General features: G+C 39.2%; 1 protein-coding gene across 1 annotated transcript; it reads right to left on the bottom strand.

The window, feature by feature from the left end:
* Positions 1–62,161: 62,161 nt before the first annotated feature.
* On the bottom strand, positions 62,162–132,755 carry LOC149300561 (cytosolic carboxypeptidase 1-like). The gene is made up of 25 exons (XM_089485043.1): positions 132,712–132,755; positions 96,063–96,193; positions 92,443–92,510; positions 91,867–91,930; positions 90,368–90,514; positions 89,413–89,544; positions 89,201–89,294; positions 89,055–89,092; positions 88,662–88,870; positions 87,128–87,305; positions 86,607–86,704; positions 86,137–86,253; positions 84,371–85,053; positions 83,149–83,232; positions 81,872–81,958; positions 81,618–81,766; positions 79,804–79,891; positions 79,119–79,263; positions 78,502–78,655; positions 78,072–78,252; positions 77,513–77,642; positions 76,286–76,417; positions 73,853–74,029; positions 70,854–71,014; positions 62,162–62,357 (listed from the first exon to the last, which is right to left on the bottom strand). Exons 1-25 carry the CDS (start codon positions 132,753–132,755, stop codon positions 62,162–62,164), a joined length of 3,687 nt encoding a protein of 1,228 aa, XP_089341169.1.
* Between the last annotated feature and the right edge of the window lie 11,424 nt (positions 132,756–144,179).

The raw sequence follows: 144,179 nt of genomic DNA, 5'->3' as shown, positions 1-144,179 counted from the left end.
GCATAGAGGACGCTGGCCATGAAGGTAAGTCCTGTGAAGCAGCTGGGGTGTTACCCTGGGTCAGGTATATGGTATATGCATATTTGCTTTCTCTTTTTCTACGGCTAATATGGCACATCTCTACAACTTTAAAGAAGGAAGCAGTGACATCTTCGCTGTTCTCAATTCCTGTACAGTTGGCAGTATACAGAACTTTGGCCTGGTGTCCACTGACAAAGGAAGGTTCGTTGTAGTGTATGGTTTTACTTGAGTGGTAAAAATGTTAATATGTCACATGAAATTCTTTAACCCCTTAAGGACAATGGGCGGTCCCTAAACCCATTGAAAACAATCAGTAGCGTACCTAGCGTGGGGCGGGGGGGTGGTCCGCCCCGGGTGTCGCTCATCAGGGGGGTGCCACGGGCTGGGCGACCACATGTCCCTGATTTTTTTTTTACGCGGAGGAGACAGAGGGGTGCCTAGCAACCGCTCAGTGCCCCTCAGTCTCCTTCGCGAGGCTTCTAACTCCATCGCGCTGCCAGCATCTCATGCTTTATATTAAAGATACATAAATGGCTAATGACAATAATTTCAAAAACATTTGGACTGAAGCCCTGTGACCACTTGTCTTTGTATGAAGAAAGTGGGGACAGATATAAATGGTACCTATGACCAAACAACCCCCGACCCACCGATTCCCTACCGCCCACCAAGAACTAGATACAAGACATGATTGTTTGGTATAAATAGGCAACAGCATTTTATTAATATCAAAAAACAACCTAACATAAATAACTAAGTCTGTGCCAGCAATAAAATAACTAAACTACACCTAAACTATACATAGTGCAACTAGTATCTATTCCCCAGGATGCTCCACGCCCCCCTCGTCCACAGATCTGCCAACACCATTACTTCTTATAAAATTATCAATGCCAACCACTAGCCGTCTCTCTTAGTTCAGTGGGTACATTCAGTAACAGATCTTTAACCTTGCTAAGTACAGGGGAAGGATGAGCATCAAACTCACACTCCTTATCACCAGGATTTGTCCTCCTTCCAAAACCAACCCTGACTGGCAATGGACCCATAATCCTGCCTGCTGTGACAAGCATCAGTTTTATTTTTTTTGGATACATGATTTATGAAGGTTGTGGGACAGTATACTAGATCTGGAAAAAATCATATAATGTTATTAGATTAAAATCCTAGACATATGCAAAACCAAAATAAAAGTATCCACTTTTTTAGATTTTTCTTCATAACCAGTGATACGTATATGTTTTTTTTGTCCTGAAAAAAATATATAGTTTGAGTGGATACTCTAAATGAGAAAAAGACATAGTGGAAATGCTGATCATGCTCTCATCTTCAAGCTTTAAGTGGATTTATATACTAGGGGTGCCCTAGTCACTGTTTTTATGATTGCCTTATCTTATTCAATTGTCCCTGCTACTAACAAGATTGCAGGACTAATTCTTTAACATTTGATTCTGCTGAACTTGTTCTTAGTTTCGTGTGAAAGCTCACATTAGGCTGATGAAAGCATTTTTTATTTGCCTGTTTGATAATGATGCATTATGTACTCAACACCTTTAATTGATGTGTTTATATGGATTATGCTGAAAAAATACTGGCACTAATAAGATTTAAAAGACAAAACAAAGATTAACCGGCAGTTATTTGAAATACATTTCCAGGTAAAACAGGTTACTTATCTCAAATGCAGCAGTTATTGAGTAACATGGACCTTGGAATAAAATTGAATTATCTCCTAGTCCTTTATAATATTAAATCAGTCGTTCCGTCATCACATGCCTCATGTCATACCTAGAAATACAGAACATATTTTCTGGTTTCTGAGAACTCGTTAGGATTTTTCCTAATCTCTGTACCACTCAGCATCATTATTATTCTGGATTATTCAGTATGTTCTCCTCATCATTCCTAACTCTTCTCCATCTTGTCTTACAAATATTTTACAAATAGTCTGTAATTATACTTATAGCTTAAATTATCTAATGGACATGATAACATAGGACAAACATGAACAATTACTTCAGTCCCTGCATACTACCGATGCAACATATATTAATCTGGATCCCATCTGGGTAGATGTAAATGTTTGTATGCTCTAAGTACCCTTGTTTTTAGCTGTAGGTGTTTCACTGACTCTTCCTAAATCAGGCAAGAACTAGTATTTATTTGTTATGAGTTGACAGACGCAGAAACAACTTTTTTTTTTTTCCATATATTTATTCAAAGGTTTTCAAATAAGGGTACAGAAAAGAAAAAGGGAAGGAGGGATTACAATACAGTCCAGTAAACCACACGCAGGTGGTAAAAGCAGTTTGCGGTACATTCGATCTACAGTGCTGTAAAACCAAATTGTGCATATGGGAGAGATAGTAGACCCAGTAAGGAGGATAAGAGAGCCAGATAAAAAGAGCGTAAAAGAGGAGAGAAAGAAAAGAGAAGAAGGGAAAGAAACAGAAGAGGAGGAAAGAAATAAGAATAGGGAAGTTGAGTCCAGGGAGTCGAGTACAGAAAGGAAAGTAAAATAGAAAGGGAGAAGAAAAAGAAAAAAGGGGGGAGAGGGGAACAACAGGGAATCGTGACACAATTCCCAAACCTTAATAAACTAGAAAGGGACGGGTAGTCCTGTAATAACTCATGTAGGAAAACACGGTGCTGAATTGTGGAATCGTAGAACCCCACATGTATGGTTTTCAAGAGCACAAAAATAAAAAGCGGTGAAAGAGAAAAAAGACGAAATCAATGTGGAGAAAAGCCACAGTAATCGCTTACATTGGCTTACAGGTGTATATGTCTCAGTGGGGGGGGGGACTGCTGACACATGGAGGCGACGGGTCAGCTACCTGGTGGAATCTCCTTTGTCCGAAGTGTAGTGCATCCAAGTGGACCAAGTGTTGCGGTACAAGTGATACTATTTACTCAAGCTAAAGGTAAGTTCCTCCAAACTACGGATACGTTCAACCTCCGCTATCCATTCCTGTATAGTAGGAGGTTCAGGTTGTCTCCAGTGTTTGGGAATAAGTGTTTGTCTGCATTAAGGAGGTGAGGTAAAAGGGAAGATTTGTATTTCCGAAATGATAATGGTGTGAGGTGGAATAGGACAGTTTCAGGAGTGCAAGATGTATCAATAGAGGTGATCACCCTAACCATCTGTGTTATGTTGGACCAGAAGGTCTTAATTTTCGGGCATGTCCACCATATGTGAGCAGGAGTAGCGGGTGAAAAACCACATCGCCAACAGTTAGCTGACTGTGCTGGGATCATTTTATGAAGTGTGTCAGGTGTCAGGTGCCATCTACAAAGTATCTTAAAGTTTAGGAGGCGAATGTTGCAGTCAGGAGATGAGGATGACATCATAGATGCCGCTCTGTGCCACTGCTGGGGAGAAATGTCACAGCTGAGGTCCCATTCCCAAGCCCTCATATAAAAGGGGGGAGAGCGATACATGGCTTTACGTATTGAGTCATGAAAGGTGGAAAACGGTCTGTCCCTTAGTAGGGAAGGTAGTGATTTAATACCCTTGTCATCCACTACCGTACGCAGGGAAACATAGAGTGCCTTAGGATCTCCAAGGGGGCCCAGGCCCGTAACACTGGGGGGGAAGAGGGGATTATGGAAGATCGGGGTGAGTGGAGAAATGGTCTGGACCATAGTAATAGTGAGGTGGTTGGCCAACCCCAAAGCTGCTAACGATGCAGATTGCCAAGGGAGGGACTGCCTGGGAACTATGGAAAAAGAGTATTTTATGTCTAGCCATTGTTTACAGGCATCAGTCCCAGTCCAATGATACAGTCTTGTGAGCAGACTGGCCATGTGGTAATATTTCAAGTCAGGCAGGTTCAAACCCCCCATTCTCAGGGGACGGGCCAATAAATCATAGCGGGCGTTTAGGAGCCCATATAAATTTCGTGAAGGCTGTACGAACCTCGTCAAAGAAGGCAGGGGGAATGTGTATGGGCAATGTCTGTAGAAGATAAAGTAGCCGTGGTAGTATGTTCATTTTAATAATATGAATTCTGCCAATCAAGTTAGATTGTGGTAGGTTCCATTTCATGAGATCGGCCTTAATCGAAGAAAGTAAAGGAGGAAAGTTTAAGTAAAATAGGGATTGTGTAGTGGCAGGTAGTTTGACACCCAGGTATTTAACCGAGGCGCTGGCCCAAGTGAATGGGTATAGAGATTTGAGCTTAGACACTTCACCCCCTGACACCGACAGATTGAGGATTTCTGTTTTCTCCAGGTTAACCTTAAAACCCGAGAGAGCACCATAATCGTGTAATTCCCGCATGAGATGCGGTAAAGATTGTAAAGGACAGGATATTGAAAATAAAAGGTCATCAGCAAAGGCTGATGTCTTGTATTCAGAGTGCCGTAAGTTAAATCCCCTTATGGAATCATTGGAGCGAATAGCCTGAAGCAGAGGTTCGAGAGTCACAACAAAAAGTAAAGGGGAAAGGGGGCACCCCTGGCATGTTCCATTTCGAATTGGAAATGGGTGAGAGCGTTCCCCATTAACTACTATCCTTGCAGTGGGGGTGGAGTAAAGCGCCTGTATCCATGTCTGCCAGCATGACCCAAAGCCCATGGCCCCCATAATGCCAAAGAGGAAGGGCCAGCCCACCCTGTCAAACGCCTTCTCAGCATCTACGGCCATCAACAGAGACGGGTCCTTTAAGGCGTGGGAAGCATGAATGAGGTTAATGATTTTAGTGGTGTTGTCTTTGGCTTCTCTAGCAGGGACAAACCCCTACTGATCAGGGTGGACCAGCCCCCGCAGAGGAGGCCGAAGGCGTAGGGATAGCGCCTTAGCAAATATTTCTAAATCCACATTAATAAGCGATATGGGCCGATAATTTTCGCACAATAATGGGTCTCTGCCAGGCTTGGGGATGACCGTGATTGCGGCTTCGGTAAGAGATTGCGGTACAATGGGGTGGAGGCGTATAGAATTATAAGCTAGCAAAAAGTGAGGGGCTAAATCCTGCGCAAATTGTTTATAATATTTGGCTGTAAAGCCATCAGGGCCCGGACTTTTCCCTACTGGAGTGGCTTTGAGTACAGCATAAAATTTGTCTAAGGAAATGGGGGAGTCAAGATGTTGTCTCACATTTGGCGGGATAGTAGAGTGTAGGTGTCTCTCCAAATAAAGTTTAATATCTTGTGTGTGTTGTAATGGAGTGAGGTGGGCCATAATTTATAGAGGTTCTGGTAATATTTATGGAAGACCTGGGCAATATCTGGCGTAGAATGCTTGAGAGAGCCATCATGGGCCTTAATCTTCGCTATGTATGAGGATTGCCTTTTTGCCTTAAAAGCTTTGGCTAGCAGCTTACCACTCTTGTTGACATGTAAGTAGTAAGTGTGTCTAGCATGTAACATGTTGCGTTTAGCTCTGTCGGAAAGCAGGATGTTTAAGTCAGTGCGTGCGGCCGTCAGCAATTTGTAGTGATCTATGGAGTGAGAGTGTTTGTGTTCATGTTCAACCGCAGCAACTCTATCCGCTAATTCTTTTAGTTGCTTTGCCTTACGTTTCAGGAGTTGAGAGTTCAGTTGAATCAAACGCCCGCATACAACGGCTGTATGGGCTTCCCAACAGGTCATTGGGGTGACGTCTTCAGTTTCGTTAGTTTGTAAGTAATAGCCTAATTCCTCAGATACTGTAGCTATAACATTAGTATCGTTTAATAAGTTGTTGTCGAGTCTCCAATGTCTCGGAGGTCAAGACAGCGCAGACACATTTAAAGTAATGAATATAGGGGCATGGTCCGACCATGTGATACTGCCAATCTCAGCCCTAGACAACATAGGCAGAGCATAATGTGAGAGGAACAGCATATCTATGCGGGAGTATGTACGTCTAGGAATTGAGAAGAATGTATAATCGGTATCAGTCGGGTGCATTATGCGCCAACAGTCAGTCAGCTGTGATTTATGTAGAAAATAAATAAATCGCAGCGGCGGCTGCCGGAATCAACAAATAGTTCCAAGCAGCAGCAGGGGTGGTCTAGCAGATGTATCGATACACATCTCATCCTCGAAGACCGCATATTTAAAATGGTCCCGAGTTCGGTGAGTGGATATCTGTAGAACCCCTTAGTGCATAAGATAGAGGGGTCATATTAATACATTAAGTAGTGTGGTATAGTGTATGTGTAAAACAGGTGACCCCTTCTAATACAATTTACAGTAGAGAGAGAGAGCTGTCGTATCGAACAATAATAAATTGTGTAAAAAACATAATACAAATCACAAAAATCAGTGTAAAGAGAAAGTAAGATATTAAAAAGTCATATTACTGTGAATGTTCAGCCGTGTAGTATAGCCGACGTCTAGTTGACAGGGTGCAGATTCAATTCTCATATGTGTGTAGTCAGGCGACCTTCAGGTGATCCTAGCCTGTGAGGTTTATGTAAGCGAAGCAGGTCCCACGTGAAGAGGAGGCGATTTGCGCTTACGTTGTCAGCGTTGTCTCTGGGGCTGTGGCTGGAAAGGTGGTCGTTGCGGGAGATCTGTCCAATCCGGTATAAGAATATCTGGGAGGCCAAGAGCTTCAGTGAAGGCCGGAATATCTTGTGCCTTGGTGACCATATAGGTACGTTGTTGGTGGAGTACCGTGAGGGAGAACGGGAATCCCCAACGATATTTAAGATTGCGTTCCCTGAACTCATCCGTCAAGGGTTTAAGAGGCCTACGTGTCTGAAGTGTGATCCAGGACAAGTCCTGGAAGATCCGTGCGTCCACTCCGGTAACTGCTTGGATGTCAGCATTCCGGGAGGCTTTAAGGATTGCCTCCTTGTCTGTAAAATAATGCAGCCTACAGATTATGTCCCTGGGAGGTGCCTGGCCGCTAGGTTTCGGGCGTAGCGCCCTATGAATTCTGTCAAACAGCTGCGGTGTAGAGGGGGCCCAACCCATTATGGTATTGAAATATTCTGCAATGAGTACATTAAGATCTTCAGCCTCCTCTTCCGGATAGCCCCGAATGCGCAAATTATTGCGCCTATTTCGATTGTCCAGATCTTCAAGATGTCTATATTGTGTGTGTACCTGGTCAGTGAGACGATCCAGCGATGAATCATGGTCTGCAATTGAACATATACCTGATCCTTATCAGATTCTAAGTCCGCTACTCGTGATCCTATCTGTGTAATGTCCGCCGTGAGCTCACCCAGTTTGGTGTGGAAAGAGGTTTCAAGCTTGGACATCATAGCCTCCATGTCAGCTTTAGAAGGTAGGAGTTTGAGTAACTCGCGTATGTCCTGTTCCTGGGTAGCCTGTGAGCAATCCGAGACCGGGCTGCTCGCTCGAGATGAAGCTGAGCACGCCACCGGTGCCATATTGGGGCCTACATCGTCGGCCCTCGTTGATGGTTGGTCGCGAAAATAAGCCGTCAGGGCGGCCGATTTCAGTCCCTGCGACAGCTTGGGGGTACTCTTGTGGTCTGGGTCTCTCTTTTTGTTACCCATGCTCTCTCCCGGGGTTCAGGTGCTTAAATTAGCGGTATAGTGTGTGAGGAGCTCTGTCAACACACAACCATCTGCTGCCCGTGCGTAGCCACGCCCGGCCATAAACATCTTAGCCCACTTCTGGCACCAATATGCCAACTTTTGTTTTGTTACCTTATAGAAAATGAGATAAGAACCTAGTTGTCAACACAACAACATATTGATGCAACTGTATAAATCACAATTCTTTGATCTTTTGAGGGTACTACATCACTGATCTTGGAAAAGTAAGGACATTATAAAATGCATTTAAAAAAAGTACCCAATAGCCCAGGATCCCTTTGTATTTTGTTTAGGCATTTACAAAAATGTATACAGATGCCATTGGTTTAGAGACAAAAGAGAACCAGATTTGATTGATGAGACAATGATTATACTGTATCAACCAGCTAGTTCACTACAGAGTCTGTAGCAGGTCCCAGAAGTCATAACTAAGAAAGTGCTGGACAATGGCAAGAACTTGTAATATGCTATTGTACTAATTTACAGTAGGGTGACCAGATGTCCCTGGTTTCCGTGAACAGTCCCCGGATTGAGGACACTGTCCCCGGACATGTGCCTGGATGAAGGGCCAGATTAACTTCAGCAGGGGCCCTGCTGCTTACTCATGGGTTGCTCGCGCACAGTGTGTCACCCTACTGTAAATTTTAAATGTGTTATTCTGGATTATAGACTGGCCGTGTCTTTGTCAGTGGGCAAATGTACAAAATCAGCAGGGGATCAAATATTTTTTTCCTTCACTATTTTATAGGGGCTGATTATTGGCTGGCTGAGTGGGAAGAGTGAGCAGATCAATCAGACAAATAATTTTACTTCTCCGTTTCATGCTGATGCATTGAGCTTTTCACTTAGTGTCTCCTCTGTTAAAGCAGATATCCATTATACCTTTCTCGTGTAATTTAAGAAACTGCTATGACTAATGTAGCCTTGATTCCCGTGCGAAGACCCTTTTATTTAAACCCAACCATACACAATAAAGCCATGACACCAGAAATTGGGATAAAAACGGCCACAGCAAATTTATTAACATTAGTTATTGCCACGTGACCTAGAACCAAACTGTGCATTAACTAGACTTGGGCACCAGGGGGCTCTTCGTGTTCGTATTCGTGCTCGTCTTCGGGGGAAAAAAAAATCTTCGGATTCCGCGAATATTCGCCTGTTCCTGTCTTCTCTTCAGGCGAATATTTGTGGACATTCTGCGTGTTCGGTTTTTCTTCGTTTTTGCCGGTTAAGGGGTTAATACGGGGTTAACGCGTACCGCAGCAGCTCTGGCGCCAGGAGTTTAAATGTCCGTATGAGCAACTCTATTGGTAGTCAGCAGGGGGCTCGTCTGCTAATGGTTGATGGCAGACGAGCCCCCTGCTGGTGACCAATAGGGTCGCTCGTACAGACTGTTAAACTCCTGGTGCCGTAACTTGTCCGGCAGATACCATTGGTCTCCCTGTTCTATCATTTATTAACTGATAGAACAGGGAGACCAGTGGGATCTGCCGGACAAGTTGCTTCATTAGGGGTTAACTTTTTAAAGTCTGTACGAGCGACTCTGTTGGTCGCTCGTACAGACTTTTAGGCTCCTGGTGCTGTAACTTACCCGGCAGATCCCACTGGTCTCCCTGTTCTATCAGTTAAATGTCCGTACAAACGACCAATAAAGTCGCTTGTACGGACATTTACCTGATAGAACAGGGAGACCAGTGGGATCTGCCGGGTAAGTTGCTTCATTAGGGGTTAACTTTTTAAAGTCTGTACGAGCGACTCTGTTGGTCGCTCGTACAGACTTTTAGGCTCTTGGTGCACTTGTTGCACCTTAAGGGGTTAAGGGGCCGTGCGAGTGAGCCTATTGGTCGCTTGCACGGCCCTTTAACCTATGGATTTCCGCTCCCGTTATCTAACGCAGCATCGAAGGGGTTAACGGGATTGGAAATCCATAGGTTCGCTGTCAGGGGTTACAAAGGCCGTGCGAGTGAGCCTATTGGTCACGTGCAGGTTCTTCCAATTGGTTGATGCCAGAGGAGGTCCCTGTAGGCGACCAATAGGCTCATTCGCACTGCCCTGTAACCCGTGACGGCGAACCTGCGGATTTCCACTTCCGTGAACTGCCGCGATGCCAAGGTAAGTTAGAAGGGGAAGGGACCGGGGAGAGTGGTAGACGAAGACGATCACGAAGATCTTCGTGGTGTGTGTCTTCGTCTTCGCCTACGTTTTACCGCCGCTGTCTTCTCTTCGTGTTCGTTTTCATGTTCGCCCGAAGACGAATGCACAAGTCTAGCATTAACTGGACAATGACTACCAAAATTGAACCAATAAATAACATAAATAGCGTATTTGCTCGATTATAAGATGATCTTGATTATAAGACGACCCCTCCAAATTTAAATATTAAAATATTAATATATTAAAAAAAAAGAAAATGCCTGAATATAAGTAATACTACCATATAAGAAAAAAGTTTTACTAGTAAATATTACTAGTAAATATTAATTCACGTGTAAACTATTTTTTCATATTTAATAAAACCTATGATTGAGAAAAAAAAAAATTCTTTTTGTTTTTATCTCCTTTTACTTGCCAACCTGCCCCCAGTTATGCACCTCTGGCCCTCAGATATGCCTTATACCCCCGTATATGCCACTCTGCCCCCCAGAAATGCCTTATACCCCCTATATGGCACTCTGCCTCCCAGATATGCCTTTATGACCCTCGTATTTGGCACTCTGCCCCCAGATATGCCTTATACACCCCTATATACCACTCTGCCTCCGATATTCATTTAAAGCCCCTATATGCCACTCTACCTCCCTGATATTCCTTTTTATCCCCTATATGCCACTCTACCTCCCTAATATTCATTTTAAATCTCTATTTGCCACTCTGTCTCCCTGATATTTCTTTTAACCCCCTATATGCGACTCTGCCTCCCTGATATTCCTTTTAACCTAATATTCATTTTAAATCTCTATTTGCCACTCTGTCTCCCTGATATTTCTTTTAACCCCCTATATGCCACTCTGCCTCCCTGATATTCCTTTTAACCCCCTATATGACACTGCCTCCCGGACATTCCTTTTAACCCCTATATGACACTCTGCCTCCCTGATATTCCTTTTAATCCCCTATATGCCACTGCCTCCCGGACATTCCTTTTACCCCCTATATGACACTCTGCCTCCCTGATATTCTTTTTAACCCCTATATGCTACTCAGCCTCCAGAAAGCTTTTTAAAGCCCCCCCTATATGCCACTCCTACCCTCCCCCGACTTACCAGTGCTTCTTTAGACTTCTCACCGTGCTCAGACAACCTGAGCTGCTGCTGCCGGCACTTCCGCCGGGGCTTCAATGAATGAGCACCGGAAGGTCATGTGATGCCGGTGCTTGGTCATAGAAGCCCCGGCAGAAGTGGAGGTTGCAGAAGCTCACCAGCTGCTGGAGAGGAGGATCCAGGTCCCCTGCAGCGCTGCGGGGGATCTGGATCTTAGTCTTGTAGGCAGACCTCAATTTGAGGTCTGATTAGAAGACTACCTCGAATATAAGACGATGGTTATTTTTCAGAGCACTTGCTCTGAAAAAAAAACTTGTCTTATAATCGAGCAAATACGGTACTTAACATGAATATAAACATAACTCATAACCTGACCAAGTTATCTGGGTACCACCAACACAGTGAAGGACATACCCGGATGCCCAATCCAAGACCCGAGATTTCAAGATCCACCCACTAGAAACCGCCCCATTGCTATGACAAGAACATACCATCCAACAAACCACAAACAAGGAAGGGAGGGTGAGACAAACGACAACGGGTAAGGCAACTTACAAAGTGGCCCCTAACATAGCAAAACATACCCTTAAATTATTTTTTACCCCTTCTCCAAAATTCTAAAGATGCCACTGGGCCTAGCCCTACTCAGCATCCCAGTCAAGGTCCACTCCAGCCCCCATTTTCTTCATTAATAATATGCTTTAGAGTATGTGATTGCTATGTGAAAATCCTCTTTGCTTCTCACTTCTCTCTATAATTCTTATTTATAAAAGTTTTATAAAACCCTCTTGCACTGTATGTGCAATAAAAAGCACTGTACTAGTTAACTATAAACTGTATACTGATTATGATCTGATCGCTACTCTTGGGAGAGTCCCATTTACAAACATAAAGGTATGACTGTAAACTCATGTAAAGTGTTTTAAAAGGTACAAAGATAGATTAGCACATTAAATGTTTCTAGTTTCATCCATACAACAAGGGTTGCTTTTAAAAATTTGAAATTGTATAATGGAATACATGAGAACTGATACTTATCGAACATGATGGACTCTAAAAGCACACCACTTACGTACTGCAGCTTCTCTGATCTTGAGAAGACAAAACTTGTGAAATATAATGAATATATATATATATATATATACATGTTGATATAGTTAATAAGACCACTGCAATTGGGTAGACTACTACTAGGCAGTAGATTCAGCATTTACTATACTTGATTGTATATCACAATGTATAGCAATTTGAATACGTAGTGCACTACATTTACAAAATACTACTAATAATAATAATAATTATAATAATAATACTATGATAAAGGCCAAACATGATTTACTTGGCTGATTGTGTCCCTTTTTGAGCAGTTGCTCAGTGAAATACACAGTATTTTGAAAGAGTTATCACATTACAGTTTAAAACTGACTGTGGATCATCCAGCCATCTATGTATCCTAATCAATATTGGTTACTTCAAATGGAGTGTATCAGTTTTAAGTGTAGGGTACCATCAGTACATATATTGCCTGAAAAGAAATATAACCCAGCTTGTAGTTCAATGTCATGGGAAATATAAGAACTAAACAAATATGGAATCTACTGGTTTATTTTTGTGCTCAAACCTCTACACTGAGGTGCTTCATGATTGTATCCCTTGTTCTATCAACTTCATGTCACTTTCAGACATGTAGTAGGTTTTGAAAAGTGATTCTGCTACAAAGTTTAAAAAACAGTCTTATTCTATAGTAACCAATAGAATGCTCAGGGAGCATTGGTTGGTATTGTAAAAACACTACTTACGAACTTTTCATCACAATCACTTTTTACATATAACAACCACAGAATCCAGTAGGGAAAGGCCCCCTACCGATGTGTAGCTAATTAGTGACATAAAATATGTTTTGGAACTAAGTGAGGTAACACTAAATGGAAGTATTATAAGGTGTTCTGTAGCAGTATCATAGTGGATTTGGCCACAATGAAAACAAAGGGCTGGGTAGTAAAGTTATGACTTTCAATCTCTGAAACTGATCTCCCCTGGTAATCCAGGTAATGTGGCAAAGGGACTCCTAGGATGGCAAGACTGGGGGGTGCTTTGAAATCATATACCACTGTTCTTCAGCCTTGGGACCCTGATTGTGACCTATTAATTTTATAATTAGGACAGGCAGATTGTAATATGGATTATACAATATAAACGAGAACTAAATTGGAAAATCTGCAGCTTGTTAAAACCCCCTTCAGAACTGCTTAAATACGTTTTGGAAAAAAAGAAGGGTTTTGTTTTCTATTATTTGATTCATTATTTGAACATTATTCCTTGTTTTATTTATATGTTTATATGTATATATATATATATATATATATATATATATACTAAATATAGTGATTATACTATTATTAAAAAATGTCCTCTTATTTTCAGTGTACATAAGAATGTCTACAGGACAAAACCATTGAATATACCACTTTATATAAAATATTTTTGAATATAAGGAACCAACAATATTAACAAAGCATATTCACAAAAGTAAAATGGACATTTTCACAAACCTTGGATCAATATACAAAAACCATAGATACAAAATTATTCTTTCTGTAGATTGTTTTGTATTTAGCAATTTGTACCAGAATTAACCTGTTTATGATTTAATAGAAATTACTCTTTGTTTTCAATATTTGTGTTGTCCAAAATAGCCAGTAATTACTATGTAAAATTTCAGCAAAACTGGCAAAGAGTAAAACTGCAATTTTAAGTATTACTACTGACATAATTTATTTAAATTATCCAAAGAAAACATGTGCAGATAACAATACATTGTTACTTTTCTTTCTAAGGTAGTTTAGTAGATCCTTTTCATTATCTCTAAAATAAATATATTTTTAAGTTTTGCTGCTTTTTACAATACATACAGGAAATAATGAAACCATTGACCAGTTAAAGGATCAATAACAATGTTTTGACATTATCCATTAAGAAGAAACTAATTGCTGCAACCGTAATGCTTTTTAAACCATATCTGTGAAATCAATAACATTATAACTGCATCTTAAAACAGAACAACATATTATAAAAGTATCCACAGACAATAAAAACCATCCCCATAATAACATTTTCACTCACTGTGTTCATTTAGACATTTGTGCATGTTGTGTTTATTTTTATCATGCTTTTATATTCATTCTTGAACTTTGTATAGGACATACTGTACACTGATCAGCCATAACATTATGACCACCTGCCTAATATTGTGTATGTCACCCTTTTGTCACCAAAACATCCCTGACCCATCGAGGCATGGACTCCACTAGACCTCTGAAGGTGTGCTGTGGTATCTCGCACCAAGACTTTAGAAGCAGATCCTTTAAGTCCTGTAAGTTGCAAGGTGGGGCCTCCATGGATCAGACTTTTTTGTATAGCATATCCCACAGATGCTCGATTGGATTGAGATCTGGGGAATTTGGAGGTCAAGTCCACACCTTGAATTTGTTGTGTTCCTCAAGCCATTTTTGCTTTTTGACAGGGCAATACCATGCCCATGAAAGGGTGTACATGGTTTGCAACAATCCTGTGGTAGGTTGTACGTCTCAAACAGCTTTAGTCTTCCTATACAAAAATGAGTTACTTGAACAAATACTGGAAGCATTTTCCTGAATGATTCTTTTTTTTGGAACAGCAGACTGGGAAAAAAGCTCCATTAGTTTAAAAATGGGCTTGATCTGCATGTAAAACGATTTACACATTCCTATTGCTTTTTTCTTTTTCTGGAGGTTCCAGGTGCTCCACAAGACCCATTTCCTGACATGTTATACGTACTTTCCTCCTCATTGTTTCACTTGCCCCTTTATTACTCCCTGGTCTGATCCTGTCTCTGTTGCCATTAGTTTTAGATAAAGACATAAGTCTGCTCGATTAACACTCATACATGGACATAGCCCATTAATGTAAGTACTTGTCAGATACTGCTACTTAATGATGTTATCCATTCAATGACCATAAATTTGCAATAAGAACAAAATAAAAAAACAATACAGTGGAAACTGACTCACAGCACCTGGAGTAAAAACATAAATGGGAGAGGCAATTCTCAAGCCAAACTTCCTAACTTACTTTTGCTATTAAGAAAATATGCCTAATACAGCTTTTGCACTCAACGGTATTTGAAGTTTCATTTATTTGAGTATCGAGATTCTGGGGATCAGCATGGCAGGGAATAAGCAAATAGTGTTTTGATTTATTTTTAAACCTTGTGGCAGCTGGAGGCCACTAAATCAGACAGTCCAAGCTTTTCCACTGCAATTCACCAGGCTCCACAGCTTTCCAAAATATGTTATTACCTAATCGTTTCCATTACTGCGCCAAGTTAATACAGGGAGCTAAGCCAAATAAAGACTTTCATCCATGTCAGAATTAAAACTCCAAAACAGCCCAAAACTTCCAATTGTGAGGACCAAATTAACCTTTCTTTTCTATGGTATGGAAAAGCCATTTCTAAGCATTAAACAGTTAACACTGTGTGTTTAAAACATCAGATTTTCATCATGCATTGCCTTCCTGAATGTTCATATCACATTATCATACTTGCTTTCTAGAAGATAAAATAAAAAAATTTCACTCCATGTAGGTTGTAATTGATTACTAGGATTTAAAAAAAAAGACTTTGTGTCACATAACATATTATACATATTTTTGCTATATTTACAGTAAAGATAATCAATGATAATACAATTATAATTATATTCTAAATACATAAAGTCAAAGCCCGTTTTCACTGAAATTGGATAAACGTTTACAATACTTTCTTTTATTGTCATGTCATTTTATTTTTCTGAAGGATTACTCATAAAATCACATAAAAACAAGACAAAAACTTTTAAGACGCTTTTTTCAGTTTCTGTGGCAACTACCTTAGCGCTTTTGTATCACATGATATTGTAGTATTCCCAATCATAAATTATGAATGAGACAAAACTCTGCATGATTAATTACACAATATGAAACATCAGGGAAGTCAGAAGTAAAAGGAATGATGTTTCTGATGCTGCATTTATTTACAAAACTATTAAATTCAGTGTAAGTGGAACAACACCTTTAAACTTCTAGCTTTGAATTCGTATTGGCATGGTGAAAATATAAAAAGAGGAAGCATCGATAACATCACTCTGTACCTGTGTATGGTGTGTTCTGACAAAATTTACTGTTTTTACTGATTTGTTTTGCTCTTTAACACGTATGGATTGAAATAGTTGAAAATCAATAAAACAATAAATGCAAAAACATAGGATGTAATGGATACAGCATACATGAGGTCATGATCAGTGCAACACATTAATGCCATTAATCAGTCAAATAAAATATCCATTGTTTGTGAAAAGCTTCAGCTCCAGAATGATTATATTATGTATTAAAGAGACCCACATTACTGTAAGTATTTCTATTCTTCATCTATAATCTAACACTATGATATAATTCTATCAATTCATGAACACATAAACACGTAACTATTTTTCAACTAGCTTATGTGCCAGTCACTGAAATGATGTAGCCAAAATCATGTTTGCCCCTTTCTCACTCCTTCTACCTTCACTTTTTCTGTTTCCCTCCCTTCCTCCTGGTTCTTCCTTTCCTTCTTTCTATCCCTCTCCCTTCTGTCTCTCTCCTCCTCCTCTTTCTCTCTCCCCTGCTCACCTCTCTCTATTCATCTTCTATTTATCTCTCTCCTTCTTCTCCCTCTCCCTCCTGTCCTTCTTTCAATCTCTCCCCTCATCTGTGTCACTGTGGGATACGTTGAGCATGTGCACCCTGATTGGACTTTTATGCCCCTCTCAGAGTGAAAAATAATTCCCACAGTGACATATTATATATGGAGATGTTCTAGAAGGATGTAGTCCTTATTGTAGGATAGTTCCTGCTTCTATAAGCAGAAAATGAATGAAATCCAAAACAGACAGCATCCAAATATGTACCCTTCACTGCCCAGCTACCTTTATTCGTTTTACTTTTCACTTCATAGTTTATTCTTCCCATGTATTTCATGTAATTCTCCCTCTCCATATCTTCATACTGCTACCAGATCCTTTCCACCACCCCTCTCAGACATTCCTAACTTTTACCGCTACATATATACAAAAATGCTACATTTAGACATAAATTATTTGTTTCTCTCTAAATTTAATTCTGAATTTGTAAAATAGGCACAGTAAGAAAGCTGGTCTTAGATTCTGTCCTGGGTCTAAAGAGACCTCCTACAACTAGTTTTTGTGAAAGCAATGTAAGAAAGCCCCTAATGAAATTAATGAACATTAACATTACATCACTTAAAAATGAATGTAGTACATACTGGATATTCATGTTTACTGCCTAGTTTAATTCCTTCCTTAAATACAGCCTAAATTCAGGGTTATCCAAGGAGTCTTACTGGTGCTTACAATTCTGAAGGATTTTCAAGCTTTCTCTTAACAGACATATAATTACTTAATTAAGGCTTGGTTGTATATACTGTAAAGTTAGATAATAAACTGTACGCAATTGAATAAATCCCACAACTCTGTCAATAATGGGCGTCTATGCAATAATGTGTGCGCCGCCTTGGATTCAATAAGTAATGTTGCGTCATTATATGAAGCAGTTTCTCTGTATTTTTAATCACAGCTTAATGTATAATGCAATGTTTTGCATTCTTTCTCATTCCTCTGCTATGTTAAGTCCTTGTCATGCCTGTAAAGTTTACTGCACATAAGACATCCCACGGTTTGAGGAATTAAAAGCATGAAAAAACAAAAAAATAATATTTATGTGATCCTCTTTGCGGTGTGTACTTGAAGGTGGCAGAGGGATGCCAAAAGTATATATATATACATATATATATAAATATAAAGTTTGGGGTCCCGTGGAAATGTCAAGAAAACAAAATGTTGTCCATAATAACATGAAATGGATCAGAAATACAGTGTGGATGTTGTTATTGTTGTAAATGACTATTGCAAGTGGAAACAGCTGATTTTAATGGCATATCTTTATAGGTGTACAGAGGTCCTTTATCACCAACCATCACCTCTGTGTTCCGGTGGCACTTTGTGTTCACTAATATGGACAGAGTTGTAAAGTAAATATTAGGTAGGGGATGACAAATAATTTAGCTATTTAAGAGCATTTTTAAAGAGCAGAAAAAAAGCTACATCCATAGCTCTGTTACAGTGAAAGAAAAAATACCTGTCAACCAATGGATGCAAAACACTATTGTTAAAATAAACATACAGCGTTGAGTTCATGGGTCTATTATAAGTGTTGAAATGCCACAAACAGAGCAGGTTTTCCGTATATATCTCTGTTTAACAATTAAAAAAAAAACCTGGTACCTGTGTGGCCATCAACTGAGTTCAAACCAGCTCCCATGAGTTAGTTCAACCACAGTGAAGTTTTGTCAGCGCAAGGGATCACTGCAATTCAAGGTCCAGAAGGCCAAGTTCCAGAAACTGTTAAGCCCAGAGTGGCAATGATGATGACATAGCAACAACCTTACATACATTCACATATAGGTGGGCCTTTAACATGCTTTTATGGAAATTAACACTGCAATTATTTTTTAGTTAATATCAGTTTCCCCCTCATCCACTGATACCTCTAGATGAACACACATAGCAAACTAATGAGTAAAACACTTGGTGTCAAGTGATAGCAATTGTTTAGAGTTAGCCATGCCATTGGAGGTTGTTCTTTGTTGTCTATTTCTTACTAAAATAACAGCAACGATCTCAAGTTCCTTCAATAAAGTCCGCAGGAATCGGAGACAACATACAGAGAAACACAGTAGAGTTCCGTAGACAGGAAACTGGCATTTACTATTTACCATGGAAAATACCAACCTATTCAATTTCTAATAAACAACATATATTTACTTTTTCTTTCTGTCCCCCATGACCTAATTTACATATTGTCTGCGGTTCCATGATGATCAAAAGTCTGAAGTCTGAAGGCACATCATTGGGATGCAAATTAATAGCACTGTTTGTTTGTATATGTCCACTAAACCATGTGGTATGTATATAGTTTGCAATCACTTTTGATTAAACCAGTCTCCTTTTGGATGGAGTAATTTATATTATCACCCACATCTGTACAGTGAGGAAGTCCAGGCCTAAGATTCTGAATTGTATATGACCCTTCCATAACAAAAAAAGTTGAACAACAGTCATTTAATACATGGATTGTGAGCCATGCACTCAAAATCAAATCTGCATAGAAAGAACGGGTTTTTGTAGTTTTATCTTGTTTGCAGAGTGAAAACTAAGTTTGTGAAAAGTTAATTTATTTAAAATGCATATTGTCGACACCGACAAATATTTCTGATTTGCAGGTGTGCACAATTTATGCCAACTTTTCACACAGCTGATGCAAAATTCCAAGTAAAGTTCATGAATATCTATATGTATAAACATATATATAGTGTTCATTCAAATATTATCTGATGAGCCATTATGCAGTGTATTGAATTTAGTGATAGCCAGCATGTCTACATTATGATTAGCCGGCAGCTGTATGTCGTTATGAATTTGCATAAAATTGCTCCCCCATAAAGTAAATAACACTTTGCAAGAAAGATTGCTTTGAATGTATAATGATAGGTTGGGAAACATTCGGAAAGCATGGCATGTAACCGTTAAATGCTATCCGTAATCAGAATGAATGCAGAAATCAGGAGCATTTCAGCTTCTCTTCCTCAATGTGGTTTAAAGCCAGAAGTGTACTGTTCCTATCCAAAGTGTTATTCTGTGGTCAGCTTCACCATATTAAAGGGACAGCTGGTCATTGAGTGGAAAAATCCACTTTTAAAAACATATATATCTTTAAAATAGATAAATAATATATATAGTAGTATTTTGTCTCCGAAGCATTTGGAAAATTTGTTTTACATAATGATTTTTGAGAAGTTCTTTTAAAGAAGAAAATTAAGATGTGTTACCTACTAATTTATCTTACTGGCATTGACAACTCACTTGGCACTTTGTAGATTGATCTCAATTTGTAGATTGATCTTGATTTGCAAGGAACGTGAAGGGTGTTCAAGAACATTGCAAACATTTTTGCATGATTTAGCTGAAAAAGAAATATTCCAATCCACTGTTGGGAGGCAGAAACGTTTTTCCTGACGAAACCAGTTAGAATAAGCACAATTTTATTTTCTAAATCAAAATTATATGTGTGAATCGTGGCAATCAAACATTATGAAATCCGTGCAAATTGCAACAATTTATTAATTATTATTTATTATAAAATTATTTCTTTAAGAAACTGAAAGGAAACATCTCATGTCTCTCGTGTATGACTGGGGATGATGGAGTTGTAGTCTAACAACAGCTGTAGTATACACTGCCAACCTCTGCATTACTGCTCTACATCAAAGCCATTCCATTGCAACCCAGCAATTATTTTGGTTTAGTTATTTCCTAAGGGTAGACAAAAAGATTTGTACATATACTGGCCCTGACATTTGTAATTCCCTGTTTAAGACATTATGATTCACAAACAATTCAATTTAATCTTGGACCAACGCAGCAACTGGAACTGGGAATCCAATAGCCCAAGGGCTGATGTCTTTTGCACCTGCACTGTCATGTGGAAGGGAAGAAATAGGACATTTGTACAAAGAACAGACAATACCAACGACCTGACTCTTTTGAACATTTGAAACGAGTCTAGAAAAGAAAAGATCATGTTAGTGACTCTGAAATGTCACTATAAGAGGGGTGAGGCAGTAAGCAATGCCTTAGAGTTAAGGTCTATGGGCTGCATCACCACCTAAAGGACAATTGTTATATTGCTGGGTTGGCGTAAGGAAGCGAAATGGAAAAAAAATGTTTTCTCCAAGTATTTCTGCATGTGCCACGCTACATTTTCTAGAGCATGATGATGTATTAGATTCAATCTAACTGCTATTACAATTGCTGAAAAATTAAATGCCCAGAGGATTGCACACACGTGGGGGGGTTATTCACTAAAGAGAGAGTTGCCATTATGATGGGCAAACACTGACAGTATTCTCCAGCAAGAAGGGCTGAGCTGGCCCATATACTGTACACTTCAGTGAGTGACGTGACGTCAAAGAAATCTCGAAGATTTCACTATACATGGACCAGCCAGGCTCTTCATGCAGCAGACGCTCACTTAGCCCTTCATAATGTATAGTGACGTCAATGAGCTAAAAATAAGCTCTCCTGCAAACCCTCCTTTCAACTCCTCCCTTCAATGAATAAACCCCAAAGCATTAGTTGTACTTTCTAATAGCTGATTGCATTTGGTAGGACAAATAGTGTGGCAGGTTGCATATATGAAAAAAGCATAAGCTATTAGTGGACAAGCCAAGGACATTACTTAATAGGGAAAAGTTTACAGGAAATTGAACACATGGGTGCATTTTTGTCTAGCGTCATTTCAAAAGAATGTATGGTAGTTGGGTGGCCGGTCCCTAACCTTTTACCAATTGTATTATAGCCAAAGGAGGGTTCTTCATATTGTATTTTACATCTAAGTGAAACATTACATACATTGAACAAAATATTGTGCCACAGAGTACCAAAGAGAAAGGGAGATTAAATCCTACTGTTTAACCACTTGGAAACTGAAAAAGTTTCCAAACAATAGATATGTTGTAATACAATATCATTATTAGTGTAAATAATAGAAATATAGGATCTGACCAATAAAAAATAAAAAAAATTCAATGTTCTGCTTACTGGATTGTTCTGTTGGTTGTCATAGTGATAAAACACTTAAACATCTTCATTTGTTAGTATCTGTGAGTTCCTTAAACCCAAGCAATTTTATTGCTTGCCTCACCCACCAATCAATAGTCCCTGAAAAATGGAACCGACCTTCACTGATGGAAGCACTATTCCGTGTGGAGTACAAAACTTTGAATTTGAATTAAAATTTAAGGGAAGGAGGAATCTACAAGAAAAAAAAATCTTGATTCAACAATACTCCCTTAGAAAGCAATGCATAGATATATTTCCATAACACTGCAGACAGTGTTCAAGACAGGCTGTGTGCGGAGATGTGTCATTGTATCATAAAACATCAAAGAAATGGATAGTGCCACCTTGGCCCCCAAAACAGGTATCTACTTTAAATAAAGACTCTTTTCTCTCTCATTTTCTCTGTGGCAATGTTATTTTTTTATCCCTGGGAAACAATGACACATCTCCTCATCAAAAGACTCCATTTTCCAAGGTATGTCATAGCCAAGGAGATGGCTATGACATACATTCTTGTGTGCATTTATTTTCATGAATTTGCTCAGCGCAAACATCTGTTGCAAAGTCATAAATTCAGTAAGCAGTGCCGTGGACTTAAAGTAAGTCCTTGGAACTTCCAACTTCTGGCTGACTTCCTAGATGGTTACAAGGAAATTAGAATCTATTTTTTTTTCTTGCACAGTGTGATTCATCCTTTAACCATGATTGTTTGTGTCAGCTTATCAGTATGGTTGTATGTAATTTCCTCACAACTCGCTAAAATAATATTAGTCATGTTTTATAAACATTTCAATAGGCTACGTCCCATTATATTATTTTCACATTATCAGTGCTTAGCTATAATGAAGAATGCAGTTACTATTCTCCTGTTTGGTTTGTCTCTAAAACGGTCGCCCAGCCATGGTTACACATCTAGCAATACTAATGTATGAGTAGGGATTATAAATAAATTGCCTGTATTGTTAATTTAAAGGGGCATTCCAGCCATGATATGCACTTACGTGCATTTATTGACCAAAGCTTCCAAATGCATTTGCCCCTTTCCCCAACTATTTTCCGTGCATGAGATGTGTTGAGCCAAACACATCTCTTTGCCTCTAATATACTTACCGCCACTCAGCTTCGGTGCTGGCTCGGGAGTGCTGTTGGCAGGGATCTATTGAGACTCCTGTATGCATGCAGATGGGCATGGCTATAGGTGGTTAGACTCCTCGTGTACGTAATATATAGAGGAGTGCTTTGGAGGAATGACAGGCAAATATATTATTTCAGGAAACTTTTAAGCACAGTTTTTTAAGGAGAAGAAAATGACAGCTTTATTTTTCTTCTCTCTACATGATGCAGCACTTATTTGGGGATATTTTAAGAGGCCCCCTAGATAGAACAGCATAACTGTTTGGCTCAGGAAACCTAATATTACACGATAACAAACTGCCATGTAAAAAAAATTTTTTGTATCATTTGTTTTACATTTTGAGGAATATGAAAATAAATTATTTCTCTAGTATCTCTTGGTCTGCTTAAACATTGCTGAACCATTAATCTCAATCACCATGACACCGGAACAGTAATTTTAAATTTTTGGTAACAAAAACTTTGGATAGCATGTGTCTATTAATTTTTCAACACAAATCACACCAGGGCCAGACTGGAGATGACTAAGTGACCCTGAAACTTTAAGGCTAGCATCGGCCGAGTGACACACATGTGGTTGCATGTAAAATTTTTATACTCATGAATGTACAGCTGTGCATATGCACCCAGAGGCTTCTCTCTGCAGGACCATTGGAGCTGTAGTATCAGTATCTGGCAGATGCTTAGTTCGGGCCTGCGTTCCATTGTTAGATTCACAAACCACATCGCTATGTGGCAAATTTAACCACAAAGTTCATGTGTATGCACCACTGATAATAAAGAGATATTGGCTATAGTTATAGCCAAGATAGAAACCATAATTGTAAGTACAGTAAGGTCATTTTAACTGTTAGCAATTAACAGACAAAACCAAGTGGGAAAAGCCTTTTACTGTCTATTTGTTCCAGCGTTGCCTTGAGTGGTTAATTTCCCTTTGTACACTTTGCTTTCTTGGAGTAAATAATTAATAGCTCTAATACTCTATCAATATTTTTTTCTTTAATGGTTAAGCGTGTGTTAATAATTCAGAAATCTTTGTGCGACCTCCATGCACTCCTGTGATTTTTGAAAGCCCAACTGCTCTGCTGAGGAAGTCTGTCATTATCTTCAGCAAGTTAAAAGCCTTCTATCTTCAATGTTTATTCATACATAAGATTTTTCTAGGAAGTGTGTGATTGCCTTGGATACTAAAATAAATGCTCAAAAGGCTAGAGCACGGACCCCAACTTCAAGAGCCTTGGTGCATTCAGACAAAAGAAACAATCATTATTTTGGTAATTTTTCCATGCTCCTCTAAGATTTTTTTTCAGTGTCCAAACCTTGACATTCAGAGCCTCCATTAGATAGTGAAATGCAGGCTTAAAACCAACAAATTAGGGAATAGATACAGAATTTTAGAGTAGCAATGGGCCAGGAAGATACTTGCATAGGACAAGGTAACAGTTTTATCAGAAGGGAACCTCCCAACTGGGCAACTCAGAAAATGTTGCTCTAGAAAGAATCCCTCTACCTTATACATAATAACTATGAAAGAAAAGCTGTATCTAACTTGTGTTTCTACACTCCATTAATAGCATTTTAGTGTTCAAATCAATGCCAGCTTTGCATGTTATTGCAGTAGGACGTAATTGAGAAAAACTTTTACTTTTCGTCTTCAAAAGCGTTAAACAATTAAAAAATTAAAGATGTAAACACTGTACTATTAAGAAAAATATTATGGAGAAGTGAAATTAAAACTAGACTATGAATTTTAGGTGTATTCAAGCCAGCTGGGAAATCTAAGCCAAGCAAAACAAGACACAGCAGTGGTCTGGAGTCTGGTCTGACTTCACATTAATATGAAAGTGTGGCCAGCACGTAGAAAGTACAAAAAAAGATTTTATAGGAATATTAGATTTTTTTTAAAATTATTTATAAAAAAACAAATTGAATCAGGTGATTTCATGACGTTTTGGTATTATTTCTTGTTAGGCGGTCACCTGATGAGCCATAATACAAATTTGCTTATTAGTCTTTACAACTAAGGCCCTGGTAAAATTGCTATGGTAAATACATCTGAAGCGCAGGAACATTTGGTAGGTAATATGGTCCCTGCGAACTCAGGATCTCCAAGTCAATTAAATGTCTGTTTATTTGAGGGGAAGACTTGACATAACTCGCCCTAGGCAGTAACTCCCAATTTTAGCTACATTGCTGAGTCCCAATTGAAAATATCATATTGTCACTCACACCGCATCTGAATCTTTACATGACTCCTCAGAGAAGAAGCAATCATTAATATGGGATGGAAATATTTACTGTACATTTCTGGGAAGAGCATTAAGGCACATCGTAACAGATGTGGTAAAAGAGCAAATGAATGAAAAGCTAATGCTAAAGACTTTTATAAATACAGGGATAGTTAGTTGAAAATAAAAAAATAAAAAGACATGACATTAATCTGGCTTCAAAGGTCCCATGAGTAGAAAACAGGACAGTAGCCTCATTTTTTTTAAATGTTAAAGATTTAATTATAAACTACAATTTCTAACAATTGTAAATCTCAACTAAATAAATATTTTAAATAATTCATATTCACAAACATTGTCACATTTATTTATTCATAAACATTATTTAGGCGGGCAATAGTTTTTCAGGGCTTTATTTATCTCATCACCAAGTAATGTACAAATCCACTTTGATTTTCATGTTTAAAAAAAAAAAAAAAAAGCAGGAAAATGGTTTATAGATTTGCTGATTAGGCATTTATTGATTGCAGAACATTTAACAAATGAAGTTTACATCCATTTGTTGCCAGTGGTGCAACTGATACAAGCATCTGAGATATAGGATAAAAATGGACAGCTTTTGTCAATCTTTCAGGATGATAAGTAATGGATAAATATGTTTTTGTGCAAAATTTTTATTTAGAAGACATTATGGAAAAATGTTATCTATTTAACACAAATGAGGAATGACAAGAACCCCCAAAGTTAGAAGTTTTCAATATTTATTTATAATATTTACTCCAAGGCTGGGCTTGTTCAATTCAATATTTAAAAATGGTTGATTACAGGAGCTGTACATTTTTAACCATTTAGCAAACTTTTAGAATGTATATAGAATGCATACAGTTGGATACAGTGATTGTCGGTGGGTATGTGAAACAAATTATAGACACACATTTATAGCTGTGATAGAGCTGTTACAATAGGGGGCAGTAGAAATAAATTACAATTTAAAACTGTTTAAACATACTGGTTCAGTAGGAGAAAAAGGCATTGCTTTTGTAAGTATGCAATAAATCGGCTACATAAACAAAAGGATAAATTGTCTTATGTGAACTCCATGCATACCTGAATATCCTCTAAGGAGCTTGGTTCTTTAGTGACTTGTTGATTTGAACATAAGTAAGGCTGGCATCCTGGTAGATTCAAGTTAAAAATAAGCTACTATAACAAGTAGCACAGTTGGAAGTAAACATAACCTATATCAACTGGATCAAGTCCTTTCTTCCAAAAATAATTATATCCACAGGGTGAGGTAGTACTGAAATGTCAATTTTAAGACTTTAAGTAAGTATCTTTTAGTAAACATACTTCATAGAATCCACATATGCCTCTATTGTAGAATAAAAATTACGTTTATTTCAAGCCATTGAAAACAATTTTCAGCAGTCACAATGTGATATCAATATCACATAGCTCCGGTTCAGCATACACCGTCCTGTTTCAGCACACAAAATTCCATTCTTAAGGTTAACTGCTGGTTACACCTAATGCTCATTGTTTAGACTTTGCCCTTAAAGGGGTATCTAGAAAACATACCATGCTGGTGTTCAGTTATACAATATACATCTTAATTCTACAATCACAATGGTTTTTGAAGTCCATTACATGAACTTATACACAAATATTAATTAATATAATATATCATTGAATAAATATATATATATACATATACAACCAGGGCTGTAGCTTGCCCTAGGCCTAGGGTGGCATAAAAATATGCCCCTAGCTGCCCGAATAATTGAGCCCGCCCACAAAGATTATTGAGAGACACCACCCATGAAAAGTTTTGAGCAGGTGGGCCTAATTTTTCATCGGGTGGGTAAGGGTGTGAAACTAATGACCAATAGGAAAGGAAGCTGGCAAGCTGGGAACAAAGTTGGCACTGGGAAGCTTTTTGGGGATAGAGATGGCACTGGGAGGTCATTTAGGGGCAAAGAAGGCACTGATATGCTGTTTGTAGACAAAGATGACACTGGCAAGTGACAAGCTGTTCGGAGGCAGAGAAGGCACATACCGGATTAAGATAAACTATGTCTGTTTACATATGGACAAGAACTGAGCTCCAGACACCTGCAGGGAGGCTGCAGCTCAATCTTCAGGGGCAACTTAATTTCGAGTGACTCTGCCCCTTTTTGGGTCAGCCCCTGTAGAACGATCATGACCCATGGCCATGGCCTGTATTTAAAAAAAAGTTGGATTAAGAAAGGTGGTAGGACCAAAAGCAGAGGGGTTGGGTCATAAGCAGGAAGACTGAACAAAACAAGAATTTAGGGCATGCCCAGTGAATACAATTCAAAAAACACCTATCTAAGGCATATATTGGGTATTCCGTCACTCTATTAGCCCACCAAACAGAAAGAGGTATGGCCAGGGCTTAAAGGGCTGGGGCAAATTAAGGTTAGGGGATGCATGAGTTTAGAAAACCTCAGCCAGTGTTGCTGAAGTGCCTCTTTATAGAGGCATTCAGTAACACAAAAAAAGCCAGGGGCCCGTTTGATATCTCCTATGAGCATTTCAAACTGCGACCTGTTAAAAATGTTAAAAAAAACAAAATTTAAGAACAGAAATAAAAAAGACCCCAGTGATGTCACCATGCCATCATAAAGGGAATTTTCAGTCCAAAGAAAATATGTCCAAAAATGTAAAAAAATAAAAATAAATTATTTTTGTGAGCAAGTCCTAAATTTGGCGCTGTATCTTCCCAGAAATCCTGGCATGAAAAGAGTTAAAATACCAGCATTTGAAATACCCTGGGGTGTCTTGTTTTCAAAATATATATGGTTTGAGGTAAATTGAATTGGCTGGTTTCAGAGATGTCACAATAGGCACAAAGTGACCAGATGTAAATTTTTTGTGCACCTCACAAATATAACCTTTTATCCCCAAAACAACCAACTTGCTCGCAAGCTTACAATGTTTTATGATAGTTATAATAAAAAAAGATTCTGGGTATGTTAGTGTGCGTGTATTGGTATGTTAGTGTGTTTGTGTGTGTCTGGGTATGTTGGTATGTGTTTGTGTATGGGTATGTTAGTGGATGTGTGCGTCTGGGTATGTTAGTGCGTGTGTCTCGGTATGTTGGAGTGTGTGTTTGGGTATGTTAGTGTAAGTATGTGTGTGTGTCTCTGTGTGTCTGGTTAGTTAGTGTAAGCGTGTCTGGATATGTTATTGCATGTGTGTGTTTAGGTATGTTAATGTGAGTATGTGTTTGTCTGGGTTTGTTACTATGTCCGGTTTAGTTAGTGTCTGTATCATGTGTGTAAGTGTGTCTGGTTGTGTTAGTGTCAGAGTGTGGTTTTGTTTGTGTCTGGATGTGTATGTTAGTGTCTGGATGTGTGTTAGTGACTGCCTGGACATGTTAGTGTGAATGTATGGATGTGTGTCAGGATGAGTGTTTGTGTGAGTATCTGGGTTTGTTAGTTTAAGTGTATGTGTGTGTTAGTATGTCTGGTTGTGGTGGTTTGAGTGTCTGGTTGTGTTTGTGTTTGTGCTAGTGTGGGTGTCTGAGTATGTTAGTATGAGTGGGTGTGCATGTGTAAGCATTGAATGTCTAGTTGTGTTAATGTGAGTGACTGGATGTATGTGTTAGTGTGAAATTCTGAGCATGTTAAGGTGTGTGTGCATGTGTGTTAGCAGGGGAGGGCTGGCAGCCTAAGGCCTGGGGGGCAAGTCTAGTCAAGTGGCCTGTTGCACCACCGAATCTGCCCACCATCCATGCCCTTTTTCTCATGATTTTCTAACACATATTGATGTAATGTGATGGGACTGGGAGTAATTAGATCTAAATAGAGTAAATAACACAAAACCTGTACTTTTCCTCTCACTGATTTCTGGGCCTTAAAAGTTTTGTCCTCTGAAGTGACTTCAAATTCAGGACGGCGCTTTATCTGTGGGTAACTAACAATTACATTTGTTCAATTTATTCCTACAGAAATGAAAGTGCCAAATACACACACCAGGACAGGCTCTGCCACAGTGACACCCAAACACACACACCAGGACAGGCTCTGCCACACTGACAGCCAAACACACATACACACCAGGACAGCCTCTGCCATACTGACACCCAAACACACACGCACACCAGGACAGGCTCTGCCACAGCGACACCCAAAGGACAGGCTCTGTCATACTGACACCCAAACACACACACACACACACCAGGACAGGCTCTGCCACACCAAAACACAAAAAATAGGCTTTGTCATACTGACACCCAAACACACACACACACCAGGACAGGCTCTGCTACACCGACACCCAAACACACGCACCAGTACAGACTCTGCAACACCGACACCCAAACACACATACACACCAGGACAGCCTCTGCCATACACCCAAACACACACGCACACCAGGACAGGCTCTGCCACACCGACACCCAAAGGACAGGCTCTGTCATACTGACACCCAAACACACACACACACCAGGACAGGCTCTGCCATACTGATACCTAAACACACACACCAGGACAGGCTCTGCCACACGGACACCCGCATCAGTATGGGTTAATCTACACAAAGCATTTTGTTTCCAGTGTGTTTCCCCCTTGTGTATTGATGCCCCAGCCAGGCATGTACTGGTTAATGTACCCTTGTGTCTTGCTCCCAGACACCCACCCCCCTTTGTGTATTGATTTATGTGATGCCCCAACCACCCTGTTGTGTACTTATACCCCCCAGCCATCCCCTTTTTGTATTTAATTGTTGTCCCAAGGTAGCCCCCCTTTGAATATGGGTCCCCTTCCACCTATCAACCCAACTATTTTTGAAATTTTTTTTAATACTTACCTTTTTGCTGCCTTCCTTCCCTGCAGACCACTCTCCTCCAACGTGCTCTTCTCCCTGTCACAAGCACCTGTTCTGTGTGTGCCCGCCCTCTTGAGCGTCATCAAAGGGGGCGGGACGAAGAGCCTCACCGAGGCACTGGACGGCACGGTGCAGGCACATCGGCCGCTTAATGATTTTAAAGCGGCCGGCGTGTCTTACGGCCGGTTTGAAACTCACAGCCGCATTGGCTGCAATGGCATCTCAGTGTGCCGGCCCACGAACTGGCCGGCCCACAGCGGATGCTGCGGGCTTTTGCCGCGCATTACAGACGGCCCTGGCACAGCTGAATTGGCTACTTCAGTGGGCGGCCTGGGGGGCAACTGTGCGTTAGTATAAGTGACTGGTTCATTTCTATTTACTCATTACTTTTTCTAATCATACATAGTGTTTTTTGCTTATAAAAATTACCATTTGCACATTCTACTACACTCACAATAGTGCTTTCTTAGACAGGTGAGAAGTATGGACTAGTCAGAATGCTGGGGCCCTGGAGCAATTGCTCCGTGTTCTCTGCTGTTAACCCAGCCCTGCAAGGAAGGCAGTCTCTCTTTTGTCTCTAAAATAGACACACTGGCGCAGGAAATATGACTTCTTCAAGCTTCAGATAGGAAGTGTCTATGGAACAAACCACTTAAGGTAGGGGTGTGGATATGGAATTTTTTTCTTCACATATACCTAACATCCCCTGCAGCCTCTCTGTCTCTAATCCCATTCCTATACACAGGGGTGTGTAAACAATTAATTGCATCAAGGCGGCCTTCCTTTTGGTGAATTCATTTTACTTCTGTGACAATGGAAAACCAGTATCTATCAGAAGTTATGTTGGGATTTAGCAGTAATTAAATGCTTGCCATCCCATTTGCGCATATTGAGCATGTTGGCACATTTCACGTCACAATCTTCTACTTTATCTTTTCCTATTCAATCTAAACAAATGCCCAGCACAATTTTAGCTGTAGCTGATTTCAGCCTTACGAATGAATCAGAGAGATCTTGAGCTTTCCTGAATGCCTGTCCTTGGCTACCAACTTCTTTCCTTCCCTTTGTAACCCCCCAAACTCGCGCCCCCACCTCTTGTGTCTCCTCATGTCCCTTCCCTCCTCTTACGCAAATCTGAACAGAAATTAAAGCCTTTCAACAATCAAGCTCTGGCGTTGCTGGGGTGGCATCTCACGTCGATAGCTGTGAGCATGACAACCGATAAAAGAAATGCAGCTAAATCTGACTCACTTGTGCGTGCATGTTGCTTTTTATATACGCAGGGAGGCTTTAAATATAAATCCGAACCAAAGTGCTCGTTGATGGAGTGCACTGTTTGCGGGGGAAGATTCATTGTTGTCTCTGGCAAAGTTTTTTGTACATATATTTATGGTAAGGTTTACTTCCTGTGTGCTTTACTTTTTTACTGCAGAGGCAAGTAACCAGCTATTGACTGGTGCTTCTCACAAATTAAATCTTGATACTATATTTATATAGATAGCAAATGAATAGCAATACATTCAAAGAAGACTATAGTCTAATTATTTAACATGAAGTTAGGTATGCATAGTCAACCCACATTTTTACTGTGTGCAGCCATGCTGTTGAGACAAGGAATAGTGTTAGGAAGAGTACAAGTGGGGACCTACAATTATATAGGAGGCCAATTTTGTAGACATCTAGGAGATAAGTAGAGACACCAGTAGAGTTCCAAATTATGTAACGCCTACATTGTACCAGATAGGGGTCATCAAAAATCATTATCTATCAGAATTTATGTTGGGATTTAGCAGTTACACCCAACCTCATGTTTATTTTTACACAAAGCTGCACCAAACTGTTTGAGGTCATAAAGGCACAGGGGTCTCGACAATTAAAACAAAGTTTGGGAAATATTGGTCGTTCATGGAAATTTGCTTTGACCCAAATAGGTTAATAGTGGTAAACGTGTTTGCACTATTGGACCCGTTAAGACAAGAAACAAGATTAAAATTGCCCCTTGGCAGTTGCTTCTAAATACATATACATTTCACATGCTGTGCCAGTACATATACATATACATATAGTGCTGCCCATCAGTGTGTACTATCCTTATGCTTACAGTAGGAAATCAATGAATGAAACGCAGCAGGAACAAAATTGGAAACACCATGGCTAATTTATAAAACATAATGATGGGCATGAGTGTGTTTAACAAGCCCTGGGACCCCTATGTGCACAACCACACACATACACACATAAAAGTTTATTTTCCTCTCGTGTGGTTCCTCTCCTGATTCCAAAAAGTGACCGCAACTCAGCATCCTCCTCCCCGCTACATTAGGCTGCACGGTTCTGCTACTGCTATTCAGCAGGTGATGGTGTATAGGCCAGAATATCCAAAATGGCACTGTGGTTTCATAATGGATAATCCTCTGGTAGGATAGAGTCCATGTGCAAAGGACATGCACATGTAACCTAAGCAGTGAGAGACAATCACAAATCGTTAGAGATAAGTCCCGTAAGGGCCAAGCTAGACCCTAGGCTCAGATTGCTGACCCTTGTTTGTCCCTCATATACCAGAAGTTCTTATACACATTAAAATAGATACACACGAGGAAATAAATACCAATGGAGAGAAGATGTTTTAGTCTATTTGATCTGGATAACACTTCTCCTGGTTTGATAAGCCAGGTTGCGAAGAACTGGACATGGTAAAAATACAAAGATTTTACAATTCATACTATATGGACTATACTATATGTAAAAGATTTACCAATATGGTGAACATAACATATTACAATACTAATAATTGTCTAAATCCTTTTGAAAAAACAATATAGGATCACACACTTTGCTTAATATGTGGTTAGGCATTACATGCTCTTTGCTGACACCCAGAGGTCTTTGGATGTACTGAATACATATTCTGGAAAAAATGCTTAATGACTGAAACAATATGTTTTTGTTTGAAGTAGTTATTCGTGTCTTTAAACATAGAATACATGCATGTGTATGTAACATAGTATTACTTTTTTGCAACCTTTAATGATTGCTGGTTGAAAATGATGCATGGAACTAATGTGCCTGATAATTGCCATGGAGGTCAGATATCCTTCACATTCCATTATTAAAATATTTGCTAACACCTATTTGTGTGCTAAAAGTTTTTAAGAATTGTATTGCAACAATCCTATCACTATTGTTCTTCTTATTAAATGCCATCAGATGGTGTACAATGCTTCTGTTTAAGAAGAGTCACTGTAAGCTGTGTATATCTGCTCAGAATTTTAATGGTTGTTTACCAAGTGAAATGTGCCACAGAAAGAGCACAGTGTTTGCAGACACACAAGATGTCACCGCCATCATGGACCTGAAATAGAATACTTCCCTTTATGATTTTTTTTTTTTTGCTGTCAGTCGATAGCTTTTTTAAATTCCAAAATATAATTAATTCCCCATTTGCCAATTAATCTAATATACTGAAAAAATAATTTTAAAATAGTAAAATATGGTGAATAGATGTCTTACAGTTTTAACATTTACGATAATGTCAAAAAACTCACACTTAGTGATCGGTTACAGAGCAGCCTAAATGATTGCCCATACCCCATACAACCTACTGCCTATAGCCCCCATAAAAGAAACAGCAATTAATATTGAGTTGTCAATATTTTGGCGGCTCTATTCTGTACATTAAGATTAAGGAAACAAGAAAGGTGAGTGGTCTTTATTTCTTCAGATGCATAAGGAATATCAAACTGGCTTTGGCCCCCTATGCATTTCCCAAACAATGGATAGTCCAGTAGTCCTAGATAAAAACATATGAGAACAATTCAGCCCATCTAGTCTACTGTATTTTTTCTGATGTAGAGAAAAAGACCTTAATCAGTCTTTGGTGAGAACATGCTCCCTCTTAGGGTTGCGTTTGGGATGGTCCACTGACATCAGGAGGTGGTCCTGCTGACTTCAGTGAGTGGTCTGTTATGTTGGTGGGTGGTCTGGTGTCATCAGTTGGTGGTCCACTGTGTCACAACCCCAGGTCCCGGCAAGAACAGGCAGGTTACACTTCGGGCATCAGGGGCTTTTTTTAGAGTGTGTCTGTCCGCTGACATAGAAGACTGGAGGATCAGTCTTGCTGTCACTCAGCCGTGGAAAGCCCACTGGTGCAGAGACCCCCAGAGCTAAATACTTACCCTTATACTAAATACACTCCCGGCTCGCCGGTGGTCCTCTCGGCAAAAAGCATGGGGGAGCAGCTATGCCGGCCGTCTGGAGCTACAGCCGTGATGTGGATCAGGGGGCGGGGCTAGAGCTGGCGCCGGATTTAAAAATCCGGAAATGCTCAGCCCTGATACCCTGTTGTGGTCCTTTCTGCGTTTGTATGCTGTAGATCTGCTTCTCGGATATTTTGACCCTTTGCCTGCCTGACGTCTCCCTGGATTTTGATTTTGTATTCTGCTCAATCTGATTGGTTACCGGTTTGGCTTGACTGACTACCCGCTCTGTATCTGAACCCTGGCTTGTATGACTACCTGCTTTTTTTTACCGACCCCGCTATCCTAACTATATTCTGACGTTGAACCTTGAAGCAGATGGGTTATAGCAGCAGAAGACCACACCGGGTGCCACTCATGTCAGCTAAGAACAGGAAACTAAGGCTACAATTCGCACAGGCTCACCAAAATTGGACAATGGAAGACTGGAAGAATGCTGCCTGGTTTGATGAGTCTCGATTCCAGCTGTGACATTCAGATGGCAGGATCAGAATTTAGTGTAAACAACATGAAAGCATGGATCCCTCCTGCCTTGTATCAACGGTTCAGGCTGGTGGTGGTGGTGTAATGGTGTGGGGGGCATTTTCTTGGCACACTTTGAGCCCCTTAGTACCAATTGAGCATTGTTTAAATGCAACAGCCTACCTGAGTACTGTTGCTGATGTCCATTCCTTTATGACCACAGTGTACCCATCTTCTGATGGCTACTTCCAGAAGGATAATGCACCATGTCACAAAGCTCACATCATCTCAAACTGGTTTCTTGAACATGATAATGTTCTCCAATGACCTCCACAGTCACCAGATCTCAATCCAATAGAGCACCTTTGCGATGTGGTGGAAGGGGAGATTTGCATCATGGATGTGCAGCCGACAAATGTGCAGCAACTGCGTCCTGTCCATATGGACAGTTCTGAAGGCAAAAGGGGGTTCAGCCCGACTCTAGCAAGGTGTACCTACTAAAGTGGCCAGTGAGTATGTGTGTATATATATATATATATATAAAAACAGGGATGGGTGGCTATGTCTATGTCTTTAAGTAACAAAGAAATGGAGATTTAGAAGGTCATACAGTTTAAATTATCATAAATATTTTTTGCTGCTGTTTAACCTCTTGATGACAATTGCTGGTCTGGGCACGTCACCGAAATTCAAGTCGTTAACGACAATTGACGTGCCAGGACCGGCAAGTCTTTAAACGGGTGCAGAAAGCGATCTATTTTCGCTTTCTTCACCGAAACGGCGTTGCTGTAATGCCATCTCTGGCCCCTCCCCGGGGCGTCAACATCCGCCATACTTAAATGGTGTCGCTGGAATGCCTCGATCAGGAGGGATCCAGTGACACCAAACACTTACCTTGGGATGGACTGTGACCGCTCCGGAGAGCGGTCACAGCCGCAGCTGCCGGTGATCTTCGCCATCAGCAAGATGGGGGCGGCCCAGGAAAAAAAACAATAAAGACGAAAAAGTTCGCTAGATGGTCTCCAGACCCTCTACAGAACTCTGGCTCCACTTGCAGGTTGAATACAGGTTCTGCATTCAACCATGCAGGTCAATGGAGCTCAGCGTTCTAATCACAGTGTGAGTAGTAAAAATAAATTAAAAATAAAATAAAATTAATAATAATTAGAAAAAAATAGTAAAAAAACAGTAAAATTTAAAAATAATTTCCCACTGATCAGGGGAACCTTCAAGTTGAAAAAAAATGTAAAAATTTTTTTTAAAAAAAGGCAAAAAAATATATATATATAAAAAAATGGAAAGAGTTAAAATACTGGCATATTTAATGCCCATGGGGTGTCTACTTTTAAAAAAAGTATGATTTGATGGGGTAAATTGAATGGGCCGGGTTCAACAAGGTCCCAATTAACACGGGGGGAAGGATGGCCACACATCTAATTTCCAATTAGAAAAATGCATGCATGTGGGGTATCACTGTACTCAGGAGATGTTGCTGAACACATATTGGGGTGTCGTGTGACAGCGGCATATACCAGGAGCTGTAAATTCATACATAAAGTAGGTGTGTGGGAAAAATACACACACAAAAATACTACTGCAAACTTTGAAAAAATGCTGGTGGTAAAATGTGTGCATGCAAAGAGTTAAAATACCAGGATTTAAAATACCCTGTGGTGTCTAGCTTTTAAAAATATATGGTTTTGTTGGGCACACTGAAATGGCCTGGCTCAAAGATGTACCAAATAGGGCATGGGCAGTGGATCCCCAAATGCCAAAGTTCAACATTGAAAAATGTGCATGCCCCAAAAGTGGCCCTTTTGCCCCCAAACAGCCAGGCAAAATCATTAATGTGGGGTATCACTGCACTCAGGAGATGTTGCTGAACACATATTGGGGTGTTTTGTGATAGTGACATATACAAGAACTTTTTAATTCATACCTGAAGTAAAATGTGTGTGACAAAACAAATGCAAAAAAATGACCACCACAAAGTTTGACAAAGACTGGTGGTAGATATGGTGCATGGCAAGAGTTAAAATACTAGCATTTGAAATACCCTGGGGTGTCTAGTTTTCAAAAATATATGGCTTTATTGGGCATACTGAAATGGCCCGGCTCAAAGATGCACCAAATAGGGCATGGGCAGTGGATCCCCAAATGCCAAAGTTCAACATTGAAAAATGTGCATGCCCCAAATGTGGCCCTTTTGCCCCCAAACAGCCAGGCAAAATCTTTCATGTGAGGTATCGCTGTACTCAGGAGATGTTGCTAAACACATATTGGGGTGTTTTATGATAGTGACATATACCAGAACCTGTTTATTCATACCTGAAGTTAAATGTGTGTGAAAAAACAAATGCAAAAAAATTACTACCATAAAGTTTGACAAAGGCTGATGGTAGAATAAGTGCTTGGAAAGGGTTAAAATACTAGCATTTGGAATACCCTGGGCTGTCTAGTTTTCAAAAATATATGATTTGATGGGGTAAATTGCATTGGCCGGGTTAAAAGATACCCGAAATGGCACATGGAGGGAAGAATTACCAGATGCTGAAAAAATGGCTTTGAAATAGCAAAACGCTACCTGTACTTATTGCTCCATAACGTGCAGAAAAAAAGCAAAAAACCATAAAAACATTGGGTATTTCTAAACTCAGGACAAATAGTAGAATCTATTTAGCAGTTTTTTTTATTACCTTTTATAGATGAGTAAAAGATTTTTCAACTAAAAGTTAGAAACAGTCATTTTTTTCTAAATGTTTCACCATATTTTATACTTTTTTTAATAGTAAATAATATGATACAATCAAAACAATGTCATCTAAAGAAAGCCCTTCTTGTCCTGAAAAAAACAATATCTAATGTGTGTGGGTTCAGTAAACGGGAAAGAAGAAAATTACAGCTAAACACGAGCAGCGCAGAAATGTTAAAACGGCCATTGACACGAAGGGTACAAAAAGTTAAATCAGCCTTTGTCACGAAGGGGTTAAAAAGACATGGGCACCGAGCAGCAATTCATATTTAAGTGTTCTGCATTTTTTAACAAGCAAATACTTATTTCATGATTCCAAGAATACCATGTGATTTATGCACAGAAAACATTGTTTTCTAGTTAGCAATAATAGAAAAGTTAGCAGCAAGTTGCAAAAGGGATGAGGAGTAAAAGTTATGCAGAAGGGCTGTACAAACTGGAGTTGGAATAAACACAAAAGAGGGAGACTAAGAAGCAGAGATAGTATCAGATGGAAGGTGACAGATGGATTGGCCTTCAAGACTATTTTATGGATAACAGCTTGTCTAAAAAACACACACAGTTTCTGTTTATTACATCATTATTTTAATATAATTTGGCACACTGAATAATATTAATATAATCTTAATTGGCAGGGGAGGGCTGGCAGCCCAAGGCCTGGGGGGCAAGTCTAGTCAAGTGGCCCGTTGCGCCACCAAATCAGCCCACCATCCATGCCCATTTTCTCCTGATTTTCTAACGCATATTGCTGTAATGTGATGGGACTGGGAGTAATCAGTACACTAAAAAAGGTCATCATACACGGGATACCTGAACCCACAATTTAATGCTACTAATCATTTTCAATAAAATATGCAGATCAAAATAGAGTAAACAACATAAAACCTTTACTTTTCCTCTCACTGATTTCTGGGGCTTGTTTTGTCCTCTGAAGTGACTACAAATTCAGGAGGGCATTTTATCTCTGGGTAAATAAAAATTACATTTGTTCAATTTATTCCTACAGAAATTAAAGTGCCAGGAAACAGATGACCAAACATACACACCAGGACAGTGTTATGTGAGACCTAGGACAACACAGATGATGCACCCACTATGCAGAGACGGTAGCGTAGTCACAGAACAAAGGGCTTAGGTCAGGGGTGTCAGGGGTTTTTCTGCAGTGGGCCACTTCATCAGAATTGTATACGTGCGCGGGCCGCACTCATTTTTCACTGTGAGAAAATGAGATTTGCAGATTAAAATAAAGTAAATGACACAAAACCTCTACTTTTCTTCTCACTGATTTCTGGGCCTAGAAAGTTTTGTGACTACAAGTAAAAATGAAATAGTTGTATTTATTCTAGGGATGCACCAAAATTAAAATTCTGGACCAAATCTGAAAATTCAGGGTTCACTTAGCCGAAACCGAAAATGACCTCCCCACCTCTAAAAATAAAAAAAAAATCCCACACTTTTAATAAAAGTAAGTTAAACACCAAAATTGTACAAACAATTTAATAACTATATATATATATATTATGATTGTTAACAGCAATCTCAGGCATACCCAGATTCCAGCATGTACTGGTTGGCTGGGCATGATAGGAGTGTAATTGCTGTCAACAATCATATATAAATTAATATTGTTATTGTATTTTTTTTGTTAAATTTTGGTGTGTTAACCCCACTTTTATTAAAAGTAAGTAACACACTGCAATTGGACAAACAAATTCAACAATATGACTTGGCATGATAGGAGTGTGATTGCTAACAGCCAGTAAATGCTGGAACCTAGGCATGATGGGACTGTGGGGCTGTTAGCAATCACACTCCTATCATGCCAAGTTTGCCAGTACATGCTGAAACCTGGCTAGCTGCCCCCTTTGTGTATTGATGCTGCCAGCAGTATGGGGTCTGCACATCACTTACAGCCACCCTGTACCATGCCCAGACACACTGACACACCAGGACAGGCTCTGCCACACCGACAGCCAAACACACACACCAGGACAGGCTCTGCCACACCGACAGAAAAACACATACGAGGACAGGCTCTGCCACACCGACACACCAAACACACACACCAGGACAGACTCTGCCACACCCACACCCAAACACACACACCAGGACAGGCTCTGCCAAACAGACATCCCAACACACACACCAGGACGGGCTCTGCCACACCGACACACCAAACACACATACCAGTACAGGCTGTGACACACTGACACACCAGGACAGGCTCTGCCACACCGACAGCCTAACACACACACCAGGACATGCTCTGCCACATCGACAGACAAACACACACACCAGGACAGGCTCTGCCACACACACACATACCAGGACAGGCTCTGCCACACCAACACCGAAAAACACACACCAGTACAGGCTCTGCAACACCGACACACCAAACACACACACACCAGAACAGGCTCTGACACACGGACACCCGCATCAGTATGGGTTAATCTACACAAAGCATAAAAAATGCTTTCTATACTGGTTTGTTTCCAGTGTGTTTCCCTCCATATGTGTTGATGCCCCAGCCAGGCCCCCCTTTGGTTTTAATGTATTCCCCCCACAGCCTTGTGTATTGCCCCATGTGCATTTGTGCCCCCAGCCAGCCCCCTGTGCATTTATGCCCCAAACACCCTTGTGTATTGAGTTATGTGATGTTCCTTTTGTACTGGTTAATGTACCCTTGTGTATTGCCCCCAGCCATCCACCCCCCTTTGTGTATTGATTTATGTGATACCCCAGCCACCCCCTTTTTGTATTGCATAGGATCAACAGATTGCAAGTATGTAAAACAAAAACCTAGTGAGACGATACCACTCAGTGTCTAGAATGTTAGGCCCACTCAATACTTTAGGTTGCAAATTTTAAAATAAAATAGACCCCATTTTAAAGGAGTTCGTGGTTCTTGAGCAATTCCAAAATCACTTAAATGTGGTTAAGCTTGATTTATGAGATTATCATATGTTAATTCAACATACATTGCATGTTTCAGTGGGATAAAATTTAAGACCTATTGGCAAGACATTATTACTTTGCTTATATTATGAGGTTCTGCTAATCACGTGCCTGCTAGTAAGGGCCTTTACTTTACACATGGGGCCTCTGAGATCTGCTAAATTTTTTTATTTTTTTTTCCTTTAATTTTTTTTTTTGTTATTTTGTTACGTACAAAAAAATTAAACATTAAATAGACAATAGACAATTACAACAAAAGATGAAGAAAAGTAACAATTAAAAGGTCTAAATATCGTCCTTAGGTGTAAGTTGTATAATACACCGTAGGATATCTAAAAAAAAAAAAAAAAAAAAAAAAAAAAAAGAAGAAGCCGGGAATATGTGTTGATTCTTATATTACTCCTATATTATTTCATTTACTAATCCAGTCCTCATATATAGTTGTTTTTCTTTTCTGTTGTGGACTACTCCATTGCAAGCCTTTCTCCATCTGTAGTTAAAATAACACTTGATTTCTCAATTGTAGATATAAGAATGGTTTGCTTTCTTTCCAATTCCTTGCTATCACTACTTTCGTAGCTGCCAGTATATGAATAGTTATTATTTTTATTTTTAATGATAATTCAGATGGGAATATATGAAGCAGAGCCATTTCTAAAGTTTTATTAATCTTAATATTACCTATTTTTTCTAGGAGCTCAAAGGCATACCTCCAAAGAGGCCTTACTTTTATACACGTCCACCATATATGTTTATAATCTCCCCGTTCCTGATTACAAGGGCCTTTACTTTACACATGGGGCCTCTGAGATCTGCTATATTTATAAGTTGTTTTTTCCTGTGTCATATTGTCTTTTATATACAAGCCATCATGGGGAGAAACACACAATATACAACTTCTACGTTTCATTTGGCAGCACTTACATATATATATATATTCTGCTCTTGGCCAGGGGCTGCTAACAGTGTTGGCTTGTTGACATCATACTTTCTTGTTATGTGCTGGATTACATGGTTAGCACCTAATGACAAGTGTTATGGTTTAGTTTTAGTGACTTTGGATTCCTTTTTTGGCTAAGTGATAATGCTCATCTACAGCACCTGCCTGCATTAAAGCCATTGAGAAATAAAGTAATCGTAAATCAACACAATTCTAAATCTTATCAGACAATGAAATAAATACCATGTGAAACATTTTGCACATGTTCAATTTACTGCATATAGTGCATATAGTGAACTGGGGAGATCTAAAATATCTTTATAAGAAAAAGTAAGTTGTGAAATATATATATATATATATATACACACATATATACACTGTATATATATATATATATATGTGTGTGTGTGTGTGTAATTTTTTTTTTATTCATTTTACGTACACACAATTTTTTCAATTTTGATGGTAAGTTTTATTTGCAGCTTCAAGGGACTGTAATGGGTGCACGCTTTGCACCTTCATATGCTAAACGCTACATGAACTTTTGGGAGGAACAATTTTTGTTCAGTTCTGCGAATCCATTTTCAGGCAACATAAGATATTTTGGTCGCTATATAGACGATCTGTTATTTATTTGGCAAGGTGACCTTGATGCCATACACTCATTTGTACATTATGTTAATACTGATGATTTAAATCTTGTTTTTACATTTGTTACACATTCAGATACTATTTCCTTTTTAGATTTGGAACTTACTGCGGTTGGTACATTAGTTACTACTACTACATATCGCTAGAAAGTTGTTGGCAATACAATTTTGCATGCCATGAACTGTCATTAACACAATACTAGAAGAGGTATTCCAATAGAACGGTTTATTCGATTTAAAAGAAATTGTAGTGAATTGACGGTTTTTGAACAACAGGCAACTAATTTAATTGAAAGATTGAAGTCTAGGGGTTATAAACACAATGATATTATGAATGCATATGATAAGGTCTCTAAAAAATAACGTATGGAGTTATTAGCTGACCATATTGCGTTGGCTACTGTAACCAGACAACCTAGTTTTATGTTTTTTAACCACTTCATTTAGTAATCAGTATAAAAAGATTAGCTCTATAATACAAAAGCACTTGAGCATACTTAATTCAGATGCTATCTATGATAAAATCCTGTCTAAAGGGGTTGAATACGTTCCCAAAAAAACTAAAACACTAGGTAATATTCTATCTCAAGTTTGATCTCAAGTTTATTAGTCAGCCTAAGGTATCCACTTGGTTGAATCGCTCTGGTATGTTTCCTTGCGGCCATAATGTGTGCAAGTGTTGCCCCTATGTTAGTAAGGATGTTTCTTTTACCTCTAATAACCGTACCTAGGCAGTTTATTAATTGCACTTCACGTAATGTTGTTTATTTAATCATGTGTGAACAATGTGGTATTCAATATGTTGGACGTACTACACGAAGACTTAAGGACAGGTTTAGGGAACATATTTTAAGTTTTGTGTCAGGTGTTTCTTCTTCACCCATGGGCAATCATTTTATTTTGTGTAATAATTGTAATTTACAAGATTTCACCCCTCCCTCTAGAGGTGTTACTGCTATTACCCTTCTTAATCAACGAGAGGTATACCGGATTTTCAATCTGGCCACTAGAAAGCCTACGGGGTTGAATTCTCGGGGTTTCTTTAATTAAGGTATTGTTTGCTTTTAGATTTATTTTCATCTGTGATTTATCTCTTTATGTGGGTGTATTATATATTTTTATTTGTGATTTGTTTCATTATTTGGGTATATCATGTTTTTCAAATTGTTTATTTCATATTATTGGGTGATTTATTTATTTTTTTGCTATTACACGTGTTTGTTTATTTATTTTCACTAAGTGTTTTATTACCATGGCTATATTAGGGTTGCTTTTGTCTTGTGGTTTTAGCTTTTGATAAAGCACATGAGGTGCGAAATGCGTCAATCGGTCTCTCTCTCTTTCTGCGGCTGGTATGATATTCATTGTATATTTTATTTTTTGTTTCTTCTCTTGCATAATTTTGGACACACTATATTTTTACCGTATTTGGCAGAAGCATAAAAGTCAGTTATGCAGGGGTGTCAAACATATAGCCCTCGGGCTCCTCTGGCTTTCAGACACTTAGTTGGTGAAGAGAATGCTCAGCAATCCCATCACTCTGGAGAATGAGGTGTCTGTGTGTCATCCTGCTTAGAGCTGGTTTTACCAGCTGGAGATGATTGATAATATGAGTCAGCTCTGTGCAACCACTGCACTTTGAGTCACTACAAAACATTGGGGCCTCTGCTGACCAGCAGAATTCAGCAGGGGTGAGTCTAGGGTTAGTTGTGCCAGTGTGCAGTATCCTCCAACAAAAACACACCCACATATAAACCACCCACTCACTCTAACACCATACACTTATGCATACATTCATACATACATATATACACACACACACCATCTCTCTCACACCACTAACCCAAAGCTCACCTCAAACACCATATACTAACACATACACACTCATGCTCACACAATAAACTCATGCTGACACCAAATACTAACATAGACATACTCTAACCCCTTATGCTGACATACGGCAATGCAATACACATACTGTCAGAATTGTCTTTTCTGTAAGTTTCTCTGTTAGTGCTTTGAGCTGTATTCATGTATGTATGCTGTGAGTTGTGGGAGTGTCTGTGATGTGAGTTATGTGTCTGGTCTGAATAGTGCTAGTGCTGTGAGTGCCCATCTCGGATTATCGAGTTGTGTGTATATGTCTGTGAAGGCTGGACATTGTGTGAGTGATATCAGTTGTTTGACTGTAAGAATGTATGGATGCATCTTAAAATGAAACACAGCTAAGGAGTGGATTACTTAATGGGGCATTAAACACACTTGGTTCACCATAAAGTCTGACACCCATGCTGTTATAGAAATACATCTTGTATGAGGCCTCGTAACTATTTAGTAACCGTGGAATAGAGAACAAGCTATAGATACTGTAATATGACTCACACAGTACCATTGTTTAAAATTAAAATAAATAATGCAATCAACATTTGGATCAATATGAACAGTTAAAAGGAAGAGTTCACATAAATCAAAACATTGGTTAGGCTGGTTTTTATTAGAATGATGTCAAGCTAATTCTATTTCCACATATACTGTTACATACAAAACTCTCACAACACCATCTAAAAATCCCATTTGTGGTAAAATTAGCATAATTCATTATGTACCAAGAAATGAATGTGATAAGAAATAACAGTGATGCAGACTTGGAAAGGGAAAACATCCAGCTGGGAAAAAAAAGTCTGAAATTTTTTAAAACATTTCTTTCTTTTTTATTCTAATGCAATGGACAAAATAACAATGACCTATTTTGAACCAGATCACAATATGGGACAAATCCGAAAGACATTTCACAAATGTACTGTTTGAACAGGAAAATGACAGTTATTTCTTATGTTATGAATTGCCTGTAGAAACATGTGCAACATTTGCAGTTCATGGTTTTAGAGTCTGACCCCTTGCAGAGTGAAGACACAGGTTTGGTCACAAAATATGGGCTGAAACTGGTCTAGAATAATTATCCCACAATGGCATTGCCATTGCTAGTTGCTCGATTTAAATGATATGCTGTCCAATGAGAAGCTTGTGTGCCATGTGTTCCCCGTGCCCAGTCCTGTAAAACAATCACCTTCCAAAAAATGAATTGACACATAAAATAAGCCAGGAATACACAACTGTCAAATTTGACTTTGCTTTTTTAAGCTATAACTTTATTGTTGCGATAATTCTCCCCGACTGTATTCTGTATTATTATATTATCCTACATTACATTATTCTTCATAGTTTGCATATAATGTACACATAAAATATTGCAAACGCTTGGTGTTCTTCTGTAGGATCATATAGTACGCGATACAACAAACAGGAAGAGGTGGCTGGACAGGCAGAATTATCAGTACCCTACAATATTCAGTCTCCCGTTGAAGAACGAAAAGTCATGAAAATAGTGTCCACTGTTCTACAAAGTTCTACATATTTTGTTTTATCCTTTACCATCTGTAATTTTCCACTAATATGACCAGCACACCTGCAGGATCAATATTCACCAAGGTTAAAAGGCCGTGTTAGTAGCCAATGACCTTGGTTGTTAGTGAATAGACACACTAGCTACATTCTTTCAAGCAGAAGCTAGAGAATTGTTGTATTAAAAAGCTAATATTTAAACATTGACATACACCCCACATTCACTATCCTGTTGTTTCATGTGCATTCTAGACAAGTCTGGTAAATTTTTTTGTGAAATTGCCATAGACACATTTTTGCCTTTTATTAGAGGAGGTGTGATTTTTGAAATCCAGAAGCTTTCATCACTGCTTTATTCATAATAGGAATTTCTGGCTGTCGATGTAGAGAGCATGTTGTTCCATCATTTTCTGCAATAGCTGGGCTTGTACAGTGCTGGCAAACCAAGTTCAGGGAGTTGAAAAGGATCTACTAACTTTACTAAAGTTTTTCAAAATCAGATTGGACTTTGAAGCTTGTTCAAACTTTTTTTGTATAAGATCAGTGATGTGACATTTATAAGTCATGAGGTGTTGCTAAAAAGTTCTGCCAACAACAGAATTTATTTGGCTAAAAAAAGGTAAATTTATTAACACTGATGGAAAGGATGGTATACACATTCCTTTGTAGAACTGATCGAGAAAATCTTTATTATTAGTAGAGACAAATCCTAGGCTTTGACCAGGGCAGTGCCCCAGCTGGCCCCTGACACTTACCTGCACAGCTGCCATCTACTTTGCTGAACATATGACATATGACATCGTATCCTGGCATGCTGCATGTGCGCCGGGGAATTAGGTCACTACGGAGGCTGTGCCAGTTAGGCAAATCGCTCTATAGTGTATTTGGGCCATTCTAAGGGAGATCTCTAATCTCCTAAAACAGCCCAAGGAGAAGTGGCGTGTACAGTAAGTCAAAGCCAGTGGGAATATTACAGTGTTATTTTACAGATGTAGTTTACGAAATACAGTGTCCATATTAAATCAAGTGACAAAAATGTAATGCATCTTTTCGTTGGTTATGTTTCTTTGCATACATTGTATACTAGGCCCACATTAACAGTCATTTGCTATTAGCATGCATTTGATATTCTTGGGTACCTCCAAGAGAGGTCACATCACCAAAACATGCAACCTAAAACACAAATATGGCATTACAGATAATTCTGTATTATACCGGTATATTGTAAGTTCTCCGTTTTAACACTCAAAAATATAGCTGGACACATTTGCCCTTTTCATTACCTGCTTGATATTAACACCTCTTCTATTGGCTATCAGGGGGGATTATTGGAATTCCTGCACTCTGGCTTATCTCTTAAAATATGTTCATTTGATCTGATAGTATTCCAAAGCTCAGAGCGCTAATATTAAATTCCGTAACTAACGCACTTCTTTTATTTTTGATCTAAATGTGTCTTCAAGAGCCACCTGAACCTCTCCAATAACGATTTTCATCTTTTTCTAGTGAAAACAACCACACCATTCATGTTTGGAACTAATCTTTCTTATTATTATTTTCTTTTCATCCTGATAATGGTGGTGGAATGGTTTGAATATGAAATGACAAGGAAAACTATCATGATATAATTATTTCATCTGCACCTTTGCAGATGAACTAATTATATCATGATAGTGATAGATCTGCACATATATATGTATCTCTGGCAGCCATACCATAGGTGTCCATACTATTACTCTAACCCATCTATTTAACATTTCTCTTTACAACAGCATGCATTCATCTTACTTCAAACATACTCTCATCTCTCCCATCTTAAAGAAACCCACTGACACAACCTTGACCAAAATTACAATCTATTCACCCCTAAAAATTCACATTTCCTTTCATAACCCCTTGGACTTTTCTGCAGTCTTTAACACTGCTGATCACATCCTAATTCTACAAACTTCTCCTTCTTACAGTATAATGCGATTAAGCTCTCTTCTGACTCAAATCCTATATCTCCTATCTTGCCTTCAATATCTCCATCTCTTGCACTTTTTCCTCTATCCTACTATTCTTTGTTGGTGTGCCCTTTTGGGGCTCAGTTCTGGTGCCTTTACTCTCCTTTATGTATACCTCTTCTTTTGGTGTCCAGTACTATCTCTGTACTAATGACACACTAATAAACCTTCCTTTTCCTACTTCCTACTTTTCTTACTCTCCTCAATATCTCTCTGTAATTGCACATTGGATGACATCCCACTACTGAAGCTCATCAACTCCAAGACTGAGCTTCTGGTTATTCCCCATCTCCTCTGTTGCTCAGTCCCCGATATCTCCATCACTGATGATAATTCCAGTAGTAGCCAAAGTTTGCTGCCTTAACATTACACTTGACTCTATCTCTTCTTCACCTTTTACATCCAGTTACTCACCCAATCCTGTCAATTTCACCTTCAAACTATCTCTCAAATGGATTTTCATTTTCAGACAGCAGATAATACAACATTACAATTTTGTTTCTTAGTGATATCCTGTCTGGTTTATTGCAACTCCCTCCTTACCTAAAAAATACTCTATAGCCACTCTGGGCAACACTGACTACGTCCAGAGTTTTTCATGGTTCTGGAAACAGGTACTGCAGTATAAGGTGTAAAGTACTTAAATACCGGTATTTGTCAATTTATGATTAAAAAGCTGCTGCTACTTGCATTGTGTATATTATTTAACCCACTCTTAACCCAGAGTGAAACTGTCAAAGTTGACATGGTAAAAGAGATGTCTTAAACATTTACTTGTAATATAAAAAAATACATTTTTGTGCATTTATTTAATTATAAATTTGATAAATGTACACATTTATGTGCCTATCAAATATCAAGGTTTACTGAAAATCCAGTTTCATGTTATTTCAAGTTTAGCGGTACAGTTTGAATTTGAAATCACAACTATGCTAAAAGTCCGTTCTCTAACTTATATTGTAAAGTAGTCTCACAGGGTCAATATAAATTTATACTGATCTTGGGTACCATAAAATCTATTTAATAGCATATGCACAGATTGGTTGTTTCCTATGTTTTAATTGAGAAGTTATAAAACACATATTGCAAAGAAAAAGATGCTAGTTTGTTCCCTGAACACACACAGACAGAACTTTATTTGTTAGAAATTCACTTACAGTCCGGTTCTTTATAAATACCTGAAAATTACTTAAAATAATATTCTCAATTGGAAGCTTAAAGTCCATTGGATACATCATTTAAATACATGCCCACAAAAATGGAGGCTTTATGATACAATTACCAAATGGGGCTTTATATTATTGTCTCATGATACCGGCGTACCGCTTGCAGTGAAAGTCCAGGGAACCACAATGGTGGACCTCCTGATCTAAAGCAAAATTTTAACAGCAGTAAGAAACTACCATTGTACCATGAGATGTATGGTGAAAAGAGTCATGTCATACACAGCCAGCAGGAGGTCCATAAGCAAAATTTACAGGAGAATGTAAATTACTAGTATGATTTAGTTAGATGCACCTAGAATCATTTGGATGTTAAATTGGACTCTCTGTACCACATGTATAATATTGGTTTTGTGTGTTCACATGTTGTGTCCTGGCTGGTCATTCTCCTTATTTTGTTAATAAGTTACTAGTACTCGTCTTTTTGAATACTTAGATATCTAAGGAACTAATTGAGTATATATATGTATTAAACAGGGTGTAACATAGATGCTTGTATTACTCATATACTAAGGAATGCAATCTTTGATGTTTTGCAGTTTGCTTTATGCATCAATCAGAAGACACTCATACTGTGGTACATATTGTATATCCGTCCTCCAAACAGTGACAGATGGAAAGGTGAATCACGGTAGAGTAGCACAAGAGGATGTCTGTATTGGAACCTACCCAAGGAATGAGAGAAACATGTATTCACACATGTACAAAACCAGAACAACTAGCATGGTACTATTTGGGCATGTTAAGTTTCAACGTGTCAGTAGAAACACTTTTGTTTTATAAAGAGAGGAGTGGCCGTATGGAGTTGCATTAAACAGATGGAAAGAGAGGACACTGGAGGGGAAACAATTATTTGGATAAGCAAAATACTGTCCTGTGTAATGAATGAGATAAAAAATGTGCCTGAATAATATAGATAAGGAATTGGCAAACACTGGGGCTCTTATTTGCAGTCCCTGTCCTTGTGTTTACCCTTGATTATACAGATGTTTGGACGAGCTACACCTATACCTTGCTTCTATCAGGTTACTCCTTGAACTAATGTTCAGTAGTTTATATATACATTGAATTATAAATGTTGTTATTTATGACCTTATATTTTAAAAATAGGTTCTATAGACATAAAGGGTTAAGGACATTCTATTGAACAGATTATATTATAGATCAGTTTGGGGCTATATGTGAAACACTCCCAGCAAATGCCCAATGCCAGACAGTGCCTTCAACTCACCATCATCAGACAGCCGTTGTACTCCTTTAGCAGGGGAACTCCTGTTGTGGCTGATATATAAGTGTTGCATGTACAATAGCAGGTGGCCAAATGTTTGTACCGGTAATTTATCAGCCACTGGCCTTAAAGTGCCAGGGACAATTTTCACAGCCAGTCCGGTCTTGTCATAAACCGTAAAATGTTCCTTAGAATATTGACAGTGTTCCTTGGAGGCAAGGAGGGTATTATATATGTGAAATATAGAATATTATACAAAATTCTATTTCCTATAACTATGGGCCTGAATTCATGTTACAAACAAATGTACAAAAACGCAAAATGGTAGCATTTAAATAAATTCAACATATTGACTTTTTGTTGAGATTTATCTATATTATTATTAAAAGAATGATTAATTGCTGCTATTAGTCATTGACAAGCCTTGGCTGGGATTCAGCATGAATCCTTCCTCTGGAGGAGTCCCTCATGTGTTATGATACCTATCATCTTCTTTTTTTTTGTGCCTTTTCTTCCGCTGTTTTGTTTTACAACCTCTCCTCTCTGGGGAGGATTCCATTGCTGTTTTGTGTTAACTCTCTTTTCCAGCTAGAGAGCGGCTCCATTTATTGTCAGGTCAGCAGACATGAATTCAGTGGGAGTACCAGTTTTAAGTTGAAAGCAGAAGGGATTGTTTTTGGAATGCAACGCATGCGTTTATAACAATTTACAAATTAATAGAAACAATTATATTTTGTTTTGTAACAAACATCAGCACATGAAAATACCATTCATTGATACAAATAATAATATACACAATTTGAAATACCGTATTTGCTCGATTATAAGACGAGGTTTTTTTCAGAGCAAATGCTCTGAAAAATACCCCTCGTCTTCTAATCGGGGTCGTCTTCTAATCAGACCTCAAATAGAGTCTGATTAGGAGACTAAGATCCAGATCCCCCGCACCGCTGCAGGGGACCTGGATCCTCCTGTCTCACCCCCCCCCCATCATACACACACTTACCGGTGCTTCCTGCTGTATTGCCGGGGCAGCGGGTTGACGTCTACGCGATCCGCGTAGACAACGTCCGCTGCAGCCGGAAGGAGGTGTGGCTAGCAGCGGGGGTTGTCTGCGTCCGTCGCGCAAACCTTCCCCGACTGTCAGAGATCAGAGTTCCCCGCACCGGTGCGGGGAACTCTGATCTCTGACAGCCGGGGAAAGTATACGCGACGGACGCAGACAAACCCCCGCTGCCAACTCCACCTCCTTCCGGCTGCAGCAGAAGGCGACGTCAACCCGCTGCCCCGGCTGGAAGCACCGGTAAGAGAGGGCTGAGAGGGGAGGGGAGGGGAGAGTGTGTGTGTGTGTGTGTGTTAGTTAAATGGGGGTATAGGGTGTGTGTGTGTGTGTGTGTGTGTGTGTTAAATGGGGGCATAGGGCATTTCTGGAGTGGCGTTAAGGGGGCATTTAATAGAGCACTCTGCCTCCTGAAATGCCTTATACACCTATATGCCACTCTGCCCCATAATATGCATTTTAACCCCCTAAATGCCAGAGTGGCATATAGGGGTATAAGGCATTTCTGGAGGCAGAGTGCTCTATACAATGCCTTTTAACTCCCTTAATGCCACTCTGCCTCCTGAAATGCCTTATACCTCCCTATATGCCACTCTGCCCCATAATATGCATTTTAACCCCCTAAATGCCAGAATGGGATATAGGGGTATAAGGCATTTCTGGAGGCAGAGTGGCATATAGGGGTATAAGGCATTTCTGGAGGCAGAGTGGCACATAGGGGGTCAAAAGGCATACCATGGGGCACAGTGGCATATAGAGGGTTAAAAGGCATATCATGGGCCACAGTGCCATATTGGAGTGGCAAGCCTGGGGGCAGATGTGCGTAACTGGGGGACAGGTTGGAAAATACAAGAAATAAAAACAAAAAAAAAATTTTTCTCAATCATAGCTTTTATTAAAAAAAATAGTTTACATGAATTAACATTTACTGGTAAAACTTTTTTCCTTTAGGGTCGTCTTATATTCAGGCTTTTTCTTTTTTTCCTAAGTTAATATTCAGATTTTGGGGGGTCGTCTTATAATCAGGGTCGTCTTATAATCGAGCAAATACGGTATATATTTTGGTCAAACATCATAGTGACTGCCAACAAATAAACCTTTAGTAATATAGGTAAGTATGGTACGTGGATATGCTATATGGCACACTGTTGGGTTCACATGTTAGCCTTATTAATAAGGACCTGGAAAAGACTACGTTATGTTAGGTATTCATTGAATTCTCTTTAGGGGCGATTACACTCAACTAGTGGATAAACTCATTGAGATCCATAATCATAAATTGAATTTGATGGCCAGTAGATAACCATGTGGAGCATCAAGTCTGTCCTTTATTTCCTGATGTAAACCTCAACCTCAAACCTTAATCAATCCTTGGTCTTGTTTTATATTCAGGGTATCTTTATCCCATGCATGTTTAAATTCCCTTACTATTTTAAATAAAATGATTAATATAAAATACTGAAAATACCGGATACCTAGAATAACTTTCATTGAAAGAAACCACCAGAACGGATTCCTCTTTCAAATCAGCAGATACTTAGTTCAGTAGCTGACCCATTTTTCCACTCAGCATGGCAGATGTTTCAGATCTAACTTTAATCCAAATGCTTTTAGGACACATAGTTAGGGCTAAATTACAAGGGATAACAATTCTGTAGGACTGCCATTTCCCACATGCGTGTTAACATTGTGCAACACAGCATTTTATGCCATTGTGTAATGAACACTGTGTCAAATCATGGCTAAATGTGCCTACCACTATCTGGCAGGGTCCCAGCACAGATCCCTGCCTTGCAACCAAGGCAATTCTTGGCAGGGCCAGCGCCACCTATAGGCAAGGGAGGCGCCATCCTAGAGCGCATTTCTTTGTGGGGGGGTCTCCTCTGGGGTGGACTGAACTGCCAGCCGATGGAAGAGCAGGCATGCATTCCAGTCTACCGCAGAAAAGGACTGCAATGATGGGAGAGAGAAAATGGAGAGATAAACAGAAAGGGAAGAGATGGGCTGAAAGGGGGAGAGAAAATGAGAGATAATGAGAACTGGAGATGTAGGCACCATCAAAGCAGGGGTGGGGTGACTCATGTGTTTAGTAAGGGGGATTGGTTTAAAAAAAAAATACAAAAGAAAATCTATTGTTTCTATGTTTTTAACCTCTGAATTTCTACCAGGTGTTAGTGAAAAAAAATCTAAATTCCAGTTATAGTTTTACTTTTAAAAAATATATCTGGAAATGGCCAAATCCAGAGTCTATTTTCCCATACAGAATACATTTTCTCCACAGTAAAAATGAAACTGTGTATCTTTATTCATACTAAATGATGTATTATTTATGTTAGCTTAAAAGGTAAAAGATAACCCTAACTTCTCTTTTCAAAACACATAATTTCTTTGGGCATATTAAGTGGGGCATAGCTGTGGTCAAACAAACAAATGCCATAAAAGCCAAATATTACTAGTCCATTGTAGGTGCCAATGATGAGTGACTACAGTTAGGGGACAATAAAGGAATAATGTTGATATCAGTTCCGCTGGTCAAGAACACCAGTCACAGCTATCAGCTATTTTGCCCATTTAGACAGAATCAAATTATACAGTTGGCAAAACTGCCAACAGAGTTGGTTCGTTCAGTATGAACCCTTTCATAAAACACAAATTGATTTCAGTCTGCCCCTAAAAGAAGACTGTAGAGGATGCCACCATTGACAAAAGACAGTCAAGTTCTTATACCAGGTTAAGCTGTTTTCACTGTTTGCATATTCACATTATGACCTTTTTTAAGATAAAAGCCAATTTTTAATCTTCTTCCAGACTTCAGGCAAAAGACACAAACAGGACCCTGCAACCGTTTTGTGACCTTTGACTGCCTATAAAGAAGAAATCCAAGGTCAAATTCTCCCCAAATCTAATCTTATTCTAAACATCTGCATGTTAGGATCCCAAGGTACACTGAATACATTTAAATGCTAGAAGGAAGTCATTTTGATTAGTGGATTCTTGACATATAAACGTGAATCAATATTTTATAATAATTTCATTTGGAACATATGTTCACCAAATGCTAAATCATTGTAAGTAGATATTATTGCATTTTTTTAAGCACATTTCAGTAGTCCATCCCTACTGATGCCCCTTCTCTTGGCTATAGCAAGATTTTACAGTTTGCTCATGAACTCAGGATTGTTGTGAAATCATTTTACTGTAGCACTTACTGTATATCCTAAAGTTGGGAGTCTAAAACTCTAAAGACAGAAGAAATCCCTAGCGCCCCAATATGGATTACATTAACTTTTGCAGTAAAACGGGCTCTTGGATATATTGGAAGGTTAACAGAGAAACATCTGCACTAATCACAACACACTGAAGAATTGGTAAGACAATAAAAGTATATAAAAATAGTTTCATTGCCTCCCATAAGCAAAGTGGTAAATGTCACTTTTTTGATTTAGGATTATCTTAGTCATGTTATAAAATTTCAATATGGGACGTAAACTATCCGGTAGGGAATACACTGAATGGAAGTTACAGGAACCCCAAATAAAAAAAAGAAAAGAAAATGATTTTATAGAAACTAATATTGCCTCCCTTAGACTCCATGGGGTTTAATTGCATTTGTTCATTAGAATGTATTCTTGATTGCTCTGATTATTTTTGATGGGCCAGTCATTGTTATGTAAAATGCCAGCCATAAATTAAACAGGATTGCATGTAAATACTCATCTTGTGTCTGGTGATGTACTACAGAGTCAGAGGGCAGTTGATATAAGTCTATGGTCTGCCCTACAATTTCATAAAGATCAAAATGCACGTAAACAGAGATCTACGGTCGAGTGATATTATTGTTTAGATGCAGATCAGCCTCCCATAAGACAAAGATTTGTGGTCTAGATTCGTTTACAGGGAGAAGAAAATTGCATTAAATCAATTAAGAATTTAAGAGTCTAGACTCAAACAGCCTATCCATAAACAATGCTTGCTTTGATTGAAAATAGATGACAAGGATTAAAGGCTCTGTATGTGTTATGTGCTCTGGGGAAGGGGGGGATTATCCTCTCACTGCTAGAGCCAGGGTCCTCTCTACTGCTGGGGAAAATGAACTGTTGCCCTATACCCATGCATGCTGCCCTTTGAGTCCAACATTGTGTACAGTTTTTGTACATGGGCGGAGGTGACAATCCTGTTCTAACAATGAAAACCAGCTTTTTCTTAGGCTTTCACTTACTGCATTAAATTATATGGTTCCTCCATATAAACCTTACTAAGCACCCCCAGGCTCAGCTGTTATTTCCCTGCCAATAATTGGTGCCTGTGACCTGAAAAGATTGGAGAACACATTCCTAGTGCTAAAGGCTCCATAGATTGTAAGTTCACTTAATAGACTGTTAGCTCCCAAGAACAGGGCCCTCTTATGCTTCTGTACCAGTATGTCACTACAGAATCTGCTGCCACCTGGACATTTCACAGCAGCTAAGAACCATTCGGCCCATCTAGTCTGACTGTTTTTTTTTCCTGCTGTAAAGCCATATGCATATCCCATGCATCTTTAAATTCCCTATTTTAAATAAAATGGCATGTAAAATGCCAACTCATGTCACCAGGCTAGTAACTTAGCAATGTGTCTCCTAAACTGACTAGAAATGCTATTGGAAATCAAATAGAATTTAGGGTTGGTCTGTGAGTGTGCAATGCATTTTATGGCCTGATTTAGCCTTGTTGTCAATCAATCAGCAAACACTCAGTATAGAATGGAGACAGTACAGAGTGGAGACAATTTTGAAAGTACCTGTAGACAGGGTCCTGTATCAAGGATTTAGGGAACAATTTCAAGATTTACTCACAAATAGATATAGAAGGGTAGAAGCCCGTGAAAGGGCGAAACGCGTTGCAGAACTGCACTGATTCTCATGAGACTTTTTATGGTTTTTTTTATTTCATACATTTTCAATATTTTCCATTTCCTGTTGAAAAAGAAATGTTATTTATATTTTTTTAACTATATTTGTGACACGGTTGTATGATATAGCAATCCGATAGAGAAACTTTTTTTCTTCATACCTACTCCTGGGGTGTATTGAAGGTTACTCCACCATAAAGAAGACATCCACCTACCTTACTTTTGAAGTGCCTATTGAATCTTGGATTACACGTGAGGGCATCTGATGCTTATTTAAATAATCAATATTTCATACAATATTTCACTATTGTGTTGCTCTTTGCCATTTTTTTTGTTCTTACCTTGTTATGAGCACATACTAGAGGTCTCAAAAGTCTCCTCTACATAAGGAAGTATCTCACAAGATCCCCCAAAATGTCTGCTTTCTTTAAGGCAAATGTGAGTGCATGTGATGCATAATTACCACTAATAAGGATTTCTGGAATACTACACTATATGTTTTTTCTTGTTTTATTTTCTCTCCTTTTATAAGCCAGTTTATCCAACGGAATTTGCTTTCAGAAACAGGTTCAATATTTTTATATTATCACTATAAGCGCATGAATCACTAGTTTTTTTTGGGTAGATCTTTGAAGGTGTAATGAGGGGTGGGTTACATAGCTTCACATTGGAGCTGTTAAATAGGTTTAGTGCTGTGTTTTATTTCTTTACAAATAGATATATGAACTCTTATTTTTTACATGTATATTAGTTAAATCACTTGTGTTCTGTATGTACACGGAAATATGAAATATCTTATTTGGAAAATGGCCTACCACTTTGTCACCATCTAATGCAAATTTCACTTCTTCCATTAACACAGTCCTAAAATCTTGCGATGTCTGACATTAAGCTTCTTACATTATTCATGAAAGACTGCCCTGGAATTTTAGTATAGTGAGATGACACTTTAACAGTGACGCTAGAATCCAGGCAGTAATGTAAATTGAATAAACTGCTCTGCTTTTACGTCTTCAGCTGTTGGATGTTCATGACCGTCATAACTATGAACTATCACAGAAGTCAAATGATCTGTTTTGAAGTTATGCTGTTATCAAAAATTATCATTAGCAGTTATCATTTCCATGAATATCAGCAGACGGGAAAAATTCTGGATGATGGTGTGAGAAGAATCAACTGATTACCTTGCTAAATACTACTTGGGCACAAAAAAAACAAAACAGGGCAGCACATTTTAGTAAAAAGAACTTTACACATACCTTGGCGTCAGAAGACAAGATGTCTCATCAACAATGCCTTTACAAATTCCAGGAAGAGCTTTTGAATAGAACCACACTTTATTTTTGTATTTGCTTGTACATCTGGCTGGTCTGTTGTACATCTGTATCTGTTGTTGGGTTTCCATAGTTATTTAGCCCTTGACCTTGTATGATCTTAATCTAATTAAGATACTTTTTCAGGCTAATCATTCCAACATATCTCTCTCGCCAAATAACTAGGCATCAAGTGACCAATCGGTACTCGAGCTGCAACTCTACGATATTATGTCACTAGAGTACAGTGACTTCACAGGGTCCTGGAAAGAGTTGTTTCCAACAGCTATTAAGGTCTCATGTATTTGTGTTTCTAGCCAGACCTTCTTTTGGCAATTTTAAGATGAAACTGTCCCCTGAACACCCAAGCTTTTTGTGGTTCCTTTATGAATTATATCTGATCGGAACACAAGCATTTTATTATTGTAGCTTCATAATTAATATAAAATCGTTTTCGGACATATAATCACGTACATCACAGCATTGGGACAATAGTATACGAAGACTCTTATTATTTTTACAGAAAAAGTGTTCCAAAACAAAACAATTCTGAGTGTCCTTTTAATAGTTTATATTCACCCTTTGCCTTTATAAATTTTAAATGTGTGAATAACAGCATTATTTTAATAGTGTGGGCTATTACATGTCAGATGAATTCAACTTCAAAGGCAAATAAATCGCTAAAAACTTTCTTTTATAGAATCATTTTTATTCTAAACGTTAGGTTGTGATTCCAGCATAATAACATAACTGCAATATAATTATTTTTTTTTATCTCACAGAAAGTGCGGATATACACAGATACCTTGTATATATATATATATATATATATATATACATATATATATATATATATATATATATATATATATATATATATATATTTCAAACTATAATTAACAAACCGTTCTGATAAAATGTAGCAATGTCCAATTAAGGTGGATTTTGTGGACACCCAATACGTTATTCGTGGCATATTTTTTCTTAATGAAAATTTTTTTTTTTCGGAACGATAAGCTTCTAATTCTAACAAGTATGTAACAATTCAGCCATACATCTCAGAAAGTACTTTATGGGACACATTTAAACAAAGATCTCTGTAGTCTAACAATTCACAAACCAATAAATAATATCAGACTATCAATAATCAGTAGCGTTTCCAGTATGTTATATACATTAAGCGGTCACATAATAACTGAAATATGGCCCATAACTGAAATCCCATCTGGCTGTAATAAATGTAGCATTATTTTATATACCGGTACATGCACTTGATGCAGCTCAGCAATGGAGACTGGCTGGCTATAAATCATTATTTTACTGTAAGTAGATAGGGACAAATAAATGCATGATGAAAATATGTTTTATAGATTATAGAATTATTTTATTTTTTATGGATTTAAAGGTGAAGTTCCATCGATAGAGCTGTATGCAATCACAACAGCTGCAGAAAGGTGGCATAGTGGATTTTTCACATAGATGGCTGAACATTAAAATGTAGTAGTAGTAGTAGTAGTAGTAGTAGTAGTAGTCTCTATAGAAAGATATCAATTCACACGAAACAAGAACTGTGAAGTGCAAGCTTTCAAGACAATGTTGGTCTGTCCTTCAGGTATTGTATTACTTTGACTACACTTGTTTCCTACATCCCCACGGGTAATAGAGTAGTACTTTTCGGGAATTAGAAGAGAAATCATGAAGCAGAGGGGTTGGTTCACTTAATGGTGAGCCCTGGTGAGATTCACATGTCACACAGTGATTGAGCTAGGTTGGCCCTGTATAATGTATAGTTAAATTAGCCAGGTTTCTTCAGTCTCTCCTCATCCATTGAGCATTATACAGGACCAGCTCAACTTTTCTTTCTGCAGGAACTACAACTACTACTACTACTACACAATTATCTGAGCGATGCACCTCTTGTAACTACTGAAATCCCAAGGGTATATGAAGGACATTCACAATATCTTCTATAACATCATATCGGACATTAAGATACAGATTGAGGAACTGATTTGTTCAGATCTTCGCCCCGTCTAAATAGTGTTTCCTGCAGCAGTATGCAAACATTAAGAACATTTTATGCAACTATATAAATGACCTATTAAAATAAGACTTCAAGGGGCAACCATTTTGCTTTCTTATCAGATGATACTTGATGTAGCCCAAGTGCTAATTTGATGTTAAGAGTTGCTTATAAATAATAGAATGATATGCTTTATATCAATAATTTCTCAAATTATACAAGGTTTTACAAGAAAATGCAAAGGTCATTTAATCTAAAAACTAGCAGACAGGTAACAAGGCTTAATCCTGTATGTTTATTTAAAGAAGCAAGTAATTTATACCAGGAAAATAGTAAAAAATCAGGACACACACTACCCGTTCAAAGGGTCACTTAGATGTTTTCATGGAAAACAAAGACATTTCTAGCAGTGTAACATAATGGCAAAAGGATTTTCTAATGATCAATTAGCCTTTTAAATTTAAACTTGGATTAGCGACACAACGTGCCATTGGAACACAGGAGTGATGGCTGCTGGTAAAGGGCCTCCGTGCTATGAACATATTCCATTAAAAATCAGTCGTTTACAAATTAAAAAAATGACTACACTGTATTTATGATCAACTTAATGGGCAGAATTTATGTTTTCCAAAAACAAGGACATTTCTAGGTGACCCCAAACTTTTGAACAGTAGTGTATTTCAACGCCATTATGTCTCTCTTAAACCTTTGTATCCAATACTTTCCATAGTTATGTTTTATATATAAATAAAGTAGAACAAATTACACACCCAAATTGAAAAGTATGGCTAACTATAGCTACATTTCATGTCACTGGCTTGAGTGCAGACATAGTAAGTCCCTGTTTTTAACTCTGTAAGCATACTTAAGTGACAGCTGCCATGCATTTAATGCTCAACCACAATGTTCTGAATTTATTAAATGCGGTAATGACGCTTATGGTTGGATGATGCAAATACCCCTACCTAGTTTTTGGTTCGTTCTTCCTACTAAAGGTTCATTGAGTGAGGCATAGAAAGTAATTAACTCAAGTGCAGCTACTTTAAGTTAGTGAAGTTACAATTATTTTGGATAACATCTTACAATAATTTTACAATACTAAATGCACATGTTTATTTAATGCATATATTTGCGGGTTTGGGTTTGAGTGCTGGTAATTTGTTCTTTTGTTTTCATTAAATATGGCTGCATGTCATGTCATTGCTTCTGCTCAGTAAAGTGGCATTGAGTATAAACATGTGCCTTTATTAAATTTATAAAGCTCCAGCAGACTTCAGAAGGCAAACACATTTGTAACACATTCATATTCATTTTCATAGTAACTGCAGGGCCATACCAACCCATCAAACATACAGGGTACCTGTCCGAGCAGGAAAATATTGATAATCCACTGGTGGTTGCATATTCCAGTGAACACCATGTAACTAATCAGTTACAGTTTAAAGTTATTATTAAATATCATAAGCTATATTCATATTTCAACAAGGCAATACATTTAATAACAATTGAACATGCAGATAATTGTGTTTTTTGTGATATCTAGTGATGAGTAGATCCCCATCTCGTTAATTTATCTCAGGGTAGATTTATTTTACACTGTGTACATAAACAGTAGAAGACTGATACATACATACAGTATGGTAATATATATATTAAAAAATAAGATGTGCGTGATACCACCATGATAAAGCGCACATCAGTTTATACTAAGTGTGTAACATATATGTTACATTCTTTCCAAGATTCATAAAGATTTTTTACATAACAGAAAAAAAGTACATTTCCAGGAAGTAAATACATTTTTAGTAATCGGTTGCACAGTAGTAGTAGTAGTAGTAGTTACTTGCTTTACAGCCATCACCAGAGCAGCATTTTACCTACTCCCCCGTGCCAGCCGCCAAATGTCCATCAGGATGCAGCTTCTTTTACCTGTATATGGTTTGCACACATACCCAAGCAAACGTTCACAAATATGACAGCATTGGCACTGATCCCTGGTAAACAGACTTACTCCAGGGGAGTAATGCATTGTAGAATGCATACACCTTCAGTAAAACTGTGACCTCCTGATCTGTCATCTGTGGATCACATGTCTGTTTTAGAGTTTGGGGACAGTTAAAGGGACACACCAACCATCATACTCAGCGCACATAATACCTGTGTGGTCACTTTAAACTTTCTTGGTGTTGCTTTTACTAATGCATGGGGGATTCAGCAGGACCCTCCTATATGCTTTTGCCTTTTCGCCTACTCACCAGCTATTTTACGTTAAGCTTAATACATCCCCCTCTCAACATGACATACTGTACCTATCGACACTCCAGTGCTGCATACGCATGAACGGCAAACACTCCTATTGTTTTCAATGAAATTGTTTCCCTTTCACCGACTGGCTGCCTCAAGCAGCCAATTAGTGGCTACAGATGTAAAACTGCGGAGGAAAAGGGCAACTGCAGCAACATGGCTGTAACTTCTATGTCTGGCAACTGTTTTATTTTTGTTTGGTTTCTTCCTTTAGAAGAATGCACATTAAAGCACTCAAAGAAAAACAATAAAAAAAAATGCATTCTTCTTTAATTGGGGTGTCAGGGACATTAAACAGTGCCTTAAAATGAGTAATCCTAAAAAAAAAAAAAAAGTAATTTTTGCTGTGTGAGCAAGAATTTACAAAATACAAGCTAAACTTTTTTTCTTACATAATACAAGCAACATTTACTTTATGATTTTCAAATACAATAGTAACATGAAGGTTAATACAGTGACCTATTTTGAAGTTTGATATGTTTAAGTTTTAGTCCCGACCCCACAATGCTGGCAGATACAGATATGCATATTCCTGCAGCAATCATATTTGCCTTTACTGCACAAAAACAAGATAGTTTGTGATGAGAGTATATACTGAATATACAATATATAAATATCCCTCACATTAATTAAATAAAACCGTATAAAAAACAGTAATAAAAAAAATATCTACGGTATATTAATTGCATGACAGACAATAGTATATTTCAGCATTTGGCTTTTTTATTTAGATTTCAGCCTTAAGGATAACATTAAAATATCTGAGAAAAATCCATGCAACACAAACAAAATCAGATTCACACAATACTTAAAATATACAAATGTAAAGCACCAATGAAAAAAAATATACATAAATGAAATCAATAGAAAGCTAATGGCTGCCAGTAGCTTGATTAAGCTATTTGTTTTCCACAATACAATGTGCCAGTGCAGCTTGGGGTTAAGTGCACTGTTTACGCAGGTGAGTCTGTGTGACCTCAGAGTCAGAAAATCCTTCTTCTTCCACCACAGATGGTTCAAAGTCACCAGAGTTATCTGGCAGATCTGGCAGATCAACATCATCATTGCTCTCTGCACTATAATCGACTTCCTCAAGGAAACGAGGTTCATCATCTTCCAAGACGTAGGTTGTAGGACTAGAATAGCAATAATATAAAAAAACATACATTAGCATGAAAAAAAACCCAATATTTGTGTACTGATTTTTGTTTTTACTATTGCAGTCTTCAGGATGACCGACGTTGGCTGACCCACCTATAATACATGTAGTGATGGGGGAATCATGCACTGTTGAATGTACTGAAGAAACTAAGAACGACTGACATTATCTACAGTACAGTGTCCATCCTATATATATCCAACACCTGAGCTATCCAGTTGGTAACCACACCTAGTGTAGACTTCTAATTTCACCATCCTTTTATGTGTTATGTTGCTTGCTGTTTTCATAGAAAAGATGCTGAAAAGTAAAATAGCAAACCATACACTTGGTATATTTATGGAGCACAAGAATATTTCTCCAGGTCACAGGAGTATATGTGGATTTGTTTGCAAAAGGAAATTCAAAATCACACTTGTTAGAATGAGGGTGTTGAAACCACAACTTTCCCGAAAAGACTCCCCTCCTATTAGTGAGTAAACCCCAGAGTCTAAAATCACTAATACAATGGGTACAGTAAATGTCTTTGCTCTCTTGATGTAAGCATTTTGAAGTCTTGTCCATGAGTTTAAAATGCTCTAGTCCCATTCGACACAAAAAAAAAACAAAACTCTGAGCACTGCATGATCTGAGCACTGCATCTTCTGTAATAGCAACAGAAATTCCAAGGTATATCAAAAGATTACCAATATTTCTTAAAAATTATGAAAACCATATATCTGCAAATTGTTCTGACTATAAGAACATCCAGTAACTTGGATTTAAACTGGAAAACAAAGAGCATGTAGGGTTCTACTTCTAGCGTTCCAAATGCCAGACATTCTTCTGCGTACCCAGTAAACCCAAAGAGCTATACAGTAATCCATGCTAGTGACATAAAGTTCAGTGTCATAATAAACACAGAATACATGCCAATTTTTAGTGACTCAGTTTGTTGTCAAGACAAAAATTAGGCGAAAGTGACATATCATGTATACAAAATTACTAAGCAAGTGAAGTTCTAAGATATCTGTCTAGCCATTCCGGTAAAACGGGGTATCTTGTCATTTCAGTGGCCGAGCTTTGTAAATGTACTGTAAGTGTTATTAATACAAAATTCTAAGAAGACGTACATTGTAAAGCAAGCCACAAAGTATTTACCCAAGGGAAAAAAAAAAAAAAAAAATCAAGAACTCTACACCCAGTTTCATTGCTCTCCTGTGGGGCTAGATAAACATATTTGCTGAGAAGCCTTAAGTGCTTCTAAATATTTCATCAGATAAGTATCGCAGACAAGCTTCTACATTTTTATTCCTAATCAAATCATACGCATTATATCGATCAGACATCAAGAGCAGTCTAGTTTGGAGCAATCTTCATATATTAAAAGAAAGTCCTTGACATAACCACTGTAAGGTAAGGCTATGTATCCAAGCATAGCTACACATTACAAAATATATTATCTTCATCAAAACAAAATCTAGTCTATTTCCTCTACTAAGGATGACAACAAGCAGGCCCATTTGCTTATTAGTCTGTTAAAAATGCATCACTGCCTATCGTTTAAAGAGACAAACATCTTAACTGTCACGTCCAAAGAACCAAATGAAGAATATATATAATAAAGAACATGGTATTTTACATTGCACTTCAAAAAAACATAAAAAAGGGGCAGTTAGGTAAAGATTAGTTATCCAGAGATCTGTGAAGCAAACTATGTTTTGGCTAGAGTGCCATAAAACAGAAATCGACAATGAAGTTAGGTTCACGGAGCTTCAAGCCTTTGAATGTTTAAGCAACCCACATGTATGCACTATTCTCCATTTTAGCAATATTCCCTGTTGTACTTGGGGCTATTATACATCTTATTCTTGTTGTGTCCAAAAAGGTGGCCTGATAACATTATAATGGTAAGAAGTCTGCAGTGTAAACCGTTGGATGGGATTTTAGAATGTTTTATGTGGTTTCACATAACTGTACCTTTTAAAGGAGAATCTATAAAGCCAAGGTAAATTTAAATGTATTTTACACATGGTTGCTTTTATCTGCTAACCACAAACTGTATTCATAAAAATGGCATTCAGTTGTCTTAGTTTAAGATTTGGCAAGCAAGTTATATAGGTTTTAACAGGGCATGCCCACATTGGGATCCTTTCAAGGTTCTTAAGATGTTCTCATACTTTAAAATCACAGGAATCACTATGATTACTATGATGTCATATAAATGTGATGCAAACAGTTTACACACAAGCCCCAAGATAAATGTGTGGAGTTTGATTTTTTGTTTTATACACCAGTAGGATGACACAGCTGGGTCTTTTGCAGGCACTGTGCTGATGAAGCTAGTCGGACAGATCACTAAAAGATAAGGGTCCAAGCAGCCCATGCGGGAACACTTTGCAAGGCATTAGAAGACTTCAAGGACATCTGTTTTGCAGCTAAAGGAACTAGCATGACTTTTTCTTTAAGGGGTTTATGATTTTTGGTTGTGACAAATCTTAGACTAGTGCCATCAAAAGTGAGTGCAGTGGCTGCTCATGTGGCAGAAAGTCAGACAATATTCTGGTATCTATATGTACAAGAATTATGATGACAGAATTACATGAAAACTGGAGCTTAAAGCGTAATGTTTTTCATTTCCAAAATGAAGGTGCGTTGTACTCAGGGGGAATTCAGACCTAAGATGCCAATCATTATTCTGAGGCACGTTCTTCTCAAAATGCATTAGTGTGATTGCCATTTAAAACCTGTGCCAATGACATGTAAGGTGTTCATAAATGAACACATTACAATGACTTCATGAAGATATGGGCATCATCTGGAAAAACCTAAATTTCATTTTTACAGACAAAAAAAGCGATGGCACCTTAAAACCATCATACTCAGATTAAGCCAAACTGAGTGACAAATCTGAGCAGTGTTCCTTTAACTACCTCCGTTCTCATTTATACCAACCACGCCAGCGATTTCCATGTGGAAATCTAATCCACCACTTTGCTAAAAGGGAGTCTATGCAAATAGCAAAGCTAATTTAAATTAAAAGCATACACGTTTCTAAATGGTTCTTTGTTAAAATTGCACTTTGAATACGAACAGCTGAGTACCATTAGAAATAAATAGAGTTATAATCACTTCATCAGACATTAGTCTGTGTTTAACCTACAATATGGTTTTACCTTCTAAACAAAATTGTGGCTAAGTGACAGGAGTACATTGCGAGCATTAATTATTTTATCTATTCGCATGGTATCGAACACTTAGCAGCATAAAGCTTAATGGGGACTTGGCGTAGTTGCAAACAAACCAGATGCTTTCTGCTGCTGGAGTTTCAAAGGGACAGAGTACTCATAAATTTATCCTCCCGTAAGAGCGGAATAAGAGCTGCTGAGGTGCTCAATTCCCGCAAGCATTTTGAATGCTGGAATATCAGTGATCGCTGGCTTCTTTTCATAACATGAGATAACTCACACGTGTGTCAAAGAGGAAGAAAAAGAAACACAAGGTTCTTCCATGAGGTTCACTGATTGCTACAAAAGCCTGTGATTTGTCAATGCCATTAGACAACGACATTAAAAATGGTGTGGGTTTAGCATGAGCAAGACATCTTTGTTCACTCCCGGCTTTGATGATCACAGTTATCACAGTAACTATTTAACAATTCTACATGGTAATGACTATTTAAAGGGACAAGGGCCATAGCATTCATATAATAAATCATATGTATAAACATCTAAATAAAAGAGCACTCCACATTCTAGGTAGCGTCGTATCTCATAGTAATGTTTCAGAGTGACTTTAGATTGTAAACCCATTTGAGCAGAGCCCTCCTCACCTTTTGTCACTGTAAGTTCAAATTGTTATGCTATATACTATTTGTTATGTCCTGTTTACCTGTTTTACAGTGCTGTGGAATATGATGGCACTATTTAAACCAATAACTTATAATAATAGTGTTTATTCACGTAGAATGATCAGTAGAGTAAGACTCTACAAGTTTCTGAACCAACAAGAAGGGCTGAGCTGTCTCTCATTAATGTATATTTCCATAGGTAAGGAGACTTTGAAGAATTTAATGATGCATTATACAGGGCCAACCAAGATCTTCCAGCAGCAGATGCTCACTGGGTTGGACCATCACGATGTAAAGTCAAGGAGCTGAAACAAAAACCCTCTTGTCAACTCTCCCTTGTGCATTATTGTTGAATGTGCATTCAAAATTTTCCAATCAGTTGAAGGGTAACTTGTTTATTCTTAATATTAATGACTTAATTCCAACTAAGATACGTAATCTATTAAAGTAAAGCTGGCAAGTTGGAAAGGCAGCGATCCTGTAAAATCACCCAAAAAAAACAATATTTAACAATAAACCATTAGTAAATGGTATTCAGCATCAGGGCAACACTATGGTCACTTAGCTGCTGTTCAATTACAACTCCCATTATCCTTTGCCAACTGCTGTTAAAGTACAGTCCCTGCGATCTTCTGACAGATCCATGTAACCCATTCTTACAAAGGGTTAATGAGATTTCTATCAAAGCTGCCGGACACTATGCTGGAAGGAATTGAGGGAAGAGGCCAACAGAGGATAAAGACACAGCATTGAATACCAAAATGTAGAACAGCAAGCCAGACAGGGAGATAAACATAAATAACAGTAATCTTTAATAAAGCATCAGTAAAAGTGCGGATCTCTCCTTTATTTCATAGAAGAGTACATAGCACTAGATACTTAAAATGAAAAGTCCATATGTTTCCCCAAGTAAGAACCCCCCCCCAGCCATTCTTGGTATTTGTTCATCATTACTTGACTACGTTTCCAAATGCATTGCTGCCCAGTGAAACCTGTTCACCTGAAAGATGGAACAGATGTGATAGTAGGGAAGACTAATGATACAGAAACACAAGACAATACTTTGTTGGTCTAATGATTTCCTCATTTAGAAGAGTATTCCCCTGAATTACACTAACACAATGAAAAAAGCAACATATCAATAATTCAAGCGCTGTGATTTGTGCCTAATCACTATCAATTATACTGTTTGCAATTGGGAATCAATGCCCCCATCATTTTCCCAGATTAAGGCTAGGTTTCCACTTGGTTTTTTTTTTTTGCTAAAAACGCCCATAAAAACGCCAATAGCGCCACCTGGCGTTTTTTTAGTGAAAAAACGTTGCAGCCAGATGTTAGCTGTTCTTCAATAGGAAATCGCAGAATGCCATATCCACTTGGCGTTTTTTTGTTTGGCGTTTTTTCAGTCCTCTGGCGTTTTTCTGCTTTTTTGGGCTCTGTGGCAGTTTTTCAAAATCGCAGCATGTTGACACTGGCGTTTTTTGCAAGGAAAGCTTGGCGTTTTTCTCCAATAGAAGTCAATGGGAGAGAAAAAACGCCATGAAAAAGCCATGTGGGTTTTTTGCCTTGGCGTTTTTATGGCGTTTTTTTCCACAGTTACAATGCAGAGGATGGACCCAGTATCTGTGTGTCCTACGAGAAATAGGCTGGAAACAAACAGTTTCACACAAAAGAAAGTTCATATTGAATTTTACACCATTTGGAACAAACATGCCATTACAAACAAACCAACTGGATCCTGCCTGCCAAAAGCAACCGCAAACAATTTGCACCATCATTTGGGGCCAATCTTCCTAGAGGAGCAGACATTCGGAATAAAGCATGCCTTACAAACCACAGAAAAGTGACAAAAGGGTCCGCCGGGGCGTTTAAGTAGAACTCTACCAAGTAAATGGCATCAGGAGGGGGCAGATACTTGCCATTTATCCTAATCCCTTTTAGCTGGGTGAAACTTCTAACTTGTAAAGGCTGGAAAAACTGCCTAAGGTCAAAAAAAGCAATTTCCACAGAAAGGCTAAAACGCCAGAAAAAACTCCAGAAAAAAACGCCAAAACGCAGAAAAATGCAGTGGCAGTTTTCTTGGCGTTTTTCATCAAGAAAAAAAACGCAGGACAAAAACCCAAGTGGAAACCTAGCCTAAGAAATACAAATGGTGGGCGTGTAAAGTGAAACCAAAAACATTTCATGCAATCAAATCTAAAAGTGTATGTGACCAATAATTCTAGAATATGTACATCAAGGGAAAAAGTTAACCACACTGAAAGTTTTCCTTTCCTTGTTTAATTTCGATATGAAATTCAAACCACAATTAGTAGATTGCTTTTTTTTTTTTTTTTTTTTACATTTCAGGGGCTCAGCAGAATCAGATCAGGCGTACATCATGCTGGAGTGACACGGATACGTGGTCAGCACTGGTGTTTTGCTGCATTTCATTCAAGGAAACCAGACACATTTGGTTAGTGGCTGGATCTGCACTGTATAGAAATACCCAGGAGAAAATGCAACATTTTCCACTATGAATATTTTGACCGTGATTTTAGCCAATAAATAAACTATTTCAGGTATGCTTTGATACATACCTATAAACCATGCCATGTTACCTGTTGTGGTTTATAACATGTTTGCCAAGGTCAAATTTGTGCTATGAAATATAGAGTTTACTAAACAGGGCCAACCCTAGTAGACAGGTAAAGTAAAGGAGACCACACCGGAGATGTGTAAAGTAAGACTTCTCTTATATTACACCTAAGCCTCTGACCTTCTAGTTTACGATTATGACCTCTTGTTTTAACATTCCTCCTTTTTCCAAATAACTTTGTTAAAACTCTAAACTTTGTTTATTTAAACGCTTCTATAAGATCTTTTCACTTTTTTTCTTGAAATCTATCCATCATAAATTGAATGTGAGCCTTGCATCTGGAACTGGAATACATTTAGTGTAAATCTGATGTGGGGAGATATGTATTAGAATAGCTAATCCAAAATTAATAACTTGCCATCAAAAAAAAATAATAATATAGGTGCTGTTTCACACACATTAATTGCACTCTTTATTAACCTTGGCAGATGTTCAAATTCATCATTTTTTCTGAAGGTTAACTTAAATAAAACACAAACTTTCACTAAACTATTTCAGGTTCTATGGCAACAACCTATCAATTACGTGCTTTTGTATCAGCTAACAATTAAAGAGTTCCTGGGGAAAAAAAAACAAGCAGTGCAAGAGAAATTTTACATGATTAAAGAATTATTCCATGGAAGAGTTTGGCTGTTTCCCAATACTAGAAAGGATATTTCCACAGTTCACTATAGTTACTAAAGTGCCAAATTCAAAAGAGAAGATGTAATAGCAGCTGTACTAGCTCTTCTGAACAAAAATAATATGGTTGTGTGCATTAATCTATTTAGTTGAAAATGTACCTCCATTTTACTTTACTTTTGAGATTACTCATATCATATCCCTCTTCTGGCTCACGAAAGCTTTAATTGTTACTATTTTACCCAACAGATTATAGATATATTCACAAAACCCTTAAACCTTAGTTTTAATGGAAACCAGATCTGTATCACTGCCATTAAAACCCTGTGTATATTTATCATAGCAAAATATACCTTGTGTCTCCATGCCCTAAATCTGGGCAATAGTGCCCTCATTAATACTTGTTCACTAATAGTACAGCAGGAGTGTCAGTTGAAGGGAAATGACATACAAGAATGGTCAAGTAAGAAGGATGGAGAACCTGATGGTCTCCAAATGACAGTGTCTAAGAATATCAATCAAGCTGGGGTAGTGTGAGTGGACATTAAATAAATGTGTTTTCTTTCCTTATCATGTCTAGCGCTATGAATGAGCATGGAAGACTGATTTAAGCTGGTAGAGAAAAGTTAATGAGCAGCACATGGCACTTTATTAGGGATGAATATTTCTAGGGAGCCTATTAAGAAAGGGTAACAGGTAGCGCTCACTGAAGTGGGAAAGTGAATGTAATACGTTTTTGATGGCAAGATAAGCCTGATATGTGGTTAATCGTAACCCTGATAAACATTATAGGACGTAGCACAAGCTTAGTTACATTAACTGGTTAGTTCTCAAGAATAAATATGAATGAAATGCCAACATGAACAGAAAAGATAAACCATCAGGATCTTATTAGCCATCACAGTATATGTTCGTATAATTAGAGATGCTAGGTTCAATAGCTGTACTCCACATGTGTCACGTATCCGTAGATAATGCTATAAAGAAAAACATTTTTATTTCTTCTGTTCTCTGGAATTAGCTCATTTTAATTCACAAAAAACTACAGAAATTGTACTGTACACTTTTAAGTAACTAGGCGTATTATCCTCCCCATGGCATCGCAGATTGTATATGTTGAAATATCAGGATCCTATAACAATCTATGCTGCATAAAAATAATTCTGGTGGAACCTTGCACTGGTTGTTATGGTGACTGCATCAGAACTGCTCTTCATACCCAACTCAATCTGTCCTATACATAAAACCTATAATGGTAAATTAGGAAGGGGGGGCTACTCATCTAATTCTGCAAATAGTAACGAAGGCTATCGCAGGAAGCACTAAACATTGTTTAGGGAATAAGAAAGTGAAGGTTAACATCCAGTCTTAATTTATTGTGATACCTTGCAACTTTGCAGCTGGACTCAATCAGATCATTCTCTATATCAAGGAGACTGGGAGGCAAACTGATTTCCACCGGGGAGTTCAGCCTCTTCAAACGAAGCAGACCTACACAGAACTTTGCACCCATCTCTTCGAGCTCCTTTGTCCCAATCTGTAATCCCTGGAAAAGAAGAACAACAATGTTATGAGATACGGCTTTGTTGCCGTAGTTAACAAAAGTACTCCATTTATACGGAGCAGATGCAGGACTTGACAAATAATACTACGTACGAAAATACATGAAAATAGTAAGGAAAATCTAAGTAAAAAATATTTTTCTGGAATGGCCCACATTTTTGATCGTTGACAAGGCAATGTATAGGTAATGTACCTCCACTTAGCATAGAAATACTTCATTTATGGGAACAGTTTTAATAAATGAACTTTATATCTCAAACACTGGTTCAGGTTACGTATCAGACCATCACCTACAAGGAATTCCACCTTTAAAACCATTACGGCCTCAACAGACATTTTGGAACTTTCCTTTAATGTTAATGAGAGATTAATAAATATACAATGAAAAGGCAAAAATCATGTATTTGTTCAAAAAAAATCCATACCAAGTAAACATTAAAAAAAAATGAAAATGTTTTATGTTCATTAAAAATAGACAAGCTATGTAGGGCCTTTGCTGTATCACAGTCACCAAATGCATTTGCCTACTTTACATTTCTTCAGCCATAAAAATCTATTGAGCAGATTCTCAAGGCCTCTCTGTAATCTATTTAAATCATACTTCCTAATTACCCTATTATATAGTTTAGTATCATTGACAAGACATTGTCCTCAATATCATTTATGTCTATAATAAACATTAATGGCCCAGCACGGATTCCAGCAGGACTGTACTTGTAATTCTACACCAAGAACAGTCTGTTCCATTGATCACAACTTTTTTAGTGAAAATCTAAAAAGTAATGCTTATAACGTCTTTATTCAGACTCGGTGGCTCTGCCATTTTGTTTTTAAAAGTGGAAGTTCAATGGAAAAAAAAACGATTTTTCCTCCTTATGTAGGGTGTCATTGCCAAAAAATTGACTTATGTCGTATTGTTCCAACAAACTGGATATTGAATGATCAGATATTTAAAACATCTTCATCTTGACTTAGGGAAAGTGGCCTGTTCTCAAGATCTCCCCATTATATTATCTCCATCAATTTGTTAAGAAATTGTGGTTGATGCTTGCAGGCAGCCTTTACAAGGGTAAATTTATGCAGTTTAACATAAGAAGTGGCTTTTTTCATTTTGTTAAAAACATCTCAACATCAAACACTGGGTTTCGTGTTAACTTGGTTAAGCACTGAACAAAGCAGGCACTTGTTACAGTGTTTGTTTTTGTAAAGCTCATAAAAGCAGGTGCTTTAAACAAGTTGATTGTAATTTATGAGACTTCATTTCAGTGGAGAATGATGTTCATCAATCAGATGGCTGCATCAATTATTATTTGAGAACCAATTTGCCAGCAGGATAATCATTTGTCTCTGTCAAATATAAAACCACTTAGTGACCACGGAGGTATACAGTGGCAATTTAATGCAATCTGTAACAAAAACCTGGGTGTGCCTGGGCAGTTTGGACAAACTATTAAACGAGCAATGTCATTAGGGGGCCTTATAATAGTTCTATAAAAAGTGTGACGATTATCCACAAACAGACCCTGGAGAAAAACATCCAGAGCCCTTAAAACCGGCTTCTATAGATGTAGAGAAAATGTCATACTGGGGTACAGATTTTTTTTATGTGCACAAGCTCTTCCTGATTCAAGTTCTTTTTACATAATCATTAAAGGTTAACAAAGTTTAAGTCAAAAATAGGTATTTCTAACCTCCCTATACATGCAATAAATATATTATGTGTCTATTCTTCACAGTTCTTGCTGATACTCCAAGGATATTGCTTGTTCTCAATGAATGCAATAGGTTTTATCTGTTAAAGTGATCCAGGTTAAGTGCATGTACACAGTTTTGTTTTTGTTTTTTTTAAGTAAAATAAATAAAATAGAAGAAAAGAAAAAATATCATTACTCCTTCCAACAGTATAACAATATTATGCAAATATAACCTATATAACCCAAAATTAAAACAGTTACTTTTTAATATACTGTACATACATGTGTTTGTGTCTGGAATATGCTCACTTATAAACTATACACTGCCCCTAGACTAAAAAAAAAAAAAAATGCAAAACTTTTACAGCTTGTCCATAAAACTGGTATCTATAGGACAAAAACGCATTTGTGCATTATGAAATTTTCATTTCATTATCCCAGGGCAAATAAAATAATTGGGTTTTATAACTCTCTGGACAGGTCAAATGAATGTATTCCATGTGATAACTATATTGTCCAGTGGGCTATTAAATCAAAAAAATCCCGGCCAGCTCTTTTCAGAAAAAATATTGAGTTTTTGTTACTTTTATTTAGTTTGACATTTACAAGGAAATATGAAAAAATACATATGTTTTGCATTATACCATGAGATGGGATGCACAGTTTGCCTTAAACTAAGAGATTATATATATATATATATATATATATATATATATATATATATACACACACACACACACACACGTTATTACACCTGCTGCTAATTGGGTTACAAACAACCTAGATATAACTATAGCAGAAGTACAACTGGACAGACCCAGGCAGTCAAAGGGTTAAATGGCACTGGCTTCCTAGCATTTTTCCAATTATTGTCAAATCTTAGTGATCACATGAGTGTGACCCAGGGCAAAGTTACTTGCACACCTAAAAAACCTTTAAGAAAATATACTGTTTGTGTGTATATATAACAGACATATACAATGGTATAATATATCATAAATACAATACAAACAAAATGTTTACTTTGTCTTATCTGTGAATAGGTACAGGTACTGTAAGCAGTACATCGTATAACCTCAAAAGACTTTCCAAAGCAGGCAGGTTAATGTGCACTCCCTCCTGTTTACCTTGTACTTTCCCTGATCACAACCGCACAGCGTGCTTTCCATTGTGTAACTTCTCTGGACTCCAAGTTCTCTCCAGACCACAACACGGGCAGTGGATTCCTTGGATTTTTCCACAACAAAGCTACAGCTACTCATGGAAAATGCTGGAGCAATCTGGCTAAGAACTTTAGGAAGCGTCTAAATGAAAAGGACAGGGAAAAGTTACAAATACAAAAATAAAATGCATTTTAGTAAACAGTTATTTATTTATTTTTTAACCCTAAAAGCAACGTGAGCCAACACGGCTGTGAAAAAATGCACATTATCTGTCATAATAAATATTAATCAGGTGTGTGTTCACTTTCAGCCAGACGAAGCCCAGTACTATCAGAAATGCACATGGAGTGACAAGAAGCTTAAAGCACAAACAGGACAGACCCGCAGAAGAGTGCTTTGGAAAAAGAGTGCTGGGTCTACTATCGTTGGCAAGTTTTACAACTGTGACATCAACAAGCAAACATATACATTTTAATGCACATGATAGTGAAACGTCCCCTTTATGCATTTGCAAGGGGACTAAATAAAAAGTGCAGTTTTTTAAAGTGCAGTTATGCAATATTCTTTGGTGAAGAAAATTTTGTTAACCCTACTGCCTTCTTTCCTTGCAATCAAAGATGCATTCCTCTAAGAAACACTGCTCATTACTTGAACTTCCAGGTCAACTTTACTTTTGTCAACTGGGTTCAGGAATACACACAGTTGAGTCCCATCTAGACTACTAGCACTGCAGCTGTAGGAGAACAGTTCTTTAAAAAAGCCTGAAATTTGTCAGTCTTGCCAGCTTAGCTTTTGTCAGCAGATCTTGACTTGATTCTGTGTCTGAATCAGGCATTGCTCATTTATAAAATGGCCGGAGGTTGCGTGTCATGGAGCATAGCACCACCCACATAAAATGGAGAGCATGTTACGACATCACAACACTGCCCATGTATTGTGAGTGAAGCAGTACATGATGTCACACGCCCTGCAGTGTTCCAGCACTGAACAATATAGGAGAAATAACTTAATGGACAGGAATACCATTTAAAGGCTGAGAAAGGGAAGTTAAGTTAGATTCTCTCAAGGTACAGGCAAGGAGAGTCTCAATTTCATATATATTTTCTTTGAACTGAAGGGTAAAATGCAGAATACTTAAGAAAACAATGACTTAAGATGGATTTTTCAACATTAGGCGCATAAGGCATTGCCTGCCCACTATGACTCCAGCTATGCCCATGTCTCTTCTTTATACCCCACCCCAAGTCTTCCATGATAATTCATTGCATCCTTAAAAGATGGGCTGGTGTGTGACATTCGGGGTGTTAATTATGCTCTGCCAAGTGCATTTTTCTTCCAACTAAATCTGCCTATGGCTAGGTTTCCACTTGGGTTTTTGTCCTGCGTTTTTTTCTTGATGAAAAACGCCAGGAAAAACGCCAAGAAAACTGCCACTGCATTTACCTGCGTTTTGGCGTTTTTTCTGGAGTTTTTTCTGGCGTTTTAGCCTTTCTGTGGAAATTGCTTTTTTTGACCTTAGGCAGTTTTTCCAGCCTTTACAAGTTAGAAGTTTCACCCAGCTAAAAGGGATTAGGATAAATGGCAAGTATCTGCCCCCTCCTGATGTCCTTTACTTGGTAGAGTTCTACTTAAACGCCCCGGCGGACCCTTTTGTCTCTTTTCTGTGGTTTGTAAGGCATGCTTTATTCCGAATGTCTGCTCCTCTAGGAAGATTGGCCCCAAATGATGCTGCAAATTGTTTGCTGTTGCTTTTGGCACGCAGGATCCAGTTGGTTTGTTTGTAATGGGATGTTTGGTCCAAATGGTGTAAAATTCAATATGAACTTTGTTTTGTGTGAAACTGTTTTTCCAGCCTATTTCTCGTAGGACACACAGATACTGGGTCCATCCTCTGCATTGTAACTGTGGAAAAAAACGCCATAAAAAACGCCAAGGCAAAAAACCCACATAGCTTTTTCATGGCGTTTTTTCTCTCCCATTGACTTCTATTGGAGAAAAACGCCAAGATTTCCTTGCAAAAAACGCCAGTGTCAACATGCTGCGATTTTGAAAAACTGCCACAGAGCCCAAAAAAGCAAAAAAACGCCAAAGAGGACTGAAAAAACGCCAAACAAAAAAACGCCAAGTGGATATGGCATTCTGCGATTTCCTATTGAAGAACAGCTAACATCTGGCTGCAGCGTTTTTTCACTAAAAAAACGCCAGGTGGCGCTATTGGCGTTTTTATGGGCGTTTTTAGCAAAAAAAAACCAAGTGGAAACCTAGCCTATTAGTGACAATTTTGAACTAAACTCCATTTACTTTTCCAAGTGTGAGACTTTCCTGCAGCCTCTTAAGAAAGTTAAAATTTTCCACAGTTTGAGAACCGTAGTAATGGAATCTTAGCTTGTTACTCACTCTGTAGCCATTATCCTCTGCCATGTCACATGAAGCAGCACTGCCATTTGTGTGCCACACTGTTTCCTTTATGCTGCATCCATACATGAACACATTTTTCTTACGGGAATGGCCATGGTAATCACAGTACACCTAAACAGGTATGCAAATAGACACAACCATAGTTCGGTTCATTAAGTAATCTTTTGGTAAGATATCAATTTGACGCTTGAAAACTATTGCACCTTGGTCTTTAAGACTGGACACATTAGACATTCAAGCAACACACTTGGGTCAGCAATTACAAAACCATACGGCACAAATCACCTCAGGATACGAGGGTAAGAGTTTAATTAAATAAGAACTTAATATCAATAAGCCAACATTTACAAAACAAATTATATATTTTGAAAAGGAAACTCTTACCTATACAAAGAATATAAAATAAATATATTTATTTCATAGAGTGCACTTGATTAAGATATTTATTTAGATTTTTACTTGCGCCCCCCTTTTGTTAAGTAGTTATTCTACGAGTATTCTGGCGACAGACCTATATTGAGAGAGTAACATGTGCAAACCTTGGGAAGGATCTGGTCCACACAGGACTTCCTATGGCCTCCAGCCATCATCAAAAATGCATGAGTTGTTCTGTAACATTTTTAGTAGTGTCTTTAATTGGAGAAACCAGTATTCACAGTGGTATATATGTTTAGCCTGTTTATTGAGCTCCCTCAGTTTGATGACAAACATGGCATATCAGAAATAATTACCTTGTCTGCAGTATAACTTAGTCCTTCATTAAAAACAATACCTGTGCTGTTATTCCTTCCTGTTCTTAATTTTTTTATTACCCTTCTGATAAGACATTTGGCTCAACGAAAGACACGTTTTCCTTAATTTCCCATAATATCTGAGTGAACATTGCACTGGAATCCATCAGTCTAATTAGTAAATTTAAACACCCTCCTGGAATCTACCTAAGATGTTTTAGCAAACTGCCCATGAACCACTAGTGTTAGAGATTATTTACTCAGTACTCAGTTTGCTCAGTAGCTCTGTAAAGCCATTACTACAAATATAAGGGCAAGGTGCCTGTTTAAAGTGGCAAAAGGATATCAGCTCCAAAATACACAAGAGAAAATAACAAGGGTATTTTTTTTATGAATAATTAAGCAAATTATACGTAAATATTGAGGATAATCTGGAAGCAGTTCCCTCATAATAACACAAGCAAGTATTACTTACTAGGGGTGTACGTTTGATGGCAGCCAAATACTGCAAAAGACCCTTGGTGTGATAGATTGTAGGATGAAGGTCTACATTAGGGTGTTGCCACTGTCTGTTTAGATCTTCGCCGCTTAGGGAACAACGATGGCTAGGAGTAAACATAATGGGAAAAAATGTTTTGTAGACATCATAGACCCCACACATAACACATTATTGGATCACACTGTGTTCAGTGTGATGGATGCGTGAAACACACTTAAACCAGTGCAATGGCTCCTGGAGCTTCAACAAATAGTAAGTCGTTTTGGATTCACGTCAAACACACAAAGATTTTGCCGTAACACAGCTAATCTAATATTTGCAAAGACCCGTATTTTTCACTGAAAAATCTGATCGGTTATGAATTCAGTGGTTATATTGTCGTAGGAAACATAGACGGCAACATTTTAGCTAAATAGGGGAAAAACACAAAGCTTCACAACATCATCCTAAACTAAATGTGATTTCATGTCTGTGTACAATATTAGTAGAAGGAAATGCATGGTATAAAAGGCACTGTGAAATTAAAATAACTTACTTTCCATTGATCACACCATCAGGGTTCAGCATTGGAACAATTTTAAAAATATAGGATTCCCGTAAGCATTGAGCAGCGGCGCTGCTACCCATTAATAACTCCAACGTCCCCTTCATGACCCAGCTCGCGTTAGTCTCCCCAGGGTGAACTCGGGATGTGAGAAAAATATACGGACGATTTCCTGCACAGGCATATACAAAACACGGCTTTAGTACGAAATATTATACAGTTCATGCAAAAGGCTTAGACTCCAAAGCAACATGAGAACTTGTGTCCACCACCAAATATACACTCTTGTTAGGGTGAATGAAATGTACCTGTTTAATGATCCATGCAATGCAATCTCAGAAAAAAAGTAAGTATAACTATAAAGTATACTATATTATAGCGCTGTGTAAAGCCTTTGTTTATGAATATAATTCACACTCACGGAATTGATAGACGTGCTCATAGTAATTGGACTCTGGCATCGCTGTTATGGTGACAACTGGACATCCGTTTCCACCTAAGGTTTCGCATAATGCATCATGGCGAAAATATATCTGCTGTGGGTTGTGTAGAGACTCGAGTTTTTGAAGGTGCATCTTACAATGTAGGAAGAAAGAGAGAAACAAGCATAAGACTCTAAATTTGTAACTATAAAGACATGAGTAACAAAAAATAAAATAAAATAAAAATAATAAAATAATAAAAAATATGCGCAAATTAGTTAATATGGATAAAACAAGCATATTACCCAGCCCATTGTAAAAACCATGCAAAACAAATTATAATTTCTCAACCAACTAGACAGGCTCCTAATTTCAGCTATACGGAACTCAATGGCGCTATACAAAACAATAAATAATACAAATTACAATATAACATATGTTAGCAGCAACAGGCGACTTCTCTAAACCATAGTGTTGCCTAACCCCCACACAAACTGAGTTACAACAAATTTGCAGCACAAGCCTCTTGTAGCTTCATTCATCCATATTGATTTACTTGGTCTGATTGATCTTTGAATAATAAGCTTGTTTCCCAGTCAACTGGCAAAAAAATCACCTTTAAAGTAGAGTAGGTATATGGATAATGGTAAGCAAAATAGCAGACGTCATCTTTGTGTGGAAAAGTTACAGTGAAAGTCAAAGTGTAATAGGATTTGCCCTTTTGGCCTCCGGTAGCCACTGAACTTCTTGAAAAGTGATTTCTGGAAATGTAAGAACATTGGGAATAAATACAGCACATTAGTATATATCTGTTTATCACTATATATATATATATATATATATATATATATATATATATATATATATATATACACACACACACATATACATACATTCATATATATGCACCTCACTTCGAATCTCACCAGAATATGATGACGCTATATAAATAAGTTAATAACGATAACTTGAAACCAACCTGTTTAGTCACCTTTAGTAAAAGTACCCAATCACCCTTAATGTTGAATAGTGCCCTTTATATAATTTCCACGTTGTATTTATTCATTACTGCATTCTACATGCAGAGTATATTATCTATAAAAATAAATTACTACAGCAGCAGTTATTACAGAAGCAGCAGTAGGGAAAGTATCATAAGTATCCATCTATGTGTTATTTGGGGCAAAGATAGAGAGATGCTAGGGATACATTAAAAAAAGTTTTTTTCTTTTGCCATAGTGGAAAATATTGCTTTATTGCAAACATTTCATTTTAAATGAAACATTAAACAGTACACTTACTTGTAATAACATATGTCTGATCCAACACGCATCCACCAAGGCCTTGATGCTAGTGCCTCCTGCACGGAGTACATTAGTGGCTGCATACCTTGAAAGCAAACAAATATATGCCACATTAGTTACATTTGCAAACAAAACAATTAAATAAAGGTATGACGGAAACATCGCTAGAGTATGAGAGCTTAAACACAATATACCAAACACAATAAGCACCAAAAAAAACATGCTGCCACTCTGTCTCTCCCCCCCCCCCCGAGATATGCTGCCACTGTCCTCCCCCCCGGAGATATGCTGCCACTGTCCTCCTCTCCCCCCCCCGATATATGCTGCCACTCTGCCCCCCCTGACTTACCAGAGCAGACTCCCGGGTGTCTTGCGGGGCCGGCGGGGGACATCTACGCAATACGCGTATACAACTTCCGGTGCCGGGACTCAGCGGATGTGCCGGCACCGGAAGTTGTATACGCGTATTGTGTAGGTGTCCCCCGCCGGCCCCGCAAGACACCCGGGAGTCTGCTCTGGTAAGTCTTGGGGGCAGAGGTAAAACGCATCGTGCGGACGGCCACCGGCTGCGGCGATGCGGGTAAACCAACCTCCGCAGCCGGTGACCGTCCGCACGATGCGCTTAGACAACCTCCCATGCCGGCACCCCCCCGTGGAAAGTGCTGGCAGGGGAGGCTGTCTGAGCGTATCGGAGAGTAGGATGCAGGTCCCCTGCGGGGGATCTGTATCCTAACCCCGCTGCCTGCCCTATACCCCGAATATAGGCCGCACCCCCACTTTAAAGACTTAAAGTGGGGGGGGAAAGTGCGGCCTATATTCGATCCAATACAGTATATGTGTGAGATTATATATATATATATATATATATATATATATATATATATATATATATTACACACATATATACACATACACACACACACACACAAAACTTGATTTTGCATTATACATTGTAGGCTGTCATTACAATCAAACACAATGCTTCTCTTAGGGCTGATTTTGGATTGGATTGGCATTCCTCAAGTCCAAAAGTACATCTCCCAGAGAAGCACTCTATTATAAAATAAAATAATAATAATAATAATAATAAACATTGACCAGACAAAACATTGATCTCTCTAGCATGTTCATCAAACAAATCTTAGGTGACTTCTCATTTCATTATTTCCGCTAAAATGTTAATCACACACACACAAACGTGTTTCCATGGCAACAACCTATCACTGTCTGATTTTGCATCACATGACACTTTGGGGATGTTTGGGTATTCAGCAGCCATAGTAATTACATAGATAATGCTGCATTTAGTTATAAAAAAAAAAGTGTTACATTCAACAGAGTAAGTGAAATAGCATCTGAATGACTTGGTATTTATAAATAAAAAAAATCTGCAAATTCTATATAGGGTTGCTAAGCTTCTCCCCTTTTGCGGGCGCCAACCTGTCTTATGATATTATGTGCCAGCGGCATGGATGAAGTGCCACTGGGTCTTGCTAAAGGAGTTATTTGTGTATGTGCACACACACACACATCTGTGTGAGAGGGAAGAATACCATAAGTAATGAGCAGTGCTGCTCAAAAACGTAAAAATGTTATATATATTGTTGATTCCATTTAATGTCTGTAGTAAAAAAATATTTCATTTACTTAAAAAAAATAATCTTTCATACAAGTTCTATATATAAAAAAAACTAAGAGTAATGCTTTCTAAATCTTTAGAACTGGAGCTGACAGCATAATTAACATTTTATGTTCATTTTGTTTCTTTTATTGTACATGTACAATATACAAACAAGTATTTGTATACATACCATAATTAAACTGGCTGTTGGACTTCTCGCAATTGATGATGTTGAATCGGTAAGCCACACCTGTCCTCATGCCACTGACTTCAAAGTAAAACCACTGGTGATAGTGATTGCTGTTAATATCCGAGTTCAGGATAAGATCATATTCATTTCTGCAAAATAAACCATATGTTCAGTTTTTGTCTTTTTTTTTTTTTCTTTTTTTTTTACCCTGCGAGTGTGTTTCCTGAAGTGAAAGTGCTGAAGGGCTAGCATACTTTCTAATCTGAATGACCTTCCTCAGGTTTCCAGATTCAAATTTGGAGTTGAACTTCAAAACGTCACTTTCATCTGGTACAGGACAGCTGTGGAACATTAGAGGGGAGATAGAGATAGCAGGTTAGCTGTTTTAGATTACATTTCCTCTCTTCCTGTCTGTTTGGGCGCACTTTAAAATCAAAGCCAAATTATGCCTACAAGCATACCAAGCACTACTTCCTCCGATAAACTCAAAACACCCTTTTCTTAAAGATGCTGTTCCACTTACGACAAAAGCATTAGTCCCAGCATGTTTAAATGAGAAAGCATCTAAGTTTTATCTGCTTACTTCCTCTTAACGTTTAACCACATTTACAAGTTTACACAAGTTTTACATATAAGATGTTTTTCCAGATGCTATGTCACACAAAACATTAGTTTTTGCTTTTGCATTACATGACATAAGCATACCCTGGAAAGTTATGAATGAGCAAAACTTTTACATGATTAAAGAAATATTTTTGATTAGGTCTGGAGTCATTCAGTAGTTGAATAGCGTTCCTAATGTTACATTTAATATAATAAAAGTGTAAAAAGTTTAAAATAAATATAGGGCACTCTATAAACCCCTCTATACAATATAGAGGCTCCAGCGACATACTCAACATCACTGTTTTGTACATGTGACCATAATGCAACGTTATCAGCAGCAACTTTTGCACAAGGATCACCGTTTATTCACAAAGCCCAGTATTTTACAACCAAGGGTAACAGTACTATATGATCAGCATTATTTTTTAAATAGTGTTTTTGTTAACAGAAACACATTAGGGAGTTGCTTCCCTAAACATTGGTTGGGGTAATCACTTATTTGGGGTGCTTTGCTGAAGAAAGTTGAAAACCACTTTATTTAAATTGTTATTTATTAGAGGCACCCTAAGAGAAGGCAATTGTGACTACACCAGCTTAGGAATGTGTCCATTTTGCCTTTTACTGCAATCAAAAAGGTCTGCATTTTACAGAAGACATGGTTAAGAGCTCATGAAAGACAGGGAGGAAGCATTGCAAAATAATGACAATTTCAATTAGAGTTTAACAATCCTAAACACTCAGGTAATGCAAGATGTAAGGAATATTCTGTATGTTCTCAAGTTGCATATCTTTTTGGTTAAAGGACATACTAGATAGGCCAAATGGTTCTTATCTGCTCCCAAAATCTATGTTTAACTACATGTCAGGAGCAGCTTTAATACATTACCAAATTTTACTTAGCTCATATAGTTCAGATGGCACTTACCTTGGATTATCAACGTCATATATTATCCTGTCTATTACATCATTGGGATGAATCATCCTTTCAATATCTTGAGAAATCTTTGTTCTGTGGTACAAAAAAGAAAAGAAATACTTATCTGCTATGATCTCAAGTGTGAAATGACAAGGTACAATAAGCATTACCAGTTGATGTCGGAGCGAAATCCAAAAAAACCCAACATCTCTTGGTAACACTGGATCATTTCAACATAGGACATATGTCGCCAAAATGCACAAAAAATGTCTTCCACATTAAAGGAATACACTACTTTATTTCTCACTCATTTATTCACCAAGAGCAGAACTCCACTCCTCTGGGTTTTTTCAGAGCAAATCAGAGGTCTGATAATAACACTAATATCCAGATCCCTGCAGCACTGCAGGGGACCCAGATCATTCTCTCTGACAGCCAGCAGGTGTCTGTCCGATGCGCATCCTCTGCTGCTGCCGGCACTTCCACCGGGGCTTCTATGATGGAGCACCAGCGTGACATGACCTTCCGGTGCTCCACCATAGAAGCCCCGATGGAAGTATTGGCCAGCACAGCGGAGGTGGTCTGCGCGCATTACACAACGTTCGCCGGGTGCCAGAGAGAAGGATCCCCCATAGCGCTGCAGGGGAGCTGGATCCTCCTCTCTGGCAGCCGGCGGGCATCTGTGCGATGCGCGCAGACAACCTCCGCTACTGTTGGCACTTCCGCCAGGGCTTCTATGATGGGGCACCGGCGTCACATGACCTGCCGGTACTCAGTCATAGAAGCTCCAGCGACAGTGCCAGCCAGCAGCAGAGGTTTGTCATTGCGCAGACATCCACCGGCTGCCCCTACTAGACACCAAGGAGTATGGAGCACGGGGGTAATAAGGCATATAGGGGATATAAGGCATATCTGGGGTGCAGAGTGGAATATCTGGGGGTATAAGGCTTATCAGAGGGCACAGTGGCATATCGGGGGGGGTATAAGCCATATAGGGTATATAAGTCATACAGGGGGTATAAGGCCTATCTGGGAGGCAGTGTGGCAAGCCTGGGCTCAGATGTGCATAACTGGGGGGCAGGTTGGGAAATAATAATACTTGGTTGTAGAAGGGCAAGCGACAGACTGGGGTTTTTAGCATTCCCTTAATAGAGATTGACCATGGTTAAGGCCTACCTAGTAACCATTAGCAATACAAGTAAATAATTTTTAGAGAAAAAAAAAATCTCACCTCTGAACACCATATGGTCTTTCAAGTATAGGCTCTTTAAAAAATGGTGGCACATGTCCAAAGTAATCTGGATAAGCCACATCAGAGTACTCTGGGACAGATTTGGTATTTTTTACTATCTCAATATAAAGGTCAGGATCATGGAGAGGTGGAAAATTATCAGTGTCTGGCAAGACTTGACCAAGCACTGGACTGAAATCTTCATCATCCTCATGTACAACTCCTGAGCAGCACAAATTGCCCAGATGCCCAGAATTTTTCTCGAACAAGTTGTTACCACAAGAAGAATTCTGTGAAAATTTATTGCATGAATGAGATACAATGCCAGATCTGTCCTTGTTTGATATACATCCATTTTTGCATGTACTGTTTGTTGAGGACTTCTGAAGCGACAATCTATCAAGTTTTCTAACAACATCATTGTTCAAGTAGTAGCTTGAGGATCTGCCTGAACCAGCTTGAATGCTTTGCAAACAGCCACTATTATCACTATTTAAGTCTTTCTTTGGCATATCCAAAAATGTTGGCCTTTTGTAACATTCATCTGATAAAGAATTATTTCTGCTTTTCCGTGCCATGAGCTTTATTGGCCTTTCCGGCTGTTCCTCTCCAGCTGTTGGGACTATTATAGGGCCACCGGCGTGTCCTCCTGGCTTTGGTTCATTCGAGACCAAGTCAAACTCCTTGAAGATTAAAACAGAAACAACTTTAATAGCATTCTAGTTAAATATAATCTCTGGATTAAACATATAAAAAATACCCACACGTTGATTCACACTTTAAATATATAACTATGCCATATATAACATACAATTAATATTTGACTGGATAATGAGTGTCATTCACCAGTTATGCTTGAAATTTGAAAATCGAGCACTTGTAGCTGCAGCAATACAACTGGTACAAAATACTGCCTAAATACTGAAGGAGTATTTTAACAAAATCTTGTTTAATACATTCAGTCCTTATGGCTGCTTAAGTTATGCCATATTAATGCTTAGCATGACAGTTTTGCAAGTGGTTACAAAGGAAGATGAAGGTACCAAATAAAGCTTCTTTAGACCAAAGTAACAGATCTTTTAAAATCAGTATCTAAACTAGCGATTGTGATATCAAATCATTAATGTATATCATCATTAATGTTTTTAGCAATTGTATGTAAACATTGAAGCATGTTCACCTCAATAAATCACATTACACAATTAAAATAGTTGAATTATTCTGCAATTATTTGCAACTAATTTAGTGAGCAACACATTTTCTTTACCGCTAAGTTTCTCGCACACAGTTTGCAGTAAAAAGGTGCTTCATTTATTTTGGGGCAACGTTATACATATTATTATTTCTCCTTTGCTTACATATATTTACTGTATTTTTAAGGAATTAAAATCTGATTAAGGTTAATCTGTACCCTTTAACCTTAAAATCCTTATGTATGTTTTTGTCTTTTATAAAAGTTTAGTTTCCACTTAAGTTTAGTAAAGTGGAGCACATATTGGTCATATGTACAGGATGCCGGAGAGCAGTTGACATACAATATGGGATATCACAAATTAAAAGAAAAGCATAGTTTTCAAAACGTAAAAAAAAAGTTAGCTTAAAATGTCACTTTAAAACCATACTTAGCCTGGCTGTCATTTCTCTCTACAGCTGAAAGAGGGCACCAGTGAGCTAAAGATCACAGGTTTACAGATTTCACCAAAAAAGAAAAAAATTACACAGTTCACATACAGGTTACAATTGTAAAAGCTTTATTATTGTTTTACCTGAAAATCTTCAAACAGTTCTGGGAAGAAGCTTTCATACATTTTCAGGTCATCCAATGATCTCCCTAAATCTTGTTTGGGTTTGAGCTTACTAATATCAGTTTCTATATCGTCATTCTGTGAAAAAACAAGTCAAAATGTTTAAACAGTATCCCAAGTCGCAAATAAAAATTAAAAATAAAAACAATCTAATAAAATGAAATATGAATGTTGATTGACGTGGCATGTATCTATTTATTTTAGCCACCTGGGTTATAAAGAATAGGTCTGGAAATCAATGGGTTACTACAAGGCCAGATTTGACCCAAAATTACACCTTAGCATTTCAAGCACCCCAGTCCACAGTGATGTCACACTCAATGCAGCTGAAATGTAGGTCTGACATTTGTCTTGCTCTCTATGGCCAGTCCTAGCTTTGGCTGCTCTATAAATTACAGTACATTACCAATATGTACATATTTGTGTTTAACCTTAAAACCTTGACCACGGTCATCTTCAGTTTCAGCTTCCACTTCTGTCTCTGTGTCGGTGTCTTCATTGTCATCACTCTCATCTACAACATCATCCACTATGTAAAAAAAAAATTTTTGTTAGAAAAAGCGGACTGAAAATAACCATAGCAAACTTAATGCTGTGCAGGTTTCAACAAATAAATGGCACTTCTCTAACACTTATAATTCTGTTACTTTGACTACTGGCTTCAATCTGAAATTCTTGTTTTTTAATCTTGTCCAGCCTTGTTGTAACCTGTTATAGAGTTTGAATAGGTTAGTCATATTTATGGTGTTAGCAAATGTACCACTAGAGGGAGTGTTTTTACTGAACATAGCGCATGTAGCAGTCATAGCGCATGACTGCTTTAGAAGATATAATAGGGAGACACATTGATTCTAAATGTCTTGTGCTAACAAAATGTGTACCCAAAATAATCCTGTAAAAATATCTTGGAAGAACATACCTCTTGTTTTACCCATCACCTATGTGTACGCACCTTCAGGGGGCATGCTGTAGATCTGTGCCACAGGCCCACTTGTAGGGATCACAGGGAGTTGAAATTGAAAAGCACTTTTGATAGTTGGTAGCGGAAGACGGTTCTTGGGAAAGCATTTTCTCATAATCAGACTAGAGGTGTTGACAAGTGGGTCTAACGTCCTTACAGCCTGGCATTCCTATAAAGGGGCAGAAAATACAGGGTTAATCTTTAGCTTGTCTACAATAAGAAAAGTAAATGAAACTTTAAGAGTTTGTTGCGTCTGGAGATCATCACTGCCAGTCTACAGAAGAGAGCATTCCCTGAACAGCAGGTACATTCTTACGCCAAACGGTCCTGTTCCGTTAATGATGTTAACCCCACTCTAGTATGCTGAGAAATAGTCATTCAAAAGGACTGTTTAAAGCCCAAAACATTCTTAGAAATAATTATTTAAATCATATATATATTAGGCCTCATCCATATTTCCTTTTTCTGGGAACGCTTAATTGTCATGAGACTTAAAAGCACTGCTAGGTTGTTGTCAAAGAGATTAAAAAGGCTTCTTGAAACGTTAAAGAATCTGTTAAAGGTTGGTTTCTATCCAAAATGCTTATTTCTTCTTTGCCCAGCTATATATACTGTAATTCTATCTTTAAAAACATATGCACAGCGCATGCCTGACTCACAGACATTTTCTTCTAATTTCAAAAGAAGTGAGATCAAAATGCAATCTTTGAAAGAACAAAAGCAGACACAGCAATAACGAGCTAGAAAGAAAAACAAAAATGTTGTGCGGACAAAAGAAACCATGGAAGTGGTAATTAAACTGATCTAGGCTACGCTGCGTATAAATGAACACACAGAACTTGTTTTCTGTGATGGTGCGCACGGTAATTCTGCAAACCAACAATGCATTGAGTTACTAAGCACTGGAATTAACGGAGTTTGTGGACATCCAGAAAAGGGTGGCGATGGCCAATTTCCAAACCATTAAGTGAATGTACAAAGAATGGTTATCTGCTAACAAAAGAACTCACATGTTTACTTGTCAATATGTTCTAGGGGGGCATTAGACAAATATATATTTTTTCCCCTTCAACCTGAATGTAACATGTTAAACCACAATTAAATGAATCATTGCCAACAATGTTTTTTCTGAATTACTTTGACGATGACCTTCTTGTGAATTTCCCGATTATAAGTAGCCATATATATATATATATATGCAAAGAAAACAGACGTGCACTGTTTATTAAACACATACAGGATCATCTAGGGCTACATATGAAGAAATGCCCAATCATACGTTTATATTCCAGGGATTGTGGACCTATAAGCAGGATTTCATTGCAGCTACGCATGTTTGTAAGATATGCAGAATAAAGTTAAATAAAATAATTCTCTGTTTCAAAAATGTTGCAAAACACATGTCAAACAAGATCTAGGACTTCAGTGAGAAACAATATAGTCTATAAGCTAAAATATCGAATGTCGTAAAACGAGCAACACACATTCCATATGAATTGCATACAGTAGAAATACAGATGCATACCTGAGATGTGTTGTACAGAATTTTCATACCATTGGCATCAATAAAAGCTTTCCTTCCAAGCTTGATGTTGGTAACACTCTTAAGGCATTGCAGAATTGCTTTACGGATTACCATGTGTCTGTGCCGGGTGTCATGGCGATGCCAGTCCAAATAGATTGTTAGGAGTCCCTGAACGTATCCTCGATCTACTGCTTTCCTGGCATTTGTCTCTGCATTTGAAAGAAAGCATAGGGTAAGATTATAGCAATTCAGCCTTTTAAAAGGGCAGTAATGCTATTGTTTGCCTTAGGAAATGCAGCGGCACATAGTAGGAAAATGGTATTTAAGGGTAAAGGGTAGACTAATGATTAAGGTTTTTATTCATTTTCACGATAAGAAATAAATCCCACTCACTTGATTTTAACAAGGCAGCCAATGTATCTAAAGCGACCCTGCAAAAGTAAAACAGTAGCGCTGAGTACACCAGCAAAGCCTTTATAACCACTTCCCCAATGCATGCATCTGGTATCTACCAGCCGAGGCCACAGGACAGTACTCACTTCATAAGGCTTGTGGTTTTTTTACTGAACGGACCTGTTATCTTGAACAGAAGTTCCACGGCCCCATTTTTCCCCAGGTATACAGCATTTACAGCTTAAGCATCACCAAAAAAAACAAGACAAAATTAGTACTTTGTACAAGTAGATTACATTTCAGTGCACCAACACTAATGGCCAGGGCAGCGTATGTGTAAAGCGTGTTGGATACTCACAGTTAATACAGTACACACGTAATACTTGAAGGCATGGGAGCAGGAGCTTTGGGTTTTGCAAATTCTGTTTCGCCAGATTTAGAGATATGGTTAAGGCTCCATTAATTCGGGCTTTAACACCAAACTTCTTATCTATAGTGGAGAGAACACATTGCTTTTAAATCAGGAAGCATACACTTTATTCTATAAATGAGGAAAAAGAAAACCACAAGCTACATAACTTAATGGGAAAAAATTATTATGCAAATCCTGTGAACTGGAAAGGTAAGATGGCTCCTCCAAAAGCACAACTGTGAGTTTGTTCTGAACTGTACAATGCAACCTCTGGTAAAGTCACAGACTCACTTTAGCGATAAGCCAATAACCAGAATAATGACCAATGACATAGTAGGAAATATTATATATAGCCGGTAGAGTCAATATAAGCTCAAACCCACCTCCCAGCATAGCATTAAGAACGAGGCAGTGAAAAAGCTTCCTCCCCAGTATTCAGTGAGAAAGTACGGCTAACTCACATGGGACTCATCTAACCATACCTGGGGTTGGGCTTAGCCCCAGGTCACATTTACATCTATCCACTAACAGGAAAGGTGGAAGGGGTGTTTGCAGGAGAGTCGTGGTTTCAACGCCCTCACTTTAAGGTTTATTATGAAAGGCCAACGCTGGCAGGTTCCTCCAGGAAGAGGAGGTGAACTGGCCCTGCGAGACTTTCCAGAGTCTTCACCGACTTGACTAAATTGTACACAGGGCCACCCAAGCTCACTGGGGCTGGATCTTCATAATGTATGGTAAAGTCAATTTGTTGAAACAACAGGTCTCCTGCAGTCTCTCCAGACAACTCTCCATTAAGTGAAGCGACCCAATGTGAGACACCACATCATCCTGATGGGCCCAATTCCTGTTAGCTCACTTAGTAATAATAGTGAATAATTTGTAGAAAAGACTCAACACATACCTTTTAGTCCTATCTTGGCAAGCAAGCTATGGAGGATAACCATTATCTCCTCATTTGGTGGTGATTCCTTGCTGATACACAGTAACAACTGTAGCAAAATCTGTGTGCCTCCTTTGGATATCAGAACGCTTGCTCTCCTTCCGCCACCTTTGTATTTAACATACAAACAAAAATGTATACGTTACCTATCTTAAATCCTACATATTTCTTTTATTTTATAAACATTAGTCCTGATCTCCTATAAGGCGTACTGGACATTTTCTTGCCTTTTCCTCAAGGAATTGTTAAGAAATGGATTTGATCAAGTCCTGCCTGCTTTATGTTACATTTAGTTCAGCTTACCCCGGCCACCTGGGCCTAGAAAATCTTTAACAATAGTTTGCTAAAATGATAGGGATGTCAGGGCACAACAAAGTTCACACCTCTTTGCAAGTACCCAGGCATGATAAGGAAGACGAAGAAGAAAAGAAAAAGAAATATGAAGAATGACTTACTGTATCTACCACTAATAATTTCTGCAGAACCTAAAGGGAATTACAAACTCATGCATGGTGATGTCAGGATCTTAGGATAAATTGTTGAAGGAATGGGAAGCCAGAAACAACTTTGCAGATGAGAAATAATGGGTTTGAGAGATTTGTCTGACAAATACATTTAGAATTGACTGAGGGTTAAGTATATATGACATTTTTGGTGTAAGATGGTAAAATCAGATCAATCAGCAGGAACACTGCATTGCTTGCTATGGTTATCGGATCACTTTCACGACGGATGCATAGCCATAGCAGAGGAATAATAATGGTAAAAAAAAAATAATTGCTTAATAACTTGTTAATGAGAGTTGTAGTTGAACACACAAACTCTACAAAAAAATACACATAAACACATAAGTGTGTAACCACTTTTCTGCAAGAACAATATGCTACAGGCTCCCAGAAACAAATAGTATACAGTTATATAGAATCTCATTTTAACTTAGAAGTGCAGAACATGAAAATGCTATTCACCAGAAGGCAGTAATGGAAACAATCTTATGAATGTAACATGATCTTGAATTATTTGTTCTTTCCACACTTAAAGGAGAATTCTCATTTTTGTTATTACTTGTACCAAATTGTTAAAACATATATTGTTTTCTGTTTCGAAAATAATGAAATGTTTGCTTAATGTTTGACACCTGCATGTTAGTCATATGTAGGTGATCTGCTATTTAAATGCTATCGACCAGTCAAACACATTGACGCCTTATCATACTGCTTTGCAGGAAACAACTAAAGGGCTCAGTCAGGGACCCTGTGATAAATGAAAGTCTATGAACGAAAGTCCAGTGTGGTATCTGAGCAGGGAAAATACTCCATAATGACAACGGCAGCTGTCAGGTCTGCAGATAAAGGAAATATACTGGAACAAAATTAGATCCATTTATCTACATATGTTTTCCATGGAACTCCATCCTTAAGCCTGCAGGCTATGGTCCCCAAAATATCTGTTAAACCTACCTGCTGACATCAGTTCATTGAGAATATTTAAAATATTCAGTGTTGTTTGAAGATCTTTTGTATTCTGTAAAATTAGATACATGAAAAGGAAAAAATAAATGCGTTACTTATTTTATTTAAAAAGTGACGTTTAAAATAACATAAGATGCCACAAGGCACACATCAAAAACTTGGACACTATAGTCTACATTTACGTCCAAAGGCCACTAGTGATTTGTTATTGTTATACAGTCCCTCTTAACTGGGGAATCAGATCAATCATTTAATTAACTGAATGCTCCAACCTGTGGTACTCTCAAACGTACCCTCTAAGCTTTAACATTAACACATTGCAAGTAGCAAGACTAAACAAATTGTCTCAAAATGAGTCCTACTGACCAACAAATAATGTGAAGCAGCACAATAATTCATCTCTCTGTGTGTGTGTATGTTTGGAAATTTGTGTGTAATAAACTAAGGAGCCACCCATGCCCAAGTGGGAACATCCTGAGGAGTGAGATGATGAAACGACCAGTTAAACGAGTTTAACAACCAGTTATTTAAAAGCCAAGAATACATTTAAAAACAGTAACTTACTTCCAGTGTAAACAGTATCACATCCAGGCCACTTGACCCTTTGGCAGTTATCTCTTTTCTGGCCTTTTCTATAAGAAAATAGGAAAATATATTTCCAAACATATGTATTTAAGAGAAAAAGCTGAAGCTACAATATGATCAATAAATAGGCAGTCTGTGTGTGTGCGCGTGCCCACAAATCTGTAGTTTCATGGAATTCACAGTAATCTACCGTATAACAGAACACAGAGGACTGTAGGTGTTCGAGCCCATTCAGCTGCCATACCAATTTTTTATATGCATGTTGCTAGCTACTATATAGAGTAAAGAAAATTATACTCTACCCGACCCTGTTATCCACAGAATTTAGGAAACAAGGTCCACTTGACTTAATAGGTCCACTATAAGGCACGCAAGACTTTATAGAACTGGAAAAGAATAATGCTCGGAAATAGAAAATTTTACTCACTAAGGATACTAGGCAAATTGGGTTTGGGATTAAGGTTTTGATTTTATACTATTGCCCTAATAAAAGATTACCATAATGAAACTATTTTATCCTTATTCCCCTATTCCCAAGCTACCTCTCTTTGCCCTTACTCGTATTGCATAGTTTTACAAGACTTAGCTTATTTTTGTCACTAAAAACCTTGATTAAAAATTGATTTGCCACACAACATTAAGTATTCACCAACCCTAGAACGTTTCTCCTACAAAAATGGGCAAGGTGCTGTATACATATTAATTAAGGCCCAAATCAAAATTTAATGCAATAGATAAAATACAGCACTGGATTACTGTCCTTATAAAAGTGCAAGAATTCTGCAGTCTTGCCAAGGTGTTCACCGGATGGATAAAGCAACCCTAACATATAAATGTCTCCTCTTGAGAAGGTGCCATTAAACAGATCAGTTTCTGAACCCTTAACTTGACTGTTACTGTAACTAGAAAGGAACATCTGTGCTTTCCATACAACTTTTGAAAAGTGCTATATGGTCTCACACACAAGATGATCACACCAATCCATGCAAGATGTTTCACGCTTACCTCCCAGCTTAAATGGCAAGCAGATGTCATATTTAGAAGAACTCATGGCTAACAGGCCATTAACACGCAGTGTACAGTACAGTTTGCTGTAAGGCTGCTATGACACACTGATATGTACTGACAAATGCCAACAGTCTGGCCATGCCTACTAAGAATGATATTTAGCTGCCCATCCCAACTTATATTATTTTTAGCTATCATGTCTTTTTCCACTGCATGTGATGTCTTCTGCAATTACACATTAAATGTAAGGCACAGTGTTAAGTGTTGGAAGCGATATTGGCTTCCAGGCCCTTAAATGTTAATTTGTTTACAAGTCTGCTAACACAATATATATTAGACTTGTGCAAAAAGACCCAAACAAGGTTTGTTTAGTTCTTGATCCATTGTTTTCTGGGCAACAAATTTAGTTTCCCGCCATTTTGGTTGAGACAAAATCAGACGGCATTTCACATTTGGAAACACAATTTGTTTTCATTCACCCTCTTTCACTTTCTTGCACTCACACTCTCAAAGCAGATAGATTTGCAGAGAAAGAGCAGAAACATGTCTCTTTCTCAGCGAGAGAATCTGCAAATTTTGTAAGAATCCGAATGCACAAGCCTAATATATACATTGCCTAACCTATGTACACAGTTATAGTACAAATTCATGTTCTAGCTGTAATACACATAGATATGGTTATTTCATACCCCCTAATTGCCCCTGTTTAGGAGAGACAGTACCTTTTTTGCATCCAAATCCCACTGTCCCTCATTCATCCCCCAAGGAGCTCAAAATGTTTACTAGATATTAGTGTATCACAGAGTTACACAGCCCTAAAATTCACAATAATATGTTTATATACAACAGAAAAGGGTTGAATAAAACATCATTCTTCTTAGAAACCACCATCAATAGGTTACAATGGCTGGTATAAGGCCCTGACCACACTTGGTCACTTTTAAATGCTGTGAGGTATGTTATATATGAATCTTTATGCATAATATGCGGGGATGGTTATTTTTCTTTAAATGACAGGCAAGCTTATAGAACTCCAAGTGGAATAATAGTAAAAGAACAAACATGATCATTTAGAAAGTGTAACAAAACGAGCATGCATGCTATTACGGTATTCCTGGTGAATCTGACCTTGCAGTAGGAACAACTAGCTTTTAAAAAGTCAGTCCTTAAAAATATGCTTATCATGTTTGCCACACCGCGCTGCCAAGGGCACCATGAGATAAACGAATGTCTGGCAATAACAAATGAGAAAAAAAGAATCCACAATTATGGCAACAGCTTATCTGTAGGTGATTAGGGCAGGATTTTAAATTAGTTATGTAAGTACCCTTGCTTGAAAGTGAAAATGTACAAACAACAGGGCTACAACAGGCCTGGACTGGCCACCTGACAAACGCACCTGCATTGTGGCTAGTGCTACATATATCGAGCCAAGTGCCAGGGCCAATTTTAATCCACAGTGTGGCTCTGGACTACAAAATCCTTATTAGTGACCAAGGGGGCTTGGAATTAATAAAACAAGATTCCCTGTGGTTTAATCCAAAGGGTATACCTATTTGTTATAATTACATTATGTAGTTTAAAAACTGCTTAAATGGAACTGGCACAGTAACAGCTTTTAGTATAACTAAATTACATAAAACTATCTATAAACACCCACCCTAATAAAGGATGCCTGAACTATTCAGCAATCAGAAACTTATCAAATAGGGCAGAAATAACCTAATGGGATGCAAATTCCGAGAACTGGACTTTAAAATGGCTTCCCCTTGTGTATTTAGAGCCGGACTGGCCATCTAGGACACTGGGCTAATGCCGGTGGCTGACACTCACATGATGCTCACATTGCCGTTGGCCTTGACATCTCCAGTCCGGCCCTGTATATTTTAATATGTAAGCCCTATTACATAGGTTTATTAAGTGTAATGAACTGTAAAATGTAGTATTCAGCAAAAGTGACAGACCTTCTGTGATAGTGTGCTGGTTACCACTCTTGCACTTTTGTATCTGTTGTATGACTTGGATTACATTGCATTTGTGGTGCTTTTTGTAATGCTTCTTTTATTTCATCATGAAAATAATGGCACTTAATTATCAATTATTGTCAACAAACGTAACCTTGTTTTAACCTTGTTGCAATTTATGGATTAACTATGGCAGGCCCGGATTGGCCATCTGGCACATCGTGCAATTGCCCACTGGCCAACAGCAGCACACATTCACCCGATCTGCCCTTCCAGCAACAGAATGTGTGCTGTAGACATACAGTGCGGCCATGTAAATCCAGACGTCGGCCACACTTATTTTACCAGGTGCCACACCGTTATCACCAGTCTAGCCCTGAACTATGGGGTTGCAAAGCTTCTAAACATTTCTAGTCTTTATTATATGAAATCAGCACCCTCAGCTTCCCAGCAAGTTCATTCAAATGATTTAAAGCCCAACACAGAAAAAAGTTTTACATGACTGATTTAATGGGGATGGTTCTAGCTTTTCACATGGTTACCATGGTGCGTGCAAAATGCTCCAATAAAGTAAAAAAAAAGAACAGTTAAATTCAGTATGGGTAAACCGGTTTATAAATCACTAACCTTGCGTCTGAGCCAAGTGTAGAATCTTTGCGGTGACATATCTAGTGTTATCGGTATCCAGGGCTGAGGAGTCAGCATTGATCTTTTCCAGCTGTGATAGGAGGCTTACAACCCTGGAATTGTTTGCAATGCTACAAAATACAGAATTAAACACGCATAAGTAACATTAACAGTGTGCTTGAAGAGGCTTTTCAAGGAGACAATATCTGCATGCAAACTTATCATGGATGCTTCTATCAAAGGATAATAATCTAATGCTGTTTTGCCTTTCTAATATTTTTATTACTCAGAGTGGAACATGAGAAAGAATATGGGTAGGTGGATACAGCTCGATTAATTGTTCACACAATGGCAAAATATACACTGACAGCCTGTGGGACCATGAATTAATTGTACTAGAGTTTCTAAGTGTCTGGGGTCTCGTATAATGAACCCAAGCAGGTTAGGATTAGGGCTGTGTTTCTCAAGATTTTTTCTGAGTACATCTAGGTATTTAAATTGCATATGCCCTATCAGATTTACCAAAAAACTATATGTGCTCTAGCTAGAGATGTAAAATTTCCAGAAATTTTGAAGCCGCGAAAAAAAAAAAACCTTTTTCCTTCCCAGAAAAACATTGTAATTTTCAAATGTAAAATTGTATTTTTCAAATGTAAAATAATTTTGTTACACTGGGAACATGAAATGCAGTGTATATAAAACTATCATGCTTGAAATAAAAGTACAGCTTATTCAGTTAATAATAAACTAAATTTGCTTTTAAAAAGTGTTTAGTTGCAAATGGAACAACAAGGTCTGTATATGTTAAGGACAGGTAATCCCCATTTCCCTCAAATGCAACAAAATAAATGTAGAAACCATTAACACAAACAAACAAAAGATCTCCTGTAATCCCCCTACATAAATTGCACTGGGAGAGCGATCACAATCACCCAATCAGATTTACACTTTACCATTTGCAATTGGTGGTAAAGTAAACCCCTTCAGTGCCCTATGGATTTAACGGTACGTCCAAAAAACACATCCCAAGAATCCCCTATGGACGTACGGGTACGTCCTGCCCTTCTTGCAGCGGAAGGGACACGTCATTTGACAGCCTGGACTCCCCCTGACAGCAGAAGCCAGCATTGCTGGCTTTCTGCTGCCCAATCTCATGTAACAGCTTCCGGCGCGAACACCGGAAAATTGTTACATTTTTAAATGCCACGCATTCCTTTCCAGGTCGCATCGCTGCTGACGACACCCTGAAGTTCATCGGAGCACAGGATATCCCCTGCAGGGATATCCAATTGCTCCGATGAGGCACAGACACTGATCTCTATGCAAGTCTGTGAGGACTTGCATAGAGATCACAGTGCGATCGATGCAGGGAGATCGCAGGGATGAGAGTGAGAAACCATGCGATTTAAAAAAAAAAAAATAAATATATATATATATATATATATATATATATATATATCAATAAAATACAATAAATAATTAATAAAAAACAATAAAGTGAGCTAAGTGATTTCATTGTGACATCGCTGGCATTAATAACATGTTCATATAAAAAAAATACAAAATACAAAAAATAAAAACAAAATCCATAAAAAAGATAATAATAAAGAAAAAACCTTTACATTCCATTGCCCTAACACAACATCTAAACAGTATAACCCTCCTGCCCCCGTTCACAACCCCCAAACCCGTTAAGCCATAAGCATAAAAATTCAAGTATGTTATAGTGTGTTCCCTATAAGTGCTGGGAAAGTATGGAAAATCTATATACCATATTTGCTCGATTATAAGACTTTTTTTTTCCGGAAAATACCCCTCGTCTTATAATCAAATAGGTCTGACTATGAGACTAAGATCCAGATCCCCCGCAGCGCTGCAGGGGACCTGGATCCTCCTGTCTTATGCCCCCCCCAACTTACCGGTGCTTCTGACTCCCTGGTGTGTAGCCGGGGCAGCGTGTAGACAGAAGGAGGTGGGGTTAGCAGCGGGGGTTGTCTGCATCCATCGCGCAGACCTTCCCTGGCTGTCAGAGATCAGAGTTCCCCGCACCGGATTACGATTATGCATTTGAAACGGCAAAGATTTACAGATCCTAATACAGTACACAGTGAGGGCCACATTGGCCATTGATGGGGAATGAATGTTATTGAGCAAGATGTTTTGTATTATAGATGTGATGGGAATGATGCGTGATAGATGGGAGAGAACTTAAAGGTAACACCGCTTCTGTGAGGTCAGAGATGGGCAGGCTGAGTAGTGAAGACAGAATTAAGATGCCTTGCTGAAATGTTTTCAACAAGAAAATGCAGCAAAACGGGATGTTACTTAAAAAAAAAATGAATACGCTTATTTAAGATGCATACCATAGTATTACCTAATACTATAACAATCTAGGAACGTTGGGTAAAAACATCAATGTGGAACAGTACCTTTAAATTAATGTACAAAGTATTCTCAAACATACATCACAATCAGTCATAGACACACCACTCAAAGCCAGGATATTAGTCGAAAAGAAAAATGAATGGTCACTAACTGTTGAAATTAGATGTGGATCTACTCCTCCAAGAATGATGGGATGATGCAGCCTGCTTTACATAGAATGAAAATTCTAAATGCACATAGCATTAACATTTTTCACAAGACATCCACAACTCACACTTAAAAGGTGCACCCCTAATCATACCAGGTTTGCCTGGTAAGGCAAAAAGCTTGGATGATGTTTCCTCTGCTTGGTTTTTCAAAGCACCTGCGTTCCCTAACTACAGCAGGCCATGGCTAGTTTATCTATCTGTCACAACCAATACCAGAAGTCAGCAGGGAAAAAAATAACAGGTAATGCAAAAAGAATGATTTCCTGTATTAGGGTAATAAATCTTTTCACAAAGACTTTCAAAACGTATTGTTAAGGCACACCAGAGACATTACACACATGCACAGAGCAACAATAGAAAGTAAGACAGCAATCTCACAGAGCACTCTAGGAAGGAATTAGCTGTGCAGTCTTGGCAGTGACAGTCTGCTCTGTGGTTAACAGGAGCTAGATGTTCCTCTCACATTTGAGAATAATGCCAAGTGGTGTGCCAAGTGTTTATAAGGCATCCTCTTGTTCAGATACTTCATGGAATGCTGCCGAGCACTTCTAGCGGTCCTTGTTCAGCTGCAGTAATTAATTATATACAATAAAGTAATTTGTGTATAAATTACACGCACATCTATAAACAGAATATATTTTTATTGACATTAAGAAGTAGAAGTAACAAAATAAACCGGAGGACAAAAAATTATACAAAAAAAATACCCATAAATTACTAACATAAATAATAAAAATGACTTGAATTACTCTTTCAGTGATAAAATGACCTCAACCTCATATTTCTCCTTAGACAAGTATAACATCAACAAAAACCTCCCGACTAGTATGGGATATTACTGTATTAGCCAGAGCAACATTCACAAGAAGCTACAATTTACTTTTAATATAAAAAAAAAATACAATTATATTCAAAGCAGGTAAGCGATCTGGCAAACAAAAGACACCAATATTTTGTATAGATGAGGGAGAGAATATATATACCGTATATACCTTTTTAGTCACTTTGACAAGATATTCATGAGGGAACCTTCTGCAAGAGAAATCCTCCCAGCCAAGAGAAGATATTAATGTAGGACTATTCCAAAAAAAGCTTTGGCTTCTATTCAAGATCATTGCTCGGTAGGCATCAGGTCATCAGAGAGCATCTGCTGACCGTGCAATAGATACAGAAAATGGGGGTATGTCAGTAGATACAACTTTTTAGTCTGAAAAATTCCAAGGGACAATGAAAAATTACTTTGGCTTCTTGTAGAGATAATACAGCTTGCTCTGGAAAGTATTTCTTCCAGGTATTTTGTTTCTTCATATGCTCAATTGCTGCTCATAGTAGAATCCTAAACCATAGAAGTATGGGCCATAGAAGCTTTGTGCCATGTTCTCCGCTGGACTTACCGGCTTTATAAAGTACAAACACCATTGCCAGTACAGTCCAATGCTCAAACTCTCCCAGAAATAATTTAGTAATTGTTTGCCTCATTTATCATTTTTTATCATTAAGCAGTGCTTAACTCTCATGTGACAAAAAAGGCACTAAAGTTGACGTCATATAAAAGTTCTTAGGAGTTTCGGTGTTGCTTATGTGTTAATAAATCTTAAGAAAGAACAGAAAGAGAGAGAGAAGCAGAGAGAGAAGCAGAGAGAGGTAACTTTCAAGAAATCTCACTAATTTAAATCGGCTTTCTTAGAGCAGTATTTCCATGGGTTGGGCATTCGTTATCTATTCACATTTTTCCGTACCCCTAGTTATGTGAAAGTGAAGGCAAAGGGATTAGAAAAGGACACCGGTGCCTGCGACAAGGCTTTGGTGTCTGTGGAGAATTTACTGAAATGCCTCCCACAAAGCGTGTTGCTGCCAAAGCCTGGGTATAAGTGAACTGCAGTCCTACAACGTTAAAAGGGACCCTTCAGCCAAAACATGTACTTTAAATCTTCACAGTATTGCTTTTGCAAATGAATAGGGTAAGTCTGTATTAGTCCCTTCTCCCACCCACCAGCTATTAGATGTGTTCAGCTGAACACATCTCCCTACCCCTAGTATACTTATGGTCAGTCAACTCCAGCGCTGGCTCAGAGAATGGTTTGGGTGAATGTGTGATAAGACCTTCGTGTGCATGTGTAATAAGTGTTCCCACTGATTTCAATTAGAGTACTTTCCTGACGCTGAAATGTCAGGTTAGGTCAGGTTTTTTTTTCTTTTCTTATTTTTAGTTTTGAATGCACATTAAAATGCTTAAAAGTACATTAATATGCATTCTTCTTTAACAGGGGTGTCAGGGACATTAGACTGTCCCTTAAACTCTGTATTATGCAAGGCTACTTTACTGCTTTTTGACGAAGAAGGGCATAGTTAATGTGGTGATGCAATGTTTCCTCCCATCCGTTTACTGAATCAGCCTGTCTCACACTATGTTTTTGTAAGAGTATTTAAGTAGTATCTTGACAGACAGCTTCTCTCTCCTGACTCTTACGTGGTAACCAAATATTAAATTTTCTAAGCAACGTTTAAGGAGCAGAGCTAAATATACCAAGCAAAATATTATTATAGCTATTGGTATTAGATTAAAAAAATGTGGCTAGATGAACCCAAAATAAACCCTGCCATATATAGGTATTTATGCGAGCCATCGAAATGAGAAAATCTGTTCCTAAAAACGTCTTTGGAAGTCGGTCTGAATTTCCATGAGTAATGTTTGATAACTTTACGGACTGTGAAAAACTGCACCGCTCTGCTTATAGTACTGGGTTGTCAAATGTATTAAACAATTTCAGTATGTGGTGTAGACACTGCTAGTGAGATCTTTGTTATGAAACTAAAGATGGACACCTCGATTATAAGCACTGACATTGCTGCTCATACTCCATTACAAACAAGTGCCTGGCACTCTTCTCATGTTTCCAGTGAGTGCATTCTCACACCAGCAATAAAACAGATCCACAACCATTTGTAACGCTAATAACAAGGACACCCTGCTGCAGTACACTATAAATATATTCCATCCATAGTGTCAGGACTCGGGTGATCAGGTCAGGTAGGAGCCCATGCGCAGGGGATACTTGGGGTTCAGTATGTAACCCACGGTGCATGATTATGCAAACAAAGACACCACAAGCGGAATTCCAGGTAATGCAGTGTATTTCATGTATATAACAGGCCCAGCAAATAAGGGTAATATAGTCTAAGCAAGTAACCGGACGTATGGCAAAATAAAATACAGGTAATAAGTCTTTTGGCAGGGAGCCCGCTTGGAAGGGCACGACAGACAGAGAGCCCGCTTGGAAGGGCACGAAAGGCACACAGCCCGCTTGGAAGGGCACGAAAGGCACACAGCCCGCTTGGAAGGACACAAAGCAGGGAACCAGGAACAGTACAGGTGCAGAGCCACAGCAGGAAGGTCCATAGACTTCAATACAAAGGCCCTGACTGAAGGGCAGGGCATGTTCATAAAGGCAGGGTAATCCAGGTAACAAGGCCCAGCTGGATGTAGACTAGGGCTCAACCCAGGTAACAAGGCACACCTGAGTTCTGAGTGCTCCAGAGGGTGGAGGGTGGCCACTAGTGGTCGCAGATGTAAACGCCACAGGTATAAAAAAGCCATGGTTCAGGCAGTGAAAAATTGGTTCCTGACACATAGCAAATGTGAGGCTATTGCAATTCATCATCATCATCATCGATGTGCTGGCATGTATATTCATTCTAATGTTTGGGTGTGTGTGTGTGTGTGTGTGTGTGTGTGTGTGTGTGTGTGTGTGTGTGTGTGTGTGTGTGTGTGTGTGTGTGTGTGTGTGTGTGTGTGTGTGTGTGTGTGTGTGTGTGTGTGTGTGTGTGTGTGTGTGTGTGTGTGTGTGTGTGTGTGTGTGTGTGTGTCGATGTGGCAGAGCCTGTCCTGGTGTGTTTGGCCATCTGTTTCCTGGAACCTTACTTACTGAAGGAATAAATTAAACTATTTATTTTTTACTTATCTAGAGATAAAACACCCTCCTGAATTCGTAGTCACTTCAGAGGACAAAAAGGAAAAGTTAAGGTTTTGTGTTACTCTATTTCAATTTGCATAATTTACTGCAAAGGATCGGCACTTAATTGTGGCTTCAGGGTTCCCGTGTTTGATGACTTTTTTTAGTGCACTGATGTACTCGGATTCACACCCCATAAGATTCTATCCTATATTATCTGCAGAGCACTGATCTCATCTTTATCCAGCACACATGAATGGCGAGGAGTTAAGATTCTGTCTATTTTAATCCTCAGCACCAGGCCCATGAAACTCACAATCTGCCCAAAAGATTGTAAGTCTTTTTTTTATTTAATTTCACGGACAAAATAACGTATATATCATACAATCACTTCATAAACACATACCAAATACACTGCATATATAGTTTGAAGAAAATATGCATATAAAATAGTTTTTTACCCTTTGCCAATTCAAAAAAAAAAATTTCCCCGGATTTAATTTAAAAAATCTGGTCACCTAAATCTATATGCTTCTGGAGATACGGTCTCCAGTACTGCGCACAATACTCCAAGTGAGGTCTCACCAGTGATCTGTACAACGGCATGATCACTTCTCACTTTCTACTGCTAATATCTCTACCTATACAACCAAGCATTCTGCTAGCATTTCCTGCTGCTCTACTGTATTATGTTATCTCCCTTTCCTCGGTGCTGGGTAAAAAAATTGTATACTTAAATTCAAATAGCAAATTATATCTTCTATAGGACCCTCAGCAGGTTCACATATAAAAAATAAAAATAAATATTTTTCATATGTGAACCTGCTGAGGGTCCTATAGAAGATATCATTTGCTATTTGAATTTAAGTATACAATTTTTTTACCCAGCACTTTATTCACTATGGGTGTCACTTTGTAAGAAAATATAGATCTTTTTTCAAGCTTTATCTTTGCACAGAAAGTGTTGTGTACGCGTGATCTAAACGGGTAATAATCTTTATTTAAACCTTTTCAGTATCAGGGGTCAGGGCATATATTTCCCCCTGCAATTGCCACTCCTCCAACATGTTATTTATTGATACACCTGTTGTCTCCACCAGAGGCTGCATCAATTTTCTGAGTTTTGGTATAGTTATGTTTAGGTGTCAATGTTTTGCCGCAAGTTGAGCTATTCTTAGATACCTAGTTTATGGTAAACCGTGCATCCTATCACAAGACATGTCTGCAAAAACCCACAATTTCCCCCATTAATGCCAAACCAAATAGTAAAAGTAGCCTAAACTGAATAATTTTCTTAGTAAAGGTATCTAATAGATGTGGTTGTACGTACACTTAGATTGCACACATACAGCACAGACTAGGTGTACTAAGCTTTGCCAACCTTTTTCAGCTTTGGGGCATCCACTTTTGAGGACTACAATGACTGTTATCCTCATCAGAATTTTGGCTGGGTAATGGGAGTTGAACTAAAGCAAATAAGCCTTTTATTTGTATTTATATTTTTTTTCTATACCTTAATGTGTGTTTGTGGTTTTTTCAATGGGGGGGCACTTGTGACATGAATGGAAGCAGGCTTGTATTTTTTTTTTAATCAGCATGCCAGTGAGCTGATAATTTAAACCCCTTTCAGTGACTGTTACCATGTTAGCAAGTGGCCAGGTTGGCTGGTCGATGGGCCGTGTATTGTTGACTGAAAACAAGTATGGTAGTTTAAATAATTTTTAATTGGGATTCTCGTCAAGCTGGCATATCCAAAAATTGATTCTGACCCCTGAGGTCTTTAGTTGTGCGCCTGGGTACCCTTCTTTCACCAACATGTGCATGACAGTGTCCACTACAGGAAAGTGCAACAGTACATGCTAGTTATAGCATGAGCACATGTACACACAAAAAAAGATAATTAACTAAAGTGCAAAGATGCTGGTGCAGAGCTCAGGAATATGGCTGGTGAGTAAATGGCACGTCGTTAGTTTGTGAGTTGCGGGCATACCAGTACATCCACTGGCCGTATTACCTCTAAGCCATAAGCACCTGACAGCATACAGTATATATATTGTTTGTATATTGACAGGTGCACTTCAAACAGGTTCTAAAGTATCCAGAGGCCTTATCAGAAGTATCCCATCAGGGTAAAAGTATGACGGGATGAGAAACACATCCATTTTTTTTTTTATACTTCATCTTCATAATCCAGGTGTTATGTTACATCATTAGCACCCTCTGCTCCAACTTAATCTAAATATGTGGCCCACATTATAAAGTTGATAGTGCCCTTGAGCAGATATGCCGTCAGTGTTGCGAATAAACCACAAATTCTGCATATCCTTTACCATAACTGACTGAAATCAATTTCATCTGTTTTCACCAAGCTTCCTATCCCGGTTTACTTGCAGCTCCTTAAATCTGTGAATTAAGAATTAGACATTCCTCCTGCAGAGCACAAATAAAGCGTTCAGGATTATGAAAGCCTGAGAATTTGGCAGTTATCATTAAGACTTAGATTTTGAGTTTCCCATAACAAAAATAAAGTGAAGCTAGCGAAACAAAAAATGCCCAGAGGACCATGCAAGCCAAACTACATTAAGAAGCCACGAGAAAATATTGCAGGGCCTAAGTAAGAACCATACTGCATTTCACTTTCACGTTGAAAAGTACCAGCTTCAAGCAAGAGCTTAGGAGAACAGGTCCTCAGCCATAGTATGATGACCAAGGCTTGGACAAGGTTGTCATATGCCATGGTTTTAAAGTCTGGCAAAATTTAATTTCTTATTTTCCTTACATTTAATAATACACAAAATATGCCTTTTTAAGATATTAAGGGTAAAAATAATGATAATTTACAAAAATGTCAAATTATTATTCTTACCACTAATCCATTTCAAATTTTGATGGCCCGACTTTATCTGGGCTATTATATCACAAAGTGAACAGATGGACAATAAAATACTTCACACTATTACATGGACTGTATTCATCGGTTTTAAAACGAGATTTCATAGAACACATTCTTAACAACCCTAACACTGTCTATACAATTGGTGCAGGGAACTCTGATCTCTGACAGTCGGGGAAGGTCTGCGCGATGGACGCAGACAACCCCCGCTGCTAGCCACGCCTCCTTCCGGCTGCAGCGTAAGTGCGTGGGATCTACACGCTGCCCCGGCTACATGACAGGGGAGTCAGAAGCACCGGTAAGTTGGGGGGGGGCGGGGGAGTGTTAAATGGGGGGCATAAGGCATTTCTGGAGGCAGAGTGCTCTTTGAAATGCCTTTTAACCCCCTTAATGCCACTCTGCCTCCAGAAATGACTTTTTTAACTCTCTATACGCCACTCTGCCTCCTGAATGCCTTAAACTTCCCTATATGCCACTCTTCCCCATAATATGCCTTTTAACCCTCTAAATGCCAGAGTGGCATATAGGGGTATGAGGCATTTCTGGAGGCAGAGTGGCACATAGGTGGCATATAGGGTTAAAAGGCATATCATGGGGCACAGTGGCATATAGGGGGCATAAGGCATTTCTGGGGCAGATGTGCATAACTGGGGGGCAGGTTGGAAAATAGAAGGAAATAAAACCAAAATATTTTTCTCAATCATAGCTTTTATTACAAAAAATAGTTTAGATGAATTAACATTTACTGGTAAAAATGTTTCCTATAGGGTCGTCTTATATTCAGGCTTTTTCTTTTTTTCCTAATTAATATTCAGATTTGGGGGGTCGTCTTATAATCGAGCAAATACGGTACATAACAGTACCGGGAAACTCAGTGCTCTATGTGGTGGTGTTACTTATGCATGTTTTTGAGCGAGATTTATACTGTCCTACAATATAGTAAGCAGCTGTTTCTTTTTAATATTTGGTGAATTAAAGAGATTGCCTGTGAATATTTTTCTGCTTTTTGTTCCGGAGGACTTAATTATGTTATCAGTTGAACGGATAGTACAAGAAGAAGAGAAGAACATTAAAAAAAAAACTGCCACGTTTTTTTCTTGCTTTGAGCTGCACATTTATTTTTTCACTGTAACATTCATATTATATTTGTTGGGTCCACATATATTTTGTGTTACTGCACAGTCTTTTTGGTATCTATTGCAGACTTTCTTTTGGTTGTTTTTTGCATCAAAATAAAATGTTTAGAGCATTGGTGCCTTTAAATGTATAACACAACAAATCAACACTAGCACACAGACAGCGTGGTAGATTAAATTTAAACTCCATTAAACTCTCTCTGTCATCGGTAACTTCAATACGTAAACAATTTCTTGGATCCCGTCCTTGCAGACATTAACAAGCGGAAAACCATGCTCCGGTATGACGCAAATAGCAAACACTTAGTAGGCCAGTAGCTGCTTTGCACGCCTTTCTTTTACAATGAAATAAAATGTAAATTTTGCCATTTCTGATATTAGCTGTGCTTTGCACAGCAAAATCAAGACTAATAGTATTTGAGCTTGTTGGGTGTTTTTTTTTTTGTAAAGGGATGTATTTTACTTATTTTTAAGGGGTGTATCTTACTAATTTAGGCAGCCCCAGTCATATTAATCAAATTTAAAAAAAAAACAACACAATTTTGGAGCAAAACTAATTGAGTTGGAACATAACATTACTTTCTATAGCTATTGCTCCAAACTGATGAGCTTTCTTTGAAATTGTTTCAGCTTGGTTCTGATATATATTCTTTGTGTATCATTTTAGGACATAATAACAATCACATCTAACAGGTCTACAAATTAGGTAAATGTAATGAACACCAAACACATGACATATTACATTGTGTTATGATTTATTCATCAAAATAAAGCCAAAATGGAGAAGCCATGTGTGAAAAACTAAGTACACCTTATGATTCAATAGCTTGTAGAACCACCTTTAACTTAAGAGGACTGAAGTAAGATAATAATCATGCAGATTTTTGGTAAATTCAGATGGAGACCAATTTTTATGGTCCAGGGAGTCAGGTCAGGCAAAGGGCAGCTCTTAAAGGGACCCTCCTTCATGGTTCGACAATTTTTGCCATTGGCTGCTTAGCAAGAAAGCTCTTCCATTGAAATCAAGAGCTGAGTGTGCATGGAGAAGAGTTCGGCAGAACACATCTACTGCATGGGAAATAGTTGGGTGGTAAGGTTATTTGTAAATGCACATGGGGAGCTACCATGAAAATGTAATTGGATCACACAGGTCTCATATGCATTAAAGTACATATGATGGCAGGAATGTCCCTTTAAGTTGGTGACTGAGCCTTGCTGAGACAAGATGTTAAAACGGTTACAATTTAAAGGAATGGTACAGATGACAAGTAATGTAAAACATTTTTTTTTTCAAAATTAAGCTTCATTATTGGTAATGTGTTAAGAAAAGTAGCAAGCTATATCCAAATATGTTACAAATGTGTTCTACATAATGAAAATTAAATAAAACTACTTAAAATAAATTATCATGCTCAACCGATTAAGACACTGGTTTTCCAGTAACTTTAAAAATTACATCTTAATGTATCTGAATTAACAGTGACATCTGAATGTAAAGCACAAGATAAGAGTTTTGCTTTAACTGGTAATGCACAGTCTGTGTTTAGGAGATCAAGCTGTCACATCAAACCGTGCAGCTCCATACCTCAATTTATTTTTGTTCAGTTGAATCCACCAATCATTTCAATACATTATGAATGGACCATTAACATTTACAGCCGTGTCTAAAACTAATGTAAATTATTCTAAGTGGTTCTTGTAGTGTTTACTTTAAGCGGATACCAATAAAGATAAAGATTTTTGTACAATTCTCTATGCTTCAGTGAAGTCCATTGTAGCGGTATGTGGTTCACTCTGCAAGTAACATTTGATTTCTGTGACCATCCTGCTACCATGCATTCAACAATAATTATTGTATATTTTGGGGAAATTTGGGATAGTTACTAGCAGGAAAGTGGTTAATATAATGGCACCAACATGTCTGGGAGAGAAAATGCATAATAACTGATAACATCATGTGCAGGCACTGGCAGGAATTCCTTTGATTGCTTTTTAACACCTCTGCGGTTCTCCACTCCATTTTATGGAGTGAGGTTGTATTACGTAGGGCTACCTACAGCATCTTGGGGAGGAGTTTTTATAAAATGCAGTGTATGTAAGGAGCATGAGTAGAGTGTGAGAGTTCATGATGTAAGAAGCAGGGCACGTGCGTCTCCGTATGGAGGGCACCCTATGCCCCACCTGGCACAGTATATGTGATAAGCCCTGCAACATGAGACGGTGCTTGACAGAATTAAGTGTGTTCCCAGAGGAGCAGATTTACTCTGAGCATTGTGGTTTGTGAGTGGGCATGGAAGATACCGGGTTGGAGCTGTGCAACCAAGCTTGTAGGCGGCCACAGACCATTAACAGAGCATAGGCTCCTGCAAAATGCTCAGGAAGCTGCAGTCGAGAAGCTTATCTGGATTAATCGAAGAGGCTACCCACATGTAGCCGAGACCAGAAGCTTGAGGATACGGGGCCCTGTCCAGGAACCAGTTGGGTCGACCTGGGCTCTGAACCCAAGGGAGAAAAGGGAAAAGGGACCTTGGAGAGTCCTACTTCTAAAGATGTTTGTGTGGATGTTTTCCAAGTGTGTGCCCAGCTCCTGTTTCTTGATAGCTGAGAGTAAGTTTGGTTCAAGGAATTCCTGCTAGTATTTATGTGGTATCCCATTTTAGTTGCTTGTGTCTGTCGTCTTACGTTTGTATGCCGCAACTTCTCTAAAAAATGCAATCTATTATCTTTTTGTCTGGCTTGACAATCATATCCCTTGTGTTAACTCTCTGCCTACTCATGAGAAACACCACCAGATTGCCTCGAAAACTTGAAACCCTCAGACCTCCCGTAGTGTAAATATTGAAATATCACAGATCAGAACATGCAACAGCTTATCTATGCCAGCTTGTACATTAAGTACATAGCTAGGTAACTAAGCTCCCTTTCTGTCAGGTGACTCTAGGTCTCCAGGCCAGTGATCTACCCATGATCACCCTGACTCCACCATCTCATCCCCGTCCAAGCAGTCCTCTCCTACTGCTTCATTTCCCCCACCGACTAGATTGTAAGATCGCAAGAGCAGGAAACTCCTCTCCTTTTGAACCAGTTTGTTATTGAGTGTGATTTTAAATTATTCCACTGACTGTAACAGTGCTACAGACTCTGCTGGCGATATAAATAGATGTAATTTAATGATCATTCTGACAGTAAATTCCAGATTTTAATGTGTGTCAAAATAACAGGCATGGAGAATGATACCCATACTAGTAATGGAACCCTACATTTGCATTTCTTTCAGTACCACGCAATAACGAACAATATAATCTGGTAAAAAAAATAATGCTATAATAATGATAACACTGCTAGCAGAATATAAAGTGTATTAAAACTATTACTGAATCATGTTGTTACAATGACATAATAACATGTGTTTAGCTTGATAAAACTACAAAACCGAGTCTTTAAAATGACATCATAAAACTAGTGTTTTTACAATAAAGTTAAAAGTTAACCCCCCCCACACACACTGAATAAGGTCTGGCTCCGCTTTCTAAATACAGACCAGAGAAATCTTAAATGTTATTTCCACAACAGAGAATTGTTGTTACATAATATTAACATGTTTTGCCGGACCGAGAGACCCCATAAATACTGTGATGGATTTTGGTGGATGGATAGAAACAAACAGTGTAACAATTAATTTGCAACCTCACAGACTATTTGAAAAAAGGTTACTTGCCAGCGTGTATCTTGCATATCTTACTTAATAAGGTTATTATCAGACTGACGCATATGAAACATCGGGAGCATGTTGGGAACATTCTAACGGACCCAGATCAAAAACCTAAATCTGTGAGCTTCATTCAACACTTGTCTAGGTTTGAGCTGGTGTTAAAGGTGGTTAAAAATGGTGGTTTTGCATTATAGACGGTGATTGCTAAATAAAGCTACAACAAAATCTATAGAAAACAGCTTTTATGCAAATCAATCGGGAATATACTATTAATGCATCCTTAGATATAGTTGTACACTTACATTTTATGCTGAAACAGATACCATGCATGAGCACGTACAAGCAAAAATGTACACTACTGCCAGTTTAACCCTTCCAGAGCAATTGCATGGACTGTAGCATACAAAGAAGCCACTATGCTACTTCTATGCTAAGTTATATCTAATATTGACAAGTTGCTGACCACACTTTAAAAAGTGCTACTCTTGGGGAATGTATGTACCTGATGAATGAACTGATTTTCTTGTGTGAGTTTATACATCTCACTTACTGCAGGGCAGCACTATAGATTGGGGGATAAAGCGAGCCTTAGTTACCAAGACTTATTTTTCACCACACCACTTTCATGGGTGTGACTTCTGAGCCAATGAAATATTTCCTTTTCATTTCAATATTTGACACAATCAGTTTATATAATTGTTTTGTTATATATATAATGTTGCAAATGTAAAATGCGCATGTGCATTTAAAAAGGGTAAAAAGAAAACATCAGCGATTAGAACAAGGTACTCACACTATCTGCTGTACCACCATAGGTCATAATTAGCTTCTGTTGTGGCAGCATTTGCACTAATGCCAATTAGAATTTTTCCCCTTACTGGGCTTGCAATAGCTTAGACGCGGAGTAGGTACATGCTGTGTGTACGAGATGCAAATACTAAATGTGTACTACATTTGAGCAGGTAGCTTTTTTTAAAATAAAAATGAAACCGGACCATTTACTTGATTTTAGTGAATAATCACCATTTTCTGCAATAAGTCTTTATTTTAGATGGATCATTGAATCGAGGCACATGTTGTTTGATGTTAAAAACACCAATTCAAATGTGAAATACCTTGCTTTTTCTCTTGTGTGTGTACTGCAGAGTAACCATCTATTAAGTTGGACTTGCCTTTAAGTCAATTCTAGGTCAGACTAAAGATTCCTCTTCTCTAAATAAATATACTATTACTACTAGTGCTAATACTAATTACTACTATCCAGCACAGCAGTCTATCAGCATGACATAGTCCTATCTCTCTAGGGTAGAATGTACAAAGAAAGAGAGACATTATGGTTGAACAGAGGTATTGTAAAAATACAGAAAACACTGCTGTCCTGTAGAAAGCCTTGGTCATTAAGTGAGGCCGCCACTGGAAATATTTCTAAATTATATTTGTTTTTGTTTTTTTATTATTTTTAACCATCCTTATGCACACACATATCAATGGCAATAAAGGAACATTATAGATACTCATGACAAGAAAATAATCAATGTAGATTGGTATATAGATAATTATATGGTTAGTCTTTAGTTGTTTTTTTTTTTATCTTCATCTATATTTTTTAGAGAGACACTGGAGAGGCATACATGGACAGCAAATGCAAACATTACATTTATTTTTACTTACCACTTTTCTGTTGACACTTTTGCTTTATTCATCTTGATGAAGTAACAGTTTATTTCACCATTTCATTTCCTGAAGATAAAATCCAAATCAGTTTACACCAGCAAGTCATAGTAAAAACAAATTAGCACTTTCTAGGTTTCCTTTAACAACCACCATACAGGAAAAAAAATGAAAATGAAGATGTGGCTTCCTTTTCTTTAAAAAAACGGAAACACTTAAAATGCCCCTCGCTTAAACGTGCTGTTCCATTTATACAATCCATTAGTGTCACTCTCAAGCAAGAATAGGCACCAGCCCCATTTACTGGGGTCTGTGGTGGACAATTTAATGACGATCTATGGACCTTCACAAACCTTGTCACGGACACTGGTGTTCTTGTACAGACACTTTGCCTATCCATGTCCTGAAAGTTCTTTTCTCTGAAGGTTTAATTACATAAAAACACTGATTCCTTTTTCAGAGCTTGTTTTTGTGTCACATGACAAATAGGTACTCTTGGCAAAAAGTACACTATATGGACAAAAGTATTGGGACACCTGACCATTATACTAACAGCATTTGTGCGGTCAGGCACTGATGTTGGACAAGAAGGCCTGATTCACAATCTCCATTTGTGTTCGACGGGGTTGTGGTCAGGGCTCTGTGTGGGCCAGTCAAGTGCTTCCACACTAAACTCATTCAACCATATCTTTATGAAGGCAAGGAAGCTACAAAGGTGGGACCAACTTCATATTAATGTCTATGTATTTAGAATTTTTCAAAGTTGGTATAATAGCCAGGTTTCTTCTCCTTATTAATGCATCCTTTACCCAGCTGATTGCCTTTCAACTTTATTACTATGAGTACCTTCGCACTAGGCAAGGCAACTCGTAGCTTAGCTTGCTTTGATTCCATGGTGATTGTGGACCATTACCTATGGCACGGTCTCTACAAGAAAGCTTGGCTAGGAGGGTAAAGTACTTTCTCTTTCTTGGCTTCAGTACTGGTCAGTCTCTTTTAAGGGTATGAAAATTAAAAAGTACGAAAGAAACGTGGTAAATTGTGTGGAAATGTAATACATTCTTGGATCAGTTTATATTACAAGATCTGTTACAAGATCTTTTGTTAGGATGTCAGATATTACACTACAATATAAAAAATGTTTTACAATTACAATTTGTTTTGGATACAAATATTAGATATTATATAAAAACAGCAACAAAAATTTGGCTCGACAACCAAGTGTCTGTCATGTCCACTGCTCCTAAGCCAGTGAAAGCAGCTAATGGTACCATTCCAGGAACAAGGCAGCGTTAGATTTTACATGGTGATTCTCACTATACAAAACAAGGCCCTGTAAATAATGGAAGGTGAAGCAAAACACTTATCTGTTCTACAATTCCCTATTCTAACAATATTGGAGTGAGCTAAAAAATGTAAACGTTAACCTGTACCACTGTGCCAAAATGCAATGGTAGATGTCTAAGGACTTACTGATTTCAGGACACAGTAGCCATATACTGGGATGAAAATGCCAGTTACTGTGTAATTAGAGGAGGGAGAAAGGCAAGATTTAATTCCTAAACACCCATTAAATGAGATTTGAACAAGTCTATGTAGAATTTAGAAGGCAAACAAAACATTTAGAAGTCAAAATGATTTTTAGGGTCCATGATGAGAAGCATTCACATTTATTTATTTTTACCAGGCCGAATACATTGAGATTTCTCTCATTTTCAAGTATGCCCTAGGGACCAAGTGCAGAAACCGTTTTACACACAGGGTATACAGTTATTGTTAGAGGGAAACAATAGGCATGTACAGTATAAATAGCAGTTTGTTGTCTAATAACAGGTACATTCTGGTGTTGGAGCTATTGCTAATTTTTAGCTATTGGATGATTTGGAGGAGTCTGGAAGGCTATTCCACACGTGAGGAGCTCTGAAACAAAATGCACCTTGACCTGCACCCGCTTTTTTTTTAAGCCTTGGACAGCAAGTAGGGGACTGGTGCTGGACCTGACTTTGTAGGAACATGTAAGGAATAAGAATGATTGTGCTGCTCAGGTAGCGGGGAAACCTTCCAGTGAAGTGGTTATGCACTAGGTTAAGCAAACTAGCTGGAGAGTGCGCCTGGGGGCAAGTGTCAGCCAGTTTAACTCTTAACATTTCTCAGCCATGTGTGTTATAATCGCACCAGAGGACAAATTGGCACAGCACATAGCGTCAAGTATTCCAAGACAGATCTGGAATGCAGAATGGTAAACTATGTCCCCATAGTCTAAGATCAGCATTGGTGCACAACAAGTTTCCTTAGAGAGGGCTCTAGGCTACATATGTTCCGGTATAGAGAGAAAATCATAGGATATAGTTTTGAGGATAGCTTGTCAATATAGAGACCAAAAGCCACATTCCGTGATACTTGTAAGAATTTACCTGGGTCAGGTTATAACATGATTCAGTCTTGATGTTTTAGACATCGAGGACAATATAAAGTTAAGTGCCAGCAGTCAATGTCATCTTTAACCAGTTCTCTACCATAGGACATACTATTACATCCTATGGTCTTAAGAGGGTGCCCGGATATGATACCATATCCCAGCGCTCAGCAGGAGGTGGCATGCAGTCTGCAGAAGAGTGGTTAGTAGGTGAGAGAGGGGGAGGGTGGCAATGGAAGTTTGCCCCAGACCTTTTTATGTTTAAAGACGGCCCTGCCATCAGTAAAATTTCAGGTGTCCAACCCCACCCTAAACAGACTAGTAACTTTTCCTGACTGGTTAGGGGCAAATTAAAAACAATTCACAAACTTATAACGTCTTCAATAAGTTTAAGAAGGAGGTGTTATAACAAGCCCTTTATCAATATAATCGCAATTTATTTTTTTAATAACAAACTTTAATGAAAAACTGACAAATGTTCTCTGACAAGTTCAGAAGTATACTACTACTTAACTCTCAATAAAACAGAAGAATGTACTTTGTTTTATTATAAACCTTTCACACTGTATGTGTTTGATGGTGATGCACTATATTTATATAACACTTGTACCTTCTTCCAGTACTCTGTTAACATCCTCTTACCTCTGTGCAACATTTAATAAAACAGAAAACTCCCAAGGAGATGCCCATCCTCTCTGGGATATGGTAAACCGAACTGTAAATTCCTAGTTTACTTTTAAAAGGTCTAAATGCATGGAGAACAGATGTCCATGCTGGATAATCGAGAATAGGCAGTACAGTATATTCACCTAGGCTGACATCGTAAACAGCAACCTAAGATTGTCATGGAAATAGGTAAACAACCTAGGGAAACCTTGCATTTTAGCCCCTGGCACTACTAAATTTGCTAAACGATTTAAGAGTTAGGAAGTAGTCAAAATCCATATTCACAGCTTTATGGGAAAAGACATAAATGTTCATAGCATGCCCCTTATAGATACACTATATGGACTAAAGTATTGGGACACCTTCCCATTATGACATTGCAACATTAAAACCATTACAACATTATGACATTGTATTCCAAATACATAGACATTAATATGTACTTGATCCCCCCCTCTGCAGTTATAACCGCTTACACTCTTCTGGGAAAGCTTTCCACAGGATTTTGAAGTGTTTCTGTGGGAATGTTTACCCATTCATCCAGTAGAGCATTTGTGAGGTCAGGCACTGATGTTGGACGAGAAGGCCTGGCTCGCAATCTCCATAGTTCATCCCAAAGTTCGATGGGGTTGAGGTCAGGGCTCTGTGCGGGCCCGTCAAGTTCTTCCACACCAAACTCGTCCAACCATGTTGGACCTAGCTTTATGGACCTAGCTTTGTGCACTGGGGCACAGTCATGCTGGAATAGAAAAAGGGACTTCCTCCAAACTGTTCCCATAAAGTTGACTGTGGAATATCTAGCAGGGATGAAGTTTCACGAACTGGCTTATTGGAAAGGTGACATCCTATCAAAGTACCACGCTTGAATTCACTGAGCTCTTCCGAACGACCCATTTCTTCACAAATGTTTGTAAATGCAGACTGCATGGCTAGGTGCTTGATTTTTTACAACTGTGGAAATGGGTCTGATTGAAACACATGAATTCAAAAATTAAGTGACCCAATACTTTTGTCCATATAATGTAGCACACAACTGTACAAAATCAGCAGCTGTGAGAAAATGGGATGTACAAGCTGCACGTGATACTACCGACTATACCCAAATAAACACAAATCACAAGTAGAAGGCCCCGAGACGGTTTACATGTCTATACTTGTATGTCAACACACTTCAAAAAAATACTGCTACTCTCAACAGCAGCAGACAACGCAATTAGAATTAAATCGGTAACCTGCATGGGTGGGATATACATACATAGGTATCTTGTGTAAAAGGAGAACAGGAGCAAGACACACTCTGCACCCCTTCCATTAAAGGGACTGAATAATGTTCCTGACATCCTCAACATAAAACAATATTTAACTACTTTATGAGAAGGGCCGGGGGGGCTTCTCTGTGGCTCACTGGACTGTAGCCCAATGGAAGAGCAGGGCAAGTGGGGGAGATCATGGATCTCCCTCTAAGCAGTGGTGTGCCTGACCTCGCTGCTGCTCAGCGTTATTCAGTGGCAAGATTGCAATGTAGCAGTGATCACAAGGCCAGTGCTCTCTAGTGATGGTGCCAAAAATGAAGGCTGAGCGCCGGGATATGACATCATCTCAGCAGTGAGGTCGGAATCTCAGTGATGGAGCCATGATTGGAGGCCTGCATGGAGAAGACTTCAAGAAGATAAGTGATTGGGAGAAAGGGTAGAGATAGCTATATGGGGACAAAATGAAGAGAAAGATACAGGGGGAGAGAGGGGATTTGGAAGATAATGAGGAAGAAGAGAAATAGGGAGAAAAGGAGAGATAGTGAGAAGGGGGGAGATAATGAAAAAGAAAGGGCAAATGATATTGAAAAAGGGGAGATATAATAAATAATGCAAGAGGTAGAGAGAAGTGGGAAAGATATTGAGAAAGAGGAGAAAACAGGAGGAAAAGAGCCAAAAACTAAATTGCAGATATAAATACAGAAAACATGCAGATCATTATGAGACTGCTTGGATTTTTAAACTGTCCAATCTACCAAAGTCTCTTTGACCTGGCCGCTATTAAAATTTTCTCTTAGTTTATTCCGTAGCCTACATGTCCTTAAATAATTAATTTGTAATCAGCCTTTTATGGCCAGCTATCTGATAACAGGAACCCTTTCCAGCACACAGATGTTTATTTTTTGCCCAATCCACTTCAGAACTGTAATCATGATCAAATTCCTCAAACTCATGCATGCTTGAAACAAGGAATTACCGCATGTCACTAAATGCTGCATTGCACATTCTAAAAAAATAACTTTCCCACGTTTAATCCGCATTTACCAGCTTTTAATGGAGGCAAACAAAAAGAGGAATAGAGCACTAGGCAAACTGTGCCCACCATGTTGAAGGCACACTCAGGTCTCCCCTCATTAAAGCGACAGAATAATGTCCCTGACAGCCTGAACATAAAACAATGTGTTTTAAAGTACCGTATTTGCTCGATTATAAGACGACCCCCCCAAAAAAATTAGAATTTTAATTTAGGAAAAAAAGAAAAAGCCTGAATATAAGACTACCCTATAAGAAAAAAGACTTGGCCGCCATGCACCAGACTCCCTGGTGTCTAGTGGCGGCAGCTGGTGGATGTCTGAGCGATGCGTGTAGACAACCTCTGCTGCTGGCCAGCACTTCCACTGGGGCTTCTATGATGGAGCACCAGAAGGTCATGTTACGCCGGCATAGAAGCCCTAGCGGAAGTGCTGGGCAGCAGCGGAGGTTGAATGCACGCATCATGCAGACATCCAACGGCTGCCAGAGAGGAAGATCCAGGCTACCCGGAGCCTACCCTTGTGGGACGCAGCCAGGACTGCCCACAGTGGGCATTCCACCGGCATCACAGGAAACACCCCCACTGAAAGTGGAAATAGGCGGGGAGTGGGGCGTGCCAGGACTGCGCTCCCACGACCTGGAAGATTCGGGAGTTGACCCGGAGAATTGGAGAAGAGGCACTTCTAATAGAGTTCTCCGTGCCAAACCTAGAGTTCACAGGCATGTATAGAAGCCTGCCACAAAATCCAGGAGCTGACTACTATGCCATGATGTGACTACTACAGGATCACGTGACAACGCATCACATGACCTCACAGAGCTCCAGCAAGTACAGTCTAAAAAAGCCAGCTCCATACAGAGCTGGTAAGCTGGACGCACATATCAGTTTTAAAACATAGAAAGTGACGGCAGATAAAAACCATTCGGCCCACCCAGTCTGCCCAACAAAAAAAAGGTTTGAACACGTTAAAAAGAAAACGAGGAAGTACTTGAAACGTTGATTGAACTGGTTCAGTTTATTAACAAACATACCTATTAGTATTAGCATGTCCTAACAGGTATGCACATTTATGTGGATTAATATAGAATACTCAGAGAACTGAGAGGCAGATTATCAAAGCTAACCAGTAACAGAACACATTAACTTATTCAACAATAAAGTCTTAAGAAGAGACTACACTTTAATGCACATGACAGCCAGGTTATTAAGTTATTTTTCCCCTTGCAAATGCATGGAGGAATTCATCAAAACCCCCCTTATGCATTTACCTCTTTCCCACCACACATCTGATACTCAAAGGCATGGCACAGCTGGTTATTATTTCAATTTGTGTAATTATGGCATTGGATACCTACTTGCCACCAAACTGTCCACACGCACTGTTATGAATAAAACACAAATTACCTTGCCTGTTTTTGTAAGGCTTATATGCATTAATACAACAGGGATTATTACTCAGACTTTTGCATATAACGGGGCTCGACAAGTCGCCGTGGTGACTAGAAACAACTCCCTGGTGCTCAGTGTTATGCAGGACAAGGGGGTAAAAACTGGCCGAGGCTGCTATTGTGAATCTGGCATCCCTCACAGCCCCCGCTTCACCGTGTCCCCACAGGAAAGCATGCATGTTACAATGTGACATTAGCACGCGTTTGTCAGCATATAGTGTGTGTGTATTAGTGGGTAGTGTTAGCATGTGTGTACATGAGTGGAGCACATTAGCATGTGTATTACTGTAAGGGGTTTGCGTGCATAAGTGTAAGAATAATGGTTAAACATACAGTCTTGAGTCTTTATGGTGTAAAACGCCGCTTGTCATGAAGGGGTAAACCACAGTACCATACAAAGTGGATTAGCACTGAAGCAGGGCTGCCCCAAAACATTGTGCTGCCTGGGGTGAAGTGTGAAATGCTGCCCCCCCCCGGGAAAAAAGTGAGTGAGCGCTGACGTGACGCCTGACATCACCGCGCTCGCCGTGAAACTCATGCTGCCACGCGAGAGATGACCTTCAATCATGGTGGAGAAGACGCTCTGAGCAGCGTGCATTAGGTCCGCAGACCCCAGACAAGCTAATAATAGCTTGCTGCTGGCTTCCAAAAGCATTTCTTGGGGCGGCACAGTGCCCCACTCTGCTCCATAGCAGGGCTGGCCCTGCACTGAAGAAAGGTGTGTTTTATGATGCATTGCCCCAAAAAACATCCTCTAACTGCAGACAAGGGAGTACTATAAATAAAAACATGATTGGGAAAGGAAAAAAGTTGGCTCCTAAATTTTTGGGTTGGCTCCTAGATCCAAACCAAATTTGTCAATCCCTGGCATATAACAAAACTTGCCACAACTTCGGATTTAAATTTAGATTGTGAGCTCTATGTAGATTGTACACTTGACATTTTGAGTAACCAACTGAAGGGGGAAACTTTTGAAAATTAATTATATGTATTTTATGGGCAAACAGGTCAAATAATTTGGCGTTACAGAAGAAAAAAAAGTTGGGCCCTTCATACATGGGCTGACAATATGCAGAAAAACAATTTATTCTTGTTTTGCAGCTACATCTTGAAATCAAAGCAAGTCTTTAAAATGAGAATAGTGCCATTTCAGCTATAAACACACTGGAAACATACTGGATTTTTCTCCCATCAAATTTTTGGGATAGCAATAGTCAGATGTTTTCTCTCTGGAGACAGAGGAAGCTTGACGGCAAGAGATATCTGGAGAGAATAATAAAAAAATGTTTAAAAAAAAAAAAGATTTCAAAAGCTCTCTGCGGGAGAGTTGAAAAATGGAACTCCCACACTTCTCTGTCCACTATACAAGGTCAACCACATTGAGCTTCTCTTCCTAAATCAGTAAGACTGAACTGAGAATGAATTATGCATTATGCAGGGGGGACTCAGCCCCTTTCGTCAGGGAAGTTTACCGAGGTTGGCTCTTCATAATGCCTAGCAGGGTGAGAACACTGCAATGTCCAATCGTCCCACAAGCTCACAGTTTAGTAGATATACCTCTGAAACAGAGGTACACAGAGAAAGTCAGGGACCTTAAAATAACCACGCATAGACGGCAAAGACACAGGCATATGTGTATAGAAAACTCAATTCAATGGCAGATAATTACAGTTATGCATCAGAATAACAGCTCTTCAGTACCTTCGTATGCACGCACACACTGCATCTATACCTGAATTCACACATCGCTTCTTTTAATATCATAACATTTCATTATATATATATATATATATATATATATATATATATATATATATATATAAGCCAGCATATCCTAATGTGCCATCACAATGGGGAACACAATGCAGAACAATAACATCAACAAACGGGCATGGAAAATGAGGGCCCTGCTCTTGTGAGCTTACAGTCTACTGTCACACAAGAGCAGCATTGTCCCACCCAGCTGTGAATGTATATGACATCATACCTTTTAGAGTCCACGCAGTCAGTGCTGCCGCATATATAAACACTTAATAAATAGACGTAAATAACATAACCGCGCACACAGGCCTTTTAACTTTTTTTCGTGTAAGATATCAACACCCTAGTAATTGTAAAATTATTAACCGATACCTTGCCAATTACGTTGAATATTGTGTGCCTAATACAGAATTTAATTCATTAATCTTGATGTGTTATATAAAGAGTTATCGTAATTTTTGGGAGAAAAAAAAAATTAGCACTTGTGCTAAGCCCACACCCAAAGATCTCTGGTGACAACAAAGGCTTATAACCTACGTGACATGAGAATCACTTATCTCTCATTCAATGCGCAACCCAGCCAGACAGTGTGGTCTTTATCACATGGCACTAATAGTCGATGACAGCACACAACACTCACTATGGCATCACACTATCCCGTTTCAATCATCACAGTACAGGACGCTTTTCGTGTCGCCATGACAACAATCACCCTCCCTCACACTCTCAAGCAGGTGCAGCAGGGTGTGAGCGGCGCAGTACCGTGCCCCCGTCACCCTCCTCCCACTGGAGACTGACACAACGGCTGCAGAACGGCCTCAGCACTGCACACTGGACCGTAAATACGCCACCCTCCCCTCCGCACAGGGTCCACCATCACCTGGAAAGCCTGTCTCTCCTCCGCAGCCACACTCAGTCTGCCCGCTTCCAGTCAACACACCAGCTGCAGATGGAGACGAAGGAGGAGCGCCTCAGAGCCGTTCACGGAGGCAAGCTGACATATCCAGGGGGCGGGCCCATTCAACACAGAGGTGGGCAAGCCCACGGCCTACATGGTCAAACACGCAGAATCCTTGGGCGCAGGGGGTTCCTGGATGTCTTCCGGCTATAGAGCGTACCAAGGCTCCCCGTCCTGCGGGGCGTGGCCGTCTTGGTGATGGGCGTGACTAAAATGCGGTAGCCGGTCTTAGGGCGGGTAGGCGGAAAGTGGCATTGAAATATTTCAATAGATAATATTTGGAAAAAGTCTGTATTTGTGTTCTTTTGGAAGAATATGTTTACCTCAGGTGTTTATTATTGGCTTGTTCAGAAGATACACGGTTACACGTTGGTCTGTTATTTTATACCCACAACATTTTTAGCACTCTGCAAGGTCAGGGCACCGAGACTCACAGGCTGTGAGAAATATACAAGAGAGGCAATAAAAGAAAATGATATGCCTGTGTATTGGAGGACCCAGTTCATGACCTGACCCTGTCCAGTGCCACCAGTGGGTAGATTCTTTTGCGGAATAAATAATAGGAAGGTTAGTTAGGGCTATAATTTACATGGGGTAAGGGAAGCAGCTGCCCCAGGACTCTGAGAGACCCACTTCAGTTACCCAGCAACAAAGCCTCTGAAGCCTCTGTGCCTCCGCCTGATGTGGCCTCAAAGCACGGTGGGACTCGGACCCTGTCCCAGGTGCCTGTCTTTGGCCCAGACACTCCAGGTGAAGCGGTGGTTCTTGGGTCACCATGTTGTGTCTCCAGGCCATGAGAGCTTAGTGTATGTGCACCCACCCCCCCCTATTTTTCTTTCACCCACCTTTCAACCCGTTCAGTAACCAGAAATGTTTTGCCATTTTAGCATGATGTCGGTTTTCCATGTTTAGTGTACCCACATAAATTATATATAGTTTAATTCTTAGAAAAAGGAACACCGACATTCCATGAAGACAGAAGTAATCAAATAAACATATAATATAAGATATCTTATATTCTGATGCTTGAAAAAATGTAGAATATAGCAAAAATATATATCCAAAATTATACAGAAAAAAGAAATGAACAAACAAAAAATACAATGAATATCATAACAGCCGCAGAAAAAAAGAGACCGCTTGATGCATTTCGCACCTCAAGTGCTTTGTTATTTCTTGTAAATAATATTTAAGATCTTACATTTTGCAATTTTAAATTAGGTCCTTCTGATAAAAAACTAGAATAATACCCCACATTCATGGGTTTTTTAAAGGGAGTAATATGTTCTACAATAAACATTTTTTCTTATTTTAGAACTTTGGATTGGGGCAAGTAAATGTTTTTTTAATGTATATTTCCAGTAAAAGGGGCATGAGCACCTATATTTTGTAATTTTTTACATTTTAAAAACCAAAATTCTATGCTAACGTGAAAAAAAGTGCCCACAAACCTATATTGTGGGTATAAAACATCATGAAGTGAACAGCAACCCGCCGGTTGCCAGTGCGCAGGTCTGCCGCGTTACCTTTGTTGTCTGCGGGAACCAATTAGCAAACACCTACGCCACGCAATCACTGTCATTGTGCAGTTGCAGCAATCACATGGCACACTAGGTGTCTCTCTGCCTACATATTATGTGTTTGCTGATACATTGTGTTTCTACTGTATATATTTTTTCTCTTTTCAAATAATTTACCGGGGGAATTGGAAATTTAGATTTTGGGTAGGTAGGGAGAAAATGTTAAAAAAAATATCTAAAAAAATAGGAATTTGGTAGGATTTGGCGGTGGTTTAGTTTGTTGGGTAGGTTGGGAGAAATTTTTTTTTAAAAAAATAAAAACAAAAAAAGCTCTTTCAAAAAAAGAAACTATGTGGTCGTTTGGGAAGGAATTTGAGCATGGTTTAGTGAGTTGCTAGGTATTTAGGGAGAAAAGTGTTTTTAAAAAAAATATATTTAATTTATTTTACAACACAATGATTAAATTGTATACAGCCAATCAGGCATGTAGACTCTCCCAATCTGTCAGAGTCAGATTACACTCTACCTTAGACATTGACAGTGGCTTCTCTAGGGTTGGTGTCACACATGGTGTAAATTTTGGGTCCAATTTTGGTGTGTTAACCACACTTATTAAAAGTAAGTAACACAACAAAATTGGACAGAAATATAAAGATACCTTCCAGAAGTCCTGCTGTGGGATCGCGTGGCCTCTGTCTCCCTGCTCTGCCGCGGCGCGCGCTGCTTCACTGCTGAGCGCCGGAATATGACATCATATGCCGACGCTCAGCATGACATGCCGGCAACACAACCAAGCTAGATGCCTCGCGGAGGAGCGCCAAGCGGTTACTGAAAACGTCATGAGCGACCACTCGGCGTTTCAATTAGGCTGCACAGGACCAGGGCAATCCGGGACATGTGGTCACCTAGTGGCGCCCCTGCTGCCATGGCATACCCCAAAGGCCGGCCCTGGGTGTCACCCCCTGTAAGGTGTCACCCGGGTGCGCTCCGCACCCCCCGGACCTGGGTTGTGACGCCAGTGGACATTGACCATATATATGACACCTCTACGTGGTGTGCAGTCGCAGATATCCAGCCATCGGTCATGCCTACATCATCAGATGGCCGCTTGACTTAAAGTGCCAGTCCAGCCCTGCATAAAGGGATTTAAGAAAGTATAAGAGAGAAGTTTATTTGAAAATGTTATAGGTCATAGAGATAGTCAGAGACTTAAATGTAATATGAGGACATTTTACTTTACTGAGAGGGTAGTAGATAAATGGAACAGTAAGGCAATTTAAGTATGCAGAGGATCGGGGCCGGATTAAGAGCATCATGGACCTGGTGCTGAGGATTTTGGGCCTTTTTATGGAAATAAATAAAAAAAAGACAGAATCATAACTGCTCGGCAAATGATATAGGATAGAATCTTATGTGATAGGATTGGGAGTACATGAGTACACTACAAAAAAAAAAGTCATCACATGGGACGCCTGAAGTCTAGGGTGACCACATGTTCCGGATCGGTCCCGGGTATCCTCAATCTGGGACAATGCATTATATAATAGTATATGTGAATCAGTGTGTATATGAGATATCTATATAATATGTATTTTATGTGTATGTGATGGTGTGTATATGTGAATCAGTGTGTATGTGATATATATATATATATAATATAAAATGTATTATGTGTATGTAATGGTGTGTATTTGTGAATCAGCGTGCATGTGATATATATACCGTATTTGCTCGATTATAAGACGAGGTTTTTTTCAGAGCAAATGCTCTGAAAAATACCCCTCGTCTTCTAATCGGGGTCGTCTTCTAATCAGACCTCAAATAGAGGTCTGATTAGGAGACTAAGATCCAGATCCCCCGCACCGCTGCAGGGGACCTGGATCCTCCTGCCCCCCCCCCCCACACACACACACACACACACTTACCGGTGCTTCCTGCTGTATTGCCGGGGCAGCGGGTTGACGTCTACGCGATTCGCATAGACAACGTCCGCTGCAGCCGGAAGGAGGTGGAGTTGGCGGCGGGGGTTGTCTGCGTCCGTCGCGTAGACCTTCCCCGACTGTCAGAGATCAGAGTTCCCCGCACCGGTGCGGGGAACTCTGATCTCTGACAGCCGGGGAAAGTATACGCGACGGACGCATACAAACCCCCGCTGCCAACTCCACCTCCTTCCGGCTGCAGCGGAAGGCGACGTCAACCCGCTGCCCCGGCTGGAAGCACCGGTAAGAGAGGGCTGAGAGGGGAGAGAGGGGTGAGAGGGGAGAGAGGGCAGAGAGGGGTGAGAGGGTGGGGGGAGTGTGTGTGTGTGTGTTAGTTAAATGGGGGTATAGGGTGTGTGTGTGTGTGTGTGTGTGTTAAATGGGGGTATAGGGCATTTCTGGAGTGGCGTTAAGGGGGCATTTAATAGAGCACTCTGCCTCCTGAAATGCCTTATACCTCCCTATATGCCACTCTGCCCCATAATATGCCTTTTAACCCCTTAAATGCCATAGTGGCATATAGGGGTATAAGGCATTTCTGGAGGCAGAGTGCTCTATACAATGCCTTTTAACTCCCTTAATGCCACTCTGCCTCCTGAAATGTCTTATACCTCCCTATATGCCACTCGGCCCCATAATATGCATTTTAACCCCCTAAATGCCAGAATGGGATACAGGGGTATAAGGCATTTCTGGAGGCAGAGTGGCACATAGGGGGTCAAAAGGCATACCATGGGCCACAGTGCCATATTGGAGTGGCAAGCCTGGGGGCAGATGTGCGTAACTGGGGGCAGGTTGGAAAATACAAGAAATAAAAACAAAAAAAATATTTTTCTTAATCATAGCTTTTATTAAAAAAAATAGTTTACATGAATTAACATTTACTGGTAAAACTTTTTTCCTTTGGGGTCGTCTTATATTCAGGCTTTTTCTTTTTTTCCTAAGTTAATATTCAGATTTTGGGGGGTCGTCTTATATTCAGGGTCGTCTTATAATCGAGCAAATACGGTATATATATTATAAAATGTATTTATGTGTATGTGACGGTGTGTATATGTGAATCAGTGTGTATGTTATATATATATATATATCTATATACACAGTATCTCACAAAAGTAAGTGAACCCCTCACATTTTTGTACATTTTTTATTATATCTTTTCATGTGACAACAATGAAGAAATGACACTTTGCTACAATGTAAAGTAGTGAGTGTACAGCATGTATAACAGTGTACATTTGGTTTTGCCATCAAAATAACTCTACACACAGCCATTAACCCCTTCGTGACAAAGGCTGATTTTACTTTTTGTACCCTTCGTGACAATGGCCGTTTTAACATATCTGCGCTGCTCGTGTTTAGTTGTAATTTTTTTCTTTCCCGTTTACTGAACCCACACACATTAGATATTGTTTTTTTCAGGACAAGAAGGGCTTTCTTTAGATGACATTGTTTTGATTGTATCATATTATTTACTACTAAAAAAAGTATAAAATATGGTGAAAAATTTAGAAAAAAATGACTGTTTCTAACTTTTAGTTGAAAAATCTTTTACTCATCTATAAAAGGTAATGAAAAAACCTGCTAAATGGATTCTACTATTTGTCCTGAGTTTAGAAATACCCAATGTTTTTATGTTTTTTTGCTTTTTTCTACCCATTATGGGGCAATAAGTACAGGTAGCGTTTTGCTATTTCAAAGCCATTTTTTCCAAATCTGGTAATTCTTCCCCTCATGTGCCATTTCGGGTATCTTTGAACCTGGCCAATGCAATTTACCCCATCAAATCATATATTTTTGAAAACTAGACAGCCCAGGGTATTCCAAATGCTAGTATTTTAACTCTTTCCATGCACCATATCTACCACCAGTTTTTGTCAAACTTTGTGGTAGTCATTTTTTTGCATTTGTTTTGTCACACACATTTTACTTCAGGTATGAATTAAAAGGTTCTCGTTTATGTCACTATCACAAAACACCCCAATATGTGTTCAGCAACATCTCCTGAGTACAGCGATACCTCACATGAATGATTTTGCCTGGCTGTTTGGGGGCAAAAGGGCCACATTTGGGGCATGCGCATTTTTCAATGTTGAACTTTGGCATTTGGGGATCCACTGCCCATGCCCTATTTGGTACATCTTTGAGCCGGGCCATTCCAGTGTGCCCAACAAAACCATATATTTTTCAAAACTAGACACCACAGGGTATTTTAAATGCTGGTATTTTAACTCTTTGCATGCACACATTTTACCACCAGCATTTTTTCAAAGTTTGCAGTAGTATTCTTTTGTGTGTATTTTTCCCACACACACCTACTTTATGTATGAATTTACAGCTCCTGGTATATGCCGCTGTCACACGACACCCCATAATGTGTTCAGCAACATCTCCTGAGTGCAGTGATATCCCACATGCATGGGTGTGTCATTTTTGTGGGAACTAAAAGGCCACATTTGGTACGTGTGCATTTTTCGAATTGGAAATTAGGTGTGTGGCCATCCTTCCCCCGGTGTTAATTGGGACGTTGTTGAACCTGGCCAATTCAATTTACCCCATCATATCATACCTTTTTTAAAAGTAGACACCCCACGGGCATTTAATATGCCAGTATTTTAACTCTTTCCATGCGAGAATTGTTTTAAGCTAATATGCTAATTTTAGGACTTGCTCACAAAAATATATTTTTTATATATATATATATTTTTTTTGTCTTTTTAAAAAAAAATTTTTAACATTTTTTTTGAACTTGGAGGTTCCCCTGATAGTGACATCAGTGGGAAATGATTTTTACATTTTACTAGTTTTTTACTATTTTTTTCTAATTATTATAAATTTTATTTTATTTTTTAATTTATTTTTACTAATCACACTGTGATTAGAAAGCTGGCTTCCATTGACTTGCATGGTGAATGCAGTACCTGTATTCAACCTGCAAGTGGAGCCAAAGTTCTCTAGATGGTCTGGACCGTCTAGCGAACTTTTAAAATTTGTTTGTTCCTGTTACAGGGCAGCGGCCATCTTGCTTGATGGCGAAGATCATCGGCAGCTGCGGCTGTGACCGCTCTCCGGAGCGGTCACAGCCCATCGAAAGGTAAGTGTTTGGTGTCGCTGGATGCCTCCTGATCGAGGCATTCCAGCGACACCATTTAAGTTTAGGAGGCGATCGTCGATCGCCTCCTAAACGCTTTTAATACGGGCGTCCGCCGCCATACAAATTATGGCGGATGTTGACGCCCCGTGGAGGGGCCAGAGATGGCCCCTTCGTTCCGATAGCGGCGTTGCTGAATGCCTCGAGGTCGAGGCATTCAGCGAAGTTTTTTGGGTGCAGAAAGCGAAAACAGATCGCTTTCTGCACCCGTTTAAAGACGTGCCGGTCCTGGCACGTCAATTGTCGTAAAGCACATGCTTTTCCGTGTCGTGCCAGGACCGGCAATTGTCGTTAAGGGGTTAAACCTTGGCAACAAAAGTGAGTACCCCTCGCTTGGAAATGTCCAAATTGGTCTCAATTAGCCATTTCCCCTCCCCGGTGTCGTGTGACTCGTTAGTGTTACAAGGTCTCAGGCGGGACAAGACCTACAACTGATTAAGGGTTTAGTATTTAAAACAGACAGACTAGATGGCTCTTTTCTGATGTCAAATTCTTTGTAAAATGTTATTGGTGGCATATTTGCAGAATTTTGTGTTATGTTTACCATGGAGTTAACATTCCATTGCGCACTGCTCCACACAAAGCATATTTTCATGCTACAGACCTTAACCCATGAAAACAGAAAAGATACACAACATACATTGCAATCAGATATACATAATCTTTGAATTGAGGCTAACATCCCTGTAATCCTACAATTGCATGGTTTACGAGCCAGTTCTTCATCAAAGTCTAGTAAATGACCCAACTTTTCCCACCTACCGCTGCTTTACCCTTCTAGTCTCACTTCTGCTATCTAGAGTCTCCTACTGTATCTTTCTACACATCAGTTGCTCGGTACATATACAGTATGTAGTAATATAATTTACCTTAAGGTACAGTTAAGTGCCAATGCAGCCTCACCAACAAAGAATGCATAATAAATTACTTTGTACTTACTTTAAAGGCACAGTCCATTGTCCCAAGCAGCCTCTTCAACAAAAATGTATATTAAAGTGTTTTATAGGTTCTTTAAAAGGACCGTACAATATACTTGACAACCTCATAAAAAATACATATTAAAGTATTAAACTATAAAAAAAAATATATATATATAGGTGACCACGCCCCCCACACCAATTCAATGTAGCAATTCAACATAGCAATGCAATGTAGCAATTCAATGTCGCTTCAAAGTGATCCGAGCAGTATGTTAAATTAAATCATAAAACAAGAAAAAAAGAAAAATACATCATAGTGTAATTCATCAAGACAATATATATATATATATCTGGTAGACCAATTTTTAAGGATAAGAAAAAACTGTACAGAAAAAAACCAATTTGAGAGACAAGCCAAACAACTTAAAAATTCATTTGAAGAAAAATGATATAATCCTGTGAGTTTAGAAAAAAATACACGAGAAGTAGCTGAAAAGGAACGGTTAACTATGATATACACACAGTCGAACACAACTAAAACACAAACAAAGTGGACACCAACCGACATCCCTCTAATCCTTAATTATAATGGAGCAGGGATGGAAATAAAATAAGTGATTAATCGACATTGGCATTTATTAAAAACAGACCCATACCTGGAGGAGCTCTTGGGACAATATTCCAAAATAGTATTTAGAGGGGCACCAAAATTAAAAAACACCAGTTGGTTAAAAGTCATATCAAATGAAAAAACACAGGAGGGAGAAAATGCCTTTCAGAAATGTGGCCTTTGTCTAGCATGCAGAACCATTAAAGAAAGTATTGGAAACAAAATTAAGGTTTTTTCTTTATTTGTAACAAATAAGCAGTACTGTATCAAACAACAATTAACTTGCCATTCAAAGAATGCAGTCTACATGCTAACCTGTCCTTGCGGACTTCAATATGTAGGACGCACTACGAGACAATTACACATCCGAATAGAAGAACACATGAGAAACATTAAAAAAGGAGTTTTAAACCACAGTGTACCTTTACACTTCCTAACACATCACAATAAAGTTCATAGGAATTGCAAGAATTAACAATTTTTGGAGAGGGGGCAACCCTATAGATCTGTTAGGTAAGGCTGAAATGAAATGGATTTATAATTTAAAAACTCTTGTACCAATTGGATTGAATAATGACTTAGAACTTTTTAATTTTCTTTAACCCCTTGGTGACAAGGCCCGTGCATGTGCAGGATTGGAATGCATTGTTTTCGATGGGTTTAGGGACCGCCCATTGTCCTTAAAAAGTTAAAACTTTTTAAACTTTTAAAAGTTTTAAACTATTTATTTGATTATATCAGGGGTGTCCAAGTTTTTTCTGCAGTGGGCCACTTCATCAGAATTGTATACGTGCGAGGGCCGCACTCATTTTTCACTGAGAGAAAATATGGCCTTTAATAAGATATGCAGATTAAAATAAAGTAAATGACACAAAACCTTTACTTTCCTTTCACTGATTTCTGGGATTTCTGGGCCTACAAATTCAGGATTCTGGATAAGTAAAAATAAAATAGTTCTATTTATTTTAGGGATGCACTAAAATGAAAATTCTGGACCAAAACCGAAAATTCAGGGTTCACTTAGCCGAAACTGAAAGTGCCCCCTCCCACACACTTTTAATAAAAGTAAGTTACACACCAAAATTGTACCAAAAAAATATATATTATGATTGTTAACAGCAATCTCAGGCATACCCAGATTCCAGTATGTACTGGTTGGCTGGGCATTGTATTTTTTGTCCAATTTTAGTGTGTAACCACACTTTTAATAAAAAGTAACACACCACAACTGGACAAAAAAAGTTAACAATATGACTTGGCATGATAGGAGTGTGATTGCTAACAGCAAACACACTCTTTTTATATCCAGGCAACCAGTGAATGCTGGAACATGGCATGATGGGACTGTGATTGCTGTTAGCAGATTGCTGTTAGCAATCACACTCCTATCATCCCAAGTCAGCCAATACATGCTGGTACAGGGTGGCTGTAAGTGCAGACCCCATACTGCTGGCAGCATCAATACACAAGGGGGGCAGCTAGCCAGGTTTCAGCATGTACTGGCTGACTTGGCATGATAGGAGTGTGATTGCTAACAGCAATCACAGTCCCATCATGCCTAGGTTCCAGCACTTACACATCCATGCTATCACACACACAAATTCATTCACTCACAGATTCATTCCCTCTATCAGACATACTCATTCACACAACCTCCCCCACCCCCTTACCTGCTCTACAGCTCTCGATGCCGCACACAGACTTCAGCAGGGGGCACGGCCTCCCTCGTTCTCCCCACAGAGGAAGAAGGACGGAAGCAGAGAATAGACCCTCCCTCAATTAAGCAGCAGGGCTCTTGTGATCCTGGCTGCCGATCTCACGAGGGCCGCACCTCGAGGGCCGAATGTTGGACGCCCCTGGATTATATGATATATATATATATATTATTTTTATATATATATATATCCTTATTTTTATAGTAATTTTTATATTTATTATTCTATTTATTGTAGTAATACAAAGGATTTTGAAGTTTTTTAATCAGTATATTTTTTATTAATATATTTGTACTAAATTCTTACAAAAAAATCTTAAAAAAAAAAAGTATAAATCCATTTCAGAAGATAATATATCATTTTAAGGCAAGATGTTTAAATAGCCCCCTTATGATAAGTTACTTAATGTGGAGTGTGATAAGATTTTTATATTACATATGTGAGTTTTTATGTATCTACATTTTTAATTCTATATATTTTTATACTGTTTATTACACAGCTGTCCTTTTATAAATTCAATATTTACTATAATTCATATCAATGAACTTATTTTTTTACATTATTAATGATAGATACCCATATTTTAAAATGTAAAATATAATTAAGGATCATGTTAAACATACTGAAGGATTATTCCAACATGATTTGATACTGTGATCTTGTTTAATTAACCTTATGTATATACTTTGATCATAACAAGGAACCTAATTACGGACAATTGATAAACTTATGTGGACAATTTACCACTGATTTAATTCACTAAAGATGGATATAAAGGAGCACAGAAAGAGACTTTCTTACGCACCTGAGGAAGTATAGCACGAAACGCGTCGTACGTGGTGACGGAGGAGAAGGAGCATGTGATTGCTATTTGTGGATATACGTTCGGCTGTGCAGCAGTGGAAGAACACGGGACGCCGTGATTTTGAGAACTGTCTGATTATTTATTTATCTTTTTATATATTACAGTATTCCATTTTTCATAATACCCTCGCTTCCGGATCTGTGCTTCAAGAATTCGGGAAGATTTTCCTGGTTTCTCTCTCTTTTTCTGAGATTACAAAGTGGAGAGTGAAATCTACCTGGGAGACGAATAACCCCTCCCGCTCATCCCTTTGCGCGATCTATGGGTTTGAATAAGCCCCACCAAATGTAAGGGTCCAATTTGCCTACCAGATATATATGTCACCCGCTCCCGTGGATCCGCTGTCCCCCGTCGTCCTGCGTCCGTCCGTCCGTCCGGCTCGCCACTACACTTACCTCGTGGCGAGGTCAGGAGGAAGCGTCGGCCGGGTGTTCGGCATTGCGGTCGTGCTCCCCCTGCTGGACACGCGCGTTACTGCAGCTAGGTTTAGCCGCAGCTGCCGCGTTTTGGCAGGTAGGGGGCGCATGTGAGGTCAGCGTTGGGGGCGTGGTGGCTACCGGCGCCAAATTTAAAAATCCGGAAGCCCTGTTACCGGTACCCTGGTGTGGTCTTTTGCTGGTTACCTGTCTAGTGCGTTCTATGAGTTATCTGACCCTTTGGCTTGTCCTGACTACCCTCTGCTCTGCGATTTGGCTGTGTTTGTTCCTCTAGGTGTATGACCTGGATCGTCTGACTACCCGTCTTGGATCTGACCCACCTTCTGGCTGACTACCCTTCCTGTGTATGACCTGGATCGTCTGACTACCCGCTTTGGATCTGACCCACCTTCTGGCTCACTACCCGTCCCGTGTATGACCCCTGGCTCGTCTGACTCTGCGTTTGTTTTGCTCTCCTCCTACACTATTTCGGTGGAGATCTCTCCAGCTGTACCCAGAGACTATCTACCTCTCCATATCTACCTACTCCAGGGCCTCCTCACTGTTGGGATCATCGAATACCTGGGGGTACGGCAAGGTCCTCTCTGCCCAGGGGCAGGCGATTCAAGCTCACGAAGCACGCTTCACTAGCCTTTAGGACAAAATGGATCAGCTATCTCATGCTATGCAGCTGCTTCTTCCACGTCTGCTGCTCAATCTTCGGTTTCAAGTCCTCCTGTGTCTGCTGAGTCCCCTTCTGTTTCCATGAAACTACCTCCTCCAAGTCGATATGCAGGGGACCCTATGTCTTGTCGTGGCTTTTTGAACCAGTGCTCTATACAATTTGAGCTCTCTCCTCACATGTTTTCCCCAAAGTAGGATACATTATCTCCCTTCTGTCTGGCAAAGCTTTGACATGGGCCTCTCCATTGTGGGAAAAGAATTCCCCACTTATCTACAATTGCGCGGCGGCCTTCATCTCCACCTTTCGGAAGACGTTTGATGTTCCAGGGAAGGCGGCCACGGCCTCTTTTTCATTGCTGCATGTTTCTCAGGGCTATAAGACGGTGGCGGAATATGCCATCGAATTCAAGACTCTTGCTGCCGAGGTGAACTGGTCTCCTGAGGCGCTTATCGCAGCGTTCTACGATGGTTTATCGGAACGATTGAAAGATGAATTATCCACCAAAGATCTCCCTGTGGATTTTGAGGAATTCGTGGCTTTGGCCCTAAAGATTGACACACGCTTCCGGGAGAGACAGTCCCAAAAGACTAAAAGATGGACCAAATCATCGTATGAATCTCCTCGTACCTTCTCCAGCCCTAGTCCAAGTCCCCCCGTGGATGAACCTATGGAAGTGGGTGCTACTAAACTCACGTCTGAAGAAAGGTCTCGCAGGAGATCTTTGGCTCTTTGTTTCTACTGCGGACAGAAGGGTCACTTTGTCAGACTGTGTCCGAGGCCGGGAAACTTCTGCACCTAGGCGCAGTTAAGGAGCCTGTCCTGGGTGAGCATTTTTCTGCTCCTCCGATTCCTGATGACCGATTCCTTATTTCTATTTCCGTGGGATGGAGCGGTCACCAGATTTGTACCACAGCTATGATTGACTCTGGGGCTGCTGGTTCATTCATCGATTCCAGCTTCGTTAAGCAATACCATGTTCCCTGTGCCCCTCTCGGTTCTCCCATTGCCATCTCTGCCATAGATGGTTTCCCGTTACACCCCGCTGCCGTCACTCATAGTACTTTGCCTCTCCTGCTGCACGTTGGATTACTTCACCAAGAGACTATTTCCCTTATGGTCATCTCATCACCCAAGTGCCCCATTATCCTGGGGCTCCCGTGGTTGCGATTGCATAATCCTTCCATTCATTGGAGACTTAAAGATATCACAGCCTGGGGATTGCACTGCCAGAAGAATTGCCTCCTAAAACCTTCCCATACCAAGGCTAACCTAGCCTCTGTCGCTGTTGCGCCGTTGCCTGCCTACTGTCTGGATTACGCAGATGTTTTTGATAAAAACAAAGCAGAGGTTCTTCCTCCCCATCGTCCCTATGACTGCCACATCGAATTATTTCCTGGTACCATGCCACCCAGGGGAAGAACGTATCCGCTGTCTCTTCCGGAATCTAAGGCTCTGGAAGCATATATCCAAGACAATCTTCAAAGGGGTTTCATTCGTAAATCCACCTCTCCGGCTGGTGCTGGGTTCTTTCTTGTTACTAAGAAAGATGGCAGTTTACGTCCTTGCATTGACTATAGGGGGCTCAATAATATTGTCAAAAACAAGTATCCCCTTCCTCTTATTCCTGAACTGTTTGACCGTTTGAGAGACTCTGTAATATTTACTATAGACCTGAGAGGTGCTTATAACCTTATTCGCATTAGGGAGGGGGATGATTGGAAGACGGCCTTCAATACACGCATGGGACATTATGAATATACTGTTATGCCTTTTGGACTATGTAACGCTCCCGCAGTTTTTCAAGAATTGATAAATGACATTTTTCGTGACATTGCACTTCGATTTGTTATTGTTTATCTTGACATATTGATTCATTCGCCGGATCTCGAAACTCATCAGAAGCACATCCGTATAGTCCTTCAGCGTCTTCGGCAGAATAACTTATGTGCTAAACTCGAGAAATGTCAATTTGCAGTTCCACGCATCTCGTTTCTGGGATACATTATTTCTGCTTCAGGGCTCGAGATGGATCCAGCTAAACTCTCAGCCATAGCAGAATGGCCCCAATCGGCGGCCTTAAAACCTCTACAACGTTTTCTGGGTTTTGCAAACTATTACAGAAAATTCATAAAAAAATTTTCCAAGATCGTTACTCCCCTTACCGCCCTTACCAAGAAAGGGGCAAATTGTAAAATTTGGTCCGAAGATGCCAAACGGGCGTTTTCTCTCCTGAAACAGGCATTTTCCTCTGCTCCTGTGTTAGTACACCCAGACGTCACTAAACCCTTTATTATCGAAGTCGATGCCTCCGAGATCGGGGTTGGGGCTGTACTTTCACAACGCAAAGAATTTCACAGTCGTCTACATCCCTGCGCCTATTTTTCCCTGAAATTCTCCCCTACCGAAGCTAATTATGACGTCGGTAACCGGGAGTTGCTTGGTATTATTTGGGCTCTACAAGAATGGCGACATCTCGAGGGGGCTCGTAATCCCATCACTATCCTCACTGATCATAGGAACCTGGAATATCTCAGCACGGCCAAACGCCTAAACCCTAGACAAGCCCGATGGACTCTGTTCTTGTCTAGGTTTAATTTTCTTATCTCCTACAGACCGGGATCAAAAAATGTTAAGGCCGACGCACTTTCCAGACAGTTTATTTCTACCTCTGAGGACAATCCGGCTCCTGAACCCATTATCCCTCCAGCTCGTATAATTTCTGCTATTACCACGCAACTCGATTCTTCATTGACGAAACGCATATTGAAGGCTCAGTCTCGTTCTCCGGTTCACAGTGCTTGGCCCATGGGTACTCTATCTGTACCTGAATCCGAAAGGCGTAAAGTGCTATACTGAGCTCATTCATCACTTACTGCTGGACATCCCAATGCTCGGCGCACGGCAGACATCATCTCTAGGGACTTTTGATGGCCTGAGCTTCGATCCGACTGTCATGATTTTGTAATCACGTGTCTTCAATGTACTACTGCCAAAGCTTCTCACTCCCGTCCTGCCGGATTGTTACTGCCTCTGCCTGTTCCTGTTCGTCCTTGGTCCCATATCGCTATGGATTTTATGGTGGACTTACCTGTTTCTGAAGGTTGTACCGTTATTTTTGTCGTCGTTGATAGGTTTTTGAAGATGGCACATTTCATCCCTTTGCCCAAACTCCCCTCTGCACCCGAATTGGTACCTGTTTTTGTACAAGAAATCGTTAGACTACATGGTCTCCCGACGCAGATTGTGTCTGATAGAGGAGTTCAGTTCACTGCCACCTTCTGGAGAACATTCTGTAAAGCACTAGGGATTTCTCTAGCCCTCTCATCTGCTTACCATCCTCAAACTAATGGGTGCACCAAGAGAACCAATCAATCCCTAGAACAGATCCTTCGCTGTTTTATTGGAGACCATCACTCCGACTGGGCCAGATTGCTCCCGTGGGCTGAATTTGCGAGAAATAATGTCACGCATGAAGCCTCTAAAGTTTCTCCTTTTTTTTTTGCAACTACGGCTTTCACCCTGCCACCTTGCCCTCAGTGTTTCCAGAGACTCCTATTCCCGCTGTTGATCATTATTTACTTCAACTCCCTTCCATTTGGGCCAAGGCACGTCATTGTTTATCTACAGTGTCTGAAACCTATAAACGCCAGGTCAATGGGCATTGTCGGTTGGGTCCGTCTTATATGGCAGGAGATCGTGTCTGGCTTTCCACAAAGAACATCAAGCTCAAAGTCGCCTCCTCCAAACTGGCTCCTCGTTTTATTGGTCCGTTTCGTGTTCTTCGGAGAATTAATCCTGTTGCTTATGAACTTCAACTTCCCGCTAGTCTTCGCATTCCTAGAGTTTTTCATGTATCCTTACTAAAGCCCCTTGTTTGCAATCGCTATGCCAAGAGTATCCCGCGTCCTCGTCCGGTATTAATTGATACTCACCTTGAATATGAGATCCAGTCGATCCTGGATTCTCATAGATTCTGGAATACTATTCAATATCTAGTACACTGGAAAGGTTACGGTCCAGAGGAAAGGTCTTGGGTATCCGTCAGGGACATTCATGCTCCTCGCCTTTTACTGAATTTCCACAAGAAATTTCCTAATAAGCCAGGTAACTTTCGGCCTTCGGCCGGCCCTCAAGAAGGGGGTAATGTCACCCGCTCCCGTGGATCCGCTGTCCCCCGTCGTCCTGCGTCCGTCCGTCCGGCTCCCGGCTCGCCGCTACACTTACCTCGTGGCGAGGTCAGGTGGAAGCGTCGGCCGGGTGTTCGGCATTGCGGTCGTGCTCCCCCTGCTGGACACGCGCGTTACTGCAGCTAGGTTTAGCCGCAGCTGCCGCGTTTTGGCAGGTAGGGGGCGCATGTGACGTCAGTGTTGGGGGCGTGGTGGCTACCGGCGCCAAATTTAAAAATCCGGAAGCCCTGTTACCGGTACCCTGGTGTGGTCTTTTGCTGGTTACCTGTCTAGTGCGTTCTATAAGTTATCTGACCCTTTGGCTTGTCCTGACTACCCTCTGCTCTGCGATTTGGCTGTGTTTGTTCCTCTACGTGTATGACCTGGATCGTCTGACTACGCGTCTTGGATCTGACCCACCTTCTGGCTGACTACCCGTCCTGTGTATGACCTGGATCGTCTGACTACCCGCTTTGGATCTGACCCACCTTCTGGCTGACTACCCGTCCCGTGTATGACCCCTGGCTCGTCTGACTCTGCGTTTGTTTTGCTCTCCTCCTACACTATTTCGGTGGAGATCTCTCCAGCTGTACCCAGAGACTATCTACCTCTCCATATCTACCTCTCCATATCTACCTACTCCAGGGCATCCTCACTGTTGGGATAATCGAATACCTGGGGGTTGCGTCTCTGCGCACTCCTCCAGGAGAAGAACTTCCGCGGTGAGTGCTCTGGCTTGTGGTAGACGTGACAATATATACACTTTTTGTTTTTTGTTTTTTGATTGAATTTAACATACTGCTCGGATCTCTTTGAAGCTACATTGAATTGCTAAGTTGAGTTGCTACATTGAATTGGTATTATTTGTATTATCTGCACTCACTTGGTGTAGGGGGCGCGGCCACCTATATATGTTTTGTATTTCTTCTAGGGCTGAAACAACGAATCGATAAAATCGATAATAATCGATAACGGAAATCGTTGTCGACGATTTCCGTTATCGATTAATCGAGTGATCGATTCGTTGTTGGAGCACTCGGCTCCTTTTACTTACCTCCGCGAGCGTTCCCCGCTTCCGCTACACGCGCCTTCTTTTAGTTGCGGTTCGCTCTGTGCGAGTGGCTCCGTTCGCACAGAGCGGTTCGCTCTGTGCGAGTGGCTCCGTTCGCACAGAGCGGTTCGCTCTGTGCGAGTGGCTCCCTTCGCACAGAGCGAACCGCTCTGTGCGAGTGGCTCCATTCGCACAGAGCGATTCGCGGGGGTGGGGGTGGGGTTTCAGGGGATGCAGGGCAGAGTGGGGGTGGGGGGGGCAGGCCAGGGTAGGAGACTGAGTGCAGGGCAGGGTGGGGGTGGGGATGCAGGGCAGGGTGTGGGGGCAGGGCAGGAGACTGGGTGCAGGGCAGAGTGGGGGTGGGGGTGCAGGGCAGAGTTGGAGACTGGGTGCAGGGCAGAGTGTGAGTGTGGGTGCAGAGCAGAGTGGGTGCAGGGTGTGAGTGTGGGGGCAGGGCAGAATGTGGGGGCAGGGCTGGGTGCAGGGCAGAGTTGGAGACTGGGTGCAGGGGCACAGTGCAAAGTGCCAGGGCTGGGTGCAAAGTGCCAGGGCTGGGTGCAAAGTGCCAGGGCTGGGTGCAAAGTGCTGGGTGCAAAGTGCCAGGGCTGGGTGCAAAGTGCCGGGTGCAAAGTGCTGGGTGCAAAGTGCCAGGGCTGGGTGCAAAGTGCCAGGGCTGGGTGCAAAGTTCTGGGTGCAAAGTGCCAGGGCTGGGTGCAAAGTGCCGGGTGCAAAGTGCCAGGGCTGGGTGCAAAGTTCTGGGTGCAAAGTGCCAGGGCTGGGTGCAAAGTGCTGGGTGCAAAGTTCTGGGTGCAAAGTGCCAGGGCTGGGGCAAAGTGCCGGGTGCAAAGTGCCGGGTGCAAAGTGCCAGGGGTGGGGCAAAGTGCTGGGTGCAAAGTGCCAGGGCTGGGTGCAAAGTGCCGGGTGCAAAGTGCTGGGTGCAAAGTTTCTTGAACAGTAATAGTCCACCTCTTTTCAGAATGTTTGGGGTTATTTTGTTTCATAAATATTGTGTTTGGGTTTTTGTACTTTGAAAATATTGTTTTTTTATTACATCATAACAAAATAAGAATGTTAATGTAAATTTTAAGTTGTTTTTTAACATCCAGTTCATTAAATTATTTTAAATAAACTAAAAATTTGCATATTGTTTTTTTTATCCGATTAATCGAAAAAATAATCGGCCAACTAATCGATTATTAAAATAATCGTTAGTTGCAGCCCTAATTTCTTCCTTCAACAAAGTGGGGTTTTGTTCTAAGGTGCACCGGCAGCATATTCACATGTATTTATTACTTGCCTTTTGTTCACATAATTTTGTTTTATATTGTTTATATAATTTTTTTTGCGCACTACTCATTTTTCTTTTTAGTTTATAAAATAAAATACATGATTTGGGGGGTGGAAGAGGGGATTGAAGAGTTGGGGGAGTAGAATTGAGGAAAAATTCTGAGACCTTACATTCCGCTTTTACCATCTTGGGATTTATGTACCGTATTTGCTCGACTGAAAGACGACCCCCTCCCCCAAATTATTGATTTTTGTCCAATTTTGGTGTGTTAGCCATACTTTTATTAAAAGTAAATAACACATGAAAATTGGACAAAAAAATTAAATAACAATATTAATATATATATATATGATTGCTAACAGCAATCACACTCCTATCATGCCCAGGCATACCCAGATTCCAGCATGTACTGGCTGACTTGGCATCATGCCCAGGCAAAATATAGATTTTTGACATCCTAAATTATTTTACATGGGGCAGGACACTTTTTATTTAACCATTTTAATGCCAATCTGTCCTAAACATTGCAGCAAAATTTCAAATTTTTTTTCAGAAACACCCCCGAGTACAGGAATACCCCATATGGGCATGTCTTTTAGGCTCTGGGGGCTCAAAATTGTAATTACAGTTTTCAAATATGTGCATTACAGTTTTCAAACATGGAATTTTGACAGATCAGTTTGCTGGGTCCGGGTCTCATTTGAGACAGTAGAGGTCCCATATATCAATTTAACATAAAACTATATATTTTAAAAAAGGGAATCTAGTTATGGACATATTGACCTGTCTCATGCAGCTGATTCCACACCATTGCCTTCCAAAGTTAGTCTAAAAAATTAAAACATTTTTCAAGTGCACTTTGCAGTTTCACAAATGTTTATTTTTCTGAGTGGTTTTGTGAAAGAACAAAATAGGTCTTGATTAGTGTTCAGTAATACCCCCCGAATACAGCAATACCTCACATGCATGGATAAGTGATGTTTTGTGGAGTTAAAACTAGAACATGCACATTTCAGTTTTTGACAGATCACTTTACTGGCCCCATGTCTCATTTGTGACACAGTAAAGGTCCCAAATATCAATGTAACCCCATAAAACTGTATATTCCCTCGAAGCAAAACGCCCAAGGACCTCAAAGTTAGCTGATAGCATAAGGGGTTACACTAGAATCCTGTTGGTGGATAGTTAATAGGTACGGTTAGATGTTAGGTTACAGGACTGTATTGTGTTAGGGATAATGATCAGATTAGGTTCCTGGCTATTGAAGTAAGACAGAGCAATGATTAGTGACCAAAAAGGAAATTTATTTATTTTTTTATATGTATGGCCATCAGATCAATAATCAGTGACCTAAAATGTAACTAACAAGTGATCAAGTAATAATTATGTATCACATTTTTATTAATAGTTTATGTTTTTTTTAATCATTACCTAAGATTAGCCCTATTTCTTTCTAGGGCAGGGTCATTCAGGGGCTGCCATAATGATCAGATCTCTCCTATTTACCTGGAAGAACCCTTGACTTCCAGGTCCAGCTTACCATATAAATAAAAAAAAAAGTGTTAAAGTAGCTTCGGCCGGCGGCATCAGCACGCATCGGCCGTTTAGATTACATTCCCAGCAGTCTGATGGCTGCATAGTGATGGGAGCAGCGTGAGGGGTGAAAGCTCCGCCCCCTCACACTCAGACTGCTGCAGCACCGGATGTCAGGTCAGTGACATCCTGTCAGCATAGAGGAGAACAGTGTGCAGCTACCAGAGGACGGAAGTCAAGAGAAGTAGAAGGTCAGTAAACCAATGTATTTTTTGTACTGTATAATATTTTTTTGTATTTGTTAAAAACAAAAAAAATCAGCATGTGTGTGTATGTAAGTGTGTCCCCCTATATGCCACTCTGCCTCCAGAAATGCCTTATACCCCCCTATATGCCACTCTGTACCATGATATGCCTTTTAACCCCCTATATGCCAGAGTTGCATATAGGGGTATAAAGCATTTCTGGATGCAGAGTGACATATAGGGGGTCAAAAGGCATATCTGGAGGCAGAGTGGCATAAACGGGGTTAAAAGGCATATCATGGGGCAGAGGAACATATAGGACGGTATAAAGCATATCGGGGAGGCAGAGTGGCATATAGGGGGCATAAGGCTTTTCTGGAGGCAGAGTGCCCCATGATATGCCTTTTAACCCCCTTCATGCCACTCTGCCTCCAGAAATGCCTTATACCCCCTATATGCCACTCTGTCCCATGATATGCCTTTTAACCCTCTATATGGCAGAGTGGCATATAGGGGGTTAGAAGGCATATCATGGGACAGAGTGGCATATAGGGGTATAAGGCATTTCTGGATGCAGAGTGACATATAGGGGGTCAAAAGGCATATCTGGAGGTAGAGTGGCAAAAAGGGGGTTAAAAGGGATATCACGGGGCAGAGGGGCATATAAGAGGGTTGAGGCATATCAGGGAGGCAGAGTGGCATATGGGGGGGTATAAGGCATTTCTGGAGGCAGAGTGACAGGGAGTAATAGGCATTTCTGGAGGCAGAGTGGCATATAGGGGGTTAGAAGGCATATCATGGGACAGAGTGGCATATAGGGGGTATAAGGCATTTCTGGAGGCAGAGTGGCATATAGGGGGTTAGAAGGCATATCAGGGGGGCAGAGTGGCAAGCCTGGGGGCAGAGGTGCATAACTCGGGGGTAGGTTGTCAAATGAAAGGAAATAAAAACCAAACATGTCTCAATCATAGCTTTTATTAAATATGGAAAAAAATAGTCTACATGAATTAATAAAGAAATAAAAGTTTCTTACCAGAATATCGTGAAGAATAATGTGATCAGTGTTTTGTTCCACTGAATAAAATGGAACTTTTTCATCTAAAAATGTTCGCAGTAGCAAATGTTTTGATCCCATTATGTGTAATGTATTTAATTTATTAGGGCCTTTTAACACTTTTGCTTTCTGGCATTTGAATACAAATAATGAGATAAAAAGAATGGTGTGACGCGGGTATGTATAAGGGGTGCGTGTGGGTATAAGAGCTTGACTGTGAGATAAACTATATGGGGCTGGTCTCCAAATTTTTCCAGGGCTGCTTTTCAGTCCCAGTCCGGCCCTGTCCACAAATGTCAATGCATAGCCCGGTAAAGTGACCATACCCGAGCCTACAAACACCACATTGTCAGGGTCCCATACGTTATATCTTCTCCCATGGTATACACTAATTACCAGAAATGTATTCTACTCGTAGTAACGTTAACCTCTAGTTACAAGGAGCATAGCTCATTAAACCAATCCCCTAACAACCTCCTCATCTCTAGGCTATAGTACCGGCATGTAACCAGACTGACTCGCTGACATGCCAATGAAAGAGCCACTAAAATATCGCGAGAATACCCGGCATGCGTCGGGCCAGCGCTGTCACGCACCATTCTGTCAAAACGCATTAATTATTGGTTACTAAACGTTCGAAAAGCATCAATATCGTATGGAAGAGATAATAGTTTTATCTTATAGTCTTTTTTTTGGATTTGCTGCCTTCGCTTATCCTTCCATGGTAACGCCCACTTCTTGACGTCATCGCGCCAGTCGGCACTACGTAACGTGGATGCCCAGGGTTGTAAACCGGAGAAAGAGGTGAGAAGGTGAAAGGGATTAATGCAGACGTTAGAATGGAGTGCTAATCAAAGTAGATCGAATTGCTAATCGGTGTTTAGCAATATATTTTACTGCTAGCGAGGTCTGAAAAGCGCTGGGTAGCAGCTGATGGGTTACCTCAGTCTGTTTTCCTAAATTCTTTTTTGGTTAAAATACAATTCCCAAGCGGACCTCTAGCTAAGTAAAGCCAGTGTTGTCTTCATAATACCGTTTTAGTGTTCACGGTGTCTTGCTTGAATATTGTTCCCCAATGCTGCATTAGCACCAAGGTGCTGTCTTAACACTGGTTCATTATATGTGTGGCAGGCATATTGTGGTTGGCATATATATGTACATACACATGTCAAATCGTTTGGAAGTAAAATTTTCTTTTAGAACTCAGTGTTTATGCCTTGCTTGGCCAGTCCCATTCATTTAATACAGTGTCTGATTCTAAGGGCATTTTAAATTTCCATACGTGCGCAAGCAAAGTATAAAACCAGTGTTGCACATGCTTTTTGTTTCTTTGGTTTAGAAGGGCACATTTGGTATATATTTCCAATTATTTATGGAATGTACCCTGTAGAGCTGGTTGTCCCCTTCCGTGATGTGACATGGTAG

Source organism: Sceloporus occidentalis, unplaced genomic scaffold (assembly GCF_023333645.1).
Source record: "Sceloporus occidentalis isolate IW3139 unplaced genomic scaffold, rSceOcc1.0.p SCAF_24, whole genome shotgun sequence".
Taxonomy (NCBI): domain Eukaryota; kingdom Metazoa; phylum Chordata; class Lepidosauria; order Squamata; family Phrynosomatidae; genus Sceloporus; species Sceloporus occidentalis.
The sequence above is the reverse complement of the archived record's forward strand: the minus strand, read 5'-3'. Positions and strand labels throughout refer to the sequence as shown.

Bases quoted from the DNA above. Each gene is read 5' to 3' on its own strand.
- LOC149300561 (XM_089485043.1), bottom strand. From the start codon at position 132,755: ATGCCGAACACCCGGCCGACGCTTCCTCCTGACCTCGCCACGAG. The intron at 83,233-84,370 runs GTGAGATTTTTT...TTTGTACCACAG, and splicing joins AGACCATATGGTGTTCAGAG to AACAAAGATTTCTCAAGATA. The intron at 79,892-81,617 runs GTATGTATACAA...TTTGCTTTCAAG, and splicing joins CAACAGCCAGTTTAATTATG to GTATGCAGCCACTAATGTAC.